The 144,179-nt window shown below is 40.3% G+C and overlaps 4 protein-coding genes across 6 annotated transcripts; all 4 read left to right on the forward strand.

The window, feature by feature from the left end:
• Positions 1–667: 667 nt before the first annotated feature.
• On the forward strand, positions 668–30,174 carry PAIP1 (poly(A) binding protein interacting protein 1). Of its 2 annotated transcripts, none has more exons than XM_068990552.1 (11): positions 668–1,132; positions 1,730–1,899; positions 10,583–10,768; positions 12,982–13,094; positions 15,599–15,710; positions 17,151–17,276; positions 18,436–18,542; positions 20,558–20,675; positions 21,332–21,386; positions 26,079–26,172; positions 29,126–30,174. In XM_068990552.1, exons 1-11 carry the CDS (start codon positions 859–861, stop codon positions 29,217–29,219), a joined length of 1,449 nt encoding a protein of 482 aa, XP_068846653.1. In that variant the 5' UTR covers positions 668–858; the 3' UTR covers positions 29,220–30,174. The 2 variants fall into 2 exon arrangements, with proteins under 2 accessions (XP_068846653.1, XP_068846654.1); XM_068990553.1 differs by having other exon boundaries at positions 668–886.
• A 9,686-nt stretch (positions 30,175–39,860) lies between these two features.
• C18H5orf34 (chromosome 18 C5orf34 homolog) lies at positions 39,861–68,165 on the forward strand. 2 transcript variants are annotated; one of them, XM_068990683.1, is made up of 12 exons: positions 39,861–40,163; positions 40,317–40,406; positions 42,730–43,373; positions 46,896–46,997; positions 51,763–51,886; positions 57,584–57,675; positions 58,554–58,623; positions 59,269–59,439; positions 59,875–59,969; positions 61,493–61,591; positions 64,620–64,660; positions 67,926–68,165. In XM_068990683.1, exons 1-12 carry the CDS (start codon positions 39,969–39,971, stop codon positions 68,117–68,119), a joined length of 1,917 nt encoding a protein of 638 aa, XP_068846784.1. In that variant the 5' UTR covers positions 39,861–39,968; the 3' UTR covers positions 68,120–68,165. The 2 variants fall into 2 exon arrangements, with proteins under 2 accessions (XP_068846784.1, XP_068846785.1); XM_068990684.1 differs by lacking the exons at positions 64,620–64,660; positions 67,926–68,165 and adding an exon at positions 62,079–62,204.
• A 4,577-nt stretch (positions 68,166–72,742) lies between these two features.
• On the forward strand, positions 72,743–90,169 carry TMEM267 (transmembrane protein 267). Its single transcript, XM_068990721.1, has 3 exons — positions 72,743–72,777; positions 84,625–85,012; positions 88,417–90,169. The coding sequence occupies exons 2-3, from the start codon at positions 84,701–84,703 to the stop codon at positions 88,750–88,752; spliced, it is 648 nt and encodes a 215-aa protein (XP_068846822.1). The 5' UTR covers positions 72,743–72,777; positions 84,625–84,700; the 3' UTR covers positions 88,753–90,169.
• Positions 90,170–108,688: 18,519 nt separating this feature from the next.
• On the forward strand, positions 108,689–124,156 carry CCL28 (C-C motif chemokine ligand 28). The gene is made up of 3 exons (XM_068990771.1): positions 108,689–108,752; positions 120,684–120,810; positions 123,964–124,156. The coding sequence occupies exons 1-3, from the start codon at positions 108,689–108,691 to the stop codon at positions 124,154–124,156; spliced, it is 384 nt and encodes a 127-aa protein (XP_068846872.1).
• Positions 124,157–144,179: the final 20,023 nt, after the last annotated feature.

Here is a 144,179-nt window from a genome sequence, read left to right on the forward strand (position 1 = left end):
ACTGGCAGAAGATGAAAAAGAGAGGCATTTCATTGAAGGGTAGTGTATTTTCTTAAAATTTCTGGAGGGTAAGAAAAAAGAGAAGAGAGTAAAGCTTGGTCACACTGTGACCTACTGTGATAAACACCTACAGTGAATTGAGAGGAGCGGGGGTGGGAGGCGTATTTCGATTCTGTTCCTCCTCCCTTCCCCCGCGGCTATCGTAGCAGGTGGCAGGCGAGCTTCCACTGCCCGGCTGCCCGCCAGTCCTCGGGTCTCGCCTGCGCCCGCACATTGAACACACCTGCGCGCCCCCGGAAGGTGCGCGTCCGTGAACCCTGGCGCCGGCTCCACGCCCCCTCCCCCCGTAATTTATTTATTTCCTCGCCTCAACCGTCAGTCTCACACTTCTCTCCCGAGAACCATCGCGCAGGCCGGGCCTAGCAGGGGTAAGCGCCCCCTTCAGCCCCCCGCCCGGCCCCCGCGGCCTAGGCGCCGCTCGCCGGACCGCCTGCTGGGCCGCGGCTGCCAGCCCGCCCGCCGCGAACGGGAGGAGCCGAGGCCGGCGCGCCCGGGGCCTCCGGGCCGCGGGGGGCCGCTGTGACCTGCCTTCGCCCCCGCCGCGCCGGATTTGGGGGGAGAGTCGGAAAGCCGAGGCTAGCCGCGGGGGGCGGGCGCTCCGGAGCGGCGGGTTCGGGGGTTGCTTTAGCTGCCGTCCGCTCCGCCCGCCCGAAGCGCTGAGGAGCCTAGCGGGGACCCGCCGCCCTCCTCCTCCATGAGGCCTGAGTGAGCGCCGCGGCGAGAGCCGGCCCCGCGGCGCCTCCCCTCGTGTCCTCTCCCGAGCGCAGCAGCAGCGGCCCCAGGAGGAGGAGGAGGAGCATGTCGGACGGTTTCGATCGGGCCCCAGGTGCTGGTCGGGGCCGGAGCCGGGGCCTGGGCCGCGGAGGGGGCGGGCCTGAGGGCGCTGGTTTCCCGAACGGAGCGGGGCCTGCTGAGCGGCCGCGGCACCAGCCGCCGCCGCCGCCGCAACCCAAAGCTCCGGGCTTCCTGCAGCCGCCGCCGCTGCGCCAGCCCAGGACGGCCCCGCCGCCAGGGGCCCAGTGCGAGGTCCCCGCCGGCCTCCAGCGGCCTGCCCGGCCCGGGGCGCTCCCAGGTACGGAGCCGCTCTAGGGGACCCCGTCCTCCTGGGCCAACGCTTCCCCCACCACGGCCCTCCGCGCGCCCCCGAGGGAGGCGCGCTGCCCCCTCTGTTACCCTCTGTTACCCACTGCTTCCCCGAGAGCGTTCCCCTAAGGGCCCGGTTGTTTCGCGGTGGGGACGGGCCCAGAACCGGGTTTGGAAGGTGGCCGCCGGAATCCTTTGTGCGCCCCGGCGGGGGGAGGGGCCCGTGGCGCCCTCCGAGTTCTCCTGTCCCGGGAGGAAGTAAAATTCGCCTCCCCCTCCCCTGCCCCCGAGGGGGAGGCCTGAGGCGGGCACCCACCTCTTTTTAACCGACTCTTTAAAAAAGAAAAAAGGAAAAATAAGCTCTCACGTGTTTATTTAGAAAGCAGTATGTTCATAGAATGATTAAAGCAAGTCTATTGTTCCTTTTTGCAGGCTCTCTGCAGCTATCCTGGCGATAACCTTAAATTTCGTGATGGTTCTTTTTTGACATAGAAACCAGTCTTGCTCAGATGGCTTTTCCGTATATGTAAGTTGTTATCCAAAGGAATGAAAGCATTTGACACCAATTTTTTTTTTCCTTTCTCAGAACAAACGAGGCCCCTGAGAGCTCCATCTAGTTCGCCGGATAACATCCCACAGCAGAATTCGGAGTCAGCAATGGCTAAACCCCAGGTGGTTGTAGCTCCTGTATTAATGTCTAAGCTGTCTGTAAACGCTCCTGAATTCTACCCATCAAGTTATTCTTCTAATTATACGGTAAGTACACCTTTTCACTACAACTCAATTCACTACAATTTAGTATTACTGGAAGAATGTGGTTATTACATCATTTATCAGTATGCTGGTGTGCTTTCTGTACCGCACATAATAACATAAATGTATTGAAATCATGAGGAAACAAAAGTAATTCAGGAATGTATTATGTTTGAGGTAGTTATTACAGTCAAGGTATCAAAACGTAAGCTTGAGAGTAGACAGTCTTGTCTATTTTGTTCATTGCTGTATTTCCACCATCTATAATTTAATAAATTTACAGTGGTCAAGGACATCTTCAGTCTATAAAACTGAAGTCTGTGTCCTGACTTTATGGACGACCTATAGAATAGTGGCCTGGAAAAGTTAATTTTTAATTTGATTTTAGCAGGTCAGCTGGGTATTCATGGTAACTTTAGGGTAAATTAAACAGTGGTTTTGCTGCGGGCTAATTGTGGTAGGTGTTTTAATGTTAAGTATACATCTGGGCTCTGTTATGTTACAATAGAAGTGTTTCTGGTTCTAATTAACGGTTATGTAGAAATGTAGGGAGTTTTGATAAAGTGTTTAGGTATAAAGAACTTTCAGATTCATCTTTGTCAATAATATAAATGTTAGAAATTGGTGTCACTTAAATATCAAGAGAAAACAAGCATGGTTGGGATACAGAGAAAAAAATTGTTGTGATGGTAAATGCATAGTAATTGTAGATAAATAGGGCAGGGACCATTTCTGGATTGAAGAAATGATAATATTTTAGCATAAGTCCTGTCTCTTCTGTTCTTCATTTTTTGACATGTAAGTATATGGAATAGTGTAACTCAGGTTTAGCTCAAAGTTTCACAAAGTGAAAATACTTGGGCATCCAGATAATGAAAAGGAACGTTATCATCATCCCCACAGCCCACTCTGTCTCCTCTCCTCCTCCCCATTACTGCTCTCCAAAGTGAAAGTTGCTCAGTTGCGTCTTGATTCTTTGTGACCCCATGGACTATACAATCCATGGAATTTTCCAGGCCAGAATACTGGAGAGGGTAGCCTTTCCCTTCTCCAGGCGATCTTCCCAACCCAGGGATCCAACCCAGGTCTCCCGCATTGCAGGCAGATTCTTGACCAGCTAAGCCACAATGGAAGCCCACTGCTCTCCAAAGGTAACCACTATTTTGATCTAACAGTAATTTTGCTTCTGTTCAAAATTCATATAAATGGAGTCACATAGAATACACTATTTTTCTCTTTCATTCAACATCAAAATTAATCAGTACTGCAGCATGTTACTGGAGGTGATTTATTCTCGTGGCAGTCCACTGTGTGAATATTTGTTGATGATTGGTTGGCTTTCACAGTTGGGCTATTATGTTTGGGGCTGCTGTTCTTGTCCATGTCTTGGTGGATATTTGTCCTTGTTTGTGTTTGGTATATATCTAGGAGTGGAGTTGTTGGGACATACGGTAGCTAGGTTTAGTAAAGACTGCTGAATACTTTTCCAAAAAGACTGATTGCAGTGTATTCATTGAGTACCATGTGGTTTCCAGTTAGTTTAATTCCTTATCAGCACGTGGTATTTACTATTTTAAGTTTAGCTATTCCGGTGGGTGTGTTATCTTTTTTAATTTGAAAAGTCCCTGATCAACTAATGGTGCACACCTCTTTTGTTGCTTTGGGGGTGAGAGTTGGAGGGACTTTACTTCTATATTTGTAAAGGAGAACTTTTTATTCCATATTTTAGAAACTTCATGCATCTTAAGACTGCATTAGGAAAGAGCTTTGGGGCTGGAGAGGGGAAAGTACAGGCATAGCAGGAAGAGCAGTTGACTTGGGGTGGAATGGGCCATCAATCATGTAAAGTAGATGAGAGCAGCTTGGATTCTTGCCCCAAAACTGTTTTTGGCTTAGAAAAGAAAGGAACCGTTTGAGAGTTTTGAGTAGCTGAGTAAGTCTTAAGGATACTTACCTTAACAGCCACAAATGATTTCTCATTTGTTTGCTTTCCCAGTGATTTGGGCTATTTGGTGAGAGGGATGTAGTTTTTTCATTCTCTACCAGCTAGTTTCTTAAATAGTTGAAGTGACTCCCTGAGAGCAGTGTATTGAGCCATGTTCGTCGACTTCTTTGAGCCATTGCCGTCTTCTTGGCACCCCTTAATCTCTTGTAGATCAGCTCCAGCTTGGCTCTGTTTGCCAGAGCAAACTGCAGACTGGAAGCCCATGGCTCACATGTTGCCTGCAGGTGTGTCTTCTTTGGCCCTGAGTATTGTTTTTTAAAGGGGGGTTTATAATTTACCAGTACTTAGATACTGCACAGCTGATTTTTTTTTTTTTTTTGGAGGTTTCTTTGAGATCATAAGATCTGGCCATACTGGACTGCTATTTTGATAGAGCAAATGTTGGCTGGAGCTGAATAGAGGCAGCCCCTTTAGATAGTGTGTAAGCTCTAATTTGCTCACCGGCTTACTTCATTTGCCTGTAATCCACCTGGATTCTATAGGCATTCAAGCTTGCTGAGTGCATTCGTGCTCGGTCATGTCTGACTCTTGGTGACCCCATGGACTGTAGCGGGCCAGGCTCTGACTTTGGGATTTCCCAGGCAGGAATACTGGAGTGGGTTGCCATTTCCTTCTCCAGGGTTCAAACCAGGGTCTCTTGCATTGCAGGCAGATTCTTTACTGGCTGAGCCACCAGGGAAGCCCCAAGAATGAGTCCGGCTCATATCAAAACTTTAAGGACTAGACACAGAACGGGGGACGAGCCTATTAGAGCACTCACAGGGTTACGTAGGAATCCAACCTGTGTCTTCTGCGTCTCGTGCATTGTTGGCGGATTCTTTACCATTTCGCCACCTGGGAAGCTTACTACTCCTGCCCTGATATATTATTCTCTGGCCTTACCCTTTTACCCTTTGTCAAAGCTAAGAGTTTTTCTCAGTCACAGAACAGCAATATTCTTGATTTTTCCCCTGAGTCTTAGGATAAAGTCTGATTATGAGAGAAGCTTTTCCTGACAGTAACCGTAATCCAGAGTTAGTTGTATTCATTCACTTGTTCAGAAAACATGAATCAAGGACTGGGGATACAGCAGTGGATAAAAAGTTCTTATCTTTGTAGAGCCTGTATTCTAGTGGTCTCCTTGTTGGATTTCCAGAAATTCCTTGAATCTTCCTTTGTTATGCACTTGAGAAGCTATTGCTTGATATCCTTGAGCAGGATCTGCTCTCAAGAATGCATGTGTTTTACATTTTTTATGATAGTCTTTTACTGTGCTTTCATAACCTTTCTAAAACTCTTAAGTCCTTTTATCTTCAAACCTTCCTTTAATATCACTGCTAGAATCTTCTTCTTCATATGCCTTCTTACCAGTGAGTTGCCATGTCCATCTATTCCTGGCCATTGCTTTTTCTCAGGTAAACTACATCTTAAATATTTAATCACGGTTCACTTATGAGAACCAAAAATTCCACATAGGAGTTGATAAATTATTAAGAGACAAAATCCCCCACCCTCCTCAACATGCACAAAAAATCCCAGCTTTTTCTGAGAACCTCCTCCTTCAAGTTACTGCCCAGTTTTTCTTCTGCCTTTTAATAGTGACATTCTTCAAAGTGAAACATTGTTCACTGTTGTCACTACTTTACTCCTCACTGACCATTGAAACCTCTGCAGACTGATCCTCTTAATTGTGCTATTTTTGTGACAGCTGATGTTTTTATTTTAAAATTGATTGTCCTCTTAACCCTCATCTAAATAGACTTCTTGAACACCATGTGATCTCCTGGTGTAGGTCCTGAGCAAGGTGCCAAGGGTACATTTTAAGTCTTTCAAAATTTCCTCCTTTTTAAGAACTGAATATTTATGATACTAATCTTGTCTTAAATTTTTCTCTTCACATAGTTTTGATTACCAAGACTGCAACCATCATTGTCTCAGATTGAACCAATGAAATTTGCTCCTATGAGCACCTCTCCTCATTTACCTTTCCTTTGGCTTCTGTGGCAGTTCATCCTTTGAATTTTCAGGCCATTCCTCCTCTCCTCAGACTGCAGGCTCTGAGAATTGTCTTTTTTCTGTTTTATTACTTCCCTTGATGATAGTACCTATCTCCTAGAATCTGACCATCACATACCTGCCTGCTGATAACTCTGGAATCTAATTCTTCCTCTCAACTCCAGGCTTATGTTTCCATTTGTTTTGCCCTCTTCTGAGGATTGCACAAACTCAAGAACAAAGAAAAATTCATCTTTTGCAAACCTTTGCTTACATTTTTATATTCTAACTAACTGCTCAGGCTAAAAGCTTGTATAGTGTATTGACTCACTTTCCTCTTTCACAGTCTTGCCCACTTTTGATCAGGTTAACTAAAATAGTCTTGACTGTTCATGTAAGTGTCTGATCATTTTCTTTTGTTCCCACTGCTTTGGTTAGAGGCTTAACTCTTGACAGTGTATTCAAAGTACCTACTAGAAAGTCAGTTTTCTGACTGATGTTCCTACTAATCTCTTGTCACAGAATTCTAAGAAAAATGAAACTTAAATATTCCTCAACTTGGAAGCCACTTGACTTCACAGTAAAGACTGAAGAAATTTATACTTTAAAAAAACCTTGTACTAGAGAACTAACACAAGCTTTGATTCCAACATTGGAGTGCTCATCTGTTCACAATACTCCGTACCTCGCTTTTCCCTTTTGTGAAACAGCAGGCTCTGAATCCCCTGTTCAGCTCTATTCAGAACAGCTCTGTTTTCCTCTTTTACTTTCACATTTCAGATTCTGTTAAAAGAGTAATGCTTATTTGGAAAAAAAACAAAAACAAAAAACTGAAGTTAGTGTTCTAACCTGCATTTTGCTTCATTGAATGACATTTGATAAGAACAGTTAGGAAATCAATACCATTAGCTGGGAGACTTCCTGCTTTTCATTGTCATTGTAGGATACCACAAATGTGTAAAATTTTAAATTGCCTATCAAAATCTTAAAACTAGTTTTTAATTGTAAAGCTCACATATGTTTGTAGTTAACATTAAGTAATTATTTAATATAATGCATTTGTAATGCTTAACCACTTTCAAAATTTCATAATAAAGTCAGTGCCGTGCCAGGTTGCTTCAGTCATGTCCACCTCTTTGTGACCTACAATCTTTATGGACTGTAGCCTGCTAGGCTTCTGTCCATGGGATTCTCCACAAGAATACTGGTGTGGGTTGCTATGCCCTCCTCCAGGGGATCTTCCCAACCCAGGGCTCTAACCCATGTCTCCTGCGGCTCCTACGTTGTAGGCGGACGCTGAGCCATGAGAGAAGCCCTAAAGAGTGAGTATTTATAATTGTTTCCTCACTCCAGAGATAACTTATCCTTTGTCTATCTTTACAGAAATTTTCATTGCCTATAACTAACAGTTAAATAGTACAAAAATATGCTTCTGTGTTCTTTTAATTCGCTGTGTTGACAGTATTTCTGTATTGATACGTGTCTTTTCAGTGGCTATATGATATTCTATCATGTGGATATAAGGTAACATACTTAACCAACTCTTTGAATTGTTAAGATGAATTTTGGGCAACTTATATGTAATTAAAACTTATTATAAGTTTATAAATAAGCAAACTTATGTGTCAAAACTGGGTTATAGGCCTTTGATTTTTTTGGAGTATAGCACAGAAGTTAAAAGCATAGACTTTGTTCTGTGCTCAATTCTTACTAACTTACATGTCTATAAGAGCTATATGAGCATGCGCAGGTTAGTTGAGTTGGTACAAGATCCTTCCTTGCCTAAACCCACCCTAACCCCGACCCCTGCTTGGTTTTTCCACTGCCTCTTGAACTGGTCTTAGTGTGGTCCCCAAACCCCACAAGATCTCTGCATTTGCCTCATGGATCCCATTAGCAACTGCCTTATCCTCAGTTTGTGTATTCTGGCATCTCTTAAAGGTATTAGGCAAATGCATATCTCCTTAGGGGCTGTATACTTCTTGTCCTCCTTGCATAAAATCTTTACTTAGATGTTTGTGTTGCTGGTTTCTGAGTTTGTTGTTTTGCTCCTTCTTTCTCAGTTCGGATATTAACTGTTCAGAATTCTTCCCTGACCGTTTTTTTCCACTATATCTCAATATCTGAAAAGTGTCTGCCATTATGAAATACAAGCCCAAGAGAGGAAGGAGGACTTTATCTCCTTTATCCATGATGTGACAGTATTCCCAGCACCTAGAGCAGTCAAGTAAGCACTCAACACTCAGATGGGTTTGAATGAACAACATACTATATCAGCAACTGGTGGCTATTAGTTTATTGATAGAGGACCATCCTAGGTACCAACAAGTGTAGTTGATCATTCTCCTTTCTGGATGCTTTTTACACTTTAGCTCCTTTAGGTGTGAGAACATGGCTGCTGTATTTGAAATGTGTTTCAGTACTTTCCTAGAAATTTAAAATTTGTTGAACACTTAGTACCTCACTGTGTACTGCTCCAAGGGCTTTTACTAATTAACTCACTTAACTCATTAACTCATGTAATCCTGTCACACAGCTGTAATGTTTATGATTCATGAATTTGAATTTCATCAACACTAATGCTTACTTTATCTTACAGTACAGTTACTTAATTTGGATTCAAGTGTGTGATCAGACAGACATTTAAAGTATGCAAGTTTCCCTGCTTTTCTGCTCAGTGAACCCTGTCTGAGCATGATAGGCACCGTGCTCTGCTCTTACTTCCTGAGTCCTCTTACAGTACCTGTAATAGGTCATGTTAAATATCACTTTAGTGTCTAGAAGTATAAAAAAATTATGCAACATGGCCTCTAAATGGTGGTCAGCTTAAGAATAGTGGTCATTACCAGCAGTGTTAGTCTTCTCACTAAGATTATACGTCCAGCTTCCACATGGGGCTTTCCTAGGGCAAATTCTGACTAGGTGTGATTTCCCCCCCCCCCCTTCCTTACTTTACTCACTGACTTTGGAACTTAACTCCTTCATAAAATGCTTCCATACTGTAGTCATAATTGTTTCATGTGGTTTCTCATTTTGACTTCTTTTGGAAAGGGATGAATTTTATCAAGCTGCATAGTTACTGGATTTCCCTGGTAGCTCAGATGGTAAAGAGTTTGCCTGCAGTGCAGGGGACCCACAGGTTCAATCCCTGGGTTGGGAAGATTCCCTGGAGAAGGTAATGGCTGTCCACTCCAGTGTTGTTGCCTGGAGAATCCCATGGACAGAGGAGCCTGGTAGGCTACAGTCCCTGGGGTTACAAAGAGTCAAGACATGACTGAGCGACTAACACTATCACTTTCATGGACTAAAAAGCAAAACGAAAACAGATGATGAAGCAGACATCAGTCAACTTTTTGGCTTCCCTGGTGGCTCAAATGGTAGAGTCCATCTGCAATGCAGGAGACCTGGTTTTGATCCCTGGGTTGGGAAGATCCCCTGAAGAAGGAAATAACTTTCAAGTAAACTTCAGAACGCTTTGGGTGGTATTCCAGACATTGTGAACGTAAGAATTGATACTCAGATCTGTTATCTTTTGCACCAGTCACCCTACTCAACATTCTGCCATTATTTACAATGCTGGGAACTACTAAAGGTGATAGTTTAAAAAAAAAAAAACTTTATTGGGAGTATAGTTGATTTACAATGTTGTATTAGTTTCAGCAAAGTGAACCTGTTGTACGTATATCTACCTTTTTAGATTGTTTTCTTATATAGCTCTTTACAGAGTATTGAGTAGAGTTGCTTTTGCAATACAGGAGGTTCTTATTAATTATTTGTTTTGTATACAGTAGTATGTATATATCGATCCCATTCTCCATAAGTTTTTTTCTATGTCTGTGACTCCCATTTCTGTTTTGGAAATAAATTCGTGTCATTTTTTAAAAACTTGATTGTGCATTAAGCGATAATCATATGACCTTTGTCTTTCTCTGTCTGACTTATTTTGATAATCTCTAGGTTCATCCATTATTTCATTTTTTATGGCTGTATATAAGTACCACATCTTTATCCGGTCACCTGTCGATGGACATTTAGGTTGCTTCTGTGTCTTGGCTGTTGTAAATAGTGCTGCTGTGAACATTGAGATGGTAGTGATAGTAATTGGAAACTATTGCTACTATCAAGATTAGCTGGACATAGCAGCCAGAAAGTCTCTTACCACTGTACACTATGATATTTTGTAGTCATTTAAACTATATATATTTTTCTATCTTTGGAGATTGACAAATGACAAACTTTTTTTTCCAATATAGAAATTGTTGAATGTCTACAAGGGTAGAGAATGGTATAATGAATGCCCATGGCCTCAATAGTTAACTACATGTGGCCATTCTTATTTCTATATCTCTGGTCCCTCTCCCCCTTCCGTTTTGAAACAAATCCTGAATCTTATTATAACTCTTAATTTTGATCTTGGTCTCATAGTGAAATGTTGGTTTAAGCTTTACTTCTCAGTCATCTTGTAAATCTGCCAGAGGTGGGAGGACAGTTCTCTACCCAGCTAGATGGAGCCCTTCTGTTACCACATTTTGGCTGTTGGGCAAGGAAAAAGTGGACTAAATTTTTTGAAGAAAATAACACGTTTTATTAGGTTAAAGATTCTTAAAAATACCATTTGAACTAGAGACATTCCAATTTAAAGCTGCCTCATGTTTATTTTAGCTGGTTGCATGGATTAATGTTTTTCTTCTAACTTTTGACCTATAGGAATCCTATGAGGACGGCTGTGAGGATTATCCTACTTTATCAGAATATGTTCAGGATTTTTTGAATCATCTTACAGAACAGCCTGGCAGTTTTGAAACTGAAATTGGACAGTTTGCAGAGGCCCTGAATGGCTGGGTTACAGCAGATGATGCTTTGCAAGAACTTGTGGAACTCATCTATCAACAGGTAGGTTGGCTGACAGCATGGGGCGCTCATTGAACAGCTTCCCTGATGCCGGAAGATGGTGCCTGCTCCTTGAGGGGAGCCAGGTTCACATTTACCAGCCTCCACATGCCTTGACTGTTGATGGTTCATGGGAGCTTTTAAGTCTCTGTTGTACAAAATTTCTGTAGTTAGAGATCCAGGACTGTAGCCAAGGCTCTGTACAGGCATTTGGAAGGAAGTTTTGGACACTTATGAAGACACTACATGAATATCTTGCTTTTTTCCAAACCCCTGTTTTACAAGAATCTGCCATTATTGGAGTAGGGGAGAAAAAGTCATGGGAGAACTCTTTTGCCTCGTAAATGATTCTTTATTTTATGAGACTGGCACGCTACCTACTGTGCTAACGAGGCACCTGATTCTTTATTTTAAAAAAAAGAAAGGACTATAAACACTCTGACTTGAATCTTAATGTTTCTGCTTGTCTTTAAAATTTTCAAGGATTAATTCCTTAAAAAATCTAATGTCAGTCTAGGTTATTTACACAGAGTTTAGTTTTAATCTTAGCATATTGGTCATTGAAATGTTAATGCTGTTTTAAGGGGGGAAACATAGCCCTCAATTCTGAAGATGAATTTAAGGTCAGTGAGTGAGACTGGCCAAAAACAGTAGGAGATAAGCACCGTCCAAGGTTGTATTTCTCTTTAAGTCATTGCTGAAGGAGCAGCTCTAACTTGGATATATGAAAGGATGACTTATGATAGCAGGTCAATTTTTTTTTTTTTTTTAACTGTTTCATTTGACTATTTTTTCAGTTTGTTGTCAATTGTTTCTAGACTCCAATATTACCTGGCCAGTTCTTAGATTTTGTTTTTTTGAAAATGCCTGAGCTTTTAGGAATATAGAACTGCTCTGTTTGTCCTGAATCCTACTTTTGACATGAAAACTGCTCATCTTCCTTGATGGGAAACTAATAAGAAATATCTAAACTCATATCATGGAGCATGGAGATACAAAGGTTAAAACCTTTTTAGCAGAGTTAAAATTGGTTGTCAGTGGAAGTAAAGTTGAGGTATAGCAGGGATGCAGGAAACTTTAATGACCAATTTTGTTGTCTTTAAATTTACTTTAAATGTTAAGAGCAAAGGGAAACAGGCAGTGCCAATAATGAAAAAAGTATAAAATTTGAATTTTAAGTCTATTATGGTACCAGATACACATATATGAATGTCAGTACAATCGGTCTTTCTTCCTAGATGAGAAATGTACAGGGTCCTATGTGAGCAAGGAAGTAATTAGAAATAAAACGTTCTAATTATAAAGTACTTCATGCCTGGCAGTGCTAAACACTTGACCTGTAGTTAACTCACTTAATACTTGGTGGTTGTAAGGTATTACGTTTATCCCCATTTTATACATAGCTTAACAGAGGTTACATGACTTGCCTAAGGTTACACATGTGTAACTAGACCCAACATAGGGTTGGAGAGGCATTTAGGCCGTCTGTTAGATCTAGACTCTGGTTAACTACTGCTTTTGTGATAAGTCCCTTAATGTGTATGCTCTACTGTTCTTTAAAAACTGCAGTGAAAGTTAAACTTCTGAGTACTTCTTTGGCTGTATCACTCAGTCTTTGATATTGAGTGTTTTTCCATTGTCTTATTAAAAATATTTTATTTCTTTTGATTTTTCTCTTTACCTTGAATGTTGGGAGTGTTGCTGAAATGTTAATCTTTTGCATCAGGTATGTTAATTACCTCTATAGGAATCAAAACTGAAGCTCAGGGAGGTTTAGTAATGTCCAGGGTCACAAATGTCCAGGCCTATCTTGTTCTGGACAGCTAGATGCCAAAGTTGGTGCCATCCTATTCCTGAAAGATACCTCTGATCAATAGTTCCACAAATACTCTTTTTAATTGGCACTATGCAACTGGGTACCTGTACATATTTTATGTAGAAATGAGCAAAGAGATTATCTGTTTGCTTTCTGCTAACCTCGGGTAAATGATGGGGAGAGCTTGCCTTAATGTTTTTCTTTGTATTTATTCTGGTTCTTGGTGTAAGTTTGGGAGGGAGAGTTAATTTCCTTATGCCTAACAATCATAAATGACTTGTACCTTTCTGTACAGTACTGAAGGTAGGAATGTTTTTTCCTCTTTAGAATATTGCTGTGAAGTGTTTGCATTACTGACGTGATGTATCTGTGTCATACAAAACTTTTTTCTTTTTGAAAGGCCACATCTATCCCCAATTTCTCTTACATGGGAGCGCGCCTCTGTAACTACCTGTCCCATCATCTGACAATTAGCCCACAGAGTGGCAACTTCCGCCAATTGCTACTTCAAAGGTCAGTGTGAACGTATGAGAGTGAAGGAGAACTCCTAAACATGCTAGAATTTGACCATTCTTCTTGCTAAGATTGCGCTTCATAGGAAGTTGCAGGGAAGAATAGGGCAGACCATTCTTATTTTGAATATAGTATTAAAGTTTATACTCATATATAGCAGTCTTTTTTCAATAATGGTCTCTCCCTTTGGTTTTGTGCCTGGAAGGGCCTTTTCTTTTTCCAAGATCTTAAAAATAGTCACTTTACATATTTCTTTGTACTTACTTTGGCTTGAGTAAGGTTCTAATTTCACTTACTGTCACACATTTAACCAGTTTTTCCCATACTACATTTTTGAATGATCCATTCCTTATTGATTAGAAGTGCTACCTTTATTGCACTACATCCTTAAATTTGGGTTGATTCTAGACTTTAATTATATTCTATTCATTACTTTTTCTGATTTATTAGCACGCTATTAAAAAGCTCTTAATTTTCTCACAACTAGTCTAGTTAGTTACCCATTTTATGTGTGTGTGTGTGGTCTTCTTTGCTACTCTGGCATGTTTATTTTCTCCAGATTTTAGAATCAGCATGTGAAATTACACAGACCTTGTTAGTATTTATTGATGTTTGGGGATGACATTGAATTTATGAGCTAATATAGGGAAATTTTCTTATAGTTTGAGTTTTTTAATCAATAACAAATTGTTTTTGAGTTTATTATAATTTGTCTATTAGTTCTTTGAAAATACTTTTAATGGTTGCGAAGTATTCCATCGTGTGGTTAAACTGCACTTTAACAGAATAGATTCCAAAACTACACTCCAGAGACACGTAAAATTAAGCTTTTGGTAAACATGAAACTTTAAAAACTTTAGTAGAAGACAAACTGTGCTGCTGACGTAACTGGCTAGTCATTTGGAGTTGGGGAAAACAAAGATGGATTCTTGGCTTACTCTCTACACCAAAATGTATTTCAAATATAAAAGTAAAACAGTAAATACTAAGGAAAAATTGACCAAAAAAAATTAGGTTGGCAAAGCCCTTTAAAGTAAGACATAATACCCACAGGCCCTAAAAGAAGAGATTAAACTTAATTAAATATAGATTGTAAAATTGGGGAGTCATAATTTATATGAAGTAAATTAAAAATAGAGAAATTTGTAACACATGGCAATGAGCCCATTTATTTAGTATGAAAAGAGGGGCCTCTTAGGAATGAGTAAGAAAAAGGCAAGTATTTTAGTAAAAATATTTGGAATGACTCCAGATAGGTGCAGTTTGGGGAAATATAAATGACAAATTTATAAAAATACAGCTAATCTACCTAATAATTAAAGAAGTACAAGTTAGAGCTTCTGGGAAGGTGTAAAAGTAGGCATTTGAAGAGGTAGAATGGCAGAAAGGCTTGCTTATCTTCCCTTGTGCTGCTCACCTTTGGAAATGGCCTGAGTCCCTGCTCTTGGAAATTCTGATACTAGACTGAAGTTGAGCCTGGGCATGGTTTATAAAGTTCTCCCAAGTGATGCTACTGTGTAGTCACGGCTGAGAACCAGTCTTCTGACTCTGCTGATTATATACCCACTGTGTATGCTTCTCTAGTATTGGCATATGGTCAAAGCTATTAACATGGAGAAATGCTACTCATGTAATAAGCAAAAAGGTAGTAATCTTATTAACTGAAAAATGTAGGCATACTTTGAAAAAAAACAAGTTACCTTCACAGCAGTTATCTCTAGGTTGTAATGTTTTTGTTCTTTTTATTTCAAAAAGGTTAAAACCAAAATATAAACGTGTGTTGCTTTTATAATTGAAAAATCTTAAGCTTAAAGTTTTAGGGTCTTTCCTGTCACCAAGATAATCAGTCATGCACAAGGGTAGAGATTTACATTGGTACATAACTGACGTATATTAATGTATAATCTAATAGCATTAATAGCATTGATAGAAACAAAAGGTCACTTCATCAAAGCTCTTTGCTGAAAAGTCATAAAAGGAAAAGCAGACAAAGGAAAGTAGCCAAGGTGCATGGTTAACTGAATTGGCATTAATTAACTGATCCTTTCCATTATTAACCAGAGTATTCTATTTATAGATATCCCAACTTTTTTTCTGATGAATTAATTTAATATGTTTGAAAAGATAACCAGCAGTGCTTTCTTAAAAAGCCTAGTGAGACAATAAAATGAGGTGGTGGGTTTTTGTTTTGTGTTTTTTTAGTGCCAATATACAACAAACCTCATGAAACCTATGCTGCTGTAACTTGTTACAAACTTGATCTAATAGGCTTATTTTCAACTGTTGTTACCAATTTCTTAAAACTAGGAATCACTGTGTGAAAGATAATGCATATTCTGATCTCTGCAGTAGACAGGAACACTTTTATTACAGGAAATCAAAATGTTGGTGCATTGTGCTTGCCTCTGAATTGCTTGTGAAAAACCACACTGACAAATGGTTACCTTACTTGATTATTTTTTTTAAAAAGCAATATGAGATTACAAAAGGTATATCTTTATTAGATGTCGGACTGAATATGAAGTTAAAGATCAAGCTGCAAAAGGGGATGAAGTGACTCGAAAACGATTCCATGCATTTGTGCTCTTCCTGGGAGAACTTTATCTTAACCTGGAGGTGAGTACTTTTCAGTAGTGACAAAGCCTAAGATATAAATTGATCTCAAGGGATTTGTATTTACCATAGCCTTTTACAACATTAGGGATGAAATGGGAGAGGAAAAAAGTCTCAGTACCTACTAATGGTAGTTGTGGTAGTGGTGGTTGTTTAGTTGCTAAGTTGTGACTGACTCTTTTGTGACCCCATGGACTGTAGCCCACCAGGCTCCTCTGTCCATGAGATTTCCCAGCAAGAATACTGGAGTGGGTTGCCATTTCCTTCTTTGGGGATCTTCCTGACCCAGGGATCAAACCCACATCTCCTTCATTGGCAGGCAGATTACTTACCACTAAGCCACCAGGATCTGTCTTCAAATGGAACACATATACCATTCTGTCTTCTGTTCATGGGAAGGGTGTTGGGAGATGGTTACTAAGCACTTTAAAGTCATTATATACTTTTGGAAATCCGTGGTTTACATGTGATTTTTAGCTTTTGGAATACAGACAATCACACTTTTTTGAGTCCTTGTTTCATAAATATTAGCACACTTAGTTGTTGACTTTCAGATAGTGACTCAAAAGCAGCTTGTCCTACAGAGCACAAAGCTTTGAGTGAAGAGGGGAGAGATTAAAGTTTCTGAGGTTGTTTTTTTACACCTAACTCACCCTCTGTAGTTCTTTTTGGTCCTATTGAATGTCTGAATTTTCCACATAAACTGTATTTGTACGAAGTCTACAGCTAAATTGGTGGTATACTTGAGTAAGTATATGCTTGTTGGCAGGCAACATAAGTGCTGAATGTTACTTTGTAATGGATTTGCTTGTTTTTCTTTTGACTAGTTATTCCCAGGTATACGTATAGGGTCTGATTTGGGGACTTGTGTTGTAAATGCCACTGAAAAGACACATGAATCTACTATCAAATGTACATCTCAGTGCATCTAGATCTTTGTTCAGTCTTGTGCCTGATTTACTATCCATTTTACCACAGATAGCCTTAATTAAAAAAAAAACTCATGCCTTAATCTTAGTTTATTTTGGTGTTAAGCCAAATAAGAGCACCAATATCAAATGTGCTTTAAATGGATTGTCACTTTAAGAATGCTGTTGAATTTCCTATGTAGAAATAATCATATGTGTAGGGAGAATGATAAAGATAAAACATGACTCCTGAGTTTATAGTTCTTCAAGTCAGAGAGCTGAGATACATGTTCCATTCTGATATAAATTGTTTTAAAATAGTATAAAAAAACAAAAAAAAAGCTCTGTTCCCCCAAAGATCTTAACTTTATAGACTAGAAACTGCTTTATGAAGCAGTAACATTAAGAGGCTTAAATTATCCTGACCGTGTGTTTTGTTTTAACCTAAAACACTTTGTTTTTCCAACATTTTGTTAAACCATTTATATATTTGTATTTTGGCATGGTTGCCTTTTCTTTTCTTTTGCCCCAAAAGATCAAAGGGACAAATGGACAGGTTACAAGGGCAGACATTCTTCAGGTCGGTCTTCGGGAGTTGCTGAATGCCCTCTTCTCTAATCCTATGGATGACAACTTAATTTGTGCAGTAAAATTACTGAAGGTGGGTTTTACTTATTTTTTTTCTTAAAATTTAAAATGTTTTATCCCTCTAGTGCATAACTTAGAGGAAGGGAAGTACAATACATATACAAATTCAAGATTAAGTTATCTAAGTTAAACACTCTTGAATTTAAATATTGGAAGAGCAGTATATACTTACTGCTTAATATAAGCAGCAAAATTTAAAAGTAAAAAATAGAAGTTCTTCACTCTTTCTGTAAAGTCCTTTTTCTTCCTTTCCTCTGTATGTATGCTCTCATAAGATCTTATTCTGTTGTGGTTTGTTGTTTTTTTTAATCACCCAGTGAGAATCTTGGATTTTTGCCTGGCTCTTTTTTCAGTAGCTTCCTAGTGTTCCATTGTACACATGCACATTGTTTATCCATTCCATCCTTGAACAGTTATTTTCAGTTTAGCCAGTAAGCACTGTCAGTAATCTTTAATTGTATCTTTTATATATGCAGTTGTTTATGTAAGTTAAATTCCTACACATAGATTTGGTGGCTCAAGGAGCATGTATACCTCAATTTGTTAGGTAATGCCAAATTTCCCTTCTAAATGCTTATTAACCAGAGTGTATTCCCACCAACAGTGAACGAGCATACCTCTTTCCCCGTATGCTTAATCAGCGATGGGAGAATCAATCCTAGATTTTATTTTATCATTGTGATGAGTAAAAACCAAAACATTTTAATTTGCATTTCCTTGGTGAAAATCACAAGTGAATTTAAGCTTTTTTTGGTTTATAAGCAATTTTTTTTCCCCACAGTTTCTGTGAATTACCTGTTTCTATCCTTAACTTTTTCCTGATGAAGTTTGTGTTTTTTAAGTTCTGAGTTTCTATACTTATTGGATGTTGTATATATTAAAAAGTGATGTTGGTTAAAATTTTATACCTATTTTAGTCATACAGCAAACCTACTGTATAGTCATTGGCATATACAACCTGTGATTAAATTTCTGCTATAGTTCATTCCTTTTCCTTGTCAAGAAGAACAAAGTATAGTGATTCTTGAATATAGATGGTAGAATATAATTGGGAATATTTAAGTTGCTAAATTCATCCTGTTTAAAGAATGTTTGAACTGCTGCTAAGATCTTTTTAGAATTTCGATACTTCATTGAATTCCTTTTTTTTTGACTGATATTTGCTTGTTTAGTTGACAGGGTCAGTTTTAGAAGATGCCTGGAAGGAGAAAGGAAAGACTGACATGGAAGAAATTATTCAGAGAATTGAAAATGTTGTCCTAGATGCAAATTGCAGCAGGTAGGAAAAGAACTAGTATAGATAGCCAGTAGATATTCCTTGCTTTTTCTTTGGGAGTGTTTTTAATCTGTTGTAGTTTATTGGAATAATCTTAATAGATCCACAGAAATTTTTTCCTTTACCTATGAATTCTGCTCACCTAGCCACTTCCTTCAATTATGCTTATAAATAGAAGTTAAGATATTCCTGTGAGAGTATGACTCCATTAAAAAAAAAGGTTCATACTTTTATAATTCAATAAATACTTGGATAAAGTACAACTGTAAATCCAGCTGGAGGTATAAAAATGTTAGCAGCATCCTACTGCCTTTGAGAAACATATATAGTCAGTTACCGAGAACAAGTATCAAGCCTGTTTATTCCCAAAAAAGACAGCAGGAGCTAGGCAGTGGCGTACAAGCACATAGCTTTCATCTTGGTGCATGAGAAAGCAATTCGTATCCTTTGGCCAGTGCTGGACGCTGCTGACCAAGTGTAGCTCTCAAGAGGTGAGAGCTGGCCCTTCAGTGGGTGGCACTGTGGGAGTCTGACCTCGATAAAGCGGAAATTGCTGCAATGTACAGTGAGGCTCAGATCTAGAAGTGGTTCTCTGAAGTCCCTCTCCCTCCCATGGCGTCAGGTCATCCTTTCCACAGCACCGTCAGTGAGGGTCAAAGGCATACAAATCTCACTGGAGATCAGCTACTCTCCTGCAAGAGTCTGAAGGGTACTATTGCTGTTAGAAGGAAGAAACTGTTCCCCAGGTCAAGGAGAGGAAAGAAGTACTGACTGTAGTCCATGGCACCAACCTTCTGGGGCCTTTTCAAGCATCTGGAAAGGGTCTCTAAAAAGGCTAGCAGAGAGCTGAGCCTGCCAACTGGCATTCCATTGTCTATGAATTGGACAGGAACATGAAGCCCAGCAAGCCTGTGCAGTTCCTAGGGCATGAGGAGACAGTGTGTAAAGCCATGGAAGCTGTGTGCCCAGGGCAAGGCCGAGAAGGAAGAACAAGCAGCAGACTACTCCCAAGGACACCCTCCCTGCCCCTCCCATTCCTCTGCACCTCCCCCCTGCACATGTCACAGCGACCACATCCGTGTAAGTGGCAGCTCCGGATGGAGACTGGTGGCTCCCCATTTTGTATTAACTATTTTGTCTCTTGCACCCACTCCCTTCATACACTCTAGTTAGAATAGCACGTCTGGGGCAGGGTCCTCAGTCCAAGCCGAGGGAAGCCTTGTTCAAGAAGGTCAACAGGTAGTAATTCAGGGGCATTTGTCAATGCTTTGTTTATTACAAGGACTTGTTTGAGTAATGGTAGGGTAGTCATGTTAAGGTGTGAGCAATGAGGGGAGGCAGGAGAGCCTATTTGTGTTTCCAGGGGCCAGTCCTGTACTATCCTGTAGTCAAGTGACTGCATGGCTCTAGTCATTACAGTGGGAAATGAATGTAACCTGTGATGCTTCAAAGAAATATTTCCTCCCTGGCTCCAGGAGATTGGGATTGATTCTGAATGTTTCTGTGTTGTCTTTATTTTTACAAAAAGTTATATAATTAAAAACATTCTGGGGTTTCTCATGGCAATTGCAATATTACCATATGTGGTCATCACAAAATAAGCCATTCCTTACACCACCATGGGATAAACTCCTTAACTTCTAAGGTGTAAGAACTTCATGCTTTGATGTAAGTTGGAATTCCTCCCCTCCTTATTTTATGGCAGTGAAATGCCTCTTGATCAAGTCCAAGTATGTCTTTCACTGTGCCCTGATTTCTGAATCTTGTTCTAGTTGCTTGGCCTGCCACTTGGGCCCACAACTCATTTGAGCATAACTGTACCAAATTGTTTTATTTCCAGATCAGTATAATAAAGGAGTGATACTCATTTTTTAAAGGAGATAAATTTGTTTCATTATAGGAAATGTCTAGAAAATCAGTGCATGTTAAATTTTTTAAACAAAGTTTTAAGCATCTGTAATATATTAGAGAATGGTAACACTTGCTCACCTTAACTCATTTTTAACTTTTGTCTGCAGAGATGTAAAACAGATGCTTTTGAAGCTTGTAGAACTCCGGTCAAGTAACTGGGGTAGAGTCCATGCAGCTTCAACATACAGGGAAGCAACACCTGAAAATGATCCTAATTATTTTATGGTATGCCAGTGGATGCATTTTAAGTTTGGTTATTGCTTGAATTCAGATTCTGGTAATTTGTAGATAAGTTACATAAAGCAGTTCTCAGAATTTAGTATAACAGTTCTTCACTGACTTAGGGTCACATGGAAGCCATGGAATCCTCAGTGAAAGGGTAGACTAGAGAAAGAGCCATTTAAAGGCAAGGGAAATAAAAGGCCTGTATTTCAAACTTTTACTGGCATTTTGTAGTAAATTAAGAAAATGAAAATGGCTATCAGGCCAGTGATGCTCTGAAGCTCTCAATAGGACAGGCATAAAGAAACCATGGAGGAATGCTTTTATTATAATCCAGTCTTGGAGATGGCTTTAAAGAAAAAATGGTGGTGGGAACCACAGCTAAAAATCAGTTGACTTTAAGTCACAATGCACAACAGACCAACTCACTTAGAGTGTGCCAGGCAGTAGACAGGGTTAGACATAGGAACTGGAGACAAGGAAATAGTCCTCTAAAGACTGTCGACTTTTGCAGTGAAATGGAAATGGCTGCTAGGAAGTTTTTTGCTTGTTATTGCATTATCAGGTACAGTTGAGTGTCCTCAGTCATGTTCTGTTAATGTGCTTTTAAAAAATCAATTCTGAAATAACATATTTTAATCACTCTTGATTCCTCCTAGAATGAGCCAACATTTTATACATCTGATGGTATTCCTTTCACTGCAGCTGATCCAGGTATGTCATCTCAGGCATTTTCTGCCCATTTATTAGTAAGATATTGAATTACAGAAAACCATACCCTCACCAGCATGAAGTTGTAGCTTTAAGAATTCACATCATTGTAAAATATAGGGTAAAGTTTTGTCTCACTAGAATATTCTCACAGTTACTGTTTGGAACCACTTCAGGTTGAACATCTGATTCAGTATATAGTACCTTGTCACCTTAACAGTGAAGGATTGGAAGAATCCCTCAATTAAATGCAACCATTTTTATCTTTTCTCTAATACTTTAATACTCTAAACTTTCAGGTAGTTAGAATGAAAGGGAAGGATGGTTCTAGTTCACTATGTAGTCTGCAGCTTTCATTGGTACAGGTTAATACTTGCAGATGTTAAGAATTATGGATTTTATTAATAGTTGGGTCAGTTAATTAAAATCTAAATCTGTGCACACTTCTCCTTCCAGAAAAGGGCCATTTGTAAAATGATTGCTTTAATTGTGGTAAACAGAACTGAACTGTGAGCAAAAGAAAATTTTCCCACTTAATACAACCTTACAGCCAGCTTATCAGAATTTTCTCATTTGTTTCCTCTGGATTACAGACACTGACTGTCCTATGCCTCTAGCACAGAGGTCAAAAGAACTGCTTAACTTTTCAGCTTTAAATTATGAATTACAGACATAAGTACAATTTAAAGTTGAAAAGTTAAGCAGTTCTTTTGACCTCTTTGGTGGTTTTTATATTGTTGAGTATTTCAAAACTGGCCAGTTTGATTCACTGTCAAGATAAACTAATTTCACTATATCATTATATATCTTGGGTCTTTTCAAAGAAATAAAACTGTATAGATAATACTAAGCCATTTTCTGTTACTGTAATTGATCTTTCACCCTCAGGTCCAGTCCTTCCATAATTTCCCTCCTAGGGTACTTACTATCCTGACATGGGTGTCATTGTGTTATCTTTTTACTTCATATTACTGTAAGTTATAGGCATTACCATACACAGTAGTATTAACCTAAAATGTACCTTATTGTGCATGCCTTTTTGCAGTTTATTTTTTTACTCAGTATTTTTGGTATTTGTTTGTGTTGATATATATAAATGCCAAATGATAATCTACTGAGAGTAAACCATAATTTATAGATTCCCTCCCCCTTGGGGCCCCCCATTTTTTACAATGGGGGGTGGTTCGCACTTATTACTACCCATAATACCATGCAAACAAACCTTTAATAATCTTTGCATATAGAGAAATTTCCTTAGGGTAAGGAGGTAGAATTGTTAGATTATAGGCAATATACATCTTCTGCTTCACTAGATGTGTTGCTAAGCTGCTTTCGATCGTGATTATACAGCTTAATATTCCCACCAGCAGCATATGAAAGTTCCTGTTTCCCATTGTTGGTAATACTTACTGTTACCAGACTTATTTTTCTTTCACCAGACCTCTTTTTCTGGTTTCTGTTTTATTAAAATAACATTTTAATAGCTGTTAATAACATTTAATAACATTTTCTGTTTGTTATTTATAATAACAGATTTTATTAACCTTTTGATTTCTTTGAGAATCACCTGCTTGTGTCCTTTTCACATATCTCTGTTGAATCATTTGTTTTTCTTATTGATTTGTAATTATTTACATGGTCTGGAAAGTGATCCTTAGTTTCTGCCAGTATGTGCTATCTTTCCATTTTTTGTCTTATGTAGAAGCTTTGAGTGTTAAGAGTCTTATGTGTGTCTATGACTTAGTTGCCTTACTACAGGCAAATTCTATTGTGTTCTAAACCCTGTTTTTTTATATTTAGGTGTTTAATCCATCTGGCTAACTCTTGTATGTGAGATATGGTAGGAAGTAAATATTCTGTAGTTCCTCATGTCAACACAGAGGATGCTTCCTCTCTTCGATAAAATATCCCTCTGTGTACCATGTAACTCCCTATAAATTTGTGTCTTATTCCTGTGTCTGTGAGTGTGGATCTTCTATTTGTCTTGACATCAATACTGCATTCTCTTAAAATTTTATTTATTTTCTGGCTCTGCTGGGTCTTTGTTGCTGCATAGGCTTTCTCTAGCTGCGGGGAGTGGTGGCTTGTCTCATAGCTCAGGGGTTCTAGAGCATACAGCTTTAGTTGCTCCATAGCATGTGAGATCTTCCTGGACCAGGGAACAAACTTGTGTCTCCTGCATTGGCAGGTGGATTCTTAACCACTGGACCACCAGGATAGTCCCAATACTGCATTCTTAGTTATTCTAACATACTGTAAATCTTGCTGTGTCTGGTGAGACAGATTTTCCTTCTTCCCCTTATTCTTTGAAGCTGCCTTGATTCATTTTGGTTCTTAGAACTTCCTTTTTGTCTAATCTGTCTTTCCTACTTATTTCTGGTGACTGTGGAAATTCATTTTAGTTTTCAAACAGGATTGTTTCTGAATTTTGTTCAAAGTATCTTGATCTTAAAGTTTCAAGGCCTTTTTTCACATTATTCTAAATATGCTTAGTTTTGGTTCATATTTTTAATTCTAACCCTGCTGTTACTTCTGTCATATACAAAGTTACTTCTTTATATTGTGATATTTTTTGCAATCTCATAATTTAGCTTTCTTAAACTTTTGAAATGTTTTCAAACTTATTGTAAAGCTACAAAAGTAAAAACAGTGGAAAGAACACCCATCTGTCTGCCTTTTACTCAGATGTACCTCTTTGGTTAACAGTGTTTTCTGTTTAACATTTGTTCTTTCCACATTCACTCTTTTTCCTTAAATCATTTGAAGTTACATATATTATGGCCCTTTCATGACTGCTCCAGCATTCTAACTACTGCCTGTTTGTTGTTCTTTATGAAAAAGCCTTGCGACTTGGATTGTAGAAACATGTATCCAAGGGGAATTTGTATTTGCTGTGTCAGGAGCTGCAGGGGTAACACTGGCTTGGAACACATTTTTTGATTGTCATAGAGATTCTTTATGTGGACAATAGAAATTTGAAATGCATACCCATTGTTAAAAAATTCTCTGGGGAATTATCCTTCAATTAAAAATTTTAAAAAATTATCTAGGGAACCAGTTTCTTCACAGTGCTTCTGTCCTGATTCCAAACGCAGGCAGGGACAGCCAAGCTTCTTTGCCATCTCCCTTTACAGCTGAGGTTTTTCATTGTTTTCTTGGTTCACCTTTTGCTTGAAATACCAGTTCTTTGTCCTGGGTTTGTGTAGGTGAGATGGACGTGGGGCATGAATTGCATCTCCCTATTTCACATGGACTCAAGACCTTGCCTTCTGACCGTCTGTGGGTTTTAAAATCCAACCCTTTTGTTCCTAAGACCACTTGGTCTACCAGCCTCCCAGCTGTAAGAGTTACGTCATCTGGTGACGTGAGCAGATGTGTGTATGAGTAAGTGAGTGAATGTGAACTCATTCATACATTTAAGAGAGTGTTTTATCTGTTGCTTTATTTATTGCAGGACCGTCTTATAGTTAAAATTATCTCAAATACCAAGATTGGATATCAAAAATATCACTAACCCTTTAAACTGGAATTAGTTTTATAGACACTGACAATCTTGGAAAAATAAAGTCTCTGTCAAGTTTAATGTAATTATATCATCCTCTTGAAATTTGAGGTGGCTGTTCACAGCTGTAAGATAACTAGTTTTAATATACACTGACCCATTTTACTAATAAGGGGTAAGGGCTTTATACATACTTGCTCATCTTAAAAGATCCTCAGTAACTCTGCCTAAGACATTGGCAGGTAGAGAGCTATAATACCACCTTCTTACAGTCTTAGAAAGCCCAACTAAGGGAAAGTTGGTGCTACTGCTAAGTTGCTTCAGTCATGTCCGACTTTGTGTGACCCCATAGATGGCAGCCCACTAGGCTCCTCTGTCCCTGGGATTCTCCAGGCAGGAGTACTGAAGTGGGGTGCCATTGCCTTCTCCGAAGGGAAAGTTGGTATAGCTGAGACATTTATTGTATCCACCTTCCATCTGTCTCTAAGGATAGGGAAGAAAAGAAAATCTTTACTCAGAACATTTGCTAGGTTAGCCTCCTCTGAACTTCGAGCAATGATGGCTCTTACCTGCTAGCCAGATAGCTGAAGAATAATGGAGCCAGAAGCTAGGAGGTTCGACTGAAATCCCTCCTTGTGGAAGGACAAACAGCAGTATGGAAGAAACAAGTTAGGACAGTATCTTTTGTGATAAAAAGAAACAGAGACTGTAAACAGCATACACATGGCTGTGAAGTGTACTCTGATATGTTCATAGTGGCTTTGAGTCCCATCATATTTAGAGGAATATTATACTGTTCACCTCTGAACTGCACAGGTCTGTGTCTGTGTGATTTTTTTTTCCACTAAATACGTACTACAGTACTTATGTAGGGTTAGCTGAATCAGCAAATACAAAGGAACCATGTATAAGGAGGGCCAACTAAGTTACATTTGGATTTTTGAGAGTGTAGAAGGTCAGTGACCAGTAAGGGTCAGTTATATAATTTATGAGCACGTGGTGTACAGGGGAGAGATAAAGCAAGCCAGTTAAAATGTAAATTGTGTAAAAGATATTCTTAAATATGTAAATGAAACCTTAACTGCTATTTAAATGTATCTACTTAAAAATCATAATATTAAAAAAAATTTTAGGGGTAACTTGGCCGTTTCATACAAATATTTTTCAGTATTAAAATTTTTTATTTTTTATAGATTACCAAGAGAAATATCAAGAGTTACTTGAAAGAGAAGACTTTTTTCCAGATTATGAAGAAAATGGAACCGATTTATCAGGGGGTGGTGATCCGTAAGTTCTTTAGATCCTTTTTTTGTTTTGAGGGTTTGGGTTTTTTTTTTAAATTTTTGTTTTCATTTTTCTGTTTGGCCATGTGATACAGCTTGCAGGCGAGATCTTAGTTCCCTCTGCAGAGATTGAACCCAGCCCCGCTGCAGTGGAAGTACGGAGTCCTCAAAACTGAACTGCCAGAAAATTTCCATCTTTAGCTGCTTTCTTTGTGAATTCCTGTGGCCATAGTTTGTGGATGGAGTCTATAGACTAGAAAAGATGATGAAAGAATGTGCATTTTGATTTAATGATGTTAAAGTAGTAGATATGTAGTAGTTATTTATCAGAAACTTTCAGAAAATCATATTAGAGAAAACACTATGACTGATAACTAAATATAGTTAACGTGGAAAAACTATTAATGTAGCATATTCAAACAGTTTTTATAAAATAGATTCTATTAACTTTAATACTATAAGATCTTGGGCAAGTTCTATGCCTTTTTCTCCATCTATTGAATAGGAATAGTAGTACCCCTCCTTGAATTTTTTTGAGACCTAAATGAGATACATAAATAACTTGGAGTAGCTACCTGGCACACAGTAAAAGTCTCAAAGCTTGGCTGTTAAGGGATTAAAATTAGAACACCGATAACTATATGAGAATGTTTGGACTGATAAATTACAGTCCTATATCCCATATCTCAGTCTTTACCTGCCATTCTTTATGACAAAAGACACTTTTATTGTATTGTTCACTTATCATTAGATCATACTACATTTGTATATAGAAGGACCAGGAAATTGAGGTTTAGTCCCAGTTCTGTTAACAATTCATGTGAATTTGAACAGGCTACTTAGATTCTCCTCTTTATAAGCAGAGGGCAGAAATAAATCTGTGACTTTAGTTTTTCTTACCCCATCTCATGTATTGTAGGTTAAAAAAAAAAAAAAAGAATCACATTTATTCTTTCTCCAGGTTCAGTTCAGTCACTCAGTCATTTCCGACTCTTTGCGACCCCATGAATCACAGCACGCCAGGCCTCCCTGTCCATCACCAACTCCTGGAGTTCACTCAGATTCATGTCCGTCAAGTCAGTGATGCCATCCAGCCATCTCATCCTCTGTCGTCCCCTTCTCCTGCCCCCAATCCCTCCCAGCATCAGAGTTTTTTCCAGTGAGTCAACTCTTCACACGAGGTGGCCAGAGTACTAGAGTTTCAGCTTTAGCATTATTCCTTCCAAAGAAATCCCAGGATTAATCTCCTTCAGAATGGACTGGTTGGATCTCCTTGCAGTCCACGGGACTCTCAAGAGTCTTCTCCAACACCACAGTTCAAAAGCATCGATTCTTCGGCGCTCAGCCTTCTTCACAGTCTAACTCTCACATCCATACATAACTACTGAAAAAACCATAGCCTTGACTAGACGGAACTTAGTAGGCAAAGTAATGTCTCTGCTTTTGAATATGTTATCTAGGTTGGTCATAACTTTTCTTCCAAGGAGTAAGCGTCTTTTAATTTCATGGCTACAGTCACCATCTGCAGTGATTTTGGAGCCCCCAAAAATAAAGTCTGACACTGTTTCCACTGTTTCCCCATCTATTTCCCATGAAGTGATGGGACTGGATGCCGTGATCTTAGTTTTCTGAATGTTGAGCTTTAAGCCAACCTTTTCACTCTCCTCTTTCACTTTCATCAAGAGGCTTTTTAGTTCCTCTTCACTTTCTGCCATAACGGTGGTGTCATCTGCATATCTGAGGTTTTTGATATTTCTCCTGGCAATCTTGAGTCCAGCTTGTGTTTCGTCCAGTCCAGCGTTTCTCATGATGTACTCTGCATAGAAGTTAAATAAGCAGGGTGACAATATACAGCCTTGATGTACTCCTTTTCCTATTTGGAACCAGTCTGTTGTTCCATGTCCAGTTCGAACTGTTACTTCCTGACCTCCCTACAGATTTCTCAAGAGGCAGGTCAGGTGGTCTGGTATTCCCATCTCTTTCAGAATTTTCCACAGTTTATTGTGATCCACACAGTCAAAGGCTTTGGCATAGTCAATAAAGCAGAAATAAATGTTTTTCTGGAACTCTCTTGCTTTTTCCATGATCTAGCGGATGTTGGCAATTTGATGTCTGGTTCCTCTGCCTTTTCTAAAACCAGCTTGAACATCAGGAAATTCACGGTTCACGTATTGCTGAAGCCGGGCTTGGAGAATTTTGAGCATTACTTTACTAGCATGTGACATGACTCCAATTGTGTGGTAGTTGAGCATTCTTTGGCATTGCCTTTCTTTGGGATTGGAATGAAAACTGACCTTTTCCAGTCCTGTGGCCACTGCTGAGTTTTCCAAATTTGCTGGCATATTGAGTGCAGCACTTTCACAGCATCATCTTTCAGGATTTGAAACAGCTCCACTGGAATTCCATCACCTCCACTAGCTTTGTTCATAGTGATGCTTTCTAAGGCCCACTTGACTTCACATTCCAGGATGTCTGGCTCTAGATGAGTGATCACACCATCATGATTATCTGGGTCATGAAGATCTTTTTTGTACAGTTTTATGTATTTTAAATATGTCTGATTTTCTGATAGTGTCATACTTTTATATACTAGCTTAATAGAGAAAAATACAGGGATGTGCTTCCAAGCAGTTAGAAAGGTTCAACCCTGCTGAGAGCACCAGTGGAAACTGAAAGTTGTCCTTGCCATTAAATGTCAGGTTATCTCTAAAGTTTAGCTTGGTAAGCGTTATATTCTCTTTGCCCTAATGAACTTGTGGCATTTCAGTATGTGGCCTTGTACTAGAAATGAGGGAAGAAGGATAAAGACCCATCAGCAGTTGGTAGGATGGCAAGATAATTTTGTCACGTGTTGGTGGAAAGGGTCCTGGGGGTGGGGAGATGCACACTTTCATGACTTAGTATCTTAGACATTTTCTGAATTAAAAAAATAAACCTCATCTGTGTTGCTTTCACAGGTACTTGGATGATATTGATGATGAGATGGACCCAGAGATAGAAGAAGCTTATGAAAAGTTTTGTTTGGAATCAGAGCGTAAGCGAAAACAGTAAAGTTAAATTTCAGCGTATCCATTTTATAAAGCAGTTTAGGTTATGTTGATTTAGCAGAACACACGAAAGCAAGAAAATGTGTCACACTTAAACCAAATTAAGGGTGTTGAGTTATGTTACTAATGTATGCAACTTTAATTTTGTTTAACACTCTCTGCCAAAATAAACTTTATTCCCTATAACTTAAAATGTGTATATATATATATAATAGTTTATTATGTACAGTTAATTCCACTGTTTTGGCTGCAATAAAATCGATTTTGAAAAAAATGAAAAATGTTGAAAGTAAATTTTGCTAGCTGGTTAGTAGCTTATCCTTTAAATTCTACTTTTCTTGAGGGAAAAATTCTTAGTCTGAAAATACATATAACTGCAAAATGTAGCATCCTTTCTTAGATATGAGTATTACAGCTTTCACTTAGTTTTACATTTAGTCTCAATGGATTGAGTTTCAAGTATGAATCACAGTCACAAATATCTTTAGGACTTAAAGTCTTAGAAATGTCATTAACAACTGACTTACATGTCCAGATGCTATTTGATACCAAGGGCTTTTAAAATGGCATTTTAAAAAAAAGTAAGAACTCCCAACTAAACAACCAAGATCTTCACTGAGGATTTGTTGCAGTTCTAGAATTTTTTTTTTTTAACCTAACTTCATTACTCTAAAAACCTAGAATATTATTCTGCTTCATTTATATGGCTTTCTCATTTTTGTTTTATAGCATAAGTTGCATTGACTTTTTTACTAGAGAATTTTACTAGATCTTTGTCACTCAAGTTTTCATCTGCTTTATAATCAATAAACCTTGAACCACTTTTCTAATACTTTTACTATAATGTGGTACCACCTCAGCCCTACCTTAGTAATATTTTTACCTATGTCAAAAATCTTTTTCCAGCTAACTAAAACTTATGTACAAAAAGATTGCCTGTAAATATGCATGTAAATAGTTCTGTTAATAACCCACTGTTTTACATTTGGTACATCTGTGTCTGCTAATTCAATTAGCTTTCTCACTTTTTGGCTTGTTTGTTTGGTCTGGATTAAAATTAGACTTTAAAAATAAAATTTAAATAGTTTTGTTTCCTCTAAGTTTTTGGAGTAGTATCCTGGAATTCTAAAGAATTTCTATTGAATTTTTTTATATGACATCATAAAATTAAGATTTGAAATCAAACTACTAGGATAGATATTCAGTGTCTGTTGAATGAGTTTCAATAAACATTCACATCTACTTGGAAAAACTAGCAATTATGAAATGTAAACTCTTAGTGTTCTTATTGTAAAAGGCAAGTATATATGTAATAATAGAATTTTTTTTCAACATGGTGGCTATTGCCTCAATCTGAAGTTCTCTGGAGGTTATGCTCACTGTGAATGAATCTCAGGGATGAGGGGAAGGGCGTGTAGGAAAAAGGCTGGACGTTAGGCTGGGGCCAAGAATATGCTCACTGAATATACTTTAAACTTTGTGCAGTTACTCTGTGAATAACCACCCAGTTTTATCTGCTAAATGTTACTAATATACTATGCTTACAACAGCTAGCAATAGGATCAGTATGTTCCAGTTACTGGTGCTGCTTAAGTAACCACCCAGACAATAACCATTTTATCATGCTCATGTTTCTGTGGCTTAGGAATTTGGACAGGGTACAAGAGGGGGTACTATTCTAGTCTGCAACATTTGGGGAAAATAAGGACTAGGGGTGGCTGGAACAGCTGGCTGCTGTCATCTTCTAGAGTCGTCTTCATGCACATGGCTGATGACTGGACTGAGGTGACTTGAAGCCATCCTTGACCTGAAGCACCTACACCTGGCCTGTCCACGTGGCTTAGACTTCTCACAACATGGCAGCTGGTTAAGAGGGGGCATTGCAAAGACCCAGGAAGAAGCTGCATTCAGAAGCTGCAAGCAGCACTGTTTCTCCTACAGTCTCTTTGGGTTCTGAGTAGCTCGCTAAAAAGCCATATCAGATAGGAGGCCTTCAAGGAACGTGTGGACATGTTTTAAATACTGAAAGGAAGAGTTGGCCTTTAGGATTGCCATGTCTTCCACAGAAATACAGATCCGTTCATCTTTTGTAATAGGGATTATTAGTACAAATCTTTAATGAGCAAGGACACAAAGGTGCCAGTGAAGGTTAGTCTTGTAACAAAGTGCAAATATTAGTCTTGGAAGCTGTGTCAGTAACTCGGACCCTCTGTCTGTATTGTCAGTGCCCTGCAGCCAGAGACTACCAGGGCCACACCTGTACCTGAATATGTTGAGTTTAGTACTTGTCAAGAGGCAGAGTATCCACCATGGGGAACTGTTGCTAAGTCACTTCAGTCATGTCGACTCTGTGTGACCCCACAGACAGCAGACCACCAGGCTCCCCGTCCCTGGGCTTCTCCAGGCAAGAACACTAGAGTGGGTTGCAATTATGTCAATAAGAGTGTTCACAAGAACCTATTATAGGATTGGGGCTTTGATTGGATAATTTGGGAGAGGGCCTAAGAAACTGGAGATTTGCTCTAGCCTGGATGCTGTCAGAAAGCAGGGGAATTCTATGATTAGGTATTTTATTCAGTCTTATCTGTCATGAGGATAGTAGGGTATGGATTAAGTTGTCTTTTTTTTTTTTAAATTGTCACATTTATTAAGAGAGGATGCTTGGTGTAGAGTAAAAAACTGTCGGGCTGAAGGACTGAAAATCAGCTTAAACTGAAAAAGCAGCAGCCCTGCCTGTTAATCAAGCTGGGAGGTCAGACACAGATAAAGCCAGCTGCAGCTTAATAGACAACGTTTTTCCCAAGGTCATGACCCCCAGTGTGTGTGTGTGAGACCAGGGCTTTGTTATCACTGATGCTTTCAGACCTGCTTTGCAGTTCTCATCCATCTTTTGGGGGATACCCAGTTGCTAAACTGCCCTCACCTCAGGATAGCAGCCAGTCCCTTAGTTAAACCCTGTTTCTAATCCTGCTACAGAAAGAGCATCCAACCAGGAACTGGTCTCTCTCCCCTTAGAGCTTCCTCAGAATTCCTCAGCAGGAACCTAGACCTTAAAACGAAGATGCGCTCCTCCCCCTGTGGAGAGCCTCATTTGAAGTGTACTTTCTTGCTTACACATCAAATATTTTGTCAGACTACAGGCTTGAGCCCAGTGGTCTTTAGCTGACTAGACCATAGCAGATAGAAATCATTTAAGGGCATGTACACCACTGCTGGATTGGGTCAGCCTAGCAAAACGCCAGCCCGGGGTGAACTGGACGCTGCTGCTGCATCCAGGCTGTGGGAGGTCACTTCTGTTAGGCTTGTACTACTGTCAATCCATAGTCACCTTCATTTAGGCTGCCAGTAATCTGTGTTTCTTCATTCTCTTGCTCAATTCAAACCCTGTGTACTCTGTCTGCCTCTTTATTCCCTGATGATTTCCTTCACAGAAAAAAAAAGATCACTGGAGAGATGTTCACAAATGCATCTGAATACACTTCATCCCTCCTCTTCCTCTATAGGAAGTATCCCTCCTGTTATTAAAGAACAATTTTCAACATGTGCTTGAACTCCATGCCCTCTCACTCTCACAAACTCTGTTGTTACTTGGTCTGTATTATTATTATTTTTTAATATTTCTCCATTGGCCCTTTGCATGAGTTTGAATATGCCATTCCTCTCATCAAAAGAAATCTGGCCCTCACATTTCTCCCTAATAACAGTCCTGTCTCTGCTTCCTCATCAGACTTCCCAAGTATTCTCCCTTTTTTTTTTTTCCATTTTCTAACCTATTTGCTCTTCAAACCCACTGTATATTCTGCCACTTGTATATACAACAGCCCTTATTACAGTCAATGATGACATCCATGCCATTTAATTGAATAAACACTTAATTGTTTAGCTTGTTCTCTAGGCAATATCTGACACTGTCAACACCAAAATTGAAAACATCCCAAGTGGCGTTAGTGGTAAAGAACCTGCCTGCCAATGCAGGAGACCCAGGAGATGGGAGTTCAATCCCTGGGTCGGGAAGATCCCCTGGAGGAAGGCACGGGTAACTCACTCCAGTATTCTTCCCTGGAGAATTCCATGGACAGACAGCCTGATGGGCTCTGGTCCGTGTGGGTTGCAAAGACAACTTGAGCAACTAATACACACACACAGGCATCTAGAATAAAATGGGTTGCTTCCTCCATAGCTTTGTGCTGTTTCTCAGGGTTTGGTACTGGTGTTCCTCAAAGCTCAATCCTAAGCATTCTTTTCTCATGTCAGCCCAAAGCTTCAATTAGCAGCTATCACTTTCAAATAAATACGGAGGTCAATATCACTGCTGACCTCCATATTTATTTCTAATATCCTGATTCTAGACCTTTATTGTTTCCACTGGGCGGTCTCACAAAATTTATGTCATACTGTACCCTGAACTTATTCTAAACACCCACCTCTCATTGAGGGCCCTGACACCTATCCACTTTCCCCATCCAGAAACCCCTGGAATTGTTTTAACTCTCACTGTGAAGTCATCTCCAAGATTTAAGAGTTGATCTCCTAAATATTGGAACTGTGTTCTCCATTGTCACTGTCTAGTCTTGAGTCTGAACTGCTCTCGTCTCTGCTGTTGCTCTTTCAAAAGCCTTTTGAAAGAGCCACACATTGTTCTCATATCCTTCAATTCACTCTCCATTCAGCACTTGCAGGAATTTTTCTAAAGTATTGGATTGGCAAAAAAAAATCCAATGCAAAAAGCACCACAAAACCCCTCTGTAGTAGACAAAATTTATATATAGGAGGTTCTTACACAGTGGAAGGGGAAAAGATGGGGGTTTGATAGGACCTAAGTTAGCAGTGTGTAATAAAACTGAGGTTACAGATCATGGTTATCTGAGGTTATTTCACCTGACAAAAGACTGAAGTCAATTTGCATATCAGACTTTTTAAAATGGAGATGAATTTAAGGAGTTATATTTCTCAGTCCCTTAGTGCTGCCACCTTTAAGGCCCTTGTAATAGTTTACCACTGCTTTTAAGATAAAGTCCATAATTCATAAACCTGTACTGCCTATCTCTGTAATCCAGTTTCAAGCTTCTCTTCCCCAAGAAGAGCCTTTTTATCCTCTTTAAGCATACTTAGAACAAACTGGCTTTCTTTCAGTACTTTTAAGGGAGGGGCCAGATTTTTCCTTTGGGCCTCAGGGCCTTAACATATGCCATAATCTCACCTTGAAACACTTTCCCCCTCTACTGTATTTAGCTGCTTCCCTGGTGGTGCAGAGGTTAAAGCGTCTGCCTGCAATGTGGGAGACCTGGGTTTGATCCCTGGGTCGAGAAGATCCCCTGGAGAAGGAAATGGCAACCCACTCCAGTATTCTTGCCTGGAGAAGGAAATGGCAACCCACTCCAGTATTCTTGCCTGGAGAATCCCATGGACGGAGGAGCTTAGTGGGCTACAGTCCACGGGTCGCAAAGAGTCGGACTTCACTTTTACTTACTCTTTGGATTTCAGTGGAAATATTTCCTCAGCCTGGATTAAAGTGAAAGTTGCTCAGTGGTTTCCGACACTGCGACCTCACAGACTATATACATTCCCTGGAATTCTCCAGACCAGAATACCTGAGTGGGTAGCCATTCCCTTCTCCAGGGGATCTTCCCAACCCAGAAGATTCTCGCATTGCAGGCAGATTCTTTACCAGCTGAGCCACCAGGGAACCGCGGTTTAGGTTGCCCACTATAAACTCTCACCAGGGAGAAGGAAATGGCAACCCACTCCAGTGTTCTTGCCTGGAGAATCCCAGGGATGGCGGAGCCTGGTGGGCTGCCGTCTATGGGGTCACACAGAGTCGGACACGACTGAAGTGACTTAGCAGCAACAGCAGCAGCAGCGGCAGCAGCAGCAGGGCTTCCCTGGTGCCTCAGACGGTAAAGAATCCACCGGCAATGCACGAGACTCTGGCTCGATCCCTGGGTGGGGAAGATCCTCTGGTGAAGGCAATGGCAACCCACTCCAGTATTCTTGCCTGGAGAATTTCACTGACAGGAGCCTGGAGCCCTACATTCCACCGGGTCACGAAGAGTCGGACACGATTGAGTGACTCGCACACATAAAACTCTCACAGACCTCTGTATTTTATTTTAGGAACACTTACCAAACTTATGATTAAATTATTGTCTAGTTGTTTCTTTCCAGTTGATCTCCAGCCCCCATCCTCGACCCTGGATCTCATTCCCTGCTTTATCCACGGCGCACGCCTAGTACATAGTAGACTCTCCACAAATGTTTGTTTCAGTGACAATAAAATATAGCAGACGCGTCCATTTGCTGTTGTAAACAAAAATTTTAAAGGTGCGAAGAAACAGTTGAGCGACATTTTCTGACATCAAACTAGGAAAGCAGACGTCTTTATCTTCGGTCAAGTTTTTTTTTTTTAACCGCTTTATTGACGTATAATTGTTTAGATCATTTAAACAGTATCACTCCACTAAATTCCAAATCTGTAGCTATCTCGGCTTGAGCATCAAAATGCTCGTCCTCACCAGCTTTATCACAACCAGGTCTGGCCGATTCCTTGGGATGGGGGGGGTGCCGGAAGTAAAAGCTGGAGAGTAGACGACTAACTTCCGTACTGAGAGCCCCTGCCTCCCTTACTTCCGGTCCCGCCCTGCTTTGCGAGAGGAGGGCTCAGTTAGGTCTGGACTTCCGGTGTTCCTTTGTAAAACGGGCGAGTTTCCTAGGGTGCGGGAAGGTTTGAATTTCGACCGTTTGTCTTCGCGGTCGCAGCTGCCGCTGTCCCTGGCTACTCGGACTTGATGAGAGACCGCCAGACCTCCTCCCTGTAGCCTTAACTCCTCTCGGTTATGACTTTTCTTTCATCGAGAAACATCACTTGCTGGTAACTTGTCAAACTCAAGAAATACTCCACGAGAAGCGTCGTAGGCAGGAGCACAAGCTGCTACTCCGAGTATTTTGGCAAACTAAAGCACAAGGGCCATTGACTGGTCTCGTTTCCACGACTTTAAAGCTCAGAACTGCTTGCTGTGTGAGTCGAAGACGTTGATTGTATGAGGCTTTTTCTGTAGATAGGCGTTTGATGAAGTTCCCGTTAATGTCGAGAACAAAATTTTTGATCAAAATAGACATGACGCTGGAAGTGTAGGTTGGAGCCAGATTATTATTATCATTAATGATGGCAAGAACTTAAGATATTCTCACTGTTTCTTGTGTCTGCTTGATTATTTAAATAATCTAAGTAATTATACCAGAATAAGCTGTTGGGATATTCTCACTGTTTCTTGTGTCTGCTTGATTATTTAAATAATCTAAGTAACAGTTATACCAGAATAAGCTGTTGGGATATTCTCACTGTTTCTTGTGTCTGCTTGATTATTTAAATAATCTAAGTAACAATTATACCAGAATAAGCTGTTGGAAAAAATTCTTGGCTTAAGATAGAGGCCTTTTTCCAGTTGGTATGAGAAAAATATATTTTTCGACTGTGTATCTGCACCTGTTTTTTCTGAAATAGCAAGTGGACCTCGTATGTATATAGGATACATATAGCCGCAATATAAATATATTTAATGCTGTGAGTATGTATTGCCAGTTAACAAGTATGTAAACAAGTGATGTAAAGTGGTTGGTATGGTCTGGGTTGTGGAAGATTACTAATGAGGGGAATACTGGAAATGGATTGGAGAGGCGGAAAACTGGGAAAAGGTCCCAGACAGTTTACAGGAGTGGAGGGAAAAGTTGACCAGAAATAGAAAAGTAAGAGCCAGATTTATGGGAGAGATGTACAAAATCAACAGGACTTGTCACAAGGGTGTGAAGGGAAACACTAAGAAGTCAAATTGAGATGCCATTGACTCAAATTGCAAATTCAGGAGAAGCAAGAATTTTAAAATTTACTTATATATTCTTATATATTACTTATATATTTACGATTAAATAGTTATTGCGCCCTTATTATTATTGGCCAAGTATTGTTTTAGACGCCAGGGATACAGTGAGTAAGAAAGATGAAGTCCCTGCTCTCCTTGAGTTTTTGTCCATGACCCTGGGATCGAACCCGGTTCTCCTTTATCATTCTTTATCATCTGAGCCACCAGGGAAGTCCCATGAAAAAAGACAAAAAGCAAGTACATAAATAGAACCCATTTTTATAGTAATAGATGTTATGACGAAAAATGATGAAATGAATAAAATGTCATGGTTGGGAACAACTTTTAACTGGTCAGGTTAGGCCTTTGAGGAAGTTAGATATTTGTGCTGAGATATTAATGGTGCCAAAGATGTGATGAGTTGGGGAAAGTGCATGGTAGGCAAAAAGAACAGTGCAAAGGTTCTGAGACGCGTTACAACTTCCTAAAAAAACATTTAAAAAGCCAGTGTAGCTAAAGTGTCCTGAAGAAGGAGAGTTAGGAGAAGACATTGAAGAAGCAGATAGGTGCAGATTGTATGGCTTTTATAGGCTGTGGTTAAGAATCCGGATTTTATTCTAAGTGCAAATGTTGGGTTTAAGTCAGAAGGGGTTAAATCTCATTTTTATGTTACAAGGTCCTTCTAGCTACTGTTTGTAGATTGGCCTTGAGGGAGTTAAGAATGAAAGTGAATTCGAGGGTATTAACAGAAGTCTTCCTTGAGTGAAAGTGATGTTGAGTTTGATTTATCTGTGGAACCAGGACATGGAGAGAGCTCCTGGAGGCAGCTGGATGCTCTGAAGAGAGGTCAGGTAGATTTGGAAGTTCTCTAGAGAAAGAGAATGATTAAAGTGTGAACTTCCTCAGGAGAGATCATGTGGTTTAATATTTATATATTGACATACTCTGCCAAAGATTGTAGGCTATATCATATGTAGCTAATTACATACAGTGAAATGGGTAAGATTTTTTTAAAAGGCATAAAAGCCTTTTAAGGGTGGGCATAAAAGCAACATAAGTGTATCTAGTAAGAAGAGATAAAATGGGGACTAACTAAGGTCAGGTGTTGATGAATCCCTTGATTTAAGAGAATGGTGAAGAAGAGCAATGGTTAAACTATTAAGAAGAACAGATATAGAGGCGGGGATGGGGGCGAACCATGGCACCCCTACCCTTTTTACATAAAAGGCAGAAGAAGAGAATTTGGTGCAAAAACAGAAAACACCGTCACATATTGGCTAGTTAAGTAGGATGAAGACTGAAGTCATTGGGTGTAGGAAGATACTGGTGACCATTGTGAAACAGTTTCGGTAGTGAGGTGACAGAGAAAGCTGGATTGCAATGCACTGAAGATTGTTGGGAGAGAAAGTGGACGCTGGGACTTGCCTGGCAGTCCAGTGATTAAGACTCATGTTCCCAATGCAGGGGGCTTAGGTTGAGATCTTGCATGCCTCGAAGCTCGGCCAAGAAAAAAAAAAGACAAAGTTGACACTGAGTGAATACTACACCTGAGAAGTTTATTGGTAGGAAACAGAGGTAAGCTGGGGAAAGTGGTATCTATGGAAAGTTACTATTTTTTTTTTTTTTTTGGTCAGGTGAAACTTGATCACCTGGTTAACAGAAGGAGATAATGTCCTAGTAGGGGATGCAGTTAGTTTTAGAAAGAATTATAAAATTTATTGAGCTCCTGCAAAGCAGCATTCACACTACTGGCACTGTTACGTATATTGTCTCATTTAATCCTCACAGCAATCCTGTTACTACCCCCATTTTACAAATGAGGAAACAACCAACCTGAGATTTATAGCTAGGAACTGATAGAGTGTGAATGGAACCCAACCCTTTCATTCCCTTTCCATCATACCTATGTGGAAAGCATAGGTGGAAATACAGAGACAGTTTAGAGGTAAAGAAGAGGAAATTGAATTCAGTGAATAAGATGAATCTAGTTCACTAGGTAATTAGTTAGCTTTCTGAGTTGTGACATGGAGCTACTTCCATAATGCCAGACTAAAGTTAGTTAAGTCGCTCAGTTGTGTCTGACTCTGCGACCTGGTGGACTGTAGCCACCAGGCTTCTCTGTCCATGGGATTCTCCAGGCAAGAATACTGGAGTGGGTTGCCATTTCCTTCTCTAGGGGATCTTCCCGACCCAGGGATCGAACCCAGGTCTCTCCGCATTAGAGGCAGACGCTTTAACCTCTGAGTCACCAGGGAAGCCCTAGTTAGTGGTAGGAATCCAGGTGTTATTTTCAAGTGGGCCAAATAGTTACTTTTGGCTTGCCTTTTACATGTACTACAAATGATTTGCTACATTTTTCTTCTTTTTAAAAAATGTTTATTTATTTATTTGACTGCCCCAGGTCTTAATTGCAGCATGTGGGATCCAGTTTCCTGACCAGGGATCAAACCCGGGACCCCTGCATTGAGAGCATGAAGTCTTAGCCACTGGAGCACCAGGGAAGTCTCTGATTTACTGTATTCTTTTTGCAAAGATAGAATTTGCTTGTTATTTGAAGTGAGATCCTGAGCATCCAATTTTCAGAAGTTAAACTTCAGAAGTAAAGCTACTAAAATGATAAGGGCAGTTATAACTTGGTGGGCTGTCTTCTCCCTCTCAATTATCTGCCCACACTACTGAGGTAAAGCCCTCGGGATTAATCAAGGCAGTCAGGTCAGGTCAGGGTAAGATCATCACTTTTCATCCAAAAAAGTAAGCTCAGTGGCAGTGTGTTGTGCTTATGTTCATCCATTTATTTTGATAGAACTTTTGTACGTGAAGAGAACTATTGGTGCTACTGTATTTGCTGTTTCCTTCAGCCTTTGCCTTGGAAGGACATTTTATCCACAGTCACAGTAATGGCAGCTGAAGTGCAAATGGTACTTTATGAAGATGATTCAGTGCAAGTGCAGTATGTTGATGGTTCCAGACTGCAGCTTTCTCCCTGTGGCTCTGAATTTTTATTTGAAAAGGCACCTCCTGTTTCAGCACATCCTTTACAACAGCCAGAAAGAATTCGCCAAAGGACACACTTTGTTATTAGCGCTTACCGAGTAAGTAAGGATGACACAAAAACTACTCTTTTTCATACTAAAATATTGTTGAGGTGTCCAGAATATAGAAAGTGGCTCGTATTCTGGATTACTGTCATTCTAAATTGATTTTCAAGTCATTTTTAAAAATTACTTTGTGTTTTTGTTTTGTAGGAGCAGTTACAACGAGCCCTCGATTTTCGTAATTCTTTTGCTACCTGTCCTTTTTTATCTGAAAGCGTCATACCTTCTGAAATGAAAACGGTAATATTTTTTAAACAAATATTTGAGGACAAGTGATTACAAACAGGTAGTTTAATATTTAGGTTTTTTTCTTCATGTCACTGAGCATGGACATGTTGCTATCCAATGCGTAGGCCTGTACATTTCAACAGACTGATATTTTCAACTGATATTTTGTTCCTTGAGACACAGAAGTTACATAGTGTACCTGTGTGCCTTTTTTCCCTTTTCTCTTTTTTGTATCAGAGGATTATACTCAGAACTTCATAGATTGGTGATTTTCTGATTCTCAAAGGTATCAAAATTAAAGTATGTGGTCATTTTCAGTAGCTTATGTGTAGTTAATGTGTAGGAGAGATGTGTAATTACTTATGGGTATACGTGTTTTATTCTTTTATTCTATTTTCAACTTTTAGGAGTAATAATAAACATCATTTCTTGAGGGGTTACTATGTGCCAAGTTCTAGGAATGATATAGAAAAATTTTAATAGCTTCAGTATGGCATGGGTATCTGCTAATCAAAATGGATGTTCAAACAATCAGAACAGGTATATTGACTACTACCAGCCCCTTTTTACAGATGAGAGAACTAAATATCAGACTGTTTACCTAATTTGTCCATGAAATTTTTCTAAATGGCAAAGTCAGGATCTGAACCCAGTCTCTCTGACTCCGAAGACTGTGGCTCTTAACCACTTTTTGCTGTAGACATGATGCTTGCTTGCCTGCTGAGTAATTTTCTATTACATTGTCTTATGGCAAAGGAGTCAAAAATTGTAAGCCAGTAACTTTGTTTACAGGGCCATTTTTCCACTATATCTTTTGAGTAATAATTCACTGAAACTACATAGCTTGCTGCTGATGCTGCATTAGATAGTCTAATTCTAGAAAAAACAGTTGTCTTAACTGATCATCCTTATAAAGCAGCTTTGCCATCAATGAATACTGGCCTTGCTTTTTTTATATTTAATTGAAGTATAGTTGATTTACAATATTGTGTTAGTCTCTGCTGTCTCCCCTGTACAGCAAAATAACTCAGTTTTACACATATATACACTTTTAAAATATTCTGTTCCATTATGGCTTATCTCAGCAGATTGGCTAGGGTTTCCCGTGCTCTGCTGTATCCATTGTTTATCCATTCTAATGTAATGGTTTGCATCCACCCACCTCAAATTCCCAGTCAGTCCATCTCTCCCCAACTCCCTCACCAAATCTGATCTCTGTGTCTGTGAGTCTGTTTCTGTTTTGTAAATAGGTTCATTTGTGCCACAGTTTAGATTCCACATGTAAGTGCTACCATATGGTATTTGTCTTTCTGTGTCTGGCTTACTTCACTTAGTATGACAATCTCTAGTTGCATCCGTGTTGCTGCAAATGACGTGATTACTACCCTTAATTTTAGCACACTAACATCTGTACACACAGACAGCATTGTAAATTTACAAGGCTTTTGTAAGTTTTAAGGTTTTATATAAATGGAAGATGAAATGTGTGATTTGGCAAGCTTAACTGATTAAAAGTCTGTTATATGACACTCACTGTTTTTATCTTATATGAAAAGATGCAGCAGGCTCTGTTACCTATTGCAAATCTGTTTGCTGTTGGTTCAGAGCAGTTTACCTTTGAGCAATTTGATTTTTTTTTTTATGTTACGTTTTAAGGCACCTGGAATTTACTTTAGTGTGTGATGTACCTCTGTAGGACAAGTACCTTAATACATGTTATCCTATTTAGTCCATTTGATAATTGTTTGAGATAGCATTTTCCAATGCTATTGAATAATTTCAGTACCATTTGTTAAATACTTAATTCTCCCTTTACCCCCTTGTTCTGAAAACCTTATGTTACCATATATAACATTTTATGATATGGTTGAGTCTGTTTCTTTATTCTCTAAATTGTTCTGTTGATGATTTTTGTGCTAGTTCCATACCATTTATGGTATGGTTGCTTTTTCATACAGTTGTGCTGGTCTTCTCTCATTTATATTCTTTTTTCAGAATAGACTTTTGGGGAAGGGCTGCAAATCTATTCATCTCTGATGCATTGTACACTTTAAATCAGAATATGTTTGCCATTAAAAATAATCAAGATGATTTTTCTTTTTCTTTTCTGTCCTGTTTGTCAGTGTGTGTGTGTGTTTTGTCTCTACTTTTCTGAGAGAGATAATAATATCAAATGTTCTCTGGAAAGCCATATATAGACTGACATTTTTCATTCTTTCTAAATGGTAAAGGACAAAACTTTTAAGAGCTTTCTTCCATAATATGTTAAGTATCAAATGATGGAAAACGTGTACTGTTAACAAAAATACCATTCCTTTTTTTCCCCTCGTCTCAGCATATCTTGATTGATGTCTCAGAAGTGAGATGGCCCGGTCTTGACACTGATGATGGCATGACATGTATGCAGAGTGGCACTGTGAGGATATCATCTTTAGATGGTCTCGCATACCTTTGCCTGCCCAAATCTCAGCATGAATTTACAGTGCATTTTTTGTGTAAAGTAAGCCAGCAGCCAGACTCATCTATAGAAGTGTCTGAAAAAAATAATAAAGGCAAAAAGGACAAACAAGTTGAAAAAACTGGAAAAATCTGTACACATGGAAGTTTATCAGGACAGAGACTGAAGAATAAAGAAAATGAACTTTATCATCAGATCATGAAATCCAAAGAACATTCAGAGAAGAGTTGTGTGAATGGAGCCAAACGGAGGGAGGTGCTGTCTTCACCTCGTACGAAGGACACATGTGTATACACATGGGTAAAGCAGTGCTGGTCTGTGGCCTCCTGTCCGGAGGAATGGAAGTACCCTTTGTCTTTAGCACTTCGTTTTCATAATAAAATCAGCAGTATGTCTGGAATTGATGCAGATATCACCCAGAAGAGAATGTTAACTTCTGATGTTTCTGAGGAACGAGGAAAAGAAGTTTCTGTTCTTCCTAGGGCCCTGTTACTGAGCTGTCCTGCCCCACACTTGCACAGGTAATGGAAGAATGACTTATTTGTCCTAATACTTTTGTCAAAACCAGACCTCACCTAAGGATCATTTATCTATCTGAATCATCTGATACCATGCATAAAGAAAAGTCAGTTGATCTTAAACTTTGCTTATAACAGATAGGAAATAATGTCCCTAGCTAATGTGTTACTTATGTTTCTTCCTTTATATACTACACTAGGTACTTTGTTAAGCACGGAGACTGTAGAGATGACTAAGACAGAGTCTGTGCTCTCTAGGAGCTTAGAGTCTAGTAAGGATCCTTGTCACCAAAAATTTTGATAAAGTGCAGTAAATGATGGCACACAGTTCTGTGGGAACCAGCTCTAAGACATGTCAGCTGCTGCTCAGTGGACCCTGTTACTTCTGTTGCTAGAGCATGGACCTGACAAGTTTGTGATCATGGGTTCCTTGTTCATATATAGCCTCAGAGAATACCCTTGTCTTTGGTTAACTCAGTGTAAATATGTCTGGGTTTCCCGGGCGGCACTAGTGGTAAAAACCCTGCCTACCAGTGAAGGTGACATAAGAGGTGCAGGTTCAATACCTGGGTCGGGGAGATCCCCTGGAGGAGAAGGTGGCAGCCTACTCCAGTATTCTTGCCTGGAGAATCCCATGGACAGAGGAGCCTGGCAGGCTATGGCCCATAGGGTTACACAGAGTCAGACACACTGAAGTGGCTTAGCACGTGTGCAGCATACATGAATATGTCCATTTCAAAAGGGATAAACATGGAGAGACTTCTGGATGGCTAGGAACAAACCTTTTACCATCACTAAGAGATGAATAACCTAATGGTTACAGATTTTTAACATGAACTCTGTATAAGTAGTATGGTAATAATGATAATAGCTAGCACAAACCACTACTTTGTGTGATGTACAGTTATACTTTAGCTATTTCATCCTCATAGTCAACCCTTGAGGTAAGTACTATTATCACCCCCCACACTGTAGAGAAACTTGAGACATGGAAATGTTAACCCAACCAAAGTCTCACAGCTGGTGCTTATAGAATTGGGATATGATCTCAGGTCCTTTTCTGAGTACTTATTTGTTACTGAAAAACAAAGTCCAGGACTTATTTTTAGGCTTGTCATGATTATCTAGTTAGAATTGGGAATTCCAGTATTGTTAGTACACATGAGAAGAGATTAACGCTTCTAAATGAATAATTTCTCAATAACTTGATTATCCTTAAACAAGACTTAACAGGCCTTCCATTATCTGGTCCATTCCTGGCTCTGTAATCCTCACCACTCTTGCCCTTGCTCTCTCTATACTAAACTGGACTTTAATGTGTGTGTATGTTTGGCTGTGCTGGGTCTTAGTTGTGGCTTACTGAATCTTTTTAGTTGGCAGCATATGGGATCTAGTTCCCTTACCAGGGATTGAATCCAGGTCCCTGAATTGGCAGCATGATGTCCTAGCCACTGAACCACCAGGGAAATCCCTAAACTGAATTTCTCACCATCCCTCAAATGCTTGCCCAAGCTTTGTTTTACCACTTTCTTTTACCACCTGCTCTTTCCTGTGCCTGGAACACTCCCTTTCTCTCTCTAAGCTCACTAACTTATGCTCATTTCCAGGTCTTAGCATAAGCCTTATTTCTTAGATAGGACTAGACTGTATACAGTACATGGTGGTGGTTTAGTCACTAGGTCGTGTCTGACTCTTGTGACCCCACGGACTGTAGCCCACCAGGCTCCTCTGTCCATGGGATTTCCCAGACAGGAATACTGGAGTGGGTTTCCATTTCCTTCTCCAGGGGATCTTCCTGACCTGGGGATTGAACCTGCATCTCCTGTATAGCAGGCAGATTCTTTACCACTGAGCCACCAGAGAAGCCCAAAGTGTGTGTGTGTGCTCAGTTGTGTTTGACTCTTGCGGCCATTTGGTGTGTAGCCCACCAGGCTCCTTTGTCCACGGGATTTCCCAGGCAAGAATACTGCAGTGGTTGCCATTTCCTCCTTCAGGGGATCTTCCCAACCCAGGGGTCAAACCCACATCTCCTGGGTCTCTTGCATTATAGGTAGATTCTTTACTGCTGAGCCATCAGGGAAGCCCATACAACCCACAGCATCCAGCAGTTCTTTCTTAATGTTCAGTATCTACTGTTTAATATCTGAGCTAGATAAAATTCTCCACTGAGGGCAGGGACCATGTCTGCTTTCTTGAGTGTAATATCCACAGTGTGTGTAGCACAGTATCTGGCCCACCATAAGTATTTCAGTAAATATTTATTGTTTGAATTCTAAATTTTTAAGGTTAGTAAAACTTAACATATATTTGTGCTGAGATTCAATAGTGAGATTATTAAAAATACTAAGAAAATATGTGGAAAAATAAGATTACAGTTGACTCTTGGACAACACAGATTTGAACTGTGTGAGTCCGCTTATATGCAGATTTTTTCAATAAATATAGTACCTGCATTTTTTTTTTAATCTTTAAATTACTAAATATGGGGGAGAGTTTGTGTTTGACTAGAGATCACAGTTTGTGGAATCAGCAGAACTAGGGTTTGAGTCCTGATTTTAGCCAAAGTGTTTCAGCTTCCTACCCATGGGTGAGTCATTTATCAGCTCCTTTGTCTTTGAAACAGAGATAATAGTACTTGGTTTCCTACTGCACTGGTGTATCGCTGATCCCATTCACAGCACCAGTTGTCTTGTTCTTCACACTGTTTGCTGAACCCAGGGTAGGCAAGGCGTGAGCTAAGAGACTGGAAGAAGACTTGAGGAGCTGTAGGAACGAACTGCAGACACGTTATTCTCTCCTGGCTGGCGTAGCACAGCGTCTCTCCTGGCTGTTGCAGCAGCCGGAGTAGCAGCCATAACATAACCATAGTAGCCAAAACACAGGCATAACGTAACCTCATATGACATGACCGTGAATGCCACTCCAGCGTAACCCTGGTCCAGCAGCAGCTGGGGCTTTCATGGTGGAGCTCACACAGGCATGTGGCACAGAGTAACCCGTGACCAAACAAGTACCTCCTGATGCACAGCATTATAAATGATCTCAGCTGTTACGTAATCGTTATTTACAAAATGGCACAAGAGCAAGAGGCCATGGGGTGAGAGAGCCTGACCATGCCATCTTGGCTACTTTGCTCTTTCCCTACAACTGGGGTCAGTGCCCCCACCCCCATGTTATTCAAGGGTCAACTGTAGTTTTAAATTTCATTAAGGTACTTTTGTATTTTTACTTTTTTAAAAATCTAATATAAGCAAGAAATAAGTCTTACTACAGCAGCACTGTTTTGTTGACTTCTAAAGGTAGGGGACGACAGAGGATGAGATGGCTGGATGGCATCCATCACCGACTCGATGGACGTGAGTTTGAGTGAACTCCAGGAGTTGGTGATGGACAGGGAGGCCTGGTGTGCTGTGATTCATGGGGTCACAAAGAGTCAGACGCGACTGAGCGACTGAATTGAACTGAACTGAAAGGTAATTCTATCAAGCAGCCAGAGTTAATAGTTTGGATGTTTGTCCTTCACAGGTGGAACTTTTCTGATTCACTTTCACAGAAACAGTTTGGTGAAGAAGAATATTCCTACCATGAACTAGTCAAAGTGGTTTGGTACAAGGGTGTTACCTATAGGTAAGGCTCTTGTGTTAATTTGGAACTATTTAGCAATATCACAGAGGGTATAGAACTAGCCTCGGAGATGGACTCCCCCAAGAGGATATAGTGTTGCCAGGACCACTGTTTTCCTGTGTTGGCCCAAGCTTTTTCAGGTCTCATAGTGCACCTAGGGGCTTTGTGACTGACTCATATTAACCACAATCACAGGATTTTTGTGACAGCACCAAAGCCAGTGAGGGATTTGTTTTGCTTGAGAATGAAATGTTTTGCCAGTTATTTAGGATACCCCTTTTAAGAAAAGGGGACCTTGTCATCTTAGACATATCAGAGGGTTGCCTGTTGAGCATGGAATTAGGGAAGAAGTTCACTAGCCCAGGAGAGATTTTAGACATCATTCATGCAGCAAATATTCACTGACCATCTCCTCTGTATCTAAACTATTCTGTAGAATTATCCCTATTCTACCACAAAGTATACCTCTAGTGACTGGAGTACTTAGTGTTGGCTAGATTCAGAGTTTCACTTCTGTAAATAATGCTGGAAGAAATTTGTGAAATTTTTTTCTTTTGGGTTGTTTTCCTGCATGAAAACCCACCCCCTTCTCTCTTAAAAAAAATTTTATTAAAATAATTTTATTGAAGTGCAGTTGGTTTACAATGTTACATTAGTTTCAGGTGTACTGTAAAGTGATTCAGTATACATATGTATATATTCTCTTTTTCTTTTTCACATTCTTTTCCCTTATAGTTTATTGCAAAATATTAGGTGTAGTTCCCTGTGCTATACAGTAGGTCCCTGTTGGTTATCTATTTTATTATAGTAGTTTGTATCTATTAGTCCTAAACTCCTAATTTATCCACCCCCTTGATTCTTTCCCCTTTGGTGACCATAAATTTGTTTTCTATGTCTGTAGGTCTATTTCTGTTTCATAAATAAGTCCCTTTGTATCTTTTTATCTTTTTTTTTTCAGATTTCACATACAAGTGAAAAAAATATGGTTTTTGTCTTTCTCTGACTTACGTCACTTAGTATGATAATCTCTAGGTCCGTCCATGTTGCTGCAAATGGCAATATTTCATTCTTTTTCATTGTATATACATAGACAGATAGGTAGATCACATCTTTATCCATTCATCTGTAGATGGACTTTTAGGTTGCTTCCATGTTTTGGCTATTGTAATAGTGTTGCATTGAAAATTGGGGTGTGTTTATCTTTACTCCTGGGACATGTGCCCAGGAGTGGGATTGTTGTATCATATGGTGCCGGCGACGGAATGAAACACCAACACTGCAGAGTGGTTTGAATCTTTATATAAACACTTGCTTCTTACAGCTGCTTTATTTTATATCCCTTGCACAACAACCTACAGGGCAAGCTGCCAAGCACTATGATTCAGAGACTATACAGTGCGCAGGCACAGGGCGAGATAACCTTTACCTTGACTTATTTACTGCAGCTAAGACTTTGTTTTGGGGAACTTCCTTATCAACTTAGAATCCGTTTTGTCCCAGGGTCTGTTCCTTTTGAGGAATCAGAGAAACATCCTTGTGTGCAAGAAATGTTCTTTTCCCACGGGAACAAACAGGATTCTTAGCTGAACATCTCGTTTGCAAGAATGTTCAGCTCAGGTTGAGAGTCTCGTTTGCAAGCGCTTCTCAACCTTCCTTAAACCTAGTTCCCTACACTGGGCAGAACATCTCGTTTGCAAGAATGTTCAGCCCTGGTTGAGAGTCTCGTTTGCAAGCACTTCTCAACCTTCCTTATACCTTGTTCCCTACAATATGGTAACTCTACTTTTAGTTTTTGAAGGAACCACTATACTGTTCTGCATAATGGCTATACCAATTTACATTTCCACCAACATTGTATAAGGGTTCCTTTTCTCCACATCCTTGCCAACATTTGATATTTGTGGTCATTTTTTAAATAATGATCATTCTGACTGCTATGAGGTAATATCTCATTATAGTTTTGCATTTCTATAATAATTAGCAATCTTGAGCCTTTTTTCATGTGCTTCTTGGCCATTTGTATGTCTTCTCTGGAGAAATGTCTACTTAGATCTTCTGCCCATTTTTGACTGGGTTATTATTTTTTTATATATTGAGCTGCATGAACTGTTAGTATATTTTGGAAATTAATCCCTTGTCAGTAGCATCATTTTCAAATATTTTCTCCCAGTCCATAGGTTATCTTTTCACGTTGTTTATGATTTCCTTTGCTCTGCAAACCTTTTATGTTTAATTAGGATTAGAGAAATTTCATTTAGAGAAGTTAAGGAAACAATCCCATTTACCATCACATCAAAAAGAATAAACGTAGGAATAAACCTACCTAAGTCCCATCACTTCATGGGAAATAGATGGGGGAACAGTGGAAACAGTGTCAGACTTTATTTTGCGGGGCTCCAAAATCACTGCAGATGGTGACTGCAGCCATGAAATTAAAAGATGCTTACCAACCTAGATAGCATATTGAAAAGCAGAGACATTACTTTTCCAACAAAGGTCCGTCTAGTCAAGGCTATGGTTTTTCCAGTGGTCATGTATGGATGTGACAGTTGGACTGTGAAGAAAGCTGAGTGCCAAAGAATTGATGCTTTTGAACTGTGGTATTGGAGAAGACTCTTAAGAGTCCCTTGAGCTACAAGGAGATCCAACCAGTCCATTCTAAAGAAGATCCGTCCTGGGATTTCTTTGGAAGGAATGATGCTAAAGCTGAAACTCCAATTCTTTGACCACCTCATGCAGAGTTGACTCATTGGAAAAGACTCTGATGCTGGGAGGGATTGGGGGCAGGAGGAGAAGGGGATGACAGAGGATGAGATGGCTGGATGGCATCACCGACTCGATGGATGTGATGTGAGTCTGAGTGAACTCTGGGAGTTGGTGATGGACAGGGAGGCCTGGCGTGCTGCGATTCATGGTGTTGCAAAGAGTCGGACACGACTGAGCAACTGAACTGAACTGAAGGATACAAAAGACCTGTACTCTGAAAACTGTTAAGACACTGAATGTGTCTTTAAAGAATTTGAAGATGACACAAACATGTTCTTGGATTTAAAAAATCAACATTGTTAAAATGTCTATACTACCCAAGACAATGTACAGATTCAGTGTCAGTTCAGTTCAGTTCAGTCGCTCAGTCGTGTCCGACTCTTTGCGACCCCATGAATCGCAGCATGCCATGCCTCCCTGTCCATCACCAGCTCCCGGAGTTCACTCAGACTCACGTCCATCGAGTCAGTGATGCCATCCAGCCATCTCATCCTCTGTCATCCCCTTCTCCTGCCCCCAATCCCTCCCAGCATCAGAGTCTTTTCCAGTGAGTCAACTCTTCACATGAGGTGGCCAGAGTACTGGAGTTTCAGCTTTAGCATCATTCCTTCCAAAGAAATCCCAGGGCTGATCTTCAGAATGGACTGGTTGGATCTCCTTGCAGTCCAAGGGACTCTCAAGAGTCTTCTCCAACACCACAGTTTAAAAGCATCAATTCTTCGACACTCAGCTTTCTTCACAGTCCGACTCTCACATCCATACATGACCACTGGAAAAACCATAGCCTTGACTAGATGGACCTTTGTTGGCAAAGTAATGTCTCTGCTTTTCAATATGCTATCTAGGTTGGTCATAACTTTCCTTCCAAGGAGTAAGCGTCTTTTAATTTCATGGCTGCAGTCAGCATCTGCAGTGATTTTGTAGCCCCGCAAAATAAAGTCTGACACTGTTTCCACTTTTTCCCATCTATTTCCCATGAAGTGATGGGACCAGATGCCATGATCTTCGTTTTCTGAATGTAGAGCTTTAAGCGAACTGTTTCACTCTCCTCTTTGACTTTCAATCCCTATCAAATTAACAATGGCATTTTTCACAGAACTAGAACAAATAATTTTTAAATCTGTATGGAAATACAAAAGACACCAAATAGCCAAAACAATCTTGAGAAAGAAAAACAGAACTGGAGGAATCAGGCTTCCTTACTTCAGACTATACCACAAAGCTACAATAATCAAAGCAGTATGGTACTGACAAAAACAGACACATAGATCACTAGAACACATAGAAAACCCAGAAATGAACTTAAGCATCTATGGTGAATTAATCTACGACAAAGAAGGCAAGACTATGCAATGGAAGAGACAACCTCTTCAAGAAATGGTGCTAAAAAACATGTAAAAGAATGAAATTAGAACATTCTCTAACACTGTATACAAAATAACTCAAAATGAATTGAAAGACCTAAATGTAAGACCATATACTATAGAACTCCTAGAGGAAAATATAGGCAGAAAACTCTTGATGTAAATCACAGCAATATCTTTTTGGATCCACCTTCTAGAGTAATGGAAATAAAAATAAACAAATGGGACCTAAACCCACCCACTTATGATAATATATTCTTTATACATGCTTCAGTAAATTGACTTGGCTCGAGTTTTTATGCATTATATACCCAATACCTCTATTGTACCCGGCTGCTCCAGGTACAGTCAGTCACTTTCTTTTAGGGTGGCTCCATTTACACATAGCTAATCTGATTCATCAGGTATTGATTCTACTAGTTTCATTATTAGAGAATATTATTTTTAGGTTCTAGAGTTGTCATATTTAACTCCTATGCAGTAGGCATTGCTTTGGTGACTTTACTGTGCCAGCCACTATGACTGTCAGTGGGACACCAGGATGATAAGACAAGAGACCTGACTTCTATAAATTGCTTTCATGTATGTTTTAATCTCAATAAGAAAAAAAAAATTTAATGATTATTTCTTTTCCCTAGACTAACCCATAAACATATGAACTCAATAGAGATTTATCCTGGAGATGGATCTGTTTTCAAATCAGAAGGAGCTTATTTGGGGAACTATTTTACATATTATTCCATTCGAGAAGAATCAGAAGAGGTATGTTGACAATAAGATCAATAAGATTTTTTTTTCTCTTTTTGGCCACAGTGTGTGCATGGGAAACTTCCCCAAACAGGAACCCATGCCCCCTGCAGTGGAAACAAGGGGTCTTAATCACTGGACCTCCAGGGAGGTCCAAGAAGATTTTTGATAGATAGCTGTTTCCAAATAATTCTGAATATATACATGGGAACTTTGATCTTCTATAGCATTTCTTGCTACTACTTCTTAGTCTAGAGAATTAATATAATTTTACTACCAGTAATTCTTTTGTCATGCTGCTGCTTGCTGCTTAGTCACGTCAGTTGTGTCCAACTCTGTGCAACCCCATAGATGGGAGCCTACCAGGCTCCACCGTCCCTGGGATTCTCCAGGCAAGAACACTGGAGTGGGTTGCCATTTCCTTCTCCAGTGCATGAAAGTGAAAAGTGAAAGTGAAGTCACTCAGTTGTGTCCGACTCTTTGGGACCCCTCGGACTAGTTTATCAGGCTCCTTTGTCCATGGGATTTTCCAGGCAAGAGTACTGGAGCGGGTTGCCATTTTCTTTTGTCATAGAACTCATCAAATGGAAACACTGAAACTAGTGGTATTTGAATCAGTATACTTCTTTGAGGGCTCCCCAGATGGCACTAGTGGTAAAGAACCCATCTGCCAGTGCAGGAGACATAAGAGCGGCAGGTTCGATCCCTGGGTCAGGAAGATCCCCTGGAGAAGGAAATGGTAACCCATTCCATTATTCTTGCCTAGAGAATCCCATGGATAGAAGAGCCTGGTGGGCTGCAGTCCATGAGGTTGCAAATAGTTGGACACAGCTTAGGACAGATGGACAGATACTTCTTTGAATTAATATTTGCAGATTAAGAAGCACATTCTTTTTTTCCCCCACCAGAAGTACTTAAAACACTTCTTAACTCTTAAATCTTCATATACCATTAGAAAATTGAACAGAATTGTTCTGTCATTGAAAACACTAAAATACAACATGATATATTTAATATATCAGGCCAAAATATAATCATGTGGAAATTTTGTTAATAATCTAAATTTACTTGTTCCCATTCTGACACTTGAAATCCACCCTTTTATAAGGGTCACCATAGTATCACACAGCTTTGCTTTGCAGGATGGAATACAACATGTTTTCTGTACTTACAGAGTGGAGTATTTGAGTGGTTAGATTGCTAGGGAGAAGACTTAAAACTTAAGCAGATTTTTTTTTTTTAACTAGGGAAAATTTCAAATATATACAAAAGTAGAAAGAGAAGTGTAACTGACCTTCATGACCCATTACCCAGCATGTTCCATCTGTACTTCCTGCTGCCCCTACTACTCCCTGTTTATTTTTAAGTAAATACCTCAAATCATTTCATTCATAAATATTTTACTATATATTAGAGCAGATTCCCTCCTGAAGTCTATTTATAGGAAAGTATTTATTTATTCAGTAAATACTAATTGAATTTTCAAAGGCAGGATACTTCTAAGTACTGGGTAGAGACAAAGAGCTCCTGTCCTCAAGAGCCCACAGTCTAGTAGTCAGTCAGTAGGCAGACGGGCAGATGAGATGAAAGCATGACCAGTAGTGTGTGTGTGTGCGTATATACACATGTAGTGCATAAGATAATTAACAGGCAAATAGAGTGGTACGCATAAATATCTACCCTGCTGACTTCCATCTATCAGAGTTCAAAAAACTACAAGATAAATACAGAATATCTTCCTGGAGCTTCAGTTTTACTCAGAGGTATCATAGGGAGGGGCTGATAATTTTTATAATGAAGCAAATGTATCATGGAATAGCAGCATGTGTTTTGGGGATAAAACAGAACTTCCAGACAAGTTGTGCCTTTGTGATGGACTGCTTTGGGTTCACATCTCAGACCCCTGTATACAACACATTCACTCTTCTCTGTCTACTTGAGTGAAAAGATCTAGAAACAGCTGGCTTTCCTTTTGGAGTAAAATTGTTTGTTCCTTACTTGAACACACACTCCAAAATAAATTCCAGATGGATTAAAAGGCTTAGTATAAGACCAAAAAAAAAACCTAATAGAAAATGAGTAAAGAATAAGAACGGTTGTGCTTTGTAACCCATAGTATTTGAAAACATGTTCAACTTTACTACTTGCATCAAAGTAATGCAAATTAAGATAATGATATAACATTTTTCACTCATCGAATTGTCAAAAGGTTGATAATATCTACTGCCAGCAAGGGTGTGTGGAAAGGGGTGCTCTCATCAGTCAAGTTACAGCCTTCATGAGGGCCAACTTGACAGTATTAAGTGAAATTGGCTAGAAATTCTTCTTAGACATCTATCCTAGAAAAATATTAGCACATATATACAGAGAAGCATGGCCAAAGATGTAAATTGTGGTCTTGTTTGTAGTAGCAGAACACTGGAAGCAATCTAAACGTTTGTCAGTAGGAAAATAGTGAACTAAGCTATGGGTGGCAGATGGTGGGAATGCCACAAGACAGTTTAAAGGAATGAGGAAGATGTAGATGCATAGAGAGACAGAAATCGAAAGATCTCCAAGACGCTGTTGAGTGAAAAAAAAAGTTACATAAGAATATGTACAGGGAATTCCCTGGTGGTCCAGTGGTTAAGATTGTGCTTTCACTGCTGTGGACCAGGGTTTAATCCCTGGTGATCAGGGAACTAAGATCCCACAAGCCATGTGGAGTGGCCAAAAAGAAAAAATATATATATACTATGATATCTCTTGCCTAAAGAACAAAAACCAAACTCCAAACCCAGTTATATTACTGTATATATAACACCTGTATAAGTGCACAGGGAAAGGTCTGGGCAGATTAAAAAAAAACTGAAGTGGTTACTTTTGGTGAGGAGTCTGGGATTTTGTGAGGGAGAAGTCAGGAGGGACTTAAATTTTATATTTTTTAACTCTTTCCCTCTCATTGCTTATATAATTAAAAAATTAAAGAGGAAAGATTGACAGGGACTCACAATGTAAGTGCTTCCATAGAGATAAAACCTTGGTGCTTTGCGACCACATAAGGAGGGGTACCTGACCAGTTTCCAAGGTTCCAGAAAAGCATTCTGGAGGAAGTCTCTGCTAAGCCAGGGTTTATCATTCTAAAGGAGAAGTTATGCAAAAGAGGGCAGAGTTTGAGGAGCATATAGCTAAGGGAACACTGTCTTTGCTTAGTTCCGGCTGGCTGGCTTCTTGTCATTAGAATTTCTATTTAAGTGGCACCTTAAGGAGGCTTTTCTTGACTGTCCAAATTAAAGAAGCTACTCCTAACACTCCCTATCAGAGCTATGCCTAAAATTCCCTATCAGGGTACCTTCCTCTTTTTTCTTCTTGGGGCATTTAGTACTTTGTGACATTTTCATATTGATTGATGTTTGTTTACTAACTTACCCACCTAGAGGTAACCCTTGTCTTGTTCAACACACTATTTTGCTAGTGCATAGAATGGTAGATAAATGTCATTTAACTGGAGGCTAGAGTCTGGGGGCGAGTATTGAGCACTGAAAGAAATGAAATGCTGTGGTAGGTTGTAGTAGACTAAAACAGAGGTAGGATAGTAGGGGAAATGTCCAGAGAAGGGATTAGACCCTAAGGTGAGCCAGTTCATAAATGGGGCATTGCTTTTAGAGAGCCTCTGAAGGATTTAAGTAGGGAAGTGACATACTGTTTTTGTTAGTTGTTTTCAGAGGAAGATGAGATGAGGAAGAAGTGCACTTCAAGATACAGAACCAGTTGGAAGACATTTGTAGTAGTATAGACAAAGTGTGAGGGCCAGACAGTGGTCATGAGAATGGAAAGATAAGAATGGACCCAAGAAATATTAAGGACTGATGGTATATTGGGGATGAGGAGGGAGTTGAAAATAATGCCAAGTTATTGAATTAATCAATGAGTATGGATACCAGGAACTAGATTAAATCAAAAACTTGTTAAAGCTAAAGTGTATTGATGATGGCACTTTTTGGTCTTACCAAGAGCTGTCCATAAGAGATTTAAATTCTATTATATCTCGTTCCCATCTTCATGATAGCAGTTGTAAGAAACTCATAAGATGTGTCTTTATTTCCGAGAGGTTAAATTGTGAAAAGTAAGCATTTTAGAATTAATGAAATAGAGCAGTAGGAAAGATAAGCACCTTCAAGGGACTCAATATCCAACAGAAAAAAACATAAATAATTGAAGGGCGATATTTTGAGTGCGCATGGAAATCCACTCCAGTATTCTTGCCTGAAGAATCCCCATGGACAGAGGAGCCTGGTGGGCTGCAATCCAAGGGGTCACAAAGAGTCAGACATGGCTGAGCGACTAAGCACAGCACACACTGAAGTCAGCCAACAGATAAAGCCCCTGCCTTCATGGAGCTCCATTCTAGCCAGGCACACCACCATTAAGTATAAAACTATTGAGATTATAATGAAAACCAAGAAGCAGGGGAAAAAATGCAGGTTTTGAAGTGAAGGTAATTTCATTTTTGATATGTCGAAGCTGAAAATTCTTTGTGATATCCAGTAGAGACTTAGATACTCGAGTCTATAGTCCAGGATAAACGAGGAGAGACTGTTTTTTGACTACCTACTGTAGACTAAATTCTGTCCCAGGTGCTTTGTAAACGCATTATTTCATTAATCCTTGGGACAATCTGGATTGTAGGTAGTATTCCTGTTTCATAGGTTGTGGGCACTGAGGCTTACAAAAGTTTGTCTAACCTGCCCATCACCGTAGTTTAGTGAGTGGCACACCTGTGAAATGAATCCAGCTCTGTCTGACTTCAAAGCCCATCTTCTCTCACTGATAGTAAAGTGTGAGTTACATTCTCTTGTGGTTTAGTTCAGATCTCTACTGCTACTTCGCCTTCTAGCAGTAGGTTCATATCTCATGATTTTTTTGAGGAGTAAATGAGATGATCCTTTGCAAACTACATAGCATAGCACCCAGCACATAGTATCTGTTTAATAAATATTACTTGTTGCTGTTGTGATATTTATTTATTCAGAGGAATAACAAAAAACATTTTTTTCTAATTCAAGAAGTTGAGCCTGTAAATAATAATATCTTATTATCTAACACAAACTGGCAGTTGTTCTTCCACTAATAAAATATAACAAAATGGGAACTTCTCTGGTGGTCCAGAAGCTAAGACTCCTGTGCTCCCAGTGCAGTTTGATCGCTGGTCAGGGAACTAGATCACACATGCTGCAGCTAAAGGTCCTGCCTGCAGTGAGAAAAACCTGGTTCAACTGAATAAATAAAAAAAAAATTTTAATGACAAAATGATATATTCATTCAATTAAAATAGTTCTGTAAGCTTATACAATAGCCTTTTAGGTATATATAAAGAGAAAAGCGTACTTATATAGGTTTCCTATTAATGCAGAGGGAAATTAGTTTGTTAATTTGAGTATAGCCAAGATTTAAATTGAGCAGTAAGTTATAGGCTGTTAGACTATAATTTTTATATAGGATGACTTTTGATAGGAACTTTAGACTTTAAAAAAATTGGGAAAGTATAAAAGCATCATAAAATACCTTTAAAATTTACCTTTTATGGGCTTTTGATTAAGTTAAAATAACTGCTTGCCTTGTCACTATCTAGATAAATATTTCAAGAAAAAAGTAGCTAAGTAATAATGGCCAAATTTTATTATTGAGGTTTTTGGTTTTTTTTTTTTTATTTTATTTTAACCTAATTTTCAGAGAGAAGAGAAAACTTACTCAGTAAATAACCTTCCTCCGGATAGGCCAGGAAGTCCATTTTCTGTGTGTTCTCTAATTAAACAGGCAATCAGGTAAGTGCTTCCTGTTCAACTGAATTCGGTGTTGTATGTGTGAGAAACATGATGCATTTTCTAGTGCTTAGGAAAAGGTTAAGAATTGATAGGTGTAGCAGAAATGTCTTTAGTAAAATCTGTCAGCTTTTCTGGTCTCATCATTTATAAAATAAAGTGTTCACGATGTCATTGTAAGAGTACTTCTGGCTTTGAAGTTAAATATGAGAAACATCCATATATGGTGAGCAACTGCTAGTAGAAAACGTGCCTTTTCTCTGGGCGCTTGGGGTATCATTATTGCCCCTCGGTGTCAAGCTGAAGGTGTGATGGTACTTCTAAATTCTAATACTTCTTTACTGTCCTAGAAGTGATCTTGATTTCTGAGAGTGAACAGAAGACGAACTGTAGTTTGGTTCTCTGGCTCATGTGTTTTTTAATTAATTAGTCAGACTGTGGTGCCTAGAGGGATTAATGTGTATCGTTCAACTAAATTGTTTTTACAGACTTATGTCTAAGCAACTTCCAAAGTAGATTTGAAGGAGCAGAATTGGTCATTTGATTTTCCAGGGACAGTTGATTCACATCCCCACCACCCTTAGTCTATACCAAACCTTTCATGTGCTGTGCATCTGTCGATTCTTAAAAAGAGCAAATTCTGAAAATTCTCTCCATTTGGATTTTTTTCATTGCCCAAAATTAGAGGAATAACCTTAACTGTGTAAGATTAGCACAAAGAGAAGCAATAATAAGTAGTTCCCTTTAAGGAAGAAAAGAGGTCCAAACATATTTTTGTGGAAATGAGTTACTTGCCTCAAGTTGTATAGCAGTGAGAATGGGTTGCTAGAATTGGAAAACGACAATATTTGGAAATGTCTAAGTATTTTTCTTGTTCACAGAATTCTTCAGCATTGTGCCAAGATGAGGCTCTCTTTAAGCCATAACTATCGTATATGCTGCTGGAAAATGGTATCTTATTTTAAAAGCAAGATATTTTTAATCATTTTGTTATTTGTGTACATATTTATAAGTTCAAATTACTTTCATCCAAGTCATGTGAGAAATTCTTTGTCACATTAATACTGGTTTATTAAAAAATCCACTTAATAAACACTACAAAATTGGTCTGTTGTATTATGCTATTACTGTATATAGTTTGTTTTTGTTTCTTCTTTCTTAGTAGAGGGGAAGGGCAGGGGATTTGATTGGATTTGAAGTATGTAAAAACAGTTCTTTTAAAACATATCACACTACTCTATGTTCATAACTGTAAAAGTAAGTTTTTTTAATGTTGACTTGGAGGAAGTGATTCTCAGACCTTGATTCTGTATTTATACTACTTTGATTATAAATCTCTATGTTGCTGTAGTTCCTATTCTTTGTCTATTTTCTATGTAAAGTTTAACAGAATGGTGACTTTCGAAAGATACTAGAACTTAATCTGTTTATAATGGACTCTTGGATAGCCACTTCTGGAAAAGTCAGAACATGCCTAAGGATTCTGCAATATTCACCTTCTGAATGAGAATCTGAAGTTGCCTCAGAGTTCATTTATCATTTCAGTCTTGTCAGTCCATAACTCTGTTTCCTGCTGTTTTTATTTTCTGGTTTTAGGTGCCTGGGATAAATGACAGCAGTGTACTGCCTTTGCTTTTGAGAGAATCATTCGTGCCCGGCGTGGGAAGATTTCTTGCATACTCAGATGACAAAGTACATGCTATCTTTTTAGATGGCATTACTTTAACCCTGAATTGGAATTTTGGCTCTTTTATTCAAAAGAGACAGGTGATTATACTTCAGGCTGAAATCTCTCTTTTATCATTTTTTTTAAATCTGTGGAAATAGTACAAAGAAAACATGATGTACTCTACACTATCTCAGTTTTTTTTTTGAAGTATAAAATCTGTCGAGGCTTTACTAAGCTCATTGGATTTCCTATCAAAAATCAAAAAGCTATGACAAATCCTCATTTTTATAAAGGTAACTTCATTATAGAGAAAAGGATTATTATTTTTGTTCTTTTGATAATGACCTATATTAGAGTGGTGGTTAAATAATATCCATATCCCTTATAAAATATAACTTTTAAGTTAGTCAAAATAAAGTTTTAATGATTCATCTACTTTTATTATTTTAATTGAAAATTAAGTAAGAAGGAGGTTTTGTTTTGTTTTTCAGTTCTTGAATAATAAAACTTACCTTTCCTCCTTGTTTCTTCAGGTAAATCAAGGTCTCACCTTAGGTTGGTGTAAGTTAACTTTTCCTGATGGACAAAATCAGTTAATTCAAATTCAACATCCCAGACCATATGAAAGGTACTAAAAAACAATTTAAAAAAATAACTTCATGTTAGTAAATATCCTCCTTTTAGAGGGAAGAAGCATTTATATTATTTAACTTAGTTTTAGACCAAGAGGAAGCATATAAACATTTAAATATTATATATATACTTTTAGTTTTTCCATGTGACTTGAAGTCATTTCAGCAGATTTCAGAATTTACAATTATATTGTCCTCTAGCATAACTAAATAGATCAGGTCAGCTTTAATCATTTCCATTTGTATTCTAGTGATTTTTCAAAATAAATATGTTATAACTGGCTTGTTACGGAGGTTGGACTGTGGTCAGCTGTGTTAACGAATTAACTAATTACTCCCCTAGTGTGTGCATGCTCAGTTGTGTCCGACCCTTTGCAACCCCATGGACTGTCACCCTCCAGACTCCTCTGTCCATGGAATTTTCCAGACGAGAATACTGAAGTGGGTTGCTATATCCTACTCCTGAGGATCTTCCCGACCCAGGGATCTAACCCATGTCTCCTGCATCTCCTGCATTGGCAGGTGGATTCTTAACCACTTCGTCACCTGGGAAGCCCATTAATCCGCTAACCGATTTGAAATAAGGTTTAGAGCCACAAATAGCTAAACTTCACGTATATTTCTATAAAGAGAAATAAACTAGCTGATGATTATTCTTAAAATAGAAAAGATTAGGGGTTCCATGGTGGGCCAGTGGCTAAGGCTCTGTGCTTCCAACGCAGGGAACCTGGGTTTGATACCTGCTCAGGGAATTAGAACCCACATGCTGCAAACTAAGAGCAGATAAATAATTTTTTTTTAATGGAGAAGATTATTGAAATCAGTTTTTTCATGAGTGTGCTTTTTCTTTTTTGGCTTATGGAATTTGTTATAATAATCATTTTTCTTGTGATGTTCTTGACATGTTAGCAGTTTTACTTGAGGATCTTCAAAAAAACAACTGCTGTTTTACCTCTTAATTTATTTTCCTGTTGGGATTTATTGCATTTTAATTTAAATGCTCCAACATTTATTGGTAGTTTGAATAATTTGCCTCAAAAGATAAGCAAATTTGTATTTAGCAAGCACATTGTTTATTTCAGCCAGTCATTCCAGATCATTCATTTTATTGAACTTGATACTTACTTTGTATATCCAGTGAGTTATATATAATTATGAATGTGTATGTGTGTTAATAGGTGTGTTCTGGTTTAAATTTTAGAAAGCAAATACTCACTTAGTCATATATGTAGAGATATTTTTGTGATAAAATTTAATGAAACTCATTTTACTTTAGAAATTAAAAGGGGAATTTAGGTATTTGAACTTTGAATTAAATCTAAGTGTTACCTTTGTTCTGATTCTTAAATCTCATTTTTATTCATCATGAATGAGAAAAACTGGCCTTTAACCAATGAAAAAAAATTTTCAAATAACCCTACTTTAGAATTTTTTCCCCAAATTAATAATTTTTTGAAGATTTTTATAAATATTGTACATTTTCACTTTTCAAACATCTCTCTTAATGTGTTCAATCTAGATATGTGACAACAGTAATATCATGGTGCAGAAGGCTGACCCAGATTAGTCAGCAAGAAATACCCATACATCCTTCATCTTCTGTTCCTGAAGAAAGCTGGTATTTATATTTATTTTAAACTTAATCTGTGTAGAAGAGCCAGCTAATCCTCAGTTATTAGAATGTTAAATGGTAAACTGACTCTTCTTCCCAAGAAAACTTTCTCTTAGTTAAATATATTTAACCAGTATGATTTTTTTGATAGCTTAAATCTTGACAATAATTTATGTTTAATTGGATATCTCATTTATTATATTTTATCATAGTATGTTTCATCTAAAGATCAGAAAACTGCATTGAAAACTTCATATTAAAATGGGTGACTCTTAGTGTAAAAAATTCATCTTGGATACTTTATAGAAAACTTTAGAGGAGATTTTTTTTTAATATTTTAGTAATATTAAAGGAAATAAAATGTTGACTAACAAGCTTTCAGGAAAAACTTGATTTTTAAATAATTTCTATTATATTGTCTCCCTCAAATTAATTGACAAATCAACAAATAAAGCAAGATTTCAGTCCCTTCTGTGTGCCTTTCTGTGTGCAGAGGACTGGAACTGGGCTTTGAAGGAGTCAAGACTTGTAGAGAGGAAACAAGTGTAGAAATGAAAACGGATATTTTGGCTTGTGGAGACAGTAAGAAGTTTTTGTGGAGCAGACACTTGTCTTTTGGGTGTGGCGTGACCTTGATGGATAGGAATATATCTTATCAGGGGAATTCAGACTTCACAGAATTGTAAGTTCCTATATCTGAACTGAACTGAACTGATATGGGGAAAAAAATGACAAGAAGAAAGATCCTTTGGAAAGTTTGTGTCACTATGGGTATATTACAAAAGAAGGATACCAGGAAAAATTTAGGAAGCTTTAAATTTAAGTAAGTTGTGGACTTGCCTGGCCATCCAGTAATGGAAGGCACCATGCTTCCCACTGCAGGGTGTGTGGGTTCAGTCCCTGGTTGAAGAGGATCCCACATGCCATGTGGTGTGGCCAAAAAATAAACTTAAGTTGTAAGGTAGTTAGCATAGTGTGGTGAAAAATATAAACATTAAGGTGATAACGTTTTCCTGAGTTACTTAGAGAAAGAGGTACAATCAAATCAGTGGATGTTATTTGAATATCCAGGTATCTTAAAGGATTCAGCTTTGGTCCATCTCTTCAGCTATGTAGGAAATTGCTATAAAATTGGTTACTTCATTATTGCTTAGCTGTTAAAATTTGTAAAAGGTTAGCCTTTTTGTATGAAAGCTTAGAAGAGGGTAGCTGTCAAGACAAACTGAGAATTGAACGGTTGATAGAAGTACAGATTGGTGAAAGCAGCTATGGGTGGAAGCAATGCAGAGCAGAGGGGAGACAAGAAATTGAGGAGTGGGGAAGGGAAATAGAGCGCGTGCAACAGCTCCATTCCCCTCGCAAAGCCTAAGACGTCTGCACTGTGATTCTTGTTTTCTTATAAAAGTAAAAGGGTTGAAGGAAGAGAAGAGGTCACATAATAAACAACTACCTAAATTGTATTTCAGTATTTTTTTTCCAACTCAACTTCCATTATTAGCTTACTGGTTCAACTTTTTAATAAGGATGCTTGTCAAAAACTAGGAGATATTTCATAAGAGATTGGCTTATCATATGAGCAACAGCATTAAAGGTAGTTTGTGTTGTTGCTTACACCCAGAAAATGTTTCTCACGTGTGAAAGGGTGGAGGGAGTGTGTGTTTTGCAATGATGAAGAGTCAGCAGGTTTTAGAGTAAGTCACATCCAAGTCTTTACTACAGATGCTTAAAATGATGATATATTTCTCTTATTCTCCATCCATAGGCTGGAGTACAAGGGAAGAGTGCAGCCTGACAAGGTGCATGTGGTCCATTGTATATAATAAAGTCAGTAAAGCAGACAAGTCTTACACCCTTTTGTGAACTGTGAAGAGACTTTTCTAGTGACTTGGATAGAGAGATGTTTTAGATGTGAATGTCCTCATTAATTTTGCAGAGAGCTAGTACAGTTACACTATTTTCTAGTTGTATGCCAGTGCTCATGTTTCATCTAGTGATGAGGGAACAGGCAACATACACATGAAAGGTTCTCCTGGATTTGTATACATTCAGCCCTCTACCCAGTACTGGTTGCCAGTGTCTGTTTCTATGGAACATGGTAACAGTCAGTGTTAACCCTTCAAGCCAAAGAGAAAAGAATGTTTAGTATACTTTGTTTAAGAAAACAACGAAATGATTAGTCTATTCCAGAAGAAATTTAATAGAAAATAGTTACATTTGGACACCTAATTCAATTGTATAAAAAGTGAGCTCTAGAGACCATCCATTCCCTAAAAGTTCCATATAAATGAGGTTTTACTGTATGTGTAAGATCCCTTCTCCTCCAAAGAAACTATCTAAGTATGAAGATTAAAAAGTTAAATTGTTCAAGAAAAGGCATTACAAAGAAGTTTATGATTAATTAACATAATGGTATAAGAATTCAAGGAGAGAGCATTTCTTTCATAGAAGTGATGAGATTTTAGTAGATTTTTTAAAGTTTGAGTAAACCTTGTAGAGGAAAGTAGAAGGTATGCCAGATCAGTACTGAGTTATACCAGGAAGGCTCATTACCTTCCAACCTCTGTACTGAATTCAGAAGTCCTTGGGATGGAGGATTTCTATTCACTTGCCTTACTCATGCTTGGGTGCATCCTCAATCGCTCGGTTGTGTCCGACTCATTGCAACCCCATGGACTGTAGCCCGCCAGGCTCCTCTGTCCATGAATTTTCCAGGCAAGAATACTGGAGTGGGTTGCCATTTCCTCCTCCAGGGGATCTTCATGACCCAGGGATTGAATCCGCAGCTTCTGCATTGGCAACCAGATTCTTTACCACTGCACTATCTGGGAAGCCCCCTAACTCATGAAAGACTGTCAGCTGAGTCAAGGTGATCTGTGGCTAAATAAAGTCAATATAAAGAGAATTCTTAATTTCTAGGTTCTTCGCTGTTAAAAATTCTAATCTTTATGAAAAAAATTAACTATGCTTATTGAACTATTGTGGATATAAGAGAATCGGACAACTGGCATTAACCTTTTTTTTTTTTTTGGCATAGGTCTGTGGCTTCTGAACTTGAAAAGATACAGAAGTTTAATTGTATCCTTTAAATATAATGTAATGTCCTGCACAATTTCTCTCTTTCCCTTTTAGGCTTAAGCTAGCCTATGGAGACTTTCACACTTATATAATTATGTTCTAACATTATAACTGAGAACTGCCTCTGACTTCTTTCTTTTGTAAAATCTGTATGATTTTTATTTACTATTATTTTTTTTAAAATTTCAGCTTCATTGAGGTATAATTGAAAAAACTGTAAGGTATTTAAATAGTACCTCACAGTGACCTGACCCACATACGCATTGTGAAAGGATTACCCTATCTTGTTAATTAACCCAAGCATCACTTCACATATCTTCCACCTCTCTTTTTCTTGGGGACAACAGGGATGAGAACATCTGATTTCCACCCTCTCAGCAAACTTCAGTCATACAGCACAATATTATCAACTACAGTCATCATGTTATACATTAGATCCTCAGACTTTATTCATCTTATAGCTGAAAGTTTATATGCTTTTAATAACTTCTCCCTCTTTCCCTACCACCCAGCCCCTGGCAACTACTACTCTGCATTCTGTGTCTATGAGTTTGACTTTTCAATAAAATTCTATATATGATCGACACCATATAGTATTGATACTTGTCTTTCTCTACTTATTTCACTTAGCAAAATGCCTTCTAGTTCCATCCATGTTGTTGCAAATGGCAGGATTTCCTTCTTTCTCATGGCTGAATAGTATTCTGTTGTGTGTATATATGTGGGAATCATCTTTATCCATTCATCCAACAATGGACAACAATAGGTTATTTCCATATTTAACTACTATGATTAATGCTAAAGTGAACATAGGAGTACAGATCTCTCTTCAGTAGACTGTTTTCATTTCTTTTGGATATATATATAAAACCAGAAGTGGGATTGCTGGATCATATGGTAGTTCTGTCTATAATTTTTTGAGGAAACTTCCTTACTGTTTTCCATAGTGGCTGTACCAATTTATATTTCTCCCAAAGTACACAATGGTTCTCTTTTCTCCACATCCTTATCAACACTCGTTATGTCTTTTATATATATATATATATATAAACTTCATTTTCTTTTTTAAAAATGTCTGTGTATTTGGCTGCCTCTGGTGTTAGTTGCAGCATGAGGATTTTTTATTGTGGTATACTTGTCACTGTTGACTATTAGCTGTGGGCTAATCATATATGATCTTTATTATATTGAAGTATGTTGCTTCTGTATCCAGTTTGTTGAGTGTTTTTCTGCATCTATTGAAATTATATGACTTCTATCCTTCATTTTACATGTGGTGTATCATATTTTCATATGTTGAACCATCCCTGTATCCCTGGAATAAATCCTACTTGATCATGTGTATGATCATTTTAATATATTATTGTATTCAATTTGCTAATGTTTTGTTGAGGACTCTTGCATCTGTGTTCCTCAAGGATATTGGCCTGTAATTTTCTTTTCTTGTAGTGTCTTTATCTGGTTCTGATTATCAGGGTAATCCTGGCCTCATAAAATCGGTTTTGAAGTATTTTCTCCTCTTCTATTTTTTGGAAATGATTGGTTTAAATATTTAGTAGAATCCACCAATGAAACCATCTGTGTTGGGAGGTGTTTGATTACTGATTCAATTTCCTTACTAGCATTTGGTCTGGATTCATTCTTGATGGGTTGTATGTTTCTAGGAATCCATCCATTTAAGTTGTCCAATATGTTGGTCTATAATTGTTCATAGTATATTATGATCCTTTGTGTTATATGGTATTGGTTGTAATTTCCCCTTTTTCACTAATCTGAGCTCTCTTTTTTTCTTGATAAGTCTAGCTAAAGTTTTGTTCATTTTATCTTTGCAAAAAAAAAGCCAGCTTTTTTACATTGATTTTTTCTATTGTGTATAAGCTCCTTCCAGGGAGACAGAAACAACCTAGAGCAGGCCAGAGAAGGAATATGGAGATATCACCTGCCAGCCTTCCTCTGGGGGGCATCATACTCTGCCCCTAGGTGTGTGCTTAATTAGAAACTTTTTAAAAGTTTATTTGTCTGCACTCTTAGTTGCAGCCTGCAGGATCTTTTATCTTTTTTTGCAGTATGTAGGATATTTAGTTGCGGCATGTGGGATCTAGTTCCCTGACAAGGGATGGAGTCTTAGCCACCGGACCACCAGGGAAGCCCTAGAAGCTTTTAAAGTAGCAGATAGGCCGCTTTTAAGGAAAGATTGGGAGATGAGTGTTTGTCTACTCAGAGCTAGGAGTTTTAGGGGCCTGTCCCACACTTGGAAGTCTTAAAAAATTGAAGCATTAGATCTTGGGTCCAAATCCTTTGCTCCTCGGGGTGAAGCTGGGAACTGTGAATTCCCCCCTATTGTGCTGAGGGTGGGGTTTATAGTGAAAGCCTGTCTCATTCTTACCCATTTCTTTCATTGTGGATGTTTTCTCATTCATTCAGTGAATAGCAGTCACTTGGGTAGTTCCCGCATTTCTGACAGTGAGAATTGCTCTGTATGTAGCATAGATTCAGTGTGTTTGTGGGAGGAGGTGAGTTCAGGAATTTCCTCTCTTACCAGCTTAGACTGGACTCCTACTTCTTTTTATTGTTAGACCTTTTGTTCTGTGCATTCCTACCCCACTCATCTAAATTTCTTTTATCCTCTTATTTTTCCATAATCCTATTCAAATAAAGTAGCTCTGAAATAGCGGATACACTTATTTTCATTCTAGATGTTTTAAGTTATTTAAAAATACCCTGTACAGATTGTTCATATTCCTCTCACCCCTACTTTGTTCCCTTTCATTCCCAAATCACTTCATCACTTAAAGAAATGTTTTTGTTGTTTAGTCACTAAGTCATGTTCAACTCTTTTGCGACCCCATGGACTGTAGCCCCCTAGGCTCCTCTGTCCATGGGATTTCCCAGGCAAGAATACTGGAGTGGGTTGCCATTTTCTTCAGGGGATCTGCCCTACCCAGGGATTGAACCTCGGTCTCCTGCATTGCAGGCAGATTCTTAGCTACCTGGAAGCCCTTCAAGAAATGTTACTAAGATTTTAATTCTTTTATTTCCTCCCTGTCACCAAACTTCCATCCAAATACAGACATACATACTGTCTTTTCCTTTCCCCTTCTTATATTCTAGTTTCTTCATTTATATAAGGGATAGACTTGATAAATTCTGACGTCCCAACTCTATTATGAATCCAAGAGATCTGCCTCCTAATAGAAAAATAATATTTTAATATGAAGGCTAGGTTTTCTGTATAGGGGGAAAGCTCCTTAACTAAGCAACTTAGTGTTATTGGAGAATAGTGGTGTCCTAAACCAGATTTCTAACAAGAAAAACAAACAGTCTTTGGATTGTTGTAAACCAAAATCTTCAGAAACCTTGCTAAAAGAAGTTAATGAAAAGAGTGTATCGGTGGCATTGAAAAAAACCTCTGAAATCCTTCAGGATATTGACAATCTTCTATCAAACTCTAAATGGTAAAAAATGGAATTAGTATAATATATTATTAAATCCTGAAGATATTATTTCAAGTGATTGGTAGAATATTATTAGAAAGCCAAGAAATTATATATATACATGACTTGTATACAATGATTATATGAGAAATGATATCTAACTTTGGAGGTGTTTTATCTAACTTGTAAATTTTAAAATATATATTTGTATATTATTAATAAAGAACCATTTAAGAAATTTGAACAATTTATCTCAGATTTGAGAAGAAAATTTTATAAAACTTTAGAGTTGTTGCTGTTTTGTCTTGTGGAGCATTCACTATTAATCAAGATTTTTTTTTCATTTTAATATGCAGAATTGTGTGCATTGGTCATTTGCTATTTAGTCTCTCTACTCCAAGTATTTTTCAGCAGATCTATGAGAAGAGAATCAGCTCTTTAAAAAAAAAACAACAAAAAACACTTTAATGTGGGCAGTATTGCTGCAAGCTAAGAATGGAGCACTTCAGCTAAGACTAAATTTTATCTGAATTTGTCTCATGTTACCAAATATTTTCATTTGTTTTGAACACCTCAAAAGATTTATGCTACAAAATACATGAAACCAAAAGAGAAATAAGCTCACCAAAAGTACTGTTTATTGCACCTGTCTATTGGGAAAGAACAAAACCATACTTCCAAAAAGACTTCGGGATTATACCAACTATAACAAGAAATGTTCAAATTAACATGATTTCTTGAGAAGACCAGCCTCTTCACATAAAAGGGAAGAAGGAGCAGAGGAAACAAGAAAAACAGTGCGGGGGCGGGGGGGGGGGGTGGGGTGGGGGGGAGGAAGCAGAGTGTAACAGGTTAGGAGATACAATGTAAGCAATTTGAGCACAACGCTTTCTTCAGTTCCTCCCACTGGGCTCCCTGCCACCTTCAAGTATCAGCACAAATATCCCTCAGAGGGGCTTCCCCCAGTTACTATTACATCACCATATTTATTTTTTGTGGTCTATATCTTCCACTAGAATTTGAGCCCCATAATGTTATTTTATAGTCTTATTAACAAGCATAGTGTCTGGCATGTTGGGAACACTCTGTGTGTGTAAATGAATAGCCGCTTTGGGCAGTAGACTGACCACAGAAATAACAGGCCGTTTTGGTCGCAGGAAACCATCTATGTCCCTAAATAACTCCAGAAAGCCTCGACTATAGTAAGACATGTACCCATGCTGCCATAAGGGTAATGCCAAATTGTTATTGCATTCAGACAGAAAAAAAACTCCGTAACATGACTAAAAGCACTGTGGTTAATGTATTCAGCAATAAATATGTTTAATAAGCTTTTAAGCTGTGCAGGTAAAATATGTATAATTTCCTCCCTCAGTTGAGTCATTCCCATTAGCTCAAAACCAAGAGTATCGCTTTGCCAACAAAGGTCCGTCTAGTCAAGGCTATGGTTTTTCCAGTAGTCATGTATGGATGTGAGAGTTGAACTGTGAAGAAAGCTGAGCGCGGAAGAACTGATGCTTTTTGAGCTGTGGTGTTGGAGAAGACTCTTGAGAGTCCCTTGGACTGCAAGGAGATCCAACCAGTCCATCTTAAAGGAGATCAGTCCTAGGTGTTCTTTGGAAGCAATGATGCTAAAGCTGAAACTCCAGTACTTTGGCCACCTCATGCGAAGAGTTGACTCATTGGAAAAGACTCTGATGCTGGGAGGGATTGGGTGCAGAAGGAAAAGGGGACGACAGAGGATGAGATGGCTCGATGGCATCACCGATTCCATGGACGTGAGTTTGAATGAACTCTGGGAGTTGGTGATGGACAGGAAGGCCTGGAGTGCTGCAGTTCAAGGGGTCGCAAAGAGTGGGACACGACTGAGCGACTGAACTGAACTGAAGCGTGTGTCAAGCAATGTAAACTTCTATAGCAAAAACTGAGCCACACCTTAAGGATCTGTGAGAGACCTAGAAGTTTGCTTGAGATGGAAGATTCCAATTTTCTACCGTCTCCTTCAACTATATATTAATATTGATACAATCCCACTGCTACCCTTGCACTACATCCAACACTTGTTTTGAGAAAGTAGGTAAGAACGAGAAAGAAATTTTCCTCTGAGTCCCCTCTTTTGGGCCAGTACTTCCTAGGGTCAAATGTCAAGCTAGATGTCTCCTTGGTGCTTGGAGAGCACCCACCACTCTCAAGGCAGGGAGTCGGGATGGGAACTGGTCAGACCTACTAAACACCTGCACCTTGTCAGCCCAGTTAATCAAGGTCAAGCTACCCTTTATGTTGTCTCTTTTTCAACCCGGGGGAATTAACAGTCACGATTAAGCCTTCTAGCCTTGTCACTGTCGACCACAAGGAGCGGCCCCCAAAGTCCACTGTACAAACGCAGAGTAACTATCAAGAACTCCCCAAGGGGGCGGTGGAGCGCCACAAAAGAGCTTCAGGCCTGCAAAGTCGCGCGGTCTCGCGGAGTGATAAACTACTACGCCAGCCATAAAGGATCCCTTGCAAGAAATCGGAAACATCTCAATACATCCGGGACAGCCGGTGTCTCCGAGCTCAAGCGTCTAAGGCCACGCTTCCCACATCTGGTGAGGTTAACTATGTGTCCCCGCTTCCCGCCGCAGCTTGGGTGGGCTGTGGACATCTCCGGCTAAGCCGAAAACGAATCCTCATGTTGAAGATGGAAACCAATAAGGCACTTTTCACTTCCCACCCCATTGTCCCAAATGTCTCCTTTTGGGGAGCACGACTTTCGAGGTTAACACGAGATACCCACCCTCGCGGGTAACGAACACTCAAGTAGCGTTCCAGTCGGAGGGGATGTAGCCAGTATCCCGGCGTCCTCTCGGCTTCCGTAACAGCGTAGCCGGGCGGTGATGTAACCGCTCTGGCCTGCGGCCAGCATCTCTATGGTACCGACAGGAGGGTGGAAGGGGGTATACGGGGGCGGGGCCGCCGTTCGCGTCGCAGGCTTGCTTCAGCAGGCGGAGCAGATGGTGGTTGCTTTTGGTCCTCAGCGACGAACAGACTGTATGGACGCCGCGAAACTGCGTCCTGAGGTGGGAGGCCGGAAGCGGGGACCACTTGAATCTGAAAGTCTAGAAGATCCAGGTTCCCGGTGGGGAAGGCGTGCCGGGGCGGCAGGCGCATGGGACCCGGGAGTAGGTGGAATGTGCTCGACCGGCAGTGGCCCGGAGCCCTTCGGCTTTGTCGCGCCTTCTAGGACCCATAGGCGTCCAGCCCTCACCTAAGCTCCGCGCCCCTTGCGTTTCCTTGGGTCTGGGCGGGGTGCCGGCGCTCTTGCCTGCGTTGCCGCTTGCCATCCTTACCGGGCTCGAGGGCCCTTAATGCGCCCCCGGCTCAAGTGCTTGGTCGCTCAGTCGTGTCCGGCTCTGTGCGACCCCTTGGACTGTAGCCTGCCAGGCTCCTCTGTCCACGGGATTCTCCAGGCAGGAATGCTGGAGTGGGTTGCCGTGTCTTAAGAGGATCTTTCTGACCCAGAGACTGAACCTGTGTCTCGTGTGTCTCCTGGTTTAGCAGGCGAGTTCTTTACCACTAGCGCCACCTGGGAAGCCCTGAAGGCCCCATAGTTGATGGCATTATACTGTAATGGAGATGGTGTGTGGTAGTTAGGCTGTTGCAGAAAGTGTCTCCTGCAAGTCATGGAAATTGATGATCTGGATAACTGGCTGTTATGGCAGGTATCATTACAAATAATATCTTTAGTTCACAGGCTGAGGATTGCTAACTTGCTTCCCCCTTGTATTAGTATAATGACCTATTAAACACCTTGAGCACATTAGCTTCATGCATGACAAGTTTAAAAGAAAATTACAATTCTTGTAATGAACTTGCCCAACAAAAGTGAATATATAAAATAAACGTTAAGCTATTTTACACTTTAAGAGGTTCTAGAGCCCATTCTATTTATGGGGGAGGAGCAGGAAGTGGGGAAACTGGAAGGGAAATGAAAAATGGGACACTTGGGTGTTCTCAGTTCAGTCCCTTAATTATGTCAGACTCTGCGACCCCATGGACTGAGTGTTCTAATCAGAGATAGTAAGAGGAAGTACACCTATTAAATTTCTCATACCCAGAATCTTCTATACATCTGCACCAGTAGTTGCAGTGGAATAGATGTTCAAGTTGTGTGTTTCTGGGGCCATAATTATACCTTAGTTGAAAAGAGAAACTACTGTTTTAGCTATCCATGCTGCAAAACAAATTACCCCAAAGCTTAGAGACTTAAAAGAGTAAACAGTTGCTACCTCACTGTATCTTTGGGCCAGGACTTTTGGAAGAGACTTAGCTGGTGGTTCTGCTCAGGGTCTCAAAGTTGCAGTTCTAGATGTTGGCAGGGCTGCAGGCATCTGAAGGCTTGACTGCGGCTGAAGGATCTGTTTCGGAGTTTACTCAAGTGTGCTTTTTATTCCTCTCTCATCAAGCAAGCTGCTTACACCTTCCATTTAAAATGCGATTTGTGCTACCCTGTTATGTGTATCCGTTCCCATTCATAAACTACTATATAGTTATTTTGTAAACAATTTTTTCTTTTTCAGATCACTTTAAATTTGGATCATCATCTAAATACTTTAAGTGATCTTTTCTTGTTTCATTTTGGTCATGACACTTCATTAGCTACCTGATCATTTTTGTATCTGAACTCATCAAGTAAAATATACGGTGAGTAACATTTAAATATATTTATTGATGGTGTGAAAATTGTTTAGTGAGTGAAAAGAAGATGAATGTCATAAAATGGCTTTACAAAGACATCATGCAATTTGCAGTTAGGTGGATGATGACCTTTTATTTCTGTGTGCTTTCTGGGATGAGATTTGACAGTGAATCTGTAATTAAATGCATATGGAAGCAAAGTCTGAGTGGCAGAAGAGCTGTTCCATTAGGACTCTGTGCATACTGTGCACAGCCTACGTTCTCCTTGCACTCATCCACCTGACTGGCCGCCTTTCTCCTTAGGGCTAATTTACAGGCCACAGCTTACTGAAGGAGGGGGATATTGTTTGATGCTGTGGCACATCTCTGGCTTAGTCATTAATTCAAGCTTTGTGTGCCCCAGTTTCCATCCAGCTAAGTGGATAATGACATTATCTTTGGTTCAAGGAATATTTTATAAACTTTCTATATACTGAGCCTTTAAACACATTGACTTCTTTATCCATTCAGATGTCAAATGCTTACATTGCAAAGTAGAAACAAATGATTCATGACTTATGGAGCTATAAATCTTAAGGTATATAGAAAGGATTATGACCTTGGAGGTCTCTTTTGCATTTTGGTTGTATCTCTTGGTTGAAAATTCCTTGAAATCATTATTTCCTAATCCTGGAAGAATCTGTAGACTATAACTCAATATTTGTGCTTTAGAGAACAATTTTCATTTTTTCATTTTTGAAAATGACTAAGAATTTGAGGGGGTTTCCCTGGTGACTCAGTGGTAAAGAATCTGCTTGCCAATGCAGGAGACAAGAGTTCAGTCCCTGAATTGGGAAGATCCTCTGAAGAAGGAAATGGCAGCCTACTCCAGTATTGTTGCCTGGGAAATCCCATGGACAGAGGAGCCTGGTGGGCTGTAGTCCATGAGGGGGTCACAAGAGAGTCAGACCTGACTAAGGGACTAAACAACAAAAGAATTTGAAGATTGTTTTAGGGTCCAATATCATTAACAAAATAGCTGTTCTCTACAAAGCAAGTATTCTTCACACTATTAATTAAATTATTTAAATTAAATGATTTAAATTAAAAATATTAATGGAACCTTCATAAATTTATTTCATTTAGAGATATAGAAATCTTTCATACAGACTTCATGTGTCAACCAATACATAAATGTAAATACATTATTTTTATATTATACTATAAATTGGACTTATGAGATTTACATACAACTTTACAGCTTCACAGGTGGCACTAGTGATAAAGAACCTGCCTGCCATTGCAGGAGATGTAAGAGACACAGGTTCAGTCCGTGGGTTGGGAAAATCCCCTAAAGGAGGTCATAGCAGTCCACTCCAGTATTCTTACCTGGAGAATCCCGTGGACAGAGGAGTCCGGCAGGCTACAGACCATAGGGTCACACAGAGTCGGACACAACTGAAGTGACAGCATGCATGCATGCATACAACTTTATTCATGTTTATTAATGTTTTTTAATGTTGTATAGTCTAATATTTTTATTAACATTTATAATGCTATATATATATTTCTGCATTTTAAAAAATTATACTTTTATGAAGCTGCGTTTAAAATTGTGGTCTGAGTTTAATTAATTCTAACTAACTTTTCAAAGGAGTTTTATTGGTTTTGTGTTCATGATAGATATTGAAAATTTGGGGGAAATCAAAGAAAGGAAAAAAATAATCACATGTAAGCCCACCAGTCGAATGAACAGTCTCCCTGATTTTTTACATGATGTACATATTTTTAACAAAAATGTAATATTTTATATATTATTTTATAGGATACCTTTAAAATTTTAATATCTAGTATGTCAGTAAATTGGGAATAAGTATTTTTTAATGACTGCATAATAATATGGAATTTATTTCAGTAGTCCTGTATTTTGGACATATAGTTTCTAACTTTTCCTTATAAACAATGCCATGCTGAACATCCACATGTAACTCTTTATATATAACTAATTAGTTTCTTAGGATAATTTTGTAGAAATGGAAATGCTGAGTCAAAAGTGTTTGCTCATTTATTAATCATTTTTGGTACATATTGTCAAATTGTTTGAGAAAAGTTATGCCAATTTATACAACTGCTGATACTCTGTTATAATGAAGTAATCATTTCCCCATCACTAACAGATCATTAGTGATCTTTTGTCAATCTTAGATTGAAATCTCATTGTTTTAAATTCAATTCAATTGATTACCAATAAAGTTGAAAAATTTTAGTACTTCTCTTGATCTTTGTATTTCTTCCTTTTCCAAATTGCCTTTTCTTAGACATAGGCATGTTATCATTGAGATACTTATTTTTTCTTTTTGTTAATCTTTTTTTCTTCTTTATTTGGCTACATCAGATCTTAGTTGCAGCGCTCAGGGTCTTCATTGTGTCATGTGGGGTCTTGCGTTGTGGCTCACAAACTCTAGCTGTGTGTGGTGTGCGGGCTCCAAAGCGCGTGGACTCAGCAGTTGTGGCGCATGAGCGTGGTGTCCCTGTGGCATGTGGGACCTCAGTTCCCCCTCACCAGGGACTGCACCTGCATCCCGTGGACTGCAAGGCGGATTCTTAACCACTGGGCCGTCCCATCTTCTCGCTAATCTTAAAAACTCTTTGTAAAGTAAGGCTTCATATCTTTCTCCATCATAAATTTTCAAAATTTCCTTCATGTATTAGTCTTTAACTTTGCCATGCAGTTTACATTTTTATACAATAGTGTCTATCAGTATTTTTAAAATATTTTTGAGCTCCTCTCTAAAAGTCTAGCCAGCTGGACTATGTAGAAGTCTGTTTACAAATTCATGTAAATATCCCAAATTTGGTACCAAACTGATTACAAAAGCTCACTTGACCATGGAAAATTTCCAGGCAGCTAGTCAGTCAAACTGATTCCCTCTCTTAATTTAACCAGCGAAATGGTCTGTATTATTAATATAACACTCTAATCCATGTGAATGTGACATTTTGAAATCTAAAGTTGTTTAAACAACTCTGCCATTTAAAAATGAGCATTGTACAGATGATCCAGTCTCAGGTTTCACCTGATGATTGCCTTTTCAGAACCACTTAGCAATTAAAACCTTTTGTAACAGAACCCATTACCATGGCAGACTGGTCATTATCCTGCTCAGTATAGTATATATTTGAGATTCCTCTTCTAATGCATGTAGAAGGAGAAAAGAACCACTTTCTACTAGTTATGCGGAAAAGGCCAAATACTATCTTTTCCAACCTCCCTTGCAGCTCGGGAATGGGCATGTGATCTAGGCCCAGGCAGTGCCCAACTCTGAATTTTGTATTGAGAGCAAAGAAACAGAACTCTAAGAATTTTTTTATGACAGCAGCAGATGAGGCAGAACTAGCAGCAATGCCAGTGATAATATCTGGTGATGGGTTAAGCAGTGTAAGCTGGGTTCAGGGGCAGGGAGGTCTTCACTGCAAGTGTCTGGTGTCATGTGCACTGAGGTGCTTGAGGTATAGTTTGAAACTTGTTTCTTGAAACCTGGCAAGTCTGTGATTTCCCAATATCCTTTTAATAAATGCTTTTTACTTTTATTGCCAGACTGCTTTCTGTTCCATGTACTTAAGAAACCTAACTGACATAGGATCTGAGTAAAATAATAATTGTTCCTTACCAATTTGGAATGGTACATACATTTCCCCCTTCTGCAAACACACACTTGATCTGTCTCAGATTTTGTGTTCACCTTTCAGTGTTCACATCACTCTTCCTTTTGCAAGTTTGCTTGCTAAGTCTATTCAGTCGTGTCCTTGCAACCCAATGGACTGTAGCCCGCCAGGCTCCTCTGTCCATGGAATTCTCCAGGCAAGAATACTGGAGTGGGTTGCCATTTCCTTCTCCATGGGTACTTCCCAACCTAGGGATCAAACCTGCTTCTCTTATGTCTCCTGGATTGGCAGGTAGGTTCTTTACCACTAGCACCACCTGATGTTGAATGCCAGTCTGAAAACAGTCTGTGAAGCTGCTAAAAGAAAATCCCTGTTATGATTTTGATTAGAGGTAGATTAAATTTATAGATTAATATGAGGACAGTAATACCATCAATGTTGTCTTCTTACTCAGTAAAATGGTCTGGCTCTTGTTATCAGTGAAGTTCCATCAAAGAAGCAAAACCACTTTGCATGCCAATGAATAAGAAAGACCTGTAACTGTAGGGACTGGGAGAGCAGGCAGTTGCCTCTGAGTCTGTTTTTGGGCCTGAAGCATGTCAGCTAGACAGCTGGGACGGGAAGGTGGATGTGGTGAGAACAAGGACATTGCAATCTGCATTGGCCTCTCACCGGCTTTAGTTTCGATGCTGTGGGTGACCTGCAGGAGAGGCCCAGGACTTGGAGAGGGTGAAGGACGATATGGTGGGAGTTGAAGGAACTGCAGGCCTACCTAGCCTGCTCACGCAAGCAAGGTGAGCTGACAGATCAGCAACAACACGTGCAACCTCCACAGTGTGTCTAGCAGCAACCTTCAGAGTTTAAAAATATGGCTGCCGCTTCACTTCTGCTTTCCAAGTTCCATGTACAGAGTCTCCTACAGACGGCACTACACATCCGAGGAAGGGGCTTCTGGGAAGTGTACTTCCAGCTTAACTGGAACATAGCACAAAGCCACAGAGCTCTACAAAGCTAATTAACATAATACAGTTCTGTCATTTTCTTCATGTGTGGTGCATTATCTGTTTATCCTTGATATTTGAGTTTTTATTGCTGTTATGAATGTTCATTTTCCTGCACTTTCCCTTTACGATTATTGCTGGTATAATTTATCTTGAATTAGCCACCTTTTGCAACTTAAATTCTAGGCTTGGCTAAGCCACCTTTTGCAGCTTAAATTCTAGGATAGGCTACGTTGCTTCAGTTGTGTCTGACTCTGTGCAACCTATAGACTGTAGCTTGCCAGGCTCCTCTGTTCATGGGTTTCTCCAGGCAAGAATACTAGAGTGGGTTGCCATGCCCTCCTCCAAGGGATTCTCCCAACCCAGGAATCAAACCCATCTCTTTTGTCTCCTGCATTGACTGGCAGGTTCTTTACCACTAGCAAGATCTAAGAAGCTCTAAATTCTCACAGTTTTCAATTTATTATCTTGAATAGGCAGTCATTTCACTTACAAATTAATGTAATTGTCTTTTTCTTCCTAAGGAGGGTAATGATACATTTTCACTCTCCCTCCCTCTATCTCTTCTGAGAAAAGGAGTACTGTAGCCCACCAGGCTCCTCTGTCCCTGGAATTCTCCAGGTAAGCATACCGGAGTGGGTTGCCATTTCCTACTCCAGGGGGTCTTCCTGAGCCAGGGCTCGAACCCTGGTCTCCTGCATTGCAGGCAGATGGAAGCCCCAAGAAATGGAGTATTTTCTGCCAGTAAACAAGGATTTCACAGTCATCATCCATTCCGTTTGCCATTGTGAATTCCTGAGCCCTAAAGGAACTCAGGAAAGAGAAGAATACCTGCAACCTCATACCCATCAGATTGCAGCCACTCCCTAGAGTCAGCTCAAGAGACCTCAACATGTGAAAAACACAAGATACTGGCCCAGGATTGCTGCGATGCAAATGAATGATTTCAGTGAGCCCAGACTCTTGCATCTTCTCAAACATAGAACACTAAATTCCTTAAGTTGGAATATCTGGTTTAACTAACAGTAATCTTTTGATGTTCAGACTACCTGCTGTTTGTTGTAAAACTTCTATATAACCTGGCTCCGCCCCTCTCTTCCTCAAGCCTAGCTGTTCTCACAGGATTACTTGAGATGCCCATCTCCTGGGCTTGAAGTCCTAAAAATCCCCACCAGATAAAGCGTAACTCTCAATTTTTACGCTGTGACTGTTTTTTAAGTCAACACTTGCTTGCTTCATCGCATTGATTAGAAATGCCAGAACAGTATTATAATAGCTGTACTGTGTCTGACTTTAAAGGTAATGTTTCTTGGTTTTCATTCATTTTGGTTTCTTATAACCTAGCAATTCTTAATGTTTAGTGAACATAAGAATTACCTGGTATTCACACTTGCTAAAAATGGAGATTTCCAGGAAAAAATGGTGCATTTTACTAAATGCCATTTAAGCATTTACTAGGCAATACCTGGTGGATAATAGATACAGTGTATGATGAATTTTCATTAATTCATTCAACAAATACTTAGTGAGCATCCACAACCAGAGCATACTTCTCAAATGTAATGGTTCTGCTGGGATTCAGAAAGGTATAGTGGATAAGATTGGCAGCAGACCACCAAACAGTGACCATGACCCTTTTTTTTGGTGCAACTTTGGCCTTTGAAAGTGCTTTGGAGCTTCTTTTCTGTCCAGCTGCTTAGCTTGTCGCCACCGGTTTTCATAAAAAATCCACTTTTCCTTGCAGGTCACAGTCTGATTGAGAAATGGTTTATTGTTGTTGCGTAGAATAAAAGAAGACAACACTTCAAAATGATGGTGTTGGTTTTTTTTTTTTTTGGTCAGCTCTTGAGGCCACCCACTTCATTGGGATTTTTTACCTTTTCAATTTGCTTCAAATGCCAAACAGCTGTCGAATGGTTGATGTTGAGTTCTTCAGCAACTTCTCACGTAATTGTAAGAGAATCAGCTTTGATGGTAGCTCTCAGTTGGTCACTGTCAACTTCTGATGACCGGTCACTATGCTCCTTGGCTTCAGGGCCCTAGTCTTATTTGTAAAACTTCTTGAACTACACTGTACGTTCGTTAGCAGTTCCTAGGCCAGATGTGTTGTTGATGTTACTTGTTGTCTCTGCTGCTTTACGACCCATTTGGAACTCGATTTTAAAAATCACTCAAATTTGCTTTTTGTCTAACATCATTTCCATAGTCTAAAATAAATGTAAAATAAACAGCAAGTAATAAGTCACTGGTGAAAAACAAAGCGAGAAATGTACATTAAAATGGTATATAACATAACCACATTTAAGAGTGTATTCCAACATCAAATGGCAAAGTTCAACAATGTAAAAACTACAGTTACTTTTGCCCCAGCCTAATACCACTGCTGCTTAATTTTGTTTGTGTTTTCTAGATATTTTCTCAGCTCTTTATTTTCAATATTGCTGAGACTTTTTGTTTGAGATGTTTTCTTATGAACAGTAACTTAATAGATGTTTCTTTCTTTTCCAAGCTGTCTCTTTATAGAGAAATTTAATACATTCACATCTATTACAGTATTTGTGTTTGACGTGTTTGTTTCCTTTTTTTTTTTTTTCTTTTTTGGTATGTGAGGCTGGAAGTAAAATTGTCTTGATAGTTTACTTTTGTACTTTGCTATATTGAGCAAGTTTTCTGTGTTTTTCTCTTCTTCCCATAAAATTTTTTAAAACCTGCTCCTTGATTATTTTTTCCCAAAAAATTATATATAAGTATTATAATTTCTAAGGCAAAAATCTTAAAATTCACAGTTGTCACATAGATGCTATGATTTAGTTACGTTTAGAGTCCCTGTTGTCGTAGTCCTGTTCTCTCAGAGCTCTGTAATTGTCCCACAGTGTTCAGTGTTGGGGTAAATTACACTCTGTTTCTTTTGCAGGTAACTGTTGTTGCTGTTTTGGGTCTTAAGGATTTTATCTTTGTTTATTTTTTAATATTTATTATTTTTATATTTTTGGCTGCTCAGGATCTTAGTTGCAGCATGTGGGATCTAGTTCCCTGCTGCTGCTGCTGCTAAGTTGCTTCAGTCGTGTCCAGCTCTGTGTGACCCCATAGACAGCAGCCCATGAGGCTTCTCCGTCTCTGGGATTCTCCAGGCAAGAACACTGGAGTGGGTTGCCATTTCCTTCTTCAGTGCATGAAAGTGAAAAGTGAAAGTGAAGTTGCTCAGTCGTGTCCGACTCTTCACGACCCCAGGGACTAAGGCCTACCAGGATCCTCCGTCCATGAGATTTTCCAGGCAAGAGTACTGGAGTGGGGTGCCATTTCCTTTTCCACTAGTTCCCTGACCAGGGATCAAACCTGGGCCCCCTACATTGGGAGCATGGGGTATTAGCCACTGGACCACGAGGGCAATGTCCAACTCTTTGTCCTTTTTTTTTTTTCTCCCTCAAGCTTTTAGAAAATTCTTTGAATGTATTTTTATTAATTGTGTTTTTTTAAGCATTCATTTTACTATGAGTTGCTTGTTTTGACTTTTTATTTGGGCAGTCAGGTTTTTTATTTCCATAATCTCTTCCTTGTTTTCAGATTGCTCCTTACATGAAAGGTTGCTATTGTTACTGACAATAAAGTATATTTTCCTAACTTTTTAACATCTTTATTGGAGTATAATTGACATATGATAAACTGCATATATTTAAAATGAGCGGTTTGATACATTTTGGTGTGGCTATGAAACTCTGAACCATGAAACTGTTACCACAGTCAAGGGAATGAAGTAATGAATCTGTCTCACCAGTTTTCTTATGTTCCTTTTTAATCCTTCCTGCCCCTCCTTTCTTGCATTTTCTAGAATTTTATATAAGTGGGATCATACTAGGTAGTTTTTAAAAAAACACTTCTAGATAAGAAATTCAAACTTAAAAGCAGAGTATAATGAACTAAAACATATTCATTACCTAAATTTAACAATTATAACATTTTCCCATACTTTATTTGGTTCTTAAAAATACTTTGTTTTATAACAGTTTTAGGTTTACAGAAAAATTGAGCAGCGTAGAAAGTATTCCCATATATCCATTCTTCCTCTACACATTTCTCCCTATTATTAACTTTTTCCAAGAGTGTGGCATGTTTGTTTGGCTTCCCCTGTGGCTCAGCGGTAAAGCATCTGCCTGCAATGCAGGAGACGCAGATCTTCCTGGGTCAGCCCAGGAAGGTTACCATCCACGGGGTTGCAAAGAATTGGCCAAAACTGATCATGCACATACATTACATTTCACACACACATTTGATACAATTAATAAGTATCGATATGTTATTATTGACTAATGTCCACAGTTTACATTAGGGTTCATTCTTTGTACAGTTCTATAAGTTTTTGTGCTAAGTCGCTTCAGTCGTGTCCAACTCTTTGTGACCCCATGGACTATAGTATGCCAGTCTCCTCAGTCCAAGGGATTCTCTAGGCAAGAATACTGGAGTGGGTTGCCATGCCCTCCTCCAAGGGATCTTCCTGACCCAGGGATGGAACCTGCATCTCTTTAGGGCTCCTGCATTGGCAGGTGAGTTCTTTACCACTAGTGCCACCTAGGAAGCACCCTATGGGCTTTTACTGTAGGCTTTTTTTCCCTCCATATTTTGTTTCTCCAGTTGGGTTTTTCCAGTTTGAAGCTAAAGGTTAAAGAAAAAAAAAAGCTGCTATGAGCATTGATGTGCAAGTCTTTGTGTGGATGTTTGCTCTCATTTCTCTTAGGTAAATACCTAGGAATGGAATGACTGAGTCATATGGTAGGAGTATGTTTAACTTTCTCAGAAACTGGAAAGTGGTTGTATCATTTTACATTTCCATCAATAATGTGTGAGAGTTCTGATCGCTCCACATTTTGCCAACATTTGGAAATGGTCAGCCTTAAATTTTATCCATTCTGATAGTTACATTTGGAATCTCATTGTGGTTTTACTTTCCATTTCCCTAATAATTAATGATGTTGAGCGTATTTCATGTGCTTATTGACCATTTGTATATCATCTTTGTAAAGTACCTTTTCAAATCTTTGATACATCTTTGTATCAGCCTGTTTTTCTGTTATCATGTTTTGAGAATTCTTTATTCTGTATACAAATCCTGTATCAAATATGAGATATGCAAATATTTTCTCCCAATCTATGTCTTATGTTTCAATTCTCTTAACATTGTCTTTCAAAGAGCAGAAGTTCTTAAGTTTAATGAAGCTCAATTTATTAACTTTTTTAAACAATGGAGTTTTGATACTGCTACCAAGAACTCTTTGTATAACCCAAGGACAAAGATATCCTCCTGTGTTTTCTTCCAAAAGTTTTATAGATTTGTTTTACTTTTACTGTGATCCATTTTGAGTTAATTTTTATATAGGGAGGAAGGTATGGGTTGAGGTTCATTCTTTTTGCATATGGATATCCAGTTGTTGTAGCACCATTTGTTGAAAGGAGTGTCTTTTCTCCATTGACTTTCCTTTGCATATTTGTCAACAATCAGTTGACCATGTGTGTGGATCTGTTTGAACCCACTCTCTATTCTGTTGCACTGATATATTTGTCCATCTTCATAATGGCACCACATTCTTGGTTATGTAACTTTATAGTAAGACTTGAAGTCAGATGATGCAAGTCCTTCAACTTAGACATTTTTAAAGGTGTTTTCCTATTCTAGGTGTTTTGCATTTCTCTATAAACTGTTAGAATATATGTATACAGAATATATACAGTGATCTATGTATAGTTTTTATTACAGAATGGAAGTTGAATCATTCTCAATAAATCATTTAGTCTTTAATGCTCAGAACTAAGACACAACAATACAAATCAAAAACTTCAGGTATTACACAATATTAATAACTTGATAAGTGACCTCAATATTGTATGCCAGGTGAGCACTCAGAATTATGATTGCCTTTTTATGCCAGTTAAGGTCCTTTGGTTAGAAATAATAGTAAGGAAATGGGGACTCATTGAGAAAATCCTGAAGTAGCTTATAGAAGTGAAAGGTGAGTTGCAGAAACCAGGGCTGCTCTGAGAACCTTAGAGATTGGTCCTGAGGACTTGATGTCCTTATGATTCTTTTTTCCTAGGCTCTTCCATGTAGTGGAGTCCATGCTCCATAAGAAGTAAAAGAATTTTCTCCATCAGCTCCACTTGGAAAAATTCTGATAAGGAGTCCAGTTGGCCTAGCTGGGGTCACCTTCATCAGCAGAGTAATCACTGCTATTCACTACTATAAAATTATTACTAATTAGTCATTGCTATTTAATCACTACTACTAGTAAGGGAGGCAGGGAGTTCTAATTGGTCAGCTCCAGACTCTGGGTATTGTGATGAGCACTTTTCCCAAAGGAAGGTGATGCTGTTATCAGAAAAAGTATGAAAAGCAGTTGCTGGAGTGGATGCCCACTACTCTGTAGTACACATTGCTGAAAGAAAGATTTGATGACTTCAAAGTAATACTAATCTGCCAGCAGGTTTTCTTAAATTTCCCTTGATACATGCTACCATCTAAACAGTTGTTCCTACAAGGCTAATCTGTTCTCTTTGGGCCACGTGGCTTATTATATATAAACTTAAGAAATACTGTTTCTTTCAATACTTGAAAGTTTCTAAGACAGTATATCATAAAATGTACTCACTGTACACACTCAAAGGGTAACCATGTGAAGTAATGGATATGCTAACTGTATTGTGATCATTTCACGACATATATGTATATTAAATCATCACATTCTGCAGCTTAAACTTACACAGTGCTGTGTATCAGTTATATCTCAATAAAGCTGGGGGTAAAAAATGAAATCACAGATAACAGTTAGAGAAAAAAGGACTTTCCTGGTGGTACAGTGGATAAGAATCCACCTGCCAATGCAGGGGACTCGTTTGATCCCTGGTCCAGGGAGATTCTACATGCTGCCGAGCAACTAAGCCCAGGTGCCTGGAGCCTGAGTTTCACAACAAGAGTAGCCACCGTGATGAGAAACCCCTGCACCACAGCTAGAGAGTAGCCCCCCGCTCACTGCAGCCAGAGAAAAGCCTGGGCAGCAGTGAGGGCCCAGCACAGCCAAAACTAAGCAAGCAGTTGAAGAAATGCCAATGTTTACAACTTGATTTTATATTTCTAGAATTATTGCTGGAATTTTTTTATTTACATATCATATGGCATCCCATAGTCTTCATTAATATTTTTCTCTCCTTTCAATTTTAGGATGACTGGGAATGTAAACAAGAACAAGCTGTTTGTTTTGTGATGGCTTTTAGCATGTACTGACATACTGTTTGCAATGGCATCAGAGACTGAGAAGACTCATGCTCTACTCCAGTCGTGCAGCACTGAATCTCTTCTTTCCAGCCTTGGTCTGGGCTTATTCTGCGCAGTAGCTGACAGACTTCTTCAGTTTCCCATAATTCAACAAAATGCCTGGCTTCGTGCACTTGCAGATAATTCAGTACACTGCGTGATTGGCATGTGGTCATGGGCAATAGTCACTGGAATCAGGAAGAAGACTGACTTTGGAGAAATCATTTTAGCTGGGTTTTTAGCCTCTGTTATTGATATAGATCACTTTTTGCTATCTGGATCCATGTCTTTAAAGGTAAGAAGCGTATATGTTTAATTTTTCTGGTCTTTGATTTCTTTGATGCCATGATATTGATATTTATAGCATCAGTTTAGTTAGAGCTAGAGAAGATTAGCCTTATTTTAAAACAAGAAAGCCCATTCATCCAATTTTTCTGAGCACCAAACACTTTTCTGAGGGTTCAGATATGCTACTGACCACATTATATCACATCACAAAGTGCTGTGGATGTGCCCACAGCAAAGTTCAATGATTGTAACTGAGGGGTTCCATTCCGGCTTCATAGGAGATGTTTTAACCAAGTCTTTTTTTTTTCTTTAATTGAAGTACAGTTGATTTAGAATGTTGTGTTAATTTCTGCTGTACAACAGAGTGGTTCAGTTAAACATATATCATTAAACATATATATACATTCTTTTTTAAGTGTTCTTTTTCATTACAGTTTATTGCAGAATACTGAATAGAGTTCCTTGTGCTGTACACTAGGACACTGTTGGTTATCCATTAGCCAAGTCTTGAAGGAAAGATTAAGTTCTATGCTGTGCTGTGCTCAGTTGCTTCAGTCTGTCCGACTCTTTGCAACCTATTTACTGTAGCCCGCCAGGCTCCTCTGTCCATGGGATTCTCCAGTCAGGAATACTGGAGTGGGTTGCCGTGCCCTCCTCTAGGGGATAGTCCCAACCCAGGAAGCAAACCCATATCTCCAGCATCTTCTGTATTGCAAGCAATTTCTTTACCTTCTGAGCCACCTGGAAAGCCCATTAGCACACTAAGACCCCCTAAATCTTGTCCCCATTAGCTCATGGTATCAGAATGTGGAGAAGCAAACCCATAGATTTGTCTCCTGACTACCTTCATAAGGCATGTGTCTGGTGTTATCAACTGCACACAGGCCTCCTGAATGCATGCTTTCTCCAGCCCTGCAGAGCCTCTCAAACTGCTTCTGTAAGTGATATATGCAGTAAGCAAGGGCACAAGTATAAGACAAATGCTAATTGAATAATATCGGGGCAGCATTTCACATACTTCTGACAAGCACAGGATATGAAGTAAGTGAAGAACAGAACCAGGAAAAATCATGTCCTAGAGCAGGACTGGTAGGAATTTACCTATTTTTGCGGGCAAGCTGTCACTTCAGTCATATCTGACTGTGTGACCCTATGGACTGTAGCCCACCAGGCTCCTCTGTCCATGGGGTTGTCCAGACAAAAATACTGGAGTGGGTTGCCATGTCCTTCTCCAGGGAATCTTCCCCACCCAGGGATGGAACCTGGATCTCTTAAGTCTCCTGTATTACAGGTGGGTTCTTTACCACTGGTGCAACCTCGGAAGACCTATCTATTTTTACTTCTATGGTTTTATGATATATCCTTCTTTTATTATTTATCTATGAATAAAGGTTCTACATGAACATTTTAGAAATCAGGCAAGCAACAGAAATATCGTTTCCTCTTTGTGTATGTGTGTTAGTTGCTCGGTTGTGTCCAACTATTTGCTACCCCGTGGACTGTATCCTGCCAGGCTCCTCTGTCCATGAGATTTTCCAGGCAAGAATATTGGAGTGGGCTGCCATTTCCTTCTCCAGGGGATTGTCCCTACCCAGGGATTGAACCTGGATCTCCTGCCTTGCTGGCAGACTCTTTACTGTCTGAACCACCAGGGAAGTTTCTTCCTTAGAAACTATTAATATAAATAGTCAATATCTGTCCACACATCCAGAGCATAACTACTAATCATCTCAACAGGAGGCCGTTGCTCTCCTCCAAGCAGTGACTACCATAGGCGCCCCCATCCCACCCTATTACTGGGAAGCATGTTATGCTGTGAGTATAGAACTTAAAACCCTGGTTTGATTCCTGGGTCAGGAAGATCCCCTGGAGAAGGGATAGGCTACTCACTCCAGTAGCTCCCTGATAGTTCAGATGGTAAAGAATCCACCTGCAATGCAGGAGACCTGGGTTCCATCCCCGGGTTGGGAAGATTCCCCTGGAGGAGGGCATGGCAACCCACTCCAATATTCTTGCCTGGAGAATTCCCATGGACAGAGGAGCCTGGCAGGCTGCAGTCCATGGTGTTACAGAGTTGGACATGACTAAGCTGCTAAGCACAGCACAGCATGGAACTTAAAAACAGAGGTGGATACTAAAACGGCATAATGCAGAAATGTTTTATGTTTTGACAAAATATAAATAGGCAACTAAAAATATGGAGAAGGGAGAGGGAATAAGAATGTAGAATAAATAAACTCTTTGATTGATGTTTAGCAAGTTGTTGTTGTTCAGTCGCTAAGTCATGTCTGACTCTGCAACACCATGGACTGCAGCACGCTAGGCTTCCCTGTCCTTCATCATCTCCAAGAGTTTCCCATGGATCATTCATGAATTAAGCCTGAAAAACTTGCATTCGTTTAGATATTGATTACATTTTTACAATAGTTTAGAGATTCTATTGGTTTATTTGATGCAACTTTCAAATCATGTTTAAAATAATACACTTTCTAATGCTTTTGTAAATAAATTTGAAAGTATTCAAGGCCAATATAAAATAGTTACAACAAAAATACTCCCCTTTATGTATTTATTAATTGAAGAATGGAGTGGGGGAGAGGCAGAATAGGAGAAAGAGATTAATAGGTACAAACTATTAAGTATAAAATAATTAAAATACAAAGATGTAACATACAGAGCAGGAAATATAACCAATATTTTATAACAATGTTAAATGGAATATAACCAATAAAAATATTGTATAGCTATGTTGTATACCTGAAATTAATATATCATTGTAAATCAACTATACCTCACAGTTTTTTATGTTTAATTGAAGCATATTTTATTCAATTGTGAGACTTTTTCATTGCTTTTAGAGGCCCCAACCCACTCCAATACTCTTGCCTGGGAAATCGCATGGACGGAGGAGCCTGGTAGGCTGCAGTCCTTGCGGTTAAAAAGAGTCGGACACAGCTGAGCGACTTCACTTTCACTTTTCACTTTCATGCACTGGAGAGAAATGGCAACCCACTCCAGTATTCTTGCCTGGAGAATCCCAAGGACGGGAGCCTGGTGGGCTGCCATCTATGGGGTCGCACAGAGTCGGACACAACTGACATGACTTAGCAGCAGCAGCAGCAGGGCCCCAAACAATCCTTTAAAACTCCAAATTTACTCTAACCATACATTTAGGATATAAATTGTATTGTGACTTTTCTAAGCACATAGTAGGAAACTTTAAAAAGTTACATGTTCTTGAGATCTTGATTTCATTTTTAGTGCAAAGTGTATTTGGAGGTGACATAGATAATGTTCCCTTTGCATTTCCAGTAGCCTGCAGGAAAACACATACTTACGATGTTAGGCAGCATCTATAAAGTGTTGTTTGCCAAGAAGGAGATGATACTAGCTACCGCTTTCTCCCTGCAGGCTGCTCTGAGTCTTCCACGACGCCCTTTCCTTCACTGTTCTACTGTGATACCCACTGTGGTTCTGACCCTAAAGTTTACAATGCACTTCTTCAAGCTCAAAGACTCATGGTGCTTTCTTCCCTGGATGTTGTTTATATCCTGGACCTCACACCACATCCGAGATGGAATTCGCCATGGCTTGTGGATATGCCCATTTGGAAAAACTTCTCCTTTGCCATTTTGGCTTTATGTAATAATCACATCATCTCTACCTCACATCTGTTCATTCGTTATGTATTTCACAGGGACCAGACAAATGATGTCTTCAAAACATGGAATTCATATTGATGTGTGAGATAACCACGTGGCAGTCTTTGAGAACCACTGATTGAGACAATGACAACCAACATTAAAGTGAATTTAAAACACATGTTAGGTACTTATAGTAATTATAATAATTCCTAAATCCTCTTGCTCAGGAGGCATGTACATTTCTTAAAAATTATCTGTATTTGTTGTATTCCTTTCTTCTATAACACTGTAGTGCAATATCAGAGTTTCACTCACTCTGTGGTATATTTTATTATTTCTTTTCTTTATCTGGCTTTACTAATATTATTAGATTAACATCCAACTAAGTTTTCTGGAAATATACCTTTAAGGTAATTCATTTCCTGATGAAAAACAGCTCAAATTTTAGGATGATTAATTTGTGAAATGTTAGCATTTTATTTGGCTCCAAGTTTTCCTGAGATATTGAAACAAGAAAATGGGCAAAGTAAATGAGATTATGAATAAGATGTATAATGAATGCTAACGTTTCCTCATTTTATATATTTTTGATCCTGACTCATTTGCCAAGTGCTTTAGTGAGTTGTGACTACTGCCAGAAACTGCTTTAGTGCACTTATAATATTCTTAAAAGACAATAGCGTTAGACCTAGATTATTGTTTCAGAAATAACTTTGGGGAATTATTATAATGTGTTGGCTGTAGTAACATTCTACCGAAGTATTATTTTTCAGTATCTTTGCCGTCAAATCTCATGTGTTGGGGTTTTAACTGTTTTGAAAAATATAACTAAATTTAACAAAATATTTGTTTAAAGTTAACATTAACAAAATATTGATACTTGACTCATCACCATAGAATTCACAAAAAAGGACCTAACCAATAATGTCATTTCAAATGTAAGCTCCTGAATGTGCCATTAAATTGCTTTAGTTGCTATCAATTTGTTTATATGCTATTCTAAAATACTATACCAGCTAAGTCATTTCTTAAAAATTTGCCTAATACTGACAATTTTTTTTTTTTTCCAAAAAAGGTAGTATTAAGAGATTGGCTTTTTCCTCTGTTCTTTAAGTTGATCTTCTGTTAAAAATAATTAACCTTCATTGGAGAAGGAAAATTGAGTTGCTGTAAGCTTTACATTTGCAGTTTAATGTTACTTTGATATAACAGGTGCCCCCAAAGCACCTGTTTTTGTTTTTGTAGCATTTGTACCAGCTGCTGCCTTCAGATTTTCTTACACGTTTGAGTTTGTAATGCTGGTGATTTTGTGCCTTAATCTCTAAGAAGTGATGAAGTGATGAAGCAATGCCTTATCCAAAGCAGATTTTTCTTATTAAGTTAAACAGAGTTCTATAAATTGTTATAAAGGGTCAGGCTCTTTAGTTTTTCTTCTTCTTGTTAACTAATTGGTTGCAATCTGTTATATTTTATAAAATAATTCACCCTTACAATCCATTCTTGTCTTTCCAGAGCAATTACTGTGTCAATTTGGTTGGTTTAATAGTATACATTATATAGTGGGGGTAAATTGATTAAGGTAGAGATTTTTTTTAAAGCATTTGATTTTAGAAATCCATGGAAATAAAGTTATCTTGTGTAATTTTTCTGACTGAATTACACAACTCTCCCTTTTTTCCCTTCTCTGTATTAAACAAATTAATATCATAAAAATATAGGGCCTTAAATAAGAATGTCACCTGGGCATTTTGGAGGTTGTCCTAACTTCATTAGGGTGGGAACTCACTTTGACCATGTCTCCTTGCTTAAACAGTAACTTCAGATTTTAAGTGTGGCTTTATCTTTGTTCCTACCTCCACCATCAGAAACATTTATTGTCCTCTAAGTGGTCTCTGAAAGCAGTGGTTGTAACCTGTAGAGATATAGTGACCAAGTTCCCATGCCACCGTTTTGTTCCTTCTCTTAGCGGAAGAGCTTGTGGCAATACAGTTTATGCCGTATCGTCCTTGTACGTGTGTGTTTTCTCTGTTCTCTAGACATTCTCCTTTCTTGTAATGTTTCTCTCTTGGCTGTATCACTGATCTGACCTCCCAGCCTACTGTTCTCTTGAGCCACTTCTGTTATACTGGCTACTCAGGAGAGCTTCTACCAATAAACTGTTTTTTACTCATCCCAAGCCTACTTTCTTTAAGCAGTAGATTAAGAACCCCTGCCACCTCTTCTTAATATCTTCTGCTTCTGTTAGGTCTATACCATTTCAGTCCTTTATCGAGCCCATCTTTGCATGAAATGTTCCCTTGGTATCTCTAATTTTCTTGAAGCGATCTCTAGTCTTTCCCATTCTGTTGTTTGCCTCTATTTCTTTTCATTGATCGCTGAGCAAGGCTTTCTTATCTCTTCTTGCTATTCTTTGGAACTCTGCATTCAGATGCTTATATCTTTCCTTTTCTCCTTTGCTTTTCTCTTCTCTTCTCTTCACAGCTATTTGTAAGGCCTCCCCAGACAGCCATTTTTCTTTTTTGCGTTTCTTTTCCATGGGGATGCTCTTGATCCCTGTCTCCTATACAATGTTACGAACCTCCATCCATAGTTCATCAGGCACTCTATCTATCAGATCTAGTCCAAGAAATGTCAATAACCTCAGATATGCAGACGACAACACCCTTATGGCAGAAAGTGAAGAGGAACTAAAAAGCCTCTTGATGAAAGTGAAAGAGGAGAGTAAAAAAGTTGCCTTAAAGCTCAACGTTCAGAAAACTAAGATCATGGCATCTGGTCCCATCACTTCATGGCAAATAGATGGGGAAACAGTGGAAACAGTGTCAGACTTTATTTTTCTGGGCTCCAGAATCACTGCAGATGATGACTGGAGCCATGAAATTAAAAGATGCTTACTCCTTGGAAGAAAAGTTATGACCAACCTAGATAGCATATTGAAAAGCAGAGACATTACTTTGCCAACAAAGGTCCGTCTAGTCAAGGCTATGGTTTTTCCAGTGGTCATGTATGGATGTGAGAGTTGGACTGTGAAGAAAGCTGAGCGCCAAAGAATTGATGCTTTTGAACTGTGGTGTTGGAGAAGACTCTTGAGAGTCCCTTGGACTGTAAGGAGATCCAACCAGTTCATTCTGGAGGAGATCAGTCCTGGGTGTTCTTTGGAAGGAATGATGCTAAAGCTGAAACTCCAATACTTTGGCCACCTCATGCGAAGGGTTGACTCATTGGAAAAGACTCTGATGCTGGGAGGGATTGGGGGCATGAGGAGAAGGGGATGACAGAGGATGAGATGGCTGGATGGCATCACCGACTTGATGGATGTGAGTCTGAGTGAACTCTGGGAGTTGGTGATGGACAGGGAGGCCTGGCGTGCTGCAATTCATGGGGTCGCAAAGAGTCAGACACGACTGAGCAACTGAACTGAACTGAAGAACCCCTGTAGTGTATGGGTTAAAACTCCCATTATCCTCACTTCCCTTCTTTAACTTACACCCCTCTTCTCCCAGGCAGCCTCTTCTTCCCAGTCAGGCACATACTTCTTGGCTCCTTTCTCTTTTGGCTGGTGGAACAATTACTTAGTTTTTTTCCCAGCTGAAGGGGAGAGGAATAGGGGCTGTTCTGGTACATGCTCACTACTGTCACAGCTAAACTTTTTATCCATCACAATTCTCAGTCTGCTTCATTTGATATCTCATTATATTATTTGCTCCAAATCCTCCTCACCCATGCAAACTACCTTCTTAAGACTCAGCTTCACCTTCTTTGATGATATGAACAACTGGATCACTTTTTATCTCCTTCTGTGCCACTGACTCTCATCACCACATCACATCAGCCATCTGCCAGGACAACAGGCTTCTGTGCCTCTTTCAGGTGACACTGGGCATCTCTGAGATCTCCAACTTTGTTTCCTTTTTCTAGACCAGTTGTTCTCTAACATACAACAGGATCACCTATGAAACATTCAAATAGGGACTGCTTGAGACCCACCCCAGAATTTGCATTTCCAGAAAGTTCCCAGCAGCTCTTGCTGCTGTTCAGGAACCATCCTTTAAGAGCCACTACTCCAGACCCAGCCTGTTTAACTTCATTTTCCTCCCCTCCCTTCTCTTCAGTGATACCTTTAATTTTTTCTTAACTTTCCTTTATCAGCAGGTCCACTAGCCTGCTGCTGAAAGTGAAGTAAAAGTCACTCAGTCGTGTCCGACTCTTTGTGACCCCATGAACTCTACAGTCCATGAATTCTCCAGGCCAGAACACTCTGGAGTGGGTAGCTGCTGGGTACATTTAATTCTGTCCTGGCCCCTACCTGTGCAATGCTGTAAGTCACTATTTCAACACCCTGATACTCCAGACTTCCTTGTATAGCATCCAGTTAGTCAACCCAGAATAATCCTTAGTCTGCTTTCCCCAGTTTTTTCTCCTTAAGATCACATGTCTTTAAAGTAGTTATGGAACCATGCTGACTTGGCCTAGTACAGTTCATGCCAGCTAACTTCACCTGGGTACTTAGAACTTAGCTCACTGCCAAACAATTTTTTTCCCAAAATGTACTGGACAAGCCAAGGCTCAGAATATCTGTCCATGTTAGATGCAACCACAAGTCCGGCTCAAAGCATTCCACTGATCTGAGAAACTCTTGTTAATAATCAATCTCCACTGTTATTTTTCACTTTGCATAAATCTAAGGTATTGCCACATGTCTCCCTTGGCATTTTTTTTACTTCCCAGGAATCATGATAATAACCAAAGGGTTTCTGAGGCATTTTACCCTTTTGAGTGACCTTGCAAGGAGTTATTTAGCTTACATACCCAGCAGCACCAGTTGCTGCTTCAAGGTCTGGGTAGCATTCAAATCCCATCAGCCCCAAGGCTGAACAGGAAGGGAATGTCAGATAAGGCCTCTAACACTCCAGTCTTCTTTAGACATCTGTGTGAGCTCACCAAGAAAACACCCATCTGAATTTACACATCCTTACTCATTCAGTATTCATTTGACTTACTTTAAGCACTGTCCAGGTTCTCAGATCAGCAGTTTTGATACCATACTCATGAAGTGGAAGTCAGAGGATATTTCCATAAATATCTCGGTGATGATAAAGCATAAAGTGTGGTATAAAGGTAATATAACAGACCACACATAGTGTTGATATAAAGCATTCATAAGAAACCCTATCAGGACCACAATGCATGCTGCAGAGGCCCTGCTCTTGGAAAGCCATGTGCAAATACCACAGTTCCCTCTTCCTGGACCTCCATGGCTGTTTGCCCAGTCGATAACAATAGTCTCTCAGTGTTAGGCCTGTCCCATGGCCAGCAAAGACTATGTTGTTTCTCTAGATTCTAAACTGATTGGCACAGGGCTGCTCTTGGTCGATCTGGCCTCACAAAGTGTTGCATAAGCTCCAGGCCAATTCTTCCGGGAAGGGCTCTGCCACATTTCTTTTTTTTAATGTATTTTAATTAATTAGTTCAGCTATGCCATGTCTTTTTTTTTTTAAGTTGTGGCACGCAAACTGTCAGCTGTAGCATGCGGAATCTAGTTCTCTGACCAGGGATTGAACCCAGGCCCCTTCCATTGGGAGTTCGGAGTCTTAACCACTTACTGGATCCCCAGGTGAGTCATGGCTCTGCCATTTCTAGCATGCGAAACAGCAAACCACTCTGCAAACCGTATGTTCCTATCTGGACAGATCAACCCAAGTGAGACGGGATTAAATAACCCCCAAAGATCTCTGAAAGGGTAATAATATTACAGAAGAGTGAGAAGAAAGTAGAGATGAGAAGCCTGCCTGTCTGGCCTGCTTATGATATGTGTAGCCTCTATTACTTTTCTCTTGCTGCTATAACAAATTACCATTAACTCAGTGGCTTAAAACAGACAGGTGTATTACTTTACAATTGTGTATGTCAGAAACCCCATATGGTCTCACTGGGCTGCAGCCCAGACATTGGCTTGGATGCCTTCACCTGGAGGCTCCAGGGGAGGAGCAGCTCACTTGCCTCTTTCAGCTTCTAGACGCCACCTGCACTCCTTGGCTCATGGCGCCACCCGTCTTCAAAGCCAGCAATGGCAGGTCAGGTTCCTTTCCACTTTGCTCCCCTCTGCTCCTCTGTCCATAGTCATGTCTCCCTCTGACCACAGCTGGGGAAGATTCTCTGATCTAAGGGCCCAAAGGATTAGATTGCATCCATCTAAATAAGCCAGGCTAAGCTCCTCATCAAGGTTCTTCATCACATTATGAATTGCTATGTAAGGTAACACTCACAGGTTCCAGGGATTAGGACGTAGAGATCTTCGGGGCCATTATCCTGCTTGCCCTTTGAACCGAGCCCTGATGTCTATGAACAAGTCATTCGTCCTTTTTAAAAATCAGCAACAGGCCAGGTGTTTTCGAAGGCCCCCTTTCTGCTCTTCTTTTTTATGAATTCCTGATCTCATTATTTATTATGTTTTGGCTGTGCTGGGTCTTTCTCTGGTTGCAGTGATCAGGGGGCTACTCTCTAGTTGCAGTACGCAGGCTTCGCATTGCAGTGGCTTCTCTTGTGGAGCACAGGTTCGAGGCACTAAGGCTTTAGTAGCTGTGGCTCCTGGGCTCTAGAGCACAGGCTTGAGAGTTGTGGCACATAAGCTTAGCTGCTCCATGGCATTTGGGATCTTCCTAGACCAGATTCACACCTGTGTTTCCTGCACTGGCAGGTGGATTCTTTACTCTGAGCCACCAGGGAAACCCTGCTCTTACTTTCCAGACTCCTCATCTCCTGTCCTAGTCATGGGTATCCTCACTTTCTGGGGGAAATGACCTCCAACTTGCCTTGTCTGAGTTAACCTTGGGGTAATAATGTCCTTTTTTCCCCCAGCTAGTAACACCTCTGATTATTTCTCTCTCTTATTTCCATGTAGAACTGCCAAATCTTCATACAAATGCTTTCTCTATTCTCCGTGAAAAAACTGTTTAATTCAGAAATGTCTTGGCCAGTTAAACATTCATCGTTCCTCTGGGTGAAAATGAACACTGTACCAGCCCTCACATAACACTGGTTTAGTCAGCCGTGGAACAAATGTTTAATGTGTCCCTGCTGTATTGCAGGCCTTGCATTAAAAACTAATCTTCTAATGGTGAAAATGACACTATCTCTATATTAAAAGAACAGCAAGGCTAGTAGTGGGGCATGCAGGAGCCAGGACATTTCAGAGCAGCATGGTAAGTGCTGCTGTAAGCAAGCTCAGGGCCTCTGATGTCCCACTAAGGAAGAAAGGGGAGTTCCCTGAAACTAAAAAAAAAAGGAGGAGGGCCCCAGTGAAGGTGAGAGTGAGGTGATGAGAGAAGGGTGGGAGATCCCCAAAGCCTGAGGAAACAGTGTTCACAAAAGCCTAGAGAGAATGCAAAAAAAAAAAAAAAAAATGCCTAGAGAGACTGCAGATTGTAGATAATTTCAGCATTGCTGGAGCAGGGTGTTTGAGGTGGGAGGGTGGTGAGGGTTGATGGCAGTCAGCTGAAAACCTTGTTTACCTGTTAAGGAGCTGGAATTTATCCTGAGGGCAACGTGGAAGCATTGAAATGTTTAAGCCTGAAGTTGGCATAATCAGCTTTGCCTTTTTTCTTGGAGACTCTTAACTGGGAGCTTGATCCAAGAGCACCTGTGTTTTAGCGGCAGTCACGTAATCACATGGGCTTTCCATGAAGAACTTCAGAGGTAGAGGCACAGCAGCAGGAAGAAGCCTGTGTACTCAGTGCCACTTGCCTCTGAATCTGGCTGCTCATAATCTAAGAATAAAGCACTAGAAATACTATGTAAGCAAAATGAGCCCTACCTTAAGCAGAGCAGGGATGTGGTCCCTCTCCAGTTGACTGCAGCCCTTTGGATCAGGTCTGAGCTCTCTGCATGGACCACTGGATTCTCTGCAGTGCCTAGAATGAACCGTGCTCCAGTCACCTTTGGGCACTGGACTAGCAGCCTCTTCCTTCCCCACTTAAGTGTCAGAGTAGCTCTTACTCTTCCTTCAAGACTCACCTCCATTGTGTCCTGTAGGTGTGAGTAGGTGCCTGCATGTGTGTGCTCAGTCGTGTCCAACTCTGTGCCACCCCTTGGACTGTAGCCTGCCAGGCTCCTCTGTCCATGGGATTCTCCAAGCAAGAATACTGGAGTGGGTTGCCATGCCCTCCTCCAGGGGACCTTCCTGACCCAGGGATCAGAACCCACGTCATCTTGCATCATCCTGCATGGGCAGGCAAATTCTTTACCACTCTGTCACCTAGGAAGCCCTGTGTCCTGTTGGTAAACCATTTCAAATCCTCTCAATCCAGCCTCCAAGATCGAGCAAGGGCTCCACTTCAGTGAAGTGTTCTGCATTCTTCTCTTTTGTGGTTATCACACTATGCTCTCCTATCCGTATTCAGGTGCTTCAGCCCTCCCCCACCCGCCACCACTACAAAAGCTAGAGGAGAAGCCTTGTAATTACACAGATCTGGGGACTTCCTGGTGGTACAGTGGTTAAGACTCTGCCTTGCACACTTAGCCAATACAGGGAGTGCAGGTTCAATCCCTGGTCGGGGAACTAAGATCCCACATGCCGCTGGGTGCGACTAAAAAGAACAAAAACCAAACTAGATCTGGATACGCACCATTTATAACCAATGCAGGATACTGGGCAAGGCGAACACTACCTTAGTATAGTGAGAGTGAAAAGAAAGTGAAGTTGCTCAGTCGTGTCCGACTCTGCGTCTCCATGGAGTGTAGCCTGCAAGGCTTCTCTGCCCGTGGGATTCTCCAGGCAAGCATACAGGAGTGGGTTGCCATTTCCTCTTCCAGGGGATCTTCCTAACCCAAGGATCCAGCCCGGCTCTCCCACAATGCAGGTGGCCACTTTACCATCTGAGCCGCCAGGGAAGCCCTTATATAGCAGTCCCCGGATATCAATTAACAAGAAACCAGTTCAAAGATATGTCGGTGAAAGGGACAGGATTTCCTCACCTCACCAGAGGTTCACATGGGAATTAATGGTTCTGGACCTACCGTAACCCTGCACAGCTTCTCCCTCACACTTACCTTTTGCTGGGCAGCAGTAACTGGGCAGAGGAGGAAACGACACGCATGCAAACTTTGCAAGTCGCAAGGCGCTGGTGAGAGAGTTGATTATTTCCATCTGGAGGCGCCATCACCTGGGTGGAGGACACTGAAATGGCAGAGCACTGAGGGGAGAAGGCTGCTGGGGTGGGTGGTTCCAAGATGGGAAACGATGCCCACCTGAGGACGCCCTCCCAAGGTCCAGGGAAAAGTCCTTGCTTGCCCCTGAAAAGAATGGCTCAAAGAATATGTGTTCACTGTGCAGAAAAATATCAGGAAGTGTCAGAAAAATTGACAGATGAGGTACTCAGGGTCCCCAAACTTTCTTACAGTTGATGTTCTTAATGTTGCAGTCATTTTTTAAACATACCACTAGGCCAAAAGAAAACACCAAACAGTTCCTATTATTTGGTTAGATCCAAATGACTTAATAGTAGTAGTTGTGTGATGTCTGAGAGTTATCCTTGTGTATCTCTTGATGATTCAGAATATCCCACACCATCCCATACAGTTAGCTTCAGCATCTGGGTGGGCCTTGGCACACACTTTGGGGACTACATTACCAAGGCAACAGCAGCCTTCATTTTGAGGACCAGGGTTCTCTGAAGCATCCATTCCAGACAGGACAAAGATTCATCAAAGGGGTTTTGATTTTCCCCACTTCAGAGTAACCAAGGGCTTTCCCTGAGGAACAGAATAGGATGGAGACTATCCTGGGAATTAACATTGAAATTGCTGGTTTTCCTTCTCTCTCCCTCTACCAGCAAGGACTCCTTGAGGGCAAAGATACGGTCTGCGTCTCCTACTCTTTCCCTGGAGCCGTGACCAATGTAACATGGGGACTCAGTACAGACACACCTGCCTTTCTTGCACTTTGCAGATACGTATTGTGTATTTTTACAACTGGAAGGTTCATGGCAGCCCTGCATTGAGCAAGCCACTTGGTGACATTTTCCCACCAGCATTGCTCACTCTGTGTCTTCATGTCACATTTTGGTAATTCTTCAGACTTTTTCATCATTATATGTTATGGTGGCCTGTGATCCGTGATCTTTATTGTTACTACAACTCCCTGAATGCTCAGATGATGGTTAGCATTTTTTAGCAACAAAGTATTTTAAAATTAATGTATGTACGTTGTTTTTCTAGATATAATGCTATTGCACACTTGGCAAACTGTAGTAGAGTTTAAACATAACTTTTATATGCACCAGGAAACCAAAGAATTCGCTTGACTCACTTTATTGTCGTATTTGCTCTATTGTAGAGTCTGGAACCAAACCCTCAGTATCTCCAAGGTATGCCTGTACGTTTTTGTTGATTGAATGGTTATACCTGTTTCACCTTCCACTATTTTCTTAGAAGATAAGCATTGACATGTCTTAGCTGTAACTCAAGGTTCTTTCCTGAAATGTCATCCAAAAAAAAAAGGAAAATAAAATTGAAAGTTTCAAAGCCAGCACCAAAGACCTGATGGGAGCTTAAAATTTCATCTGTTCTCCACCCTAAGCAAGACATAAGGGGAAAGGTGATCGAGGAGTCCAAACACAGGAAAAAGAAAGATGGACATTACTTTGATGTTTTTATTATTTAAAATTGTGGGGTCTTTTTTGATGCTTTTAAATAATTGCTAAATTACTGGGGTGATTTGGGTACAAGCTAGCTATGAGACAGAGGAATACATTAATCTCCCTTTGAGAGGCAGCTGATGGCAATATCTCAGGTTTTCATGCTCTTCCGGAACCTTCCTACTTTCCATTGAGAGGGACAGTCTGTTTCCCCTTCTTTCATTCTGTGTAGAACTTCATGGCTGCCGCAACTAATGGAATGCAGTGAAAACGAACCTGCATACATTTCTAAGACAAGTTGTAAAAGGCTATACAGCTTCCATCTGGTTCAGTCTCTCACTCGTGGGATACTTGCCTTGGAAGCCAGCCCCAGGCTGTGGGAAAGACAAGACAGTCATGTGGAGAGGCCCATGCAGACAGCAACCGGGTCCCCAGCTGACAGCCAGCCTCAACTGCCACATAACGGGAGTGAGCCCTCTGGAGCATGCAGGCTCCCAGCCTCCAAATTTCTCCAGATTATGCTGAGTGGAGCAGATGTCAGTCATCCTCTTCCTCAAATGCAGATTCAGGAGCAAACAAAATGCTGGGATGGGCTTTTGTTTGTTTTGCAGCTCCATACTGCCTATAGGAATCTTAGTTGCCCAACCAGGAATCCGACCTGTGCCCCTTGCAGCTGGAAGCATGAATTCCACCAGGGAATTCCCCAAAACTGTGGTTGTTTAAGCCGCCAGTGTTGGCATATTTATTATGCAGCCTCAACCCAAAAATATTTTTTACCACTGTATTTGAAAAATGTAGGACTTCCCGGGTGGCTCAGTGGTAAAGAATCTGTCTACTAATGCAGGAGACTCAGGTTCGATCCCTGAGTTGAAAATGGCAGCTCACTCCAGTATTCTTGCCTGGAAAATCCCATGGACAGAAGAGCCTGGTGGGCTACAGTTGATGGGGTCGCAAAGAGTTGGACACGATTGAGTGACTAAATAACGACATTTGAAAAGTGTATACATGGTGTAGTAAGGAACACAGAACTCTGAACATAGAATGCCTGGGTTCCAATGCTAGCTCCAATATTTACTACTCTCAACCTTGCGTAAATTACTTAACCTCATGCCTCTTTCCTTATCTGTAAAATGGAGGTAATAAGAGTCCCTGCTTCATAGGGATGACGCTAATTATTTAGGGGACTTAAGATGTGCAAAGTGTTTGGAACTGCCCACTATGAAATAAGCCCTAAATAAGGATTAGATTAGCAGCAGCCGCAGGACTAGAAAAGGTTAGTTTTCATTCCAATCCCAAAGAAAGGCAATGCCAAAGAATGTTCAAACTACTGCATAATTTCACTCATTTCACATGCTAGCAAGATAAGGCTCCAAATTTTTCAAGCTAAGCTTCAGCAGTACATGAACTGAGAACTTCCAGATGTACAAGTTGGATTTAGAAAAGGCAAATTTGCAACACCTGTTCCATCATAGAAAAAGCAAGGGAATTCCAGAAAAACATCTATTTCTGCTTCATTGACTATGCTAAAGCCTTTGACTGTGTGGATCACAACAAACTATAGAAAATTCTTAAACAGATGGGAATACTAGACTACCTTACCTGCTTCCTGAGAAACCTGTATTCAGGTCAAGAAACAATCATTAGAACTGGACATGGAAGAACAGACTGGTTCAAAATTGGGAAAGGAATACGTCAAGTCTGTATATTGTCATCCTGCTTATTTAATGTATATGCAGAGTACATCATGCAAAATGCCAGACTGCATGAATCCCAAGCTCGTATCGTGATTGTCAGGAGAAATATCAACAACCTCAGATACACAGATGATACCACTCTAATGGTAGAAAGTGAAGAGAAAATAAAGAGCCTCTTGATGAAAGTGAAAGAGGAGAGTGCAAAAGCTGCCTTAAAACTCAACATTCATAAAACTAAGATCATGGCATCCAGTCCCATCACTTCATGGCAAATAGATGGGCAAAAAGTGGAAACACTGGCAGATTTTATTTTCTTGGGTTCCAAAATCACTGCAAGCAGTGACTTCAGCCATGAAATTAAAAAACAGTTGCTCCTTGGAAGGAAAGCTATGACAAACTTAGACAGCATAATAAAAAGCAGAGCTACCACTTTGCCAACAAAGATCCGTATAGTCAAAGCTATGTTTTTTTTCCAGTAGTTATGTACGAATATGAGAGTTGGACCATAAAGAAGGCTGAGCACCAAAAAACTGATGCTTCGATTTGTGGTGCTGGAGAAGACTCTTCAGAGTCCCTTGGACAGCAAAGAGATCCAACCAGTCAATCTTAAAGGAAGTCAACCCTGAATGTTCATTGAAAGGACTGATGCTGAAGCTGAAGCTCCAATCCTTTGGCCACCTGATGCAAAGAGCCAACTCATTGGAAAAGACCCTGATTCTGGGAAAGATTGAAGGCAAAAGGAGAAGAATGACAGAGGATGAGATGGTTGGATGGCATCACCGACTTGATGGACATGAGTTTGAGCAAGCTCTGGGAGATAGTGAAGGACTGGGAAGCCTGGAGTGCTGCAGTCCATGGGGTCGCAAAGAGACAGACATGACTTAGCAATTGAACAAGGATTAGATATTGCTGTGGTAGTGATAATAATGGTTTTATAGTTGGTAATCTTGGTGTGTTCAACAGAATTCTTAGACCCCAGTGACTCTGGCTTCCTGGAATCCTGTCATTTGCTTCTAGTCAACTATGGCAAAGACAAAGAAAATTTGCAGGTGTGCAGTCCCTAAAACTAACTTTAAGTGAATCAAAAGGGAGATTCTTCTAGATGGACCTCACCTAATGAGGTGAGCTCTTTAAAAGAGAATCTAGAGATCAGACCCTCTTGCTAGCCTTGAAGAAGCCAGCCACAAGGAGTGCAACAACCGTGAGGAAATGAGTTAACCACCACGTGAGTGTGGAAAGAAAGTGCAGCCCCTGCTGACATATTGATGGGAGTCAGAAGCCTAGCAGAAGATCCAGGTAGGAAATCATACATGACTCCCGACCCATGGAAACTGTGAGCCAATAAACAGATGTTGTCTTAAGCAAACTAAGTTTGTGCTAATGTTGCTCAGCAATTAAAATAAATAAATAAATAAATAAATAAATATGTATATATATAGTTAAGGACCTCCCTGCCGGTCCAGTGGTTAAGACTCTATGTTTCAACTGCAAAGGGTATGGGTTCGACCCCTGGTTGGAAAGCTAAGATCCCACATGCTGTGGCTCAGATGGTAAAGCGTCTGTCTACAATGCAGGAGACCTGGGTTCGATCCCTGGGTCGGGAAGATCCCCTGGAGAAGGAAATGGCAATCCACTCCAGTACTATTGCCTGGAAAATCCCATGGACAGAGGAGCCAGGTAGGCTAGGTCCATGGGGTCGCAAAGAGTCGGACACAGCTGAGCAACTTCACTTTAACTTTCACATGCTGTGCAGCATGGCCAAAAATAAGTAAGACTTATGACCCAGAGAGATGTCATGGGGAGGGAGGTGGGAGGGGGGTTCATGTTTGGGAACGCATGTACACCCGTGGTGGATTCATGTCAATGTATGGCAAAACCGATACAGTATTGTAAAGTAAAATAAAGTAAAAATAAAAATTAAAAAATAAATAAATATTTGCACTTTAAAAAAATAAATTAAAAATAAAATAAATTAAAAAAAACAAATATAATTAGTAAAAATTCAAACTATAAAAAAGTACATACAATGAAAAGTAGATTTTTCTACCATTGTAGATATTCACCTTCCTCGGAGGCAACCACTAGGAAGAACTTGGCCCTCCTCATTCCAGAAATTTTCTATGCATGTGAAAATGTCTGCATGCATCTGTATTTCATTCGTACACGTACAAGATATTACAGATGTAGATATATAATATTCTTGAAGCCTAGGCCAAGGGCAGTGAGTGAATGTGTGTTATCTCAGAAATCCGCATTCTTTAGAATCAGTATAAAACATCTTGCAGCTAAAATGGCTTTTAGGAGAGCCAGGCTAAGTCTTCTTAAGTGCTTAGGTGGCTTCATGATTTACACTCTGTAATTAAATGTGCGATAGGGTTGAGCATCAGTTTGCCAAAGCAAACAGAGAGGAAAGAGAAAGACTATTTTCCACTGCTTTGCAGTTCTTTTCCCTTTCACTTACAGACCTGAAGTCTTTTCTTACAATCATTATCTTTGCTGTTGCAGTAGTCCATTGTGTGGTGTGCCATAATTTATTTTTCTAATACCCTATTGATATGAGTGATAGGTGTGCAGGTTGTCTTTAATATTTTGCTGTTAAAAATGCTAATGAGATTCTTATGTGTCCATCTTTGAGTACTTGTGGTCTGTATCGTCGAATAAACTCTGATAGTGAAAATCTTATGTCAAAGAATATCTTCATATTAAGTTGATAAGTATTACCAAATTAATGTCCTAAGACTTTGCCCCAAATTACACTCCTAACCACTGGTGATAAATACTAGCTAACACACTTTGATCTTTGCCACTTTCATAGGTGAAAAAATGTATCTCACTTTACTTTCTTTTTGCTCAAGTAGTTTTGAATGTTGAATAATGCTGAGTAATGTTTATAAGCCTTATTTCTTTGAACTACCTGTTCATATCCATAGCCAAATTTTCCATTAAGTCACTAGCCTCTTCCTTATTGATATTCAAGATCTCTTTACATAATAGCCCTTTTTCTGTTGTCTTACAAATGTCACACTCCCCACCCCTGCCACATGCACCTTTATGCCATTTGTCGTTTACAGAGTTTTATTTTTCTGTGAAAGAATTTCACTTTTTATACAGTAAAATTTTTCATTCTTCTTATTTTTGAGTCTTATTTTATGCTTAGAAAGTCATTTGCTGCTCCATTCTTTTAAAGTTCACATTTCCATTGGATACCTTTATGTTTTAACTATTTACATTAAATACATAGTACATCTGGAATCTAAAGCTTCGGCTTTATCTTTGCCACATAGTTAACCAGTTGCTGTAAACATTTCATTGAGTGATTCAGTTTTTCCTAAAGTAAAATGCTAACTTTGCTATGTATTAAATTCATACATTATGTTTTCTGGATGTATACACTGGTGTTTGGTGTCTACTATGACTCTTTACAATCTCTTGTTTTCTTTATTTACTTCTGGCTGTGCTGGGTCTTCGTTGCTGCATGTACTTTTCTCTATGCAGAACAGAGAGCGGGGGCTGCTCTCTATTGTGGTGCAGGGGCTTCTCATCGTGGTGCCTTCTCCTGTGGAGCGCAGGCTCTAGGCAGGTGTGTTTCAGTAGCCGCAGCACATGGGGTCAGAAGTTTTGGCTCCCAGGCTCTAGAGCACAGGCTCAGTAGTTGTGGTTCACGGGCTTGGTTGACCCACAGCACGTGGAATTGTCCTGGACCAGGGATGGAACCTGTGTCTTCTGCATTGGCAGGCGGATTCTTTACCGCTGAGCCATAAGGGAAGCCCCTGCTATAACTCTTTTAATGATAGTCGATTTACGTTATATTTCAACACCCAGAGAGACTAGTCATCACTCACAGTTCTTTTTCAGGTTTTCTGGAGGACATTCTGTTTTTATTAGAGTTACTCTTCTGCTCTGATTCCCAATTTTTTGACTGATCTTAGGCAAGTGACTATATTTCTATATGTCAACATCATAAAAAACTGATGATATTGGACTGAATCTGGATTATGTATATATATGGAAAGCATGAATGCTAAAAAAGAAAAGTTATAAGTTTCAGTCTGGAACAGAAGCTACAGTGTTAACCAGGAATAAGAATTCAGTGGGAGGGAAATTCCCTATGAGGCTCTCCCGTCATACTGTTTCCACTTAGTCCCTCATTCACATTCTCTGGTCTGTTTACTTTGGCATACCTGACGCCCAACCCCCACACACTTAGAGCACAAGTCAGAAACTGCAGCACTGAAAGAGACCCAGCCTGGCACTCCTAAAAGCCATCTCAGCTGAAAGATGTTCTATCTGATTTCTAAAGAATACAGATTTCTGAAATATCACATGCTCACTCTCTCACTCAATCACCCATCCTTGACCCTTGTCTCAAGTCTACAAATTCCCTGGTGGGTGAAATAAATAAATAAATGAACAGGCTTCCCTTGTGGCTCAGTCAGTAAAGAATCTGTCTGCAGTGTGGGAGACACATTCGATCCCTGGGTCAGGAAGGATGTAGGGAACAAAGTATAAGGAAGGTTCTTCCTTATACTTTGTTCCCTACAAAGATCCCCTGGAGAAGGGAAAGGTTACCCACTCCAGTATTCTTGCCTGGAGAATTCCATGGACAGAGGAACCTGTTAGGCTACAGTCCATGGGGTTGCAAACAGCCAGATACCACTGAGTGACTAACACACACACACACGCATATATAGATTTCTTTATTTATTTTTGACTGTTTGCCCTCCTGCTGGGGGCTTTCTCCAGTTGCAGTGCACGGCCTCACATTGCGGCAGCTTCTCATGTTGGGGACATGGCTCTAGGCATGCGGCCTTCTGTAGTTGCGGCACATGGGCTCGGTAGTTGTGTTGCATTAGGCTGAGTTGCCCTGAGGCACGTGGAAACTTCTTGGACCAGGGATTGATCCCATGTCCCTTTCATTGGCAGCTGGATTCCTAAACCACTGGACCACCAGAGAAGTCCTCAAACGTATTTTAATAACTAACCATCCTCCATGCTTTAAGGAAAACTCAATGCATAATTTTCCTTTTCTGTATGGTATAGAAAAACTATTCCTTCTGAGAAATGACCATTTGAAATATTATTACTAGTTGGACTATAGATATTCAGAAGAGGCCATCAGTACTAACAGTGGACTTCTGTGACCGCATTGGCAAGATTTTGCCCATGTAATGAAGCCTTATTCGAATAATCCAATTTCTTATTTGTTCAACACAAAGCCTCTAGTATTTGCTGCACACTGAGTGAGGCACTAGGGGTATAATGATGAATAGGATACAGGCCCAGTCCTCACTGAGTCCCAGTCTACTGGAGGACAGAAGCACACACATATTTACAATAGTGTGAGATTCAGTTCAGTTCAGTTGCTCAGTCGTGTCTGACTCTTTGCAACCCCATGAATGGCAGCACGCCAGGCCTCCCTCTCTATCACCAACTCCTGGAGTTCTCAAACTCATGTCCATTGAGTCGGTGATGCCATCCAGCCATCTCATCCTCTGCCGTCCCCTTCTCCTCATGCCCCCAATCTCTCCCAGCATCAGGGTCTTTTCCAATCAGTCATCTCTTTGCATGAGGTGGCCAAAGTACTGGAGTTTCGGCTTTAGCATCATTCCTTCCAAAGAACACCCAGGGCTGATCTTTAGAATGGACTGGTTGGATCTCCTTGCAGTCCAAGGGACTCTCAAGAGTCTTGTCCAACACCACAGTTCAAAAGCATCAATTCTTCTGCACTCAGCTGTCTTTAGAGTCCAGCCCTTACATCCATACATGATCACTGGAAAAACCATAGCCTTGACTAGACAGACATTTGTTGGCAAAGTAATGTCTCTGCTTTTGAATATGCTATCTAGGTTGGTCATAACTTTTCTTCCAAGGAGTAAGCGTCTTTTAATTTCATGGCTGCAATCACCATCTGCAGTGATTTTGGAGCCCCAAAAAATAAAGTCTGACACTGTTTTCCCTGTTTCCCCAACTATTTCAAGCTGGCAATATATATTTAAAATGTGCATACTCTTTGAGAAGTTCTGTTTCTAAGAATGTAAGAAAATTTTGAGATGAGTAAACAAAGAACATAGACCTGATTATCGCAGCATTTCCATAACAGGAATAAACACCAGAAAATGACCACAACCATAAGTTTGTTTCTTACATGTGTGTCTGAACCCGCTCTTGAAGCTCCTTCCCAGTGAGTTCTGGCCCATGTCTGCCTGGTAAATACCCTTTGACACAGAGACACAGGCACCTAATAATCACACCATATTCTCTCCAGACAGAAATGCCATCAGTTTTGCCCTCACTCCAGTCAAACTGATCTGCTGGTAGATGTCAGGTTTGCTTTATAACACCAGGCTCAATATATCCAAATACCATTTTGGCATATAATCAACAGTAAGTTATTGACAACATATTTTATATTTCTTTGTAGCAAATCTTTGAAATCTAGTGTGTATTTTATAGGAGTTCCCTGGTGGCTCAGATTGTAAAGAATCTGCCTGGAATGCCAAAGACCTGGTTCAGTCCCTGGGTCTGGAAGATCCTTTGGAGAAGGGAATGGAAACCCACTCCAGTAATCTTACCTGGAGAATCCCATGGACAGAGGAACCTGGTGGGCTATAGTCCATAGGGTCACGAAGAGTCAGACACAACTGAGCCACTAACACTTTGTGTGTATATTTTACACTTGTAGCTGTGTGAATTTGGACTAGCGTATTTCAAATTCAGGGGGCCCAGGTTCGATCCCTAATCAGGGACCTAGATCTCATTTGCTACAACTAAGACCCAGCACAGCCAAATAAATAAATATTTTTAATTAAAAAAGGGTGCCTACTGCATGACACAGTACAGTCAGAGGAAGCATGACAGGACTTCAGAGATCATCCAGTGGATTTCTTACTTACACAAAGGTTAAGAACATTTGCTGAAGTTATCCAACCAGTTAGTAGAAAAGGCGAGAGTAGAACCCAACACTCTGTTTACCCTATCGTTTTATTCACAAAACTGATTAATGGCAAAGCTGGACTAGAACCCGCCCCATACCGCCTCCTGGCTACTCACACCTGTGCTGGGGCTCTTTTTTTTTTTTTTTTTTTAGCCAAGCATAGCCCCTCTACTTGTCATATTACCTTTCTCCTAAATAAGCTAACAGCCTCACTGGAAACACTTTGGCTGCCAACCAAGACCAAAGTGGAGTTGAATTTTCCCATCTTTCCACCAGATAATGCTTTTTATGACTTTCCACCTTTGTCCCTAGAAGCTCAGTTTCAACAAGCTACTTAAAAACCCTGATTCCTTTATGCAGCGGTTCTCAATAAAGGTGTCCTTCAGAATCACCTGTGAGCATTTCTTAAGACTCAAATTACAGGGCCTCTGCTCCAAAATTCTGATTTATAACTCTGTGCAGGAATTCATGTAGGCAGGTATTTTTCAATTGTCCCTGAATTCTAGCACACACCTCCAAACTCAGAAGAACCTCACCAGATGGCAGATCTCCACTGACATCGCCTGACCCCTAGGTGGTTGCAAACAGCTCTGGTCCTGAGAAAGAGCCCAGTTTCAAGGAAAGAAACATGAGAAAGAGGTACCCTGGCACCTCCCAGGGCGGGGCTTTCTGGTTTGCTTTCCTCCACGCTTTCTCTGCACCCAAGGACACTTTTAGCCTCATTTCCTGATCTTACAGCCTCGCCTCCGCTGCTGTTGTGCTCTGGGACAGAGGGGAATGCAGCAGACAGGACTCGCCCTCCTGGCTTTGGCTGCCTGTGTGGCTTTTCGCCCCTCAGAAGGTGAGTGGGGGGTCCGGCTATCTCAGCCGCCAATGGAAGGAGGGGGCTGCCTTCCAAGATGGAGCTGGAAGGAGTGAGGTACCGCCAGCAGTTAAGGGCAGGAATTTCCAGTTATCTACATGAGAATGGCATACATTTCAATCCCTCACCTCCAAGAGGCAATTCCAGAAAGGAACCTCATTTTAACAGGAATATCAATAATTAGCCACCTGTGCAATTTGGAGCAGTGCTTCCTTTTTTGATGATACTATCTTAGAAAATCCCCCAATAGAGGCTGAAGGAGAGCCTGTTAGAGGCTGTCTTCAGCTTTTGCCCCCTCACTCTGCCTACTAGACAGAATACAAGTGTGCACATTCCTGGAAGAAAGATAGGCTTGACCTCTGGTTTAGGGTTTGGCAAGTTGCAAGCTTTCAGACCAAAGTCAGCCCTGTGGATACTGGAAACCAAAACTTCAGTCTGATCTTACAAAAGGGACTCAGGATAAAGGAGACTGAACAATACAAATTACATCAGAGAGAACTTCTATTTTGAGTTGCTGGCATCTATATGAAGATTCTGGGCCTCCCTGGTGGCTCAGAGGCTAAAGTGTCTGCCAGCAATGCGGGAGACCTGGGTTCGATCCCTGGGTTGGGAAGATCCCCTGGAGAAGGAAATGGCAACCCACTCCAGTACTCTTGCCTGGAGAATCCCATGGATGGAGGAGCCTGGTGGGCTACAGTCTTCAGGGTCGCAAAGAGTCAGACACGACTGAGTGACTTCACTCACTCACTCATATGAAGATTATAACTGCATTTGGACCGGAGGTAATCTTTTCTACTATATTTAGGAAACCCTAAATATAGGTATTTAACACTTGACTGATTTGACTCTTTTCCACTGTCTTCTTTTCTGAAACTTTACCCTGAACAGATTCTCTAAATTCAGAACAGAGGTAAAATGTAAATTTTGTTTGGTCTGCTTTTTGAAAACTCCAGGCAACATTTTAAATTGACAGGTTTCACATACACATAGCTGTGTGTACACACATATAAACTGGATTTTAGGGCTTCTCCTGAAAAATCAAGTCTGGCAACACTGGTTCCACTTTCTCTGGCAAGAATGAATAGACCATACTAGCCCTTTGCCATTCACCTGAAACTATCACAACATTGCTTGTTAATCAGCTATACCCCAATACAATATAAAAAGCTAAAAAAAAAAAACAGCTGCTAAAGCAGACTAGCCTCTGTCCTTCTCCGGACAGAGAGAAGGACATCCTATTAACTGCTTGGCTATTAACATCCTATTAACTGCTTGGCTCCTGTAGGCATTTGCTTAGGGACTCCCAATATAGCACCTCAATGTGCAGAGCTTTACTAATGAGCACAGTTCTTCATCTCTGTCCTTCCATTTTATCAAGGCAAAAAGTTTTTCATTTTATGTTCCTGTAAATTTTTCAGAAAATTTCACCATTGAGATTTTAGGACTCAGATCCATTGTTTCCCAAAAATCTACCAGCTAAGGCTTCATTCCTAGTATTGGCAATATGTTTTTTTTTTCTTTTTTCACATGAAGCTTTGAAATAAAAGTGTATATGTCTCCCCCATCAGCTTCTTGGCCTGTTTCTAGCCTTCCCTGTGGCGGAGGCAGCAGCAGCATTCCTCCAGGAGAGGAGGGAGGGACGGGCAGGTGGAGGAGGCAGGGTGATGAGGAAAGCCCTGCCAGACCCATGGCCAAGGTCTGCTTGGGAATGAGTTCTGGCAAAGAGGGTGGGACAACAAACCACCGAGGTGTTTGAAAAGGAACAGTTGATGATGATAAGAAAGAGCTGAGGAGATGTGACTGTAATGCTCTGAGTTAGTCTCAGGGCTTCTCCTAAGGTGGTTTGTGTGTTAGTCACTCAGTCGTGTCCGACTCTTTGCTACCCCATGGACTGTACCCCACCAGGTTTCTCCATCCATGGGATTTTCCAGGCAAGAATACTGGAGTTGGTCGCCATTTCCTTCTCCAGGGGATCTTCCTGACCCAGGGATTGAACCTGAGTCTCCCACATTGCAGGCAGGCTCTTTACCATCTGAGCTACCAGGGAAGCCCACAGCAGTTTGGGTCACAGGAAAATTACATTGTCTGAGAAGCTCCAAGTTTCTGCCATTTGGAAATAAGTGATGCACCTTCCTTTTTGTGGTGGGACATGTATTAATATTAAGTTAACCTTAAAAGTGCATCCCAATATATATTGTTGTTCAGTTGCTAAGTTGTGTCTGACTCTGCAACCCCATGAACTGCAGCATGCCAGGTTTCCCTGTCCTTCACCATCTCCTGGAACTTGCTCAAACTCATGTCCATAGAGTGGATGATGCCATTCCACCATCTCATCCTCTGTCATCCCCTTCTCCTCCCACCTTCAGTCTTTCCCATCATCAGGGTCTTTTCCAATGAGTCAGTTCTTCGTATCACATGGCCAAAGTATTAGAGCTTCAGCTTCAGCATCAGTCCTTCTGGTGAATATTCAGGATTGATTTTCTTTAGGATTGACTGGTTAGATTTCCTTGCAGTCCAAAGGACTCTCAAAAGTCTTCTCCAACACCAAAGTTCAAAAGCATCAATTCTTCAGCACTCAGCCTTCTTTATGGTCCAACTCTCTCATCCATACATGACTACTAGAAAAATCATAGCTTTGATTAGACGTACCTTTGTCAGCAAAAAGATGTCTCTGCTTTTTAATACACTGTCTACTCTTTTCATAGCCTTTCTTCCAAGGAGCAAGCATCTTTTAATTTCATGACTGCAGTCACTGTCCAGTACTTTCTGTAGGAAGCTTCCATTCAAGGGTCTGTGTGTCTCAAGTGCCCTGTGGAGGCTGTAAGGAATGCAGGCTGGGAGGAAGGTCAGGATGGGAGGGAGGGAGTTGAACACTGACTACGGCCATCGTCTCAGGCTCGGGGAAATAAGGAAGTGGCCTGTGCCAGTCTGAGACTTGAAAAATGTGTTTTGTTTTGTAAGACATTAAATGTTCCATTATCTTAATGGTACCTACAGTGGCCATCTTGATGTGATGGCTTAGTAACTGGCATTCCCCAAATGTTCTGTATAAATCAGGAAGCAGTTGACTTACCCATAATTAAAAGCCTTGGATTCTACCCAAAGATAGGGCAATACTCCACCCCCAATGACATGGCTGCCAATTCCCAGAAATCAATTCTGACTCCATAAAAATGTCTATTATTCAGTGGCCAAAAGCCAGATTCTTTAAAGCCACAATCCAGGGTTTGTGGGTCTTTCTGTTTTTATTTTACATTAAAGACTAAATGTCCACTTTGTCCAGCAGATGCAAGTTGGGGGATTTTGCTTCATTGAGTCCCAAATTGGCTTTCTTCAAGTTTCTTCTGATAATCAGCCTTCTCAGAGTAGGATGGCTCCTGATTAGAGATATATGCTAGGGACTTGCTGCTTGAATCCTGAAAGAAAGCTTTATCTTTTGTTTGTTTCAGTTATAGCAGACTCACTACAGATGGTTGCCAAGAATATACATCTGTGCTTGTAAACTGGGACTCTCCATTTCACCAGGAGTGGTCCCCAAGAGGCCAGACATAACATGCCCAGTAACCTTTGGTTTCTCTTCAAGTTTGCCCTTTAGTGTGTTTTGTTCTGTTTTTAATTTAATTTAATTTTTAGTTGAAGGATAATTACTTTACAATGTTGTGATGGTTTCTGCCATACACCAGCATAAATCAGCCATAGCATACATATGTCTCCTCCCTCTTAAACTTTCCTCATATTTGTTTCTTTTTAATGTTCTTTTCTATGTCTAGAGAAGCAGAGTGACTTCTTATAATACAGTAGCAACTGTCTCAAATTTCATATATGGATTCCTTTAAAGGAAAAATCCTCTTTATTCTTAATGATGACATTTAAATTATTTTACTACATCACTTGATGTATAAACATAAACCAGGCATAGACCCCATATATATATATTTATTGTTGTTCAGTCACCAAGTCGTGTCCTGTTACACAAACATTATCTCAGGGCTCCAAGAAGTATCTGGGAGGACTTTATTTGGACACAGCAGTTTCATGCATCATGGCTTAGTGAGTCCTTCTTGCCTATGTGGTGTGCAGTGGACACCTTTGTTTGTAGGTATTTGAAGTATGATATGGCTCCATTAAAGCATGAAGTTCACTAGAAGAGGAAGTGTGTCCCCAACCAACTATAATTGGAACATTTAACTGCTGTCATTCTGTTTTTTTTTTTCACTTTAAAAAATTTTATACCTATTGCCATTTTTAAATTGTACTTGTAGACTTGAGATACTGACAGAAGCCAAGTGAATCTTTCTTATCATTTTCAGCTTTATCCTGAGAATATTTCTGTAACAATGGCATGTACCTTTGCTCTATTTCCATTCTACTGTGTTCTCTAAAGTGTTATTTGTATTGGTGTTTTCCAAACTGCATTTCTAATAAGCCCCCAAGGGATACCATACCACAGCTCTGAGAACCACACTTTGAGTAACCATACATCTAAGTAAGAGAGGAAGCTGGGTCACGTCTCTACAGTAACAGAATCCTTAAAGCTCAGAATCTAATTGTTATATCACGAATCTGCAGTGTTTTACTGTTGGTCTTAAAAAGTCTTGAGTAAGGAAATATTTAAAGCCTTCTCTTAGTGACCAAAATTGGATCACAGACATAAAGTCAAATCAGAGACAGACATTTGTAGCAAATTAACCATTCAAATTAACTCTCTGACGCTTAATACTAGAAACAACGATGACAACCCGAAACCAACAGGAACATTGGCAATAATACTATAATAAAAGATAATGCTTTTAATGAGATACTAATAACATCATCTTTAAAATATTAAATAGAATACAAGTGATTTGTCATATTGAATTAACCCCTAATTACTTGAGTGTGGGAGGACAGTATGTTTTTGAAAAAGCACTGTGCAGTTTTAGGACACTTGGGACATAAGACCTTGACCAAAAAGGAAAAGCACTAATGCTACGCACTGTGCTATGTGGTGCGGCCATAAAGATATGCTGAGGGAGTTCATAGTCAAAAGGCATAGTCATATAAACCCCAAATTGTATACATATATAAAATATATAAAGCCAGAAAAGCACATGGTACCATAAGACCTCAGATCCATGGGGAGAAAGGGCAAGTCTGGGAGCAAGGAGGCAACTGGGATCCTCAGTAGTTCAAACTGATGAGGTCTGGAACTTGGGCAGTGATAACAGGGACGAAAAGCAGGGAGACAAATCTGAGAAATGTCCAGGGAGTAAAATTTACAGGTGTTTGTGACTGGCTGTGGATTGCAGGAAGAAGGAATGACACACACGTTTCTGGCTTGGGTAATGGTAAATGATGGTTAAGTGAGATGCGGACCCCGACGAAGAGAGTATTCATTTGCATTTGAACCCAAGCGATGTCTTGTAAAAAGAGACTGTCGAAACAAACAAAAAACCCCAAACCTGACACAATCTCAACAACAGTTTAAGATTTTTTTTTTTAAACTACGTGCATCAGAAACGAGTAGATCAAGCAACCAAAAAAAACTAACGGAGGTGGGAAAGATATGCCCAACACATCTGCTTTCCCCTCCAGCGCCAGGAAGGGCTGCCCGGGACGCCGAAACGCGTCACCTGGAGCAGCGGGGCAGAGGCAGCGAAGTCCCGGCGGACGGCGCAGGTGCTTGAGGTTCCCGGGGTTGGCGGCGGAGGAGCAGGCTCGCGCTGCCGGGCGTCCGTGGGCCTGTGAGTAGCCTGGCCGGTCGCAGGAAGCCACCCTCCTCCAGGCGCAGTCCTTGTTACCCTTGGCCGGGGCTCCGCTCCCAGGGCTCTCCCTGTGCCCGGGCACCAAACGCGGGCTGAGACAGAAAGCCGCCCAGGAGGTTGCGCGCGCGCAGAGGCCGGAAAAGCGGCCAGACGTGGGCCAGACAAGCTGCAAGCACCCCCCGCTGCCCAGGGCTGTCGCTCCGCACTCCTCCCCTTCCCTGAGCTGGGGCCTCTGCTGCAGCACCAAGCCTCCCCACCCGTGGCGCCCTCGCCTACAGATACGTGTGTTGGGACAGCCGTCAAGGCTGGGACACCGTTCTGCTTGTGTCTTTTTCCCATTTTTGTTTGTTTTTCCTCTGACTTTCCTTTTCTAGGGACATGAGTGGAACACTTGTCAACTAAAGAAAATGCACAACGTGAGAGTTGCCAGTTAAGTTTTATGTGGGACAATATGAGGATTGTACCCTGGGAGACAGCACCTCAGATGGCTCTGAGAAACTGTTCCAAAGAGGTAGGGGGAAAGAGAGTATGTATGTGATTTTGGTAAAGGCGGACTGCTGCTGCTGCTAAGTCACTTCAGTCGTGTCCGACTCTGTGCGACCCCAGAGACGGCAGCCCACCAGGCTCCCCCGTCCCTGGGATTCTCCAGGCAAGAACACTGGAGTGGGTTGCCATTTCCTTCTCCAATGCATGAAAGTGAAAAGTGAAAGTGAAGTCGCCCAGTCGTGTCCAACTCTTCGCGACCCCATGGACTGCAGCCTACCAGGCTCCTCCGTCCATGGGATTTTCCAGGCAAGAGTACTGGAGTAGGGTGCCATTGCCTTCTCCTACATGCAATCAAGTACGTGGCTTTTGTAGAAAGTTTCTGCTGGGCTCCTGCAACTTCTGCTAGACATTAGAAACAATCGTCACCGTGAAGAATTTTAGTGCTTTACAAGATATGAGGATCTACAAGAATTGCACTCATAAAATCAGCTCCTGAGAATATTTATCTGAAGACCAGTCCTGCCAATTTCCTTGAGCAAAGTGCCTCATTACTGCTCTCCACCCCGAACTCCTTCAGGGGGTGTTGGAGGTCAGCAGCTGCAGCCCAGCAGGATTTAATCCTTGTAGAGATAGATGGCAAGCACCCATGGCAGGTGCCAATTTATGATTGACACCCAATTATTTTATCCTGTTTGTGTTTTAAATAAATGCACTTATGTTAGACTTAGCTCTGTCCCACCCATAATAATAAATACCATTTCCATTATTTTCCAGAATTAATATTTTGTGATTCGCATTTAGCCTATTAGTTGAATGTATTTTTTTTTAGTTTCTAAGCAAATCGTATTTGTAAATTTACAAATAAATTATCTTTATTATTTAGATCAAAGTTTTTAAGCAGTTACTTTGCACTGCTGCTGCTGCTGCTAAGTCGCTTCAGTTGTGTCCGACTCTGTGCGACCCCAGAGACAGCAGCCCACCAGGCTCCGCCGTCCCTGGGATTCTCCAGGCAAGAACACTGGAGTGGGTTGCCATTTCCTTCTCCAATACATGAAAGTGAAAAGTGAAAGTGAGGTCCCTCAGTCGTGTCCAACTCTTCCCGATCCCATGGACTATAGCCTACCAGGCTTTTCCGTCCATGGGATTTTCCAGGCAAGAGAACTGGAATGGGATGCCATCGCCTTCTTTGCACAGGACCTGCCTATTCAAAACAGTATATAATGGAAAGAGAACTCTTAACTACAGATAATGGTGTAATGTAGGGGAGAGGAAGAAACAACTTTCCTTGCATCCTTCTAGGTTCTTTACTAGGACTCCTATAACAAAAGACAGATTAATAAGAAAAAAGTATACAAGTTTATTTAATGGGTGTCTTCACAAGGAAATGAAGACTCAAAGAAGCAGTTTGAGCTATGGCTTTCACATAAAGTTGGACGAAGTGGTAATTTGTGAAAATGTGAGAAAACAAAGGAACTTGAACTAAGGCAGTTAAGCATGGGAAAGCGATGAAGAAGATAAGGGTTAGTTTAATAAAGTTTGTACAGATTCTCCTTGGCTGCAACTTCATGTCTCATGGAGACACCATCTCATTTCACCCAGAAGGTTGTAAAATGCTAAAAATTTCTTTCTTCCCCAGGTGCAGGGAGAGTACCTTTTACTTGGAAGTTTTGTATCTTGCTTTTAGGAAGGTCAGAGTGCCCTTTTTGCATCTGCTGTTTTTCTGACTTTAACTTAAAATAATCAACATGCCAGAATGGAATACTTTGGGGTCATGTGTTCTGAATTCTTTCAGGGACAAAATATTAAAAATTGTAGATGAAATGGACAATTTCTTAGAAAGCTATCAAAATTGAGGTTATAGAAAATCTAAATAAGCACATAACTCTTAAGGAAACTGAGTCAGAGTTAAACACCTTTTCTTCAGATAGACACTAGGCCTAGCTGGTTTTAGAGGTTTTACCAAACAGTGAAAGAAGAGGCAATTCTTGTCTTACACAAACTTTTCCAAATAATAGAAAAATAGAGAAAGTTGACTGATGCATTGTTGGTGATTAATGTAATGTTAACACTTAAAACATTCAAGGATGACTTCAGGGGATTAAAATATAGACTAATCTTATTTATGAGCATAGGCGCAAAAATATAAAAATGCAAAAATAAAAATGTTTTTATAATTATATTAGTTATTGAAATCAGAGGACATTCCTGATGGTTCTTTTTTGGGGGCTGCGCTGGGTCTTCATTGCTATGTGCAGGCAGTTCTGATGAGCCGGGGCTACTCTCTAGCTGTGCTGTGCTGGCCTTTTGTTGTGGAGCATGGCTCCAAGGCTCTGGAGTACTGATTCAGCAGTTGTGGCTCTTGGGCTTAGATGCTCTATGGCACCATGGGCTTTTCCCATAACCAGGGATCAAACCAAACCAGTGTCCCCTGCATTGCAAGGCAGATTCTTAATCACTGGACCACTAGGGAAGCACGGATTGTTCTTTAAAAATGGAAATACTCTGACAGGAAGATGCATGAGAAAACATCTGGGGGCGTGATGTTATCTACAAGAATCTTACCTTAGCCCTAGTCCTAATCATCCCACAAGCTTCATTGCCTACCTTGTGTACTCTTCAAAGGATTCTTTCTTGGCCTATTGTATTTCCAGGTGCCTCACTAGGGCACCAGTCACATCTATGAACACCAGATATGCTTGCTTGCCTCTTGTCTTTTGATAGTTAATCTGATAGGTTAAGTGATCTCCAGGTGAGCCCATCTTTTATATCTGAGAAATGTCATCCAGTTTATTAAGTACATATAGGTCCCGGGTGCTTTTCTGGGTTAAAACTGTGCTTTTAATTGATGTCAGCATTCAGATAACTCGAATTCTTTAAACACATAATTTCACTTATGATTCTTAATTCCCACATAGCTTTTGAAAGTCCATTTCAGATTTTACAGTTGCCTGGGTCACAACCGGGCTGCCCTGGTGGCTCAATGCTAAAGAATCTGCCTACAATGTGGGAGGCCCAGGTTCAATCCCTGGGTTAGGAAGATTCCCTGGAAAAGGGAATGGCTACCCACTCCAGTATTCTTGCCTGGAGAATCCCATGGATAGAGGAGCCTGGTGGGCTATATCCATGGGGTCACAAAGAGTCAGTGACAACTAATAGAGGGTTCTGTGTAATAGTAACTGTTCATTTTTCCACTCCCAGGGTCTAATATAGTGATTCAATATAAAATAACTTGTAGACATAGCTATAGATAGTATTTCATTTATAAGAATTCACATAATAATTTTTATATAGTAAGATGGGTGAACAAATGGATAGTTACATGAATAAGCCCAAAACCTTATTTGGGGTATTAAAACAACTTTAGTTGGAGAATAGCAGCAGAGTGTAGCTAAAGAAAGGAACTATTAGTTTCAGGAGATCAATACATTAATAAATGTGAGGAGAACCAGTGTTCTGTTCTTCCATTGCCCTTAAAAAAAATTTGAAATAGGGAATTCCTTGGCAGTCCAGTGGTTAGGATTCAGTGCTTTACTCTCATGGGCCTTGCTTCACAGTTCAGAGTGGCCAAGAAAAAATGGCATTTAATGTAGAGAGTTTACCAGTGGCCTAGTGGTTAGGATTCAGGGCCCCTGCCTTGGTCTAGGTTCAGTTCCTGGTGGGAGAACAGAGATCCTGCAAGCTGTAAGGCACAGCCAAAACAAAAACAAAAATGAACAAAGAAGGTGTACAATTCAGTGATTTTTAGTATATTCACAGAATTGTACAACTATTACTGCTATCTAATTTCAGCCTGTTTCATCACCCCTTAAAGAGACCTTGTATCTGTTAGCAGTCATTCCCCATCCTCTCCTACCCCCACCCCTGGCAAACACTAATCTGCTTTATGTCTTTATGGATTTGTCTATGGACATTTCATATACATGGGATCATACCATATATGGCTTTTTAAACCTGGTTTCTTTCACTAATAATCTCTTCTTGTCCCAGGATCAGAAACTTCTGTGGCTTAGAGCTGACACCACTGAGGGGTTTTAATCATTTCTTTTAATCCTAATTTAGGCGCTAACTTCTGTCTGTTACTATAAGACTGCCACCTGCAGCCACCGTTGACCATAATTTCTAACTTTTGAAGAAATGCATTACCCACTTGGAGGAATGCGGAGCATAGACTACTGTGTGCAGGTAGCATGGAGGAATTTGCGGATACACATTTTAGTAGGGGACTAGTTTCCTTTCATTATTTGTGTTGCTCTTTTCTCCTTTTATTTGGGTCATATAAGCTTCTCCTAACTTGACTTCCTGCCCTAATCACACCGTACTTATTCCTACTTGCTTATCACTGCAAGACAAATTTTTCTAAAACCCTTCTCTTTTCTCGATCTTTAATGGTCTCTATTTCAAAAAAGATAAACCTCCTTAGACTAACATTCAAGGCGTCAATGGTGTGATGTCAGTCCATCTTTTGAACCATATCGCTCATCAATCAGCTTCCCAGCAGCTTAGTGCAGGCAAAGAGGTCTATTTTTCTGTATTCCCTTAGTATGCCCTATGCTTTCCTATCTCAGAACTCTTGACCATGCACTTCCTTTAGCCTGGACAAGCCTTCTCCATTTTTGCCATCCCTCCAAATCCTCAAAGATTCAGTTAAGTCCTTCCTGGGCAGTTAATTTCAAACCTGCTCCAGGGGCCCATGTGGTTGGTACCCTCTGAGTTTTGGGGATACTCTATCAATCTTGCTTCTTTAATCAAGTCCGGTCACAGCTCCACTGCCCACATCTTCCCTTGCTGTATGTCTTTGCTTGTGCTTAGTTTTATCTCCCCAAAATACAGTGTGAGTTCTGGAAGGTAGAGACATGTCCTGCTCTGTGGTCTGCATACACAAAGCCCCCAGTAAATGATTGCCCCTCATTTAAGCAGGTTAACATTCTGTTTCACTGGAGTCTCCAAGATAAAGCCAGGCCAGTGTTCTATAGGTGGGGAAAAAGCGAAAACAGTGGCAGATTTTATATTCTTTGGCTCCAAAATCACTGCAGATGGTTACTGCAGCCACAAAATTAAAAGATGCTTGCTCCGTAGAAGAGCTATGACAAACCTAGACAGCATATGAAAAAGTAGAGACACTACTTTGCTAACAAAGGTCCATAGTCAAAACTATGGTTTTTCCTATGGTAAAACCATTGGAAAAGCTATGGTAGTGATGAACAGATGTGAGAGCTGGACCATAAAGAAGGCTGAGCACCGAAGAACTGATGCTTTCAAATTGTGGTGCTGGAGAAGAGTCTTGAGAGTTCCTTGGACCTCAAGGAGATCCAACCAATCAATCCTAAAGGAAATAAGTCCTGACTATTCATTGGAAGGACTGATGTTGAAGCTGAAACTCCACTACTTTGGCCACCTGATGCGAAGAACTGACTCATTGGAAAAGACCCTGATGCTGGGAAAGATTGAAGGCAGGAGGAGAAGGGGACGACAGAGGATGAGATGGTTTGATGGCATCACCGTCTCAATGGACGTGAGTTTGAGCAAACTCCGAGAGATGGTGAAGGACAGGGAAGCTTGGCATGCTGCAGTCCCTGGTGGTCACAAAGAGTTGGACCTGAGAGTTGGACCTGAGTTAGTGACTGAACAACATGTATTCTATAAACCACAGGATTCACATTTCTTTCTTTTCTTCTTTTAGCCATACTTCCCATTGCCTCCAGCTGCTGCACTGAGGTTTCACATCATGTTTCCAGAAGACTTCTCGAAAGAGTGACGACGTGTCGCATCCAGAGAGCTGACGGGGATTGTGACTTGGCTGCTGTCATGTGAGTGCTCTTTGGCAGGAGGGCTAAACTTGCAGAATGACCATTTCTCCACCAGTGAGCCATAGGCTGGGGAGACTCTGCCTGCTACCCAACATACAGATCGTTATTTGAACAAGAGAGGGGAGAGTGGTGTTAATGCACACTCTCTCAGTACCAGGATGTCCAGAGCCTCACGTTAGCCCTCCGCACCCTGCACTGCAGTGAGGCAGCGAAGGTGAAATGCTTTCAGTCACCAGACAACGTGCATGCCTTTCCTCGGCCAAACGAGGGACGTTCTGAGTGGGGGGAAAATTACAATGAAAGAAACAGATGAGAATCTGACACCTCTGTGCTGACAAGACAGCTGAAAGATATAGAGTGGTTACGACTTGGTCTCAAGTAAGATGCAATTGGACTGTGTCTTATTTTGTAATCATAAGTTACATGATTACGTGACAAGTCATCTCTTTTGTGTTTCCTTACAGTCGACATATAAAGTTAAATGTTCTCTGTTTCCAAACTGTTTTACTACAGAACATGTTTTTACTTATCCAAAATGTAGTCCCTTAACTATGTTGTTTTTTTAAACGTTTTCCAATTTTTGGTGCCCCAGTCTTTCTAATTTTAGTTTAGTGTGTTTAGTGGTATCTCATCTCAATTTTAACTTGCTCTTCTTGAACATTAGTTCCCTTAACTTTGAATATGTATAAATACTTTAAGGTTTGAGATAAGTGTTTTAGATGCAGAAAACATTGCAAGCATTGAAATTGCAACTCTGAAATAATATGCATTATTAATCTCAATTAACTAATACAACTTAACTCACAGTGAACACACTAAATTTATTTCATTGTCCTTTTCTGCCTAGAAATAGGTCCTTTCTTTTCACACCTGTAACACAATCACTTGTAATATCTGATGTCTGAGACAGCAGTTTGCTTGTTTAAAATTTCTCTATAGTGACTTCATTAAAGAGTTTCTAACTCTTTCTACACATAAACAAAACACAAAGCTGTATATCTTGGGAAGGGGGCTGAGTCTTCTTGAATCATATAGACATTATCTGTTAGGAAGAAAATTTAGGATTATTAAATAAAGTTGTTTGGGAGGCTTGAGTATTTTTTCAAAAATGGTTGTCGAAAGGCTGTTGTGCTTAGAGAAATGGGCAAAGAAATAAATTTTAGGGATCAATTATAGTTATAGTCTATGGCAGGGCCTTCCTTCAAAATTCACTGGACTGTCAGAGGCTACTCTTATGTGTAAAAAAAAAAAAATCGAGAGATCAGCCTAATGGTTTCTTAGCATCAAACTCTTCACCTAGAAATTCACAACTGAGTGGCTCAGTGCCCACCAGAATATTATGGAGTTGGAGGAAGGCAGGGAGTGTGAAAAAGGCTACCTCCTTATCCTGATGGAGACACATGTGATGCAAGTGTAGGTTTAAGCAGTCTTTAAACTTAAGGGTTTTAAAACATCAGCACATCTTGGGTTAGGGCACTATGTTCTGGCAGCTGATTTTTCTGCTTGTATTACATTGAGGGTTTGAGGCCCCACTGAGCAGGCCTTTGAAATCCCACATGGCAGGTGTTGCTTGTGTTCCTGTGCTTTCCTCCTCCCTGGATCCTCTGTCTGCATTCCCCCATCTAGGTCTCTCCTGTAGCCCCAGAGCCAATGCCCCTGCCTGGGGCTCCTCACTCCCCAAGCAATGAGGGCTTTGAGTCCTAGTTCTCTCCTTTGCAGCCAATGGGCGTATCTGGCTGTCGGTGGGGGTCCTTCTCCCCTGAGTGTCTGCTCGGATTCTTGCTGACACCACAGGGTAAGGAGAGAATTTATTCCTTTGGAAAGGGTAGGAACTTCAACTCTTTCTTGTTGATTTGTTTGTTCTCCATATTGGTGCTATAGCCCAGTTTTCTTCTGTAATAGCTCAAGGCAAGCCAATGGGCCATAGGGAGAATTAGCTTTTCCTTTGAAGACCTCTCAATCTAATACACTTAGAGAATGTGTTATCCTCCTATTAAGACGCCTCACTTCTTTTAAGTTAATAATCCCACATGCTGGCTTTATTATGCTCAAGTGCATTCAAGCCTTTCCCAACTTTTCCTCCCATTTCAGAAGTCCCCACATTAGCTGATGCTTCCTCTTGGGTCATCTGAAGGAACGGCAGCCTCATCTCTATCCCCACCTGGTATTTATATATATATATATTATATATCCCCACCTCCCGAAGAGAAGGGTGAGGGGTTTCCATTTATCCAGATACAGAAATATTGTATATGTATAGCCAGCAGGATTTTCAACAATTAATAAGAGCTGGATGGCATCTGATGCGGAATTAAAAGCCATGTCTTTTGTAATAAGAAATTATTCGAGTTACCAGAAATTGTGAATGGTGTTCTAGGATTCTCCTACGCCATCGTCAACATTTCATAATAGAAAAATGAACACGAGAACAAATTCTGAGACATGGTATAAATCTATATTATAGTAAGATTGTTTTGTTGAAACAAAACCAGATTGTCCTTATTTTTGAACAATTTTCACTTCATATCTACAAGTAATTACTGAATTCCTGCTGTGAACAAGGCCTTTTCAAGATACTTCCAGACTATTCTTCCTTCGAGGAGCATAACACCACAGAAAAAGAACAGAGTCTGAACCAACTACTCAGATAAAAGATGGAGAAAACTAAGTGCCAGAAGACAGGAAACCGGGGGCCACAGAGACTGAAAGGAAAAAAGAGGTGTTTAGCTGAGAGGATCTAGAAAAACCTCACGGAGGAGGATGTGTTTAAGGTGGGCAATGAGGAAGTCACTGGTTTTTTGGTTGGGTGCTTGCAGTCAGGATGGAGGATTGTTTTCCCGTGGTTTCTCTCCCTCCATCTCTCCCTTCTTCCGCTTTCCTCCTCTTCTTTCCCCCTCCTCCTATCTCTCCCCGTCTCCCTCCTCCTCCTCCTCCTCCATTTCCTTCCCCTGCTCCTTTAAATATTTTCTTTGGATGTCTGAGGAACCACAGGCAGTGCTGTAGTAAAGATTCATCCCTGTGGTCCTCAGCTTTAGGATTCAGTCTGTGTCCAGACATACACTGTCCCAAAGTGGGAACTGCCTACAAGGTCACTAAGTTTTTACTTATTTGTACCGTCTATCAGTGATTTGTTTTTTCTTCCCTTCTTGGCAGCCTTCATGTCAAGCGCAGAAGAGTCTGTGTCAGCCCACACAATCACGTTATTAAGCAGTGGATGAAAGAACAAGCATCCAAGAAAGAGGCTCAAGGCAACGTTTGCCATAAGAAGAGACACCATGCGAGGAGGAACAGTAAAGGGCTGCATCGGGAAAGGCAGGAAGCGCATGGCCATAAAACGCCCTATTAGAGAAGGCACGATGAAGCTACACAGAGGAGTCCCGAGTGAACTTGGCCGTGGCTGGTTATAAAAATATCATGTGAATCTTCCTTATTGGGAGCCAACAGGGCAAAACAAAATATATTTTTCAAGGGGATAATCACACAGATGCAAACGTAGCCAATAATATACTCAACTGAAAAAATGAAGTGAAAAGAGAATACTTATCTTCACATAATATTTGAGGAGCAGCATACAGATCTAATTTCTCCAACTTTTTTACTATGACGTTTTCCAGATCTGCAAAGAAGTTGAAAGAGTGGTACTGCGAACATCTGCATGCCTTTACCTAGATTAATCCTTGTTAATATTCTGCCATATTTGTTTTTTCTCTCTCTTCTCTCCTTGTACATGTATATATAAAACATTATATATACAAAGTTATAAGTTTTTTCCTGAACCATTTTGAAAACAAGTACAAACATCTTGACACTTCACTCCTAAATTTTTTTAGTGTTTCAATTTGACATCCATCAAGAATAAAGACATTTTCTATAAAATCGTGCCATCAGCTTTATGCCTAAAAAGGCAGCAGTTTAATCATCTATATGACATAATATATATGTTCATATTCTACAATCATATATATGTTTATATTCTAATATATGAATGTATATATGAAATATGAACATATATATTCGACCCAGGAATTGAACCCAGGTTTCCTGCATTGCAGACAGATTCTTTGCCATCTTGGGATGATCCCCTGGAGGAGGCCATCACAATCCACTCCAGTATTCTTGCCTGGAGAATCCCATGGACAGAGAAGCCTGGCAGGTTACAGTCCATGGGGTTGCAAAGACTCTACTGAGTAACTAAATACTTTTCAGGATCACATTCAGATTTAGCATTTTTGGTAAGAATTCTTCCTATGTGAATTTGCATATTTCCTAGTGCACTATTTAGAGTTTGTGAACAGTGAAGTTCATTTTTTACACAGAAGACTTTAGATTGACAAATTCAGATGCCAAAAAAAAAAAAAGCCTGGTTTGTTCTGGGAGCCACCTGCCTCCTACAGTCAATTGTTGGGGCAGACTAGTCAGGGGTCTAGAGATGGGTCCTGTGTGAGATGATTTCACAGTTTCCTAAACAAGGAGCCTACATCCTTTCATTCCTAACGCACCTTTGCCACACCTTGTGGGTCCATCCCCAAGGCTCTGCTAATCTTTTGGCTTCCTTGCTCACAGAGGCTGTAGAATAGGAGATGGTTTTCATAAACAGCCACCAGATGGCAGGAGCAGAGCGTGCACTCAGCCAAGTGTCAGGCGTCTGGCTCTCCCAGTTGGCCACCCCTCCCCACCCCCCCCAACCCCCCCCACCCCCCCCCCCCACCCCCCCGGTAATGGCGTTGCCCGGAGGTGCTGAACCTGATGTAGGCTAAAACTATCACCAAACAACAGTCCATCTAATATTCCTCATGAACACTAATTTAGCATCAGTGAGCTTTGTGTTGATATTTCTAATTTTTGAATGAGGAAACCAGAGGCTTATGGGGTAAAATGACTTCCCCAAAGGCACATGGTAAGTGGCAGGGATAAGCCTTAGCCCCAGGTCTCCAGGTCTCCCATCAGCCCCAGCAGTGGACCCGAGAAGGTGTGCACCTACCTGGAGGTGGTCAGAGGAGGAGGAATGCAGGGAAAGATCTGTGCAGGAGCTCCAAAAGGGCCAGGGATGCCTGCGGACAGTTTTACCTGGGTCTAGAATGAAGACATGTTGCTCATGGCCTTGGTGGCCCTGATCCTGGCAAAAACCGTCTTCATAAATTAGATAGTGCCTCAACCTGATTTTATTGAGTTAAGCACAGTGAAGGAAATTTTACTGAGTTAAGGCAGTGAAGGACATTGCACACTGTTCATGGCCTTGATTTTGCAAAATCTCCCTCACTAGTGTCTTCTTTTCAACTTAAAGACAGATTTTGTCCAAAAATACAGGCTTTTTCCCACTCAATTCCATCATGCTTTTAAATATGATAATATGATAAAATGGGTAATCCTGAGGAAAATAATTCCTAAATAGCTTAGTCTGTTCCACTGGCTTTAATAAAATACCACAGACTGAGGGACTTATAGTCAGCAAACATTTATTTCTCACAGTTCTGGAGGCGGGGAAGTCCAGGATGGTGGTGTGGCAGATACAGTGTCTTGGTGGGTGGGCTGTCTTTTGAGCTGAAGACTGCTGACTCCTCCCTCTCCGTGTCCTCACGTGGTAGAGAGGACTGGGAGCTCTCTGGACCCACTGTTACAGGGCAGGAATCCCAAAGACACCACCTACTAATATCATCCTCTTTGGGGATTAAGATTTCAACATACGAGGTGTTTTTTTATGTAAGTCGCTCAGTCGTGTCTGACTCATTGTGACCCCATGGACTGTAGCCCGCCAGGCTTCTCTGTCCATGGGATTCTCCAGGCAGAAATACTGGAGTGGGTTCCCATTCCCTTCTCCACGGGATCTTCCCAACCCAGGGATCGAACCCAAGTCGGGAGACACAAACATTCAGACCATAGCACTAAATACTCTTTTTTGATCCCATAGTCCTATCATCCAAGCATCTTCAAGTTTCAGGTTCTAAAAACTTTTAAAATTTTACATTAAAATTTTAATGTAAATACAATATTAATTAATGTATTGTAAATTAAAAATTAAATAATGTAATGTAATTTACATTACATTAAATCTCAGTTCAGTTCAGTCATACAGTCGTGTCTGACTCGCTGTGACCCCATGAACTGCAGCATGCCAGGCCTCCCTGCCCATCACCAATTCCTGGAGTTTACTCAAACTCATGTCCATTGAGTCTGTGATGCCATCCAACCATCTCATCATCTGTCGTCCCCTTCTCCTCCTGCCCTCAATCTTTCCCAACTTCAGGTCTTTTCCAGTGAGTCAGTTCTTCACATCAGGTGGCCAAAGTAGTGGAGTTTCAGCTTCAGCATCAGTCCTTCTAATGAATACTCAGGACTGATTTCCTTTTGGATTGACTGGTTTGATCTCCTTGTAGTCCAAGGGACTCGCAAGAGTCTTCTCCAACACCACAGTTCAAAAGCATCAATTCTTTGGCACTCAGCTTTCTTTATAGTCCAACTCTCACATCCATACATGACCACTGGAAAAACCATAGCTTTGACTAAGATGGACCTTTGTTGGCAAAGTAATGTCTGTTTTTTAATATGCTGTCTAGGTTACATTAAATTTAAAAAAAATAAAATAATAACTTGAGAGCAACTTAAAAGTCCATTAATTGATCTAATTAATCATAACAGGGAATAATACTATTAATAAATAATGAACAACATTAATGGAAAGCTAAAATGAAAACATTGGTGTCTAATCCTCTCAGTCAAACTTGAACTATTTTCAGTTTTGTTTCCCTTCCAGTCCAGGTCCAGAATTCTACATACTTTTTTGTAGCTAAAAGACAGTAAGTTTTATGCTATATTTTAATTTTTTTATTTTACTGCAGTGCAAATAAATGAAACTTTCCGTAATGGAAAACAGCTTCCTAAAGAAATTCCATTTGACAGAGTATCATATGTACTTATTAAAACACTACTGTGTCACCAATGCTACACTATGAGTAGATCACCTATGTTAACCCTCTAAGGTCTTTTTAGATTACATTTTTATTAAAGCAGTTCAAGCGTGTAGTAAAAAATAAAAAAAAGTGCAGCAGAATTTATCATGAACAATAACATCCTCTTTGTCCTCCCTCTTCCCAGACCTGCTTCTTTGATGCAACTTCTTTTAAACTGTTTTTTTTAATTTATATTTATTTATTTTAATTGGAGGCTATTTACTTTACAATATTGTATTGGTTTTGCCATACATCAACATGAATCTGCCACGGGTATACATGTGTTCCCCATCCTGAATCCCCCTCCCTCCTCCCTCCCCGTACCATCCCTCTGGGTCGTCCCAGTGCAACAGCCCCGAGCATCCTGTATCCTCCATCGAACCTGGACTGGAGATTCATTTCTTATATGATACTATACATGTTTCAATGCCATTCTCCCAAATCATCCTACCCTCTCCCTCTCCCATAGAGTCCAAAAGACTGTTCTATACATCTGTGTCTCTTTTGCTGTCTCGCATACAGGGTTATCGTTCAGTTCAGTTCAGTCACTCAGTCGTGTCCGACTCTTTGCGACCCCATGAATCGCAGCACGCCAGGCCTCCCTGTCCATCACCAACTCCCGGAGTTCACTCAGACTCACGTCCATTGAGTCAGTGATGCCATCCAGCCATCTCATCCTCTGCCGTCCCCTTCTCCTCCTGCTCCCAATCCCTCCCAGCATCAGAATCTTTTCCAATGAGTCAACTCTTCACATGAGGTGGCCAAAGTACTGGAGTTTCAGCTTTAGCATCATTCCTTCCAAGGAAATCCCAGCACTGATCTCCTTCAGAATGGACTGGTTGGATCTCCTTGCAGTCCAAGGGACTCTCAAGAGTCTTCTCCAATACCACAGTTCAAAAGCATCAATTCTTCAGCGTGCAACCTTCTTCACAGTCCAACTCTCAAATCCATACATAACCATTGGAAAAACCATAGCCTTGACTAGATGGACCTTAGTCGGCAAAGTAATGTCTCTGCTTTTGAATATGCTATCTAGATTGGTCATAACTTTTCTTCCAAGGAGTAAGCGTCTTTTAATTTCATGGCTGCAGTCACCATCTGCAGTGATTTTGGAGCCCCCCAAAATAAAGTCTGACAGTGTTTCCACTGTTTCCCCTTATATTTCCCATGAAGTGATGGGACCGGATGCCATGATCTTTGTTTTCTGAATGTTGAGCTTTAAGCCAACTTTTTCGCTCTCCTCTTTCACTTTCATCAAGAGGCTTTTTAGTTCCTCTTCACTTTCTGCCATAAAGGTTGTGTCATCTGCATATCGGAGGTTATTGATATTTCTCCTGGCAATCTTGATTCCGGCTTGTGTTTCTTCCAGTCCAGCGTTTCTCATGATGTACTCTGCATAGAAGTTAAATAAGCAGGGTGACAACATACCTGAATGTACTCCTTTTCCTATTTGGAACCAGTCTGTTGTTCCATGTCCAGTTCTATCTGTTGCTTCCTGATCTGCATACAGATTTCTCAAGAGGCAGGTCAGGTGGTCTGGTATTCCCATCTCTCTCAGAATTTTCCACAGATTATTGTGATCCACACAGTCAAAGGCTTTGACATAGTCAATAAGGAAGAAATAGATGTTTTTCTGGAACTCTCTTGCTTTTTCCATGATCCAGCGGATGTTGGCAATTTGATCTCTGGTTCCTCTGCCTTTTCTAAAACCAGCTTGAACGTCAGGAAGTTCACCGTTCACGTATTGCTGAAGCCTGGCTTGGAGAATTTTGAGCATTTCTTTACTAGCGTGTGAGATGAGTGCAATTGTGCGATAGTTTGAGCATTGTTTGCCATTGCCTTTCTTTGGGATTGGAATGAAAACTGACCTTTTCCAGTCCTGTGGCCACTGCTGAGTTTTCCAAATTTGCTGGCATACTGAGTGCAGCACTTTCACAGCATCATCTTTCAGGATTTGAAACAGCTCCACTGGAATTCCATCACCTCCACTAGCTTTGTTCCTAGTGATGCTTTCTAAGGCCCACTTGACTTCACATTCCAGGATGTCTGGCTCTAGATGAGTGATCACACCATCGTGATTATCCAGGTCATGAAGATCTTTTTTGTACAGTTCTTCTGTGTATTCTTGCCACCTCTTCTTAATATCTTCTGCTTCTGTCCATACCATTTCTGTCCTTTATTGAGCCCATCTTTGCATGAAATGTTCCCTTGGTATCTCTAACTTTCTTGAAGAGATCTCTAGTCTTTCCCATTCTGTTGTTTGCCTCTATTTCTTTGCATTGATCGCTGGAGAAGGCTTTCTTATCTCTTCTTGCTATTCTTTGGAACTCTGCATTCAGATGCTTATATCTTTCCTTTTCTCCTTTGCTTTTCTCTTCTCTTCTTTTCACAGCTCTTTGTAAGGCCTCCCCAGACAGCCATTTTGCTTTTTTGCATTTCTTTTCCATGGGGATGGTCTTGATCCCTGTCTCCTGTACAATGTCACAAACTTCATTCCATAGTTCATCAGGCACTCTACCTATCAGATCTAGGCCCTTAAATCTATTTCTCACTTCCACTGTATTATCATAAAGGATTTGATTTAGGTCATACCTGAATGGTCTAGCAGTTTTCCCTACTTTCTTCAATTTAAGTCTGAATTTGGCAATAAGGAGTTCATGATCTGAGCCACAGTCAGCTCCCGGTCTTGTTTTTGTTGACTGTATAGAGCTTCTCCATCTTTGGCTGCAAAGAATATAAGCAATCTGATTTTGGTGTTGACCATCTGGTGATGTCCATGTGTAGAGTCTTCTCTTGTGTTGTTGGAAGAGGGTGTTTGCTATGACCAGTGCATTTTCTTGGCAAAACTCTGTTAGTCTTTGCCCTGCTTCATTCTGCATTCCAAGGCCAAATTTGCCTGTTACTCCAGGTGTTTCTTGACTTCCTACTTTTGCATTCCAGTCCCCTATAATGAAAAGGACATCTTTTTTGGGTGTTAGTTCTACAAGGTCTTGTAGGTATTCATAGAACCGTTCAACTTCAGCTTCTTCAGCGTCACTGGTTGGGGCATAGACTTGGATTACTGTGATATTGAATGGTTTGTCTTGGAAAGGAACAGAGATCATTCTGTAGTTTTTGAGATTGCATCCAAGTACTGCATTTCAGACTCTTTTCTTGACCACAATGGCTACTCCATTTCTTCTGAGGGATTCCTGCCCACAGTAGTAGACATAATGGTCATCTGAGTTAAATTCACCCATTCCAGTCCATTTTAGTTCACTGATTCCTAGAATGTCGACGTTCACTCTTGCCATCTCTTGTTTGACCACTTCCAATTTGCCTTGATTCATGGACCTGACATTCCAGGTTCCTATGCAATATTGCTCTTTATAGCATCAGACCTTGCTTATATCACCAGTCACATCCACAGCTGGGTATTGTTTTTGCTTTGGCTCCATCCCTTCTTTCTTTCTGGAGTTATTTTTCCACTGATCTCCAGTAGCATATTGGACACCTACTGACCTGGGGAGTTCCTCATTCAGTATCCTATCATTTTGCCTTTTCATAATGTTCATGGGGTTCTCAAGGCAAGAATACTGAAGTGGTTTGCCATTCCCTTCTCCAGTGGACCACATTCTGTCCGACCTCTCCACCATGACCCATCCGCCTTGGGTTGCCCCACAGGCATGGCTTGGTTTCATTGAGTTAGACAAGGCTGTGGTCCTAGTGTGATTAGATTGACTAGTTTTCTGTGAGTATGGTTTCAGTGTGTCTGCCCTCTGATGCCCTCTTGCAACACCTACCATCTTACTTGGGTTTCTCTTACCTTGGGCATGGTGTATCTCTTCATGGCTGCTCCAGCAAAGCGCAGCCGCTTCTCCTTACCTTGGACGAAGGGTATCTCCTCACCGCCACCCTTTCTGACCTTCAACGTGGGATAGCTCCTCTAGGCCATCCTGCGCCAGCACAGCTACCGCTCCTTGGACGTGGGTTGATGTTCCCGGCTGCCGCCCCTGGCCTCGGGCGCAGGGTGGCTCTTCCCGGCCGCCGTCCCTGGCCTCAGACGTGGGGTCGTTATCGTTACCATCTTTCTAAATTCCATATATATGCATTAGTATACTGTATTGGTGTGTTCTTTCTGGCTTACTTTACTCTGTATAATAGGCTCCAGTTTCATCCACCTCATTAGAACTGATTCAAATGTATTCTTTTTAATGGCTGAGTAATACTCCATTGTGTATATGTACCACAGCTTTCTTATCCATTCGTCTGCTGATGGATATCTAGGTTACTTCCATGACCTGGCTATTACAAACAGTGCTGTGATGAACATTGGGGTACGTGTGTCTCTTTCAATTCTGGTTTCCTCAGTGTGTATGCCCAGCAGTGGGATTGCTGGGTCATAAGGCAGTTCTATTTCCAGTTTTTTAACAAATCTCCACACTGTTTTCCATAGTGGCTGTACTAGTTTGCATTCCCACCAACAGTACTGGCACAAAGACAGAAATATAGATCAATGGAACAAAATAGAAAGCCCAGAGATAAATCCACGCACCTATGGACACCTTATCTTTGACAAAGGAGGCAAGAATATACAATGGAGGAAAGACAATCTCTTTAACAAGTGGTGCTGGGAAAACTGATCAACCACTTGTAAATAATGAAACTAGATCACTTTCTAACACCGCACACAAAAATAAAGTCAAAATGGATTAAAGATCTAAACATAAGACCAGAAACTATAAAACTCCTAGAGGAGAACATAGGCAAAACACTCTCCGACATAAATCACAGCAGGATCCTCTATGACCCTCCTCCCAGAATATTGGAAATAAAAACAAAAACAAACAAATGGGATCTAATTAAAATTAAAAGCTTCTGCACAACAAAGGAAACTATAAGCAAGGTGAAAAGACAGCCTTCAGGATGGGAGAAAATAATAGCAAATGAAGCAACTGGCAAACAACGAATCTCAAAAATATATAAGCAACACCTGCAGCTCAATTCCAGAAAAATAAAGGACCCAAACAAAAAATGGGCCAAAGGACTAAATAGACATTTCTCCAAAGAAGACATACAGATGGCTAACAAGCACATGAAAAGATGCCCAACATCACTCATTATCAGAGAAATGCAAAGCAAGACCACAATGAGGTACCATTTCACGCCAGTCAGAATGGCTGCGATCCAAAAGTCTATAAGCAATAAATGCTGGAGAGGGTGTGGAGAAAAGGGTACCCTCTTACACTGTTGGTGGGAATGCAAACTAGTACAGCCACTATGGAGAACAGTGTGGAGATTTCTTTTAAACTTTTCAAGTTTTGTTCTTCTGGTGGTGTGTGGGAGGAAAACCTTTTCTTCCACCTTCTTATTTTTCCTGACTGTGTCTGAAAATTCAACTGACAAACACAGATTAAAGGGAGAAAACCTATGCCTTTATTTAATATACATTTTGTGTGACATGGGAACCTTCAAAAGGAAATAAAAAAACCCAAAAAAGCAAACCTGAGTAGTTTTATGCCAAGTTTGATGGCAAATGGGTAGTCATTCATTGGAATAAATGTGATAGATCAAAGAACATGAATGCAGTGTAGCCAACTTGGGGAAAGTTAGCAAAACCTGTTTGTTGAGAGTGAGTGAAGTCGCTTAGTCATGTCCGACTCTTTGCAACCCCATAGACTGTAGCCTACCAGGCTCTTCTGTCCATGGGATTTTCCAGACAAGGGTACCTGAGTGAGTTGTCATTTCCTTCTCCAGGGGGTCTTCCCAACCCAGGGGTCAAACCCAGTTCTCCCGCATTGGAGGCAGACACTTTACGATCTGAGCCACCAGGAAGACCTGTTTGTTAGGATTCTTCTTTACGTCCCTTTACCTTCAGAGATAAGGCTGCTCATCTCTTGCCCATATAGGGAGGATTTTATGACCTGTTTCAGGGAGGAAAGATGGGGGAAGGTCAGAAAGATCATGTCTCTGCTATTTTCTTGAACTCCTTCAGCTTAAAATATTTAATATTTAAGGTGCCATGTTTTGAGGTAGTGTGTTCTGAACCCCATCAGTGGTTACTTCCATAATTCCAAATGAAAGCTTAAAATATTACTTATTTATCAATTTTAGGCAATTTCTATTGTTTCCTCATTGCATCCTATTTCCCTTTCTTTCTCCCTGCTCATCTTGATAGTTTTATCACTGTTATTTTTCCTTATCTTTATAGTTTAAATAGTATACCCACTTTCCTTCATTAGTCCATTAATTCTAGAATTTCAGTCTCCTCTTTATGTAAAATGTAAATACCCTATTCTCCTTTTCTTTTTCTCCTATCCTTCCATCTTGTGCCACATCACCTATATTTTTATATTTAATGTTACTATAATTCTGTACTAAAATAATAATCATCTTTCATACTTTAAGATGTAGCACTACTGACATCTTTGGCTGCTAATTCTTTACTATGTGACTCTCCCATACTTTATAGATGAATTAGCAGTATCTCTGACCTCTGTAGTGGATACTACATGACATTCAAAGCTGTCTCCAGATATTGCCAAATATGTTCTAGGAGAGGGGAGTAAATTTACTCTCAACTCCAGTTGGGAATCACTAGCCTAGAATCTAAGATAGGTTCTAAAATTGAAAACTCTGTATCTGGAAATTTTCTAAAATGACCCCCATAATTCCCTGCCCTGGTATACACACACCTTCCAAACAGTAATCTAGGTGTTACACTTTTTAAGGTAGCAAATCAGTTGATTGTAAGATAGGGAGATTATCTGGTGGGAATGACTTAATCACAGGAGCCCTGTAAGAAAGAGTCTAGAGGTCACAGACAGGGTTGCTGCTAAGTCACTTCAGTCATGTCTGACTCTGTGTGACCCCATAGATGGCAGCCCACCAGGCTCCCCCATCCCTGGGACTCTCCAGGCAAGAACACTGGAGTGGGTTGCCATTTCCTTCTCCAAGAGACAGGGTAGTCAGTTTCAAAACATGAGAAGGATTCAATATGCCATGATTGGCTTTAAAGACAGGAGAAAGCCCAAGTCCCAAGGAATGTGGGTGGCCTGCAGTTACTAAAAGGGGCCCCCAGCTGACAGATAGCAAAGAAATAGAGACCTCAGTCCTATAACTACAGAAGCTTCTCTGGTGACTCAGATGGTAAAGAATCCTCCTGCAATGCAGGAGTTCCAGGTTCAATCCCAGGGTCGAGAAGATCTCCTGGAGAAGAGAATGGCAACCCATCCTGGCCTGGGAAATCCCATGGAGAGGAGCCTTACTGAGCCCATGTGACAGTCCATGGGGTTACGAGAGTCGGACATGACTTGGTGACTAAACTGTCACTACCACCACCCTCCAGGAGCCTCATTCAGCCAGGAGCAAGAATGAGCTTGCAGCAGATTCTCCCACAGAGCCTCCAGAGAGAATGCAATCCAGTCCGTATCTTGATTTCAGCCTTCTACGACCCTAAGCAGAGAACCCAGTCACACCACCCCTCTGGACTTCAGGTTTACAGACTGTGAGCTACTAAATGGGTGTTGCTTAAGTGGGCTTCCCTGGTAACTCAGCTGGTAAAGAATCTGCCTGCAATGCAGGAGACCCCAGTTCAATTCCTGGGTTGGAAGACCCCCTGGAGAAGGGATAGTATACCCCCTCCACTATTCTTGCTTGGAGAATCCCATAAACAGAGGAGCGCGGCAGGCTACAGTCTGTAGTGTTGCAAAGAGTCAGACACAACTGAGCTACTTTCACTTCACTTCTTTTAAGTGGTTAAGTTCATAGAACTTTCTTAATGCAACAATAAGAAGCCAGCACAATGAATGAGTGGCTCTTTTACCCTCCTGACTACGTAAGTATTGTTTGCTTGCCAGGTCAAGTTGTGTGCTAGAGTTTAATATCCTTCTCAGAAAATGAACCCTGCCTAATTCACTATTCAGGCAACTTGAGCCTGATAAAACACAACTACTTTCTACATTATTTGTGTGGTTTAGATATTTGACTTCTTTCTCAGGTTCAGCCAGGCCTCCCTGTGAGCTCTGGATTTTTATAATATCCATGAACAAATAGAACTCTGACACATTTCATAATTTATATAACCGATCTGATGCTCTTTTGACAATTGTAGCAATTTTCTTCTTCTTTTTTTTTTATTTTTGTAAAATCAGGTTTTCCCTGTAGTAAATGTAAGAGAATTCCAAGTTCATCCTAGTCTCTCCCCAATACTATGACTATGTCCTATCTTTTAATTCACAACAGATAATTGGATCAATTGACATATTGTAGTCTCTCCATCTTGTTGCTGTTCTACTACTGCAGAAACTACCAGAACAATAAACATCTCCTTCCTTCATTCAGGGCTCAGCACATAGTAGGCACTCAATAAATATGTACTAAAAAACATATGTAGGCAACTGACCTCTTGTTTGGCTAATTATAGTGAAAATAAGATGCCACGAGAGTCCTGCATTCCCGTAATGACCAGCCTCTACTGAAGAGTGAGAAGGATACTAAGGGTTACATGCTGCAAGGTCATGGCCTGGGAGATGACAATAACTAAACCCAGTGTGCTGGGCTCCATTGTTCTCAAGATTTTCTACAGAATTTGTAGAATTTTCAGAATTTGTATGTCTTTTACCCCTTCTCTATAGCTCTGACATCAGCCTGTCCATAAAATGAACTTTATCTCCATTTCTGTTTATCTTTCTCCCGGGTAATAATTATCTGTATCAGTGAATTACAGAACCTTCTCTGCAGAAGGAAATAGGGCAGTAGAAATGGCTTCTGATTTTGCTGAACCCAGACCACACTGAAGGCAAACTGTACAATCACCAGGTTTAGGAGGAAGTGGGGGACTTAGGGATTATAAAAGGTGAAGAAAAGAGGTGACTTCCTATTTGAGGCTCAGCTTTCAGAGATACTCTGGACTCACCAAAATGGCTAAAATTAAAATGAAGAAGATGCCAAATGTTGGGACTCGTGTGCTCGTGGGGATGTAAATTAATAACATCACTTTGGAAAACTGTTGAAAGGTTGTTGTTGAATTATGATGCCGGGATTCTTGGCCCCAGAGGAGAAGAATTCAATCTGAGGCCAGAGACAAGGCTTGATCACTCAGAGCTTTTGTGTAATAAAGTTTTATTAAAGTATAAAGGAGATAGAGAAAGCTTCTGACATAGGCATCAGAAGGGGGCAGAAAGAATACCCCCCTGCTAGTCTTCAGCTGGATGTTACATAGTCACTAGCAGTCTGTTAATGAAAAAAAGGAATGTCTTAAAACTCAGAATGGCACCAGGCCCCTCACCCATAACATGCATTTTGTGATAATCTTGGCACCAAATGGTTCATCTTGGGCCAGAAAATGATTAACTTGAATCTTGAAGAAGGGCAGAGCACCATAGAAATAGTGTCATCTACATAGATGAGAGGAACAATATCTGAGTATAACACACTGGTTTGTCAAGTAGGTTCTGAGCCAAAAGGTAGAACCAACTTGAAGACAGAGTTTGGGTAAATGTATAGTACTGACCCCAGGTCACTAGGTGCCCAATATGCTACTGAAGATCAGTGGGAAAATAACTCCAGAAAGAAAGAAGGGATGGAGCCAAAGCAAAAACAATACCCAGCTGTGGATGTGACTGGTGATAGAAACAAAGTCCAATGCTATAAAGAGCAATATTGCATAGGAACCTGGAATGTCAGGTCCATGAATCAAGGCAAATTGGAAGTGGTCAAACAAGAGATGGCAAGAGTGAACGTCGACATTCTAGGAATCAGCGAACTAAAATGGACTGGAATGGGTGAATTTAACTCAGATGACCATTATATCTACTACTGTGGGCAGGAGTCCCTCAGAAGAAATGGAGTAGCCATCATGGTCAAGAAAAGAGTCTGAAATGCAGTACTTGGATGCAATCTCAAAAACTACAGAATGATCTCTGTTCCTTTCCAAGACAAACCATTCAATATCACAGTAATCCAAGTCTATGGATTACACAGTAATGCTGAAGAAGCTGAAGTTGAAAGGTTCTATGAAGACCTACAAGATCTTGTAGAACTAACACCCAAAAAAGATGTCCTTTTCATTATAGGGGACTGGAATGCAAAAGTAGGAAGTCAAGAAACACCTGGAGTAACAGGCAAATTTGGCCTTGGAATGCGGAATGAAGCAGGGCAAAGACTAACAGAGTTTTGCCAAGAAAATGCACTGGTCATAGCAAACACCCTCTTCCAAAAACACAAGAGAAGACTCTACACATGGACATCACCAGATGGTCAACACCGAAATCAGACTGATTATATTCTTTGCAGCCAAAGATGGAGAAGCTCTATACAGTCAACAAAAACAAGACCGGGAGCTGACTGTGGCTCAGATCATGAACTCCTTATTACCAAATTCAGACTCAAATTGAAGAAAGTAGGGAAAACTGCTAGACCATTCAGGTATGACCTAAATCAAATCCCTTATGATTATAGAGTGGAAGTGAGAATAGATTTAAGGGCCTAGATCTGATAGATAGAGTGCCTGATGAACTATGGAATGAAGTTTGTGACATTGTACAGGAGACAGGGATCAAGACCATCACCATGGAAAAGAAATGCAAAAAAAGTAAAATGGCTGTCTGGGGAGGCCTTACAAAGAGCTGTGAAAAGAAGAGAAGAGAAAAGCAAAGGAGAAAAGGAAAGATATAAGCATCTGAATGCAGAGTTCCAAAGAATAGCAAGAAGAGATAAGAAAGCCTTCTTCAGTGATCAATGCAAAGAAATAGAGGAAAACAACAGAATGGGAAAGACTAGAGATCTCTTCAAGAAAATTAGAGATACCAAAGAACATTTCATGCAAAGATGGGCTCGATAAAGGACAGAAATGGTATGGACCTAACACAAGCAGAAGATATTAAGAAGAGGTGGCAAGAATACACCGAAGAACTGTACAAAAAAGATCTTCATGACCCAGATAATCATGATGGTGTGATCTCTAATCTACAGCCAGACATCCTGGAATGCAAAGTCAAGTGGGCCTTAGAAAGCATCACTAGGAACAAAGCTAGTGGAGGTGATGGAATTCCAGTTGAGCTGTTTCAAATCCTGAAAGATGATGCTGTGAAAGTGCTGCACTCAGTATGCCAGCAAATTTGGAAAACTCTGCAGTGGCCACAGGACTGGAAAAGGTCAGTTTTCATTCCAATTCCAAAGAAACACAATGCCAAAGAATGCTCAAACTACCACGCAATTGCACTCATCTCACATGCTAGTGAAGTAATGCTCAAAATTCTCCAAGCCAGGCTTTAGCAATACATGAACTGTGAACTTCCTGATGTTCAAGCTGGTTTTAGAAAAGGCAGAGGAACCAGAGATCAAATTGCCAACATCCGCTGGATCATGGAAAAAGCAAGAGAGTTCCAGAAAAACATCTACTTCTGCTTTATTGACTATGCCAAAGCCTTTGACTGTGTGGATCACAATAATCTGTGGAAAATTCTGAAAGAGATGGGAATACCAGACCACCTGACCTGCCTCTTGAGAAATCTGTATGCAGATCAGGAAGCAACAGATAGAACTGGACATGGAACAACAGACTGGTTCCAAATAGGAAAAGGAGTACGTCAAGGCTGTATATTGTCACCCTGCTTATTTAACTTCTATGCAGAGTACATCATGAGAAACACTGGACTGGAAGAAACACAAGCCGGAATCAAGATTGCCGGGAGAAATATCAATAACCTCCGATGTGCAGATGACACCATCCTTATGGCAGAAAGTGAAGAGGAACTCAAAAGCCTCTTGATGAAAGTGAAAGAAGAGAGTGAAAAAGTTGGCTTAAAGCTCAACATTCAGAAAACGAAGATCATGGCATCTGGTCCCATCACTTCATGGGAAATAGATGGGGAAACAGTGGAAACAGTGTCAGGCTTTTTTGGGGGGGGCTCCAAAATCACTGCAGATGGTGACTGCAGCCATGAAATTAAAAGACACTTACTCCTTGTAAGAAAATTTATGACCAACCTAGATAGTATATTCAAAAGCAGAGACATTACTTTGCTGACTAAGGTCCATCTAGTCAAGGCTATGGTTTTTCCAGTGGTCATGTATGGATGTGAGAGTTGGACTGTGAAGAAGGCTGAGTGCCGAAGAATTGATGCTTTGAACTGTGGTGTTGGAGAAGACTCTTGAGAGTCCCTTGGACTGCAAGGAGATCCAACCAGTCCATTCTGAAGATCAACCCTGGGATTTCCTTGGAAGGAATGATGCTAAAGCCGAAACTCCAGTACTTTGGCCACCTCATGCAAAGAGTTGACTATTTGGAAAAGACTCTGATGCTGGGAGGGATTAGGGGCAGGAGGAGAAAGGGACGACAGAGGATGAGATGGCTGGATGGCATCACTGACTTGATGGACACAACTGAGTGACTGAACTGAACTGAACTGATAGTACATTAGCATAGCTTAAGATAAATATTTCCATAAGAAAAAAGCATTGGTTAACTTCAGGTGAAACCAGGTGTCACTATGGCAACACAGAATTTTAAGAGAAACCTCCTTTCAAATTTGTATAGAGCAGGGAAAATTACCGTTAGTTTGTTTCCTCCTGCTGCTTAAGAGAGATGAAAATGTCTGACACTTGCAGGCTATTTCCTCTGTTTGGAGACCCGTGGCCTTCCTGCCTGTTATCCTCTCACTGTCTAGGAATATCTACTAAAGCTAGATACCTACCCTATAACTCAGAAATTCTATGCTTAGGCAATATCCAGTTAAATAAATAGGTTCACCAAAACACATACATAAGAATATTCGTAGCAACAAATGAGAACTAAGTGCTCCTCCGAAGTAGAATGGATAGATTTAAAATGTCAGTTCAGTTCAGTTCAGTTCAGTGGCTCAGTCATGTCCAACTCTTTGTGACCCCATGAATCACAGCACGCCAGGCCTCCCTGTCCATCACCAACTCCCGGAGTTCACTCAGACTCACGTCCATCGAGTCCATGATGCCATCCAGCCATCTCATCCTCTGTTGTCCCCTTCTCCTCCTGCCCCCAATCCCTCCCAGTATCAGAGTCTTTTTCAATGAGTCAACTCTTTGCATGAGGTGGCCAGAGTATTGGAGTTTCAGCTTTAGCATCATCCCTTCCAAAGAAATCCCAGCACTGATCTCCTTCAGAATGGACTGGTTGGATCTCCTTGCAGTCCAAGGGACTCTCAAGAGTCTTCTCCAATACCACAGTTCAAAAGCATCAATTCTTTGGTGCTCAGCCTTCTTCACAGACCAACTCTCACATCCATACATGACCACTGGAAAAACCATAGCCTTGACTAGATGGACCTTAGTTGGCAAAGTAATGTCTCTGCTTTTGAATATGCTATCTAGGTTGGTCATAACTTTTCTTCCAAGGAGTAAGCGTCTTTTAATTTCATGGCTGCAGTCACCATCTGCAGTGATTTTGGAGCCCCCCCCAAAAAAGCCTGACACTGTTTCCACTGTTTCCCCATCTATTTCCCATGAAGTGATGGGACCAGATGCCATGATCTTCGTTTTCTGAATGTTGAGCTTTAAACCAACTTTTTCACTCTCTTCTTTCACTTTCATCAAGAGGCTTTTGAGTTCCTCTTCACTTTCTGCCATAAGGGTGGTGTCATCTGCATATCTGAGGTTATTGATATCTCTCCCGGCAATCTTGATTCCGTCTTGTGTTTCTTCCAGTCCAGTGTTTCTCATGATGTACTCTGCATAGAAGTTAAATAAGCAGGGTGACAATATACAGCCTTGACGTTGTCCTTTTCCTATTTGAAACCAGTATGTTGTTACATTCATTAATGGAGAGGATATGGAGAAAAAGGAATCCCCTACACTGTTGTTGAAAATGAAAATTGGTGCAGCCATTGTAGAAAACAGAATGGAGGTTCCTTAAAAAATTAAAAGAGAAGGAAATGGCAACACACTCCAGTATTCCTGCCTGGAAAATTCCATCGATAGAGGAGTCTGGCCAGCTACAGTCCATGGGTTTGCAAGATCTGTACATGACTCAGTGATTAAACAACGATGGAGCTTCCTTTAAGAGTTAAAAATTAAAATTAAAAATCCCAAGAGTTACCGTACGATCTAGCAACAGGCTTCCATGTTAGCGCAGTGGTAAAGAATCTGCCTGCCAATGGAGGAGATGCAGGAGATGCTGGTTCAATCTCTGGATTGGGAAGATCCCCTGGAGGAAGAACTGGAACCCCACTCCAGTATTCTTCCCTGGAAGATTCCCTGGATAGAAGGACACACTCCCCAGACAGACGTAGGTCATCTCAGAACACCCTTGTCTAAGCCTGTTGAGAGAGTCTGAAGCACAAGACCAAGCTCAGCTATATCTCGATTACTGACCCACAGATGCTGTAAGATAATGGAGGTGTGTTGTGTCAAGCCATAAATTCTGAGGCAATTGGTTATGCAGCAGTAGATAATGAATATAAAAGAAATGATGTAGTCAGAGAAAATGGTAACAAATCCTAAAGTATTTTTTAAATGTTTATTTATTCTTTTACTTATTTTGTTGCATCCTGAGTCTTGGTTGCAGCACACAGGATCTCTAGTTGCAGCTTTCACGTTCTCAGGTGCAGCATGTGGGATCTAATTCTCTGACCAGGGATCAAACCCAGGCCCCGTGCATTGGGAGCATGGGATCTTAGCCACTGGACCACCAGGGAAGTCTCATTCTTCTTCTTTTTTGTTTTTTCTTTAATTTTTGGCCACACCCTGCTGCATGTGGCACCTTAGTTCCTCAACCAGGGATGAAACCAGGACTGCCAGGGAAGTCCAGCAAATTCTCCAATTAAAGAACACACACTGAGGATTGGGAATCAGGTGAGGTAGCTTCTTTTAAACGCTTTAGGAGAAAATATGGTCGACAGTGGGAGCTATTGATATAAAAGGCCAAGAGAAACTGAGGAAAAGGGAATTGCTTAACTTCAAACACAGGTGTTCCAAGCCTGGCAGAAACCTGAGTGACAGGATATGTGAAGCCAAATGGGATGAAGATTAATGGAATGTTTAGATTTGAAAAATTGCTATTACCTTGAGATATCAGGAAGGACACTGGGGAATAAGAGGAATTGTTTCTTATTTAGTAATTTGAGAAGATCTCATTTCTGACTATATAAAAGCCAAATACTCAAATCAAATATCTTTTACTGACATTGACATGGCGTCATACATCTGAGGATAAAAATACCAATAAATACTTTATTTTTTTTTAATCAGACTCAGCCTAAATTCTGCTGATTTAGGATTCTGATCAAGAAGCCTTATCCACGGCAGTACCCCAGGAAGTTCAAAGCCCAAACCAGAGGGTAAAATGTTTTTTTTTAAAAATACACTTACAAGAAAGAAAGGTCTAATGGGAAGGAGGATAATAGTTAGTAAACACAATAATACTAGTAGTTAGTATAGGAATTCATTTGAGTGGCGTGAGAACAAGTTATTTGAAGAAAACTTCTAAACCACGAAATGACATGAGACCAGTTCACAGAATTTTGACTTCGTGCCTTTAAATAGTTGTTTTGTTGTTGTTTGTTGTTTGGTTTGGGCCACACTGCACGGCGTGTGGGATCTCAGCTTCTCCACCAGGGACTGAACCCACATCCCCTGCATTGTAAGCACAGTGTCTTAACTGCTAGATGACCAGGGAAGTCCCTGAATGGCTGTATTTAGTTCACAGGAGTGAGTGTGCCCATATTCTCCCCTCCTCCAACCCGAAATGATAAATATCTTCCATCCAAAATAGAACATTCCCCTTAGCTAAGAGTTACAGTAAACAGGCTGTTTAGGAATCATTGTTAGTTGGCATTCTGGTTCAGATGCTGAAACAAAAGTAGTCCAAACTAGACAGAAGTTTATTTCTCTCTCCTTGCGTAGCACTCCAGGAGTAAAACAAGCCTTCGTTCTGAGGCTGAAATGGTGGCTCCGTGGTGTCATTTGCCTTGTTTCTCTGTTGTCCTCTCGTCCACAGGTGAGCCTGTCCTATGGTTCACCACTATGAGTTGGGGCCACCCCCAGGCTGCAGTAATTTTGCTAGATCTGTCATAAGAAAGTAGTATAAACAGGATGACCTAAATAACAGGAATTTATTTTCTCACTGTTCTGGAGGTTAGAAGTCCGCAATCAAGGCGTCAGTATTCTTGGGTCTTTCTGAGGTCTACGGGGGGCAGGGAGTGGCTCCGGCAACCTCCTTGGCTTGCAGATGGTCCTCTTCTCCCTGTTTTTTCCCATCATCTTTTCTCTGCATGTGCCTGTTTCTGTGCCCAAATTTCCCGTTTATAAGGACACCAGTTATACTGCATGAGGGCCCACCCCAATGGCCTTAATTCATTACATCTACAACATCCCTATTTTTAAATAAGGTCACATTCCTGAGTACTGAGGAAGAGGGGCTAGGACTTGAATATAAGAATTTGGCAGTGGGGAGGACAATCAACCCAG

Source organism: Capricornis sumatraensis, chromosome 18 (genome assembly GCF_032405125.1).
Source record: "Capricornis sumatraensis isolate serow.1 chromosome 18, serow.2, whole genome shotgun sequence".
NCBI classification, from domain to species: Eukaryota; Metazoa; Chordata; class Mammalia; order Artiodactyla; family Bovidae; genus Capricornis; species Capricornis sumatraensis.

Coding starts and splice junctions, on each gene's coding strand:
- PAIP1 (XM_068990552.1), top strand. CDS start 859: ATGTCGGACGGTTTCGATCGGGCCCCAGGTGCTGGTCGGGGCCGGAGC. Junction 10,769..12,981: donor TGGAACTCATCTATCAACAG/GTAGGTTGGCTG, acceptor TCTTTTTGAAAG/GCCACATCTATCCCCAATTT. Junction 18,543..20,557: donor CTAGATGCAAATTGCAGCAG/GTAGGAAAAGAA, acceptor TTTTGTCTGCAG/AGATGTAAAACAGATGCTTT.
- C18H5orf34 (XM_068990683.1), top strand. CDS start 39,969: ATGGCAGCTGAAGTGCAAATGGTACTTTATGAAGATGATTCAGTGCAA. Junction 40,407..42,729: donor TACCTTCTGAAATGAAAACG/GTAATATTTTTT, acceptor CCCTCGTCTCAG/CATATCTTGATTGATGTCTC. Junction 51,887..57,583: donor TTCGAGAAGAATCAGAAGAG/GTATGTTGACAA, acceptor CCTAATTTTCAG/AGAGAAGAGAAAACTTACTC.
- TMEM267 (XM_068990721.1), top strand. CDS start 84,701: ATGGCATCAGAGACTGAGAAGACTCATGCTCTACTCCAGTCGTGCAGC. Junction 85,013..88,416: donor CTGGATCCATGTCTTTAAAG/GTAAGAAGCGTA, acceptor TTCTCCCTGCAG/GCTGCTCTGAGTCTTCCACG.
- CCL28 (XM_068990771.1), top strand. CDS start 108,689: ATGCAGCAGACAGGACTCGCCCTCCTGGCTTTGGCTGCCTGTGTGGCT. Junction 108,753..120,683: donor GGCTTTTCGCCCCTCAGAAG/GTGAGTGGGGGG, acceptor TTCTTCTTTTAG/CCATACTTCCCATTGCCTCC. Junction 120,811..123,963: donor TGTGACTTGGCTGCTGTCAT/GTGAGTGCTCTT, acceptor CCTTCTTGGCAG/CCTTCATGTCAAGCGCAGAA.